Source organism: Mercenaria mercenaria, chromosome 3 (genome assembly GCF_021730395.1).
Source record: "Mercenaria mercenaria strain notata chromosome 3, MADL_Memer_1, whole genome shotgun sequence".
Taxonomy (NCBI): Eukaryota; Metazoa; Mollusca; class Bivalvia; order Venerida; family Veneridae; genus Mercenaria; species Mercenaria mercenaria.
In genome coordinates, this window is record NC_069363.1 from 101,247,635 (window position 1) to 101,360,420 (window position 112,786).

General features: G+C 35.8%; 4 protein-coding genes across 8 annotated transcripts; 3 read left to right on the top strand and 1 right to left on the bottom strand.

Moving 5' to 3' along the window:
• The first annotated feature begins 1,659 nt into the window (after positions 1–1,659).
• On the top strand, positions 1,660–47,281 carry LOC128555825 (adrenodoxin-like protein 1, mitochondrial). Its single transcript, XM_053539506.1, has 6 exons — positions 1,660–1,800; positions 6,928–6,982; positions 39,848–39,954; positions 41,251–41,338; positions 41,880–41,932; positions 42,351–47,281. Exons 1-6 carry the CDS (start codon positions 1,677–1,679, stop codon positions 42,452–42,454), a joined length of 531 nt encoding a protein of 176 aa, XP_053395481.1. The 5' UTR covers positions 1,660–1,676; the 3' UTR covers positions 42,455–47,281.
• Positions 47,282–49,913: 2,632 nt separating this feature from the next.
• On the bottom strand, positions 49,914–70,598 carry LOC123523820 (DNA ligase 4-like). The gene is made up of 20 exons (XM_053539507.1): positions 70,289–70,598; positions 67,621–67,698; positions 67,252–67,353; positions 66,412–66,627; positions 65,650–65,742; positions 65,168–65,272; positions 62,319–62,425; positions 61,484–61,629; positions 60,781–60,982; positions 59,903–60,039; positions 59,194–59,339; positions 58,490–58,657; positions 57,206–57,343; positions 55,188–55,334; positions 54,805–54,922; positions 53,639–53,771; positions 52,905–53,040; positions 51,993–52,087; positions 51,377–51,529; positions 49,914–50,731 (listed from the first exon to the last, which is right to left on the bottom strand). The coding sequence occupies exons 1-20, from the start codon at positions 70,475–70,477 to the stop codon at positions 50,584–50,586; spliced, it is 2,757 nt and encodes a 918-aa protein (XP_053395482.1). The 5' UTR covers positions 70,478–70,598; the 3' UTR covers positions 49,914–50,583.
• A 255-nt stretch (positions 70,599–70,853) lies between these two features.
• LOC123523827 (UDP-glucose 4-epimerase-like) lies at positions 70,854–87,970 on the top strand. 5 transcript variants are annotated; one of them, XM_053539509.1, is made up of 11 exons: positions 70,864–71,034; positions 72,542–72,677; positions 72,996–73,093; positions 73,562–73,611; positions 73,884–73,947; positions 78,886–79,062; positions 82,017–82,197; positions 82,854–82,939; positions 83,580–83,657; positions 84,131–84,245; positions 86,030–87,970. In XM_053539509.1, exons 2-11 carry the CDS (start codon positions 72,557–72,559, stop codon positions 86,176–86,178), a joined length of 1,119 nt encoding a protein of 372 aa, XP_053395484.1. In that variant the 5' UTR covers positions 70,864–71,034; positions 72,542–72,556; the 3' UTR covers positions 86,179–87,970. The 5 variants fall into 5 exon arrangements, with proteins under 5 accessions (XP_045157468.2, XP_053395484.1, XP_053395483.1 ...); XM_053539508.1 differs by lacking the exon at positions 73,884–73,947 and adding an exon at positions 77,273–77,336; XM_053539510.1 differs by lacking the exon at positions 73,884–73,947 and adding an exon at positions 78,354–78,417.
• Positions 87,971–99,840: 11,870 nt separating this feature from the next.
• Positions 99,841–102,612, top strand: LOC123523823 (uncharacterized). Its single transcript, XM_045301530.2, has one exon. It carries the CDS (start codon positions 100,792–100,794, stop codon positions 102,007–102,009), a length of 1,218 nt encoding a protein of 405 aa, XP_045157465.2. The 5' UTR covers positions 99,841–100,791; the 3' UTR covers positions 102,010–102,612.
• The last annotated feature ends 10,174 nt before the right edge of the window (positions 102,613–112,786 follow it).

Consider the following 112,786-nt stretch of genomic DNA (forward strand, 5'->3'; position numbering starts at 1 on the left):
TCATGGTAGCATGCGTTGAAGTCGGACAGCTTATCATATTGGTAAACTATATCGTTTATTTTAATAAATGTTCAAGATAGAAACATCGCGTAAAAGAACGAAAAGGGCGAAGATTAACGAGTGCCAGGTTTATACTTACGGACAATACAATGGATCGTTCATAAGAAATTTTATTTTATCAAATGTCGTCCTGAAAATTATTTATTGCGCAAGCACGGCAGCAGGTCCGGTAGAATTATGGGAGAACAACAACAACAAAACCGGTGAAGGTATAGAACATATTCCCAAGTTGAACGGTATATAGGTTTACTTTGACATATATACACGTACACATTATCTATAGACGGAAAAACCTTCGGTTTTCCCGTATCAATATGAATTTTGAGAAAAGTATAAATTTGCTAAGAGATATTATTTTATCTTTGAAGTCGGGAGATGATTTCAAAAGTTTGCTCTTGTATTTTTTTTGCTGTTTAAAATACATTGTAAGTGACAGGAAACAGAAGTATCAAAAGCAAAATCTCCTATAAGACTCCTTGCTGATGATTGCGTAATTTACAGACCAACTAGCGAAGATCACGCTATAATATTCTACAACAGGATTTTAACACATTAGTAAAATGGAGTAACACCTGGAAAATGAAATTTAATGCTCAGAAATGTGCAATTATTTAAATAACTAATTAAAGAAATAAATCTTTATATCAATACAAGATGAAGGATCAAATACTAGAACTTGTTAAAAATCATCTGTATCTTGGCTGTCCGACTCCGTGCATGTTTGCGTCCGGGCATATGAAAATTGCACTGTCCATCCGTGTGTGCGTCTGGTTATTTCTTGTCCGAGCTGTAACACTTTCGTCCATCAAGGGATTTTGAAATTACTTGGCCTATATGTTCACCATAATGAGACAATGTGTCATGCGCAAGACCCAGACATGTAGCTCCAAGGTCAAGGTCACACTTAGAGGTCAAAGTTTATCATGGTCTGTTTCGTGTCTGGTCCATAACTCTGCCATCAATGAAGGGATATTCAAATAACTTGGCATAAATGTTTACCATAATGAGACAACATGTCGTGCAAAAGATTCAGACCCCTAACTCCAAGGTCAAGGTCACACTTGGAAGTCAAAGGTTAACAGGCTCTGTTTCGTGTCCGGTCCATTACTCTGCCATTCATCAAGTGAACATTTATGCCAAGTGATTTCAAAAATTGATGGATGAAAGACTTACAGCCCGAACAAGAACTAACTGGATGCACGCACGGACGGACAGTGCAATTTTCATATGCTTACCTTCGGGGGCATAACAAATGTTAACCATATTGAGAATGTCTGTCACGCTTATGACCCGGGTCTCTTAGGTCAAGGTCAAGGTCACGAAATGAAGTGTGACTTTTTACGCATACAGCATCATTCTTGGGCTTGCTTCGGGGGCATTTGTCACCGGTAGTGACAGCTCTTGTTTGTAAATATTTTATTATAGTTCTCACTCGGTTTGGAGGCATGTTGAATATGAAATTTCAGTAGCGATTTCCAGTAGTCGTAATTATCTACTCAAGCAGTAAAACAAGTTCACAATTAATGAGCAAAATCCATGTTACAATTACAAAAAAAAACGTTTTAATTCTTCAGTTACAAGAAAAAAAACACTGAATTGAGAAAAAGCTTCTCATTATGGCAAACAAAGTGCTAATTTTGGATTTCTGGGACATTGTTGGAGAAATAATTATTTTCCCGTATGTTGTGGAGATGGACAGAAAGTCTGTGAGTCTAATGGAGGATCGGGGTAACTCGACACGTATGTAATTTCTATTAATGATTTGTCAAATTTGAAATTGTGTTCTTTCTCAGGATTAAATAATTATAAATACTTCTGTTTCCTGTCATTTACAATGTATCGAAAATGATGAAAAAATGAGAGCAAACTTTCGAAATCATCTCCTTTTTCGAAAAATAAATTATAGTCTCCACTCTGTAAATATCAAGTAAACTCAGAGTCTCATATTGTTATTTTATATATGTATATCTCCATTTGACTCTTATTACGGCTGCCTTAGCTTAAAATAGAAAACCCTTCAAACATCTTCTTTCAAAGTGTCACTTGAATTAATGGCTTTTTTTGCAAACTTATTTTGTAGCATCCTTTTAAGGTCTTTTCTCAAGTTTTTTATACGCCCATTTGAAAAACGGGACGTATTATGGGAACACCCCTGGCGGGCGGTTTGGCGGATGGGTGGGTGGGCGGCTTCCACAGACTTTGTCCGGAGCATATCTTCTTCATGCATGGAGGGATTTTGATGAAACTTGGCATAATTGTTCACCATCATGAGACGGAGGTCAAAGGTCAAATTCAAGAATGACTTTGTCCGGAGCATATCTTCTTCATGCATTGAAGGATTTTGATGTAGCTTGGCACAATTTTTCACCATCATGAGACGGAGTGTCGTGCGCAAGAACCAGGTCCCTAGGTCTAAGGTCAAGGTCACAGTTAGAGGTCAAAGGATACAAGAATGAAAAATTCAAGAATGACTTTGGAGCATATCTTCTTTATGAATGAAAGGATTTTGATGTAGCTTGGCACAATTGTTCACCATCATGAGATGGAGTGTCATGCGCAAGAACCAGGTCCCAGGGTCTAAGGTCAAGGTCACACTTAGAGGTCAAATATACAAGAATGAAAACTTTGTCTGATACATATCTTCTTCATGCATGGAGGGATTTTGATGTAGCTTGGCACAATTATTCACCATCATGAGACGGAGTGTCATGCGCAAGAACCAGGTCCCTAGGTCTAAGGTCAAGGTCACACTTGGAGGTCAAAGGATACAAGAATGACAACTTTGTCCGGAGCATTTCTTCTTCATGCATGGAGGGATTTTGATATAACTTGGCACAAATGTTCACCACCATGAGACGGAGTGTCATGCACAAAAACCAGGTCCCTAGGTCTAAGGTCAAGGTCACACTCAGAGGCCAAAGGTCAGATACAAGAATGACTTTGTCTGGAGCATTTCTTCTTCATGCATGGAGGGATTTTGATGTAACTTGGCACAATTGTACACCATCGTGAGATGGAGTGTCATGCACTGGTCCCTTCTTTAGAATTACTTCCCTTTATTGTTACTTTAAATAGCTTATATTGTAACTTTTTCATTACTAGTCGTAGGGAAAAATCGAAACCAGTTTTCTGTAGTACAACATGCATGTAACATCCAATTCTGAGGTGTATTTTGAGCTATCCCTACCTTGTAAGAATTTTTGTATGGACTTGCAATTTTTTTTTTTTCTTTAAAGATTAACTTCCCTTAGTTGTTACTATAAATAACTTACATTGTAACTTTTTTATAATTGACTGTAGGGAAAAACCAAGACCACTTTCCTGTGGTACAACATTGATGTTACTTTCAAATTTTTGGTGTATTTTAAGGTATCTCTACCTGGTAAGGATTTTCTTGTGGACTTAGAAAAATAAAAGAATTACAATAATTTCTAAAAAAAAAAACAACCAAATATTGTAAACAACCACAAAATTAAAATTCCATTTGCAAATACAGGTGCTAGTGTAAAGAAATTTGCTGTGACAGGCGTATATTGTGACATTCTGACACTCTTGTTTTCAAATGGTACAGCTTTACCTAATTCAAGAGCTTTCAAAGGTAAAGTGGAAAATGTAAAAAAAAACTATCTCATTAACTGTTTAATAGACCTTCACCAAACTTGGTCTATAGCTCCCTTGTTAGGTCCTATATCCACTGTGTTCAAACATTTTGGCATGACTTGTTATAGAGACAAGCACAACTTAAAGTAGAAAAAAAACTTTAATTATATGATGGATCTTCAACAAACTTTTCTGTAGCATTTGTAAGAATGATGGATCCTTTTAGGGGCCATCAAAGCTAAAAATAGAAAACATTTCAACAATATCTTTGCATGAACCACTTGACTGATCGTCACAAAACCTTGTCAGTAGGATTCTTGTAATGTCCTCTCTAATGTTTGTTTGAAACTGTGCTTGGCTTCTGCTTAAAGTAGTTCTGCACGTTTGAAAAACTGGAAGTGATGGTGTAACGTTATTTATCCGGAAAACGTAGAATAAAGCCTGGATTCGGCATACAGAAATGAAAATCAGTTTATGAATTAATTGAAACCTGTGAGTAAATTTATTACAATGGCACTGTTGCTATATTTATAAAGTCAAAATATGATATTAAAACATACGGCACGTTAAAAAATCCATAATAATGAATTAAAACTCTTAGGTTTAGGAGTATATCACCAAAACACAGAAATTTTTGATAAACGAACAACATCATAACTAATATTTTACCTGACCATTACATGTAGAGTAATATACACGCTATTATAACAAAAATTACAAAACAAGTGTCAGTATACTGATATAAACATTGAATTCCGGAAAAGTACTGCCTAAAGGGGCCCAACTTCCGGACAGTCAAACGCCTTTAAAAACTCACTTCAAAGAACTGTTACACATGTTTGTTTTGGTGCATTTGCAATAGCGTGCGAGTGTTGAAATTTCACATAACTAGGTGGAAGACAGTTTTCAGTAATTGTTTATTTTTATTTCTTTACAAATGGCATTCATTTTCAAAGGGAGACAACTTTTTCAGAATATTTTAAGTACGGGACAGTTCGGCAGAACATGTAATGGTCAGGTAAAATATTAGTTATGATGTTGTTCGTTTATCAAAAATTTCTGTGTTTTGGTGATATACTCCTAAACCTAAGAGTCAAGCTAATAAAGCTGAGGACAGCGATTTTATATAAATTTAATGTAATACAATTTTGTATAAGAACGTGTAGAAGGAATATATTCTTGCAGTAATTTTTCCTTTGTAATATGATCATGTCCCAAGTTCAACTTGATAAATTCTCTCTGTCAGAAACTATGACGTATATTAAAATTTAGCCGCTGGTACAGATTAATGACCTTTCGCAATAGCAGAAGTAGTAAATTGGTCAGTTGTTTGTTGTTTATATGGTTTATTTTATTTAATAACTCTCATATTACACACTACATGACTGTGTATTATACAGAGATATTTGAATAATAGCCGTAGTACTATTCTCAGTATTGTGGCGTTTGATTATAAATAAATATAATTAAAAAATTATTACCATGAAACACGAAAAATGAATAAGATATCACCCCATATCAAAATCAAAATTATATTAGCTCATAAATTTTTGGCTAATTAACAAATGAAACATTTTTTTTCGGTGTTCAGGAGAAATGAATGAGAGAATAGGATCGGCAAATCCATGAATCATGCTAGCAATTCATGTTTAATTTGATTATCCTATTATGTCGTTTATTTTAAATGAACATCGAAAAAAAAGTTTCATTTCTTATATTAACATTATATTTCCTAAGTTCCATTTGTAAACAAGATTAAATTATAAATTGCACACACTTTGTTGCATTTAACATTAAAATAAGCTTCCTACCATTCTAAAACCAGACGGAACAATTTTGACGTTATCTAATAATAGGAATGTTCTCTCTGACTTTGTGTGGACGTTGCAGTGTTGACATACCAGTAACTTTCGGCCTTTTCTTTTGCTTTTCATACGAAATGAACATCAAAATTTTCAATGGAAGAGAATAGGGTGAATGTAAATATTTCTTTTTTTTATGTTTTGCAACTGTAGTCATGCATGCTTAGTAATAGTTAGCCAATCTGTCAAACATCTCATGTTGTATGGACTAGTGTCTTACTCTCTGATGGTTATTTTACCCATAACCAGTACTCAACAACCAGTGACAGGGTTTGATGGTATAACAAATCCATACAATCAGCCTTGTCAAAAAGTAACTTGTCTGGAATGGAACTGCAATTTATCACTTTGTCTACACCTATTTTGAACAGTTTTCAATGCTCCACAATGCCATATAGAGTGATAGAAAGTTTCAGATCTATCACCTTAGAAATTCTAGTTTGGAATCTTTAGACAGCAGTTACCATAAGTTCTGTTTCGGTTGATTTTTCTTAACTTTTACCCTGCTAAATTTCTATTTTGAAATAAATATTGCTTAAACATAATTTCTGTATTGCCACTTATCCATCTTCAATTTGGACAATACTATTAACTTTTAATAGGGGTGCTTACAAAAAATATTCTGACTGTATGGCGAACAGTGTAGATTATAATCAGACTGCATGGATGTGCAGACTGATCATGATCTATACTGGCTGCAAAGGCAGAATCAGTCTTGTCCAGCTTTATAATGGTTAACTGGATGCAACTTAATCCATTAACAAAAATTATATTTAATATGCAGTAGACTATATACAACTGATAGATCGAAATCAGTTTTTAATATCAAAAGTGTAGGTTAATTTAGCTTAAAATGGGGCTTTCCAGGATGCGACATATAATAAGACACTTTGATAACAAAAACATTTGTCAAATAAACTTTGGATTAAAGAATAATAGTCAATGATGTCAGTGAAATGGTTTAAATGAGCCGTGCCATGGGAAAACCAACATATTGGCTTTGCGACAAGCATGGATCCAGACCAGCCTGCGCATCCACGCAGTCTGGTCAGGATCCATGCTGTTCGCTTTCAAAGCCTATTACAATTATAGAAACCGTTAGCGAACAGCATGGATCCTGACCAGACTGCGCGGATATGCAGGCTGGTCTGGATCCATGCTGGTCGCAAAGCCACTATGTTGGTTTTCTCATGGCGCGGCTCAAATAAGGATAATTAGAGTCCTATTTATTATTTTGATCAAAACTAAAATTTGTTTTTGTTAGACTTTGATTTTATGCTGTTCAGAATTATTGAAGTATTTTCTAAAAAAAATTTCATTATTGGATTCATCAGTTGTCACATATTCAGAATGTCATGTAAAATTATTTATAAACTTCAAGTAAAAACAACATTTTCTATTTCAGATCCTTTATTACATGGAGAGTATGAATACCAGGACCCAAAGTCAGAAGATGAAATGTACGTAGTAATGATATTGAATAATTTATACGTCTAATAACTGATGCACAGTCAGAATTTACAGCATTTATTCTATTCCAATTTTTGTCTTCTATAATCAATGATTGTAATTATGTCTCCTCCAGGAGACATATTGTTTTTGCCCTGTCCGTCCGTCCGTACGTACGTACGTCACACTTCATTTCCGAGCAATAACTGGAGAACCATTTGACCTAGAACCTTCAAACTTTATAGGGTTGTAGGGCTGCTGGAGTAGACGACCCCTATTGTTTTTGGGGTCACTCTGTCAAAGGTCAAGGTCACAAGGGCCTGAACATTGAAAACCATTTCCGATCAATAACTAGAGAACCACTTGACCCAGAATGTCGAAACTTCATAGGATGATTGGTCATGAAGAGTAGATGACCCCTATTGATTTTGGGGTCACTCCGTCAAAGGTCAAGGTCACAGGGGCCTGAACATTGAAAACCATTTCCGATCAATAACTGGAGAACCACTTGACCCAGAATGTTGAAACTTCATAGGATAATTGGTCATGAAGAGTAGATGACCCCTATTGATTTTGGGGTCACTGCGTCAAAGGTCAAGGTCACAGGGGCCTGAACATTGAAAACCATTTCCGATCAATAACTGGAGAACCACTTGACCCAGAATGTTGAAACTTCATAGGATGATTGGTCATGAAGAGTAGATGATCATTATTGATTTTAGGATCACTCCGTCAAAGGTCAAGGTCACAGGGGCCTGAACATTGAAAACCATTTCCGATCAATAACTGGAGAACCACTTGACCCAGAATGTTGAAACTTCATAGGATGATTGGTCATGAAGAGTAGATGACCCCTAATGATTTTGGGGTCACTCCGTCAAAGGTCAAGGTCACAGGGGCCTGAACATTGAAAACCATTTCCGATCAATAACTGGAGAACTACTTGACCCAGAATGTTGAAACTTCATAGGATGACTGATCATGAAGAGTAGATGACCCCTATTGATTTTGGGGTCACTCCATCAAAGGTCAAGGTCACAGGGGCGACATGGAAAACCAGTTCGATCAATAATGGAGAACTACTTGACCAGAATGTTGAAACTTCATAGGATGTTGACATGAAGAGTAGATGACCCTATTGATTTTGGGGTCACTCCATCAAAGGTCAAGGTCACAGGGCCTGAACATGGAAAACCATTTCCGATCAATAATGGAGAACACTTCACCAGAATGTTGAAACTTCATAGGATGATTGTACATGCAAAGTGTGACCCTATCGATTTTGGGGTCACTGCGTCAAAGGTCAGGTCACAGGGGCTGAACATTGAAAACCATTTCGGTCAGTAACTTGAGACCACTTGACCGAATGCGAAACTTCATAGGATGATTGGTCATGCAGAGTAGATGATCCTAACGATTTTGGGTCACTCTATTAAAGTCAAGGCCAGGGCTTGAACATGGAAAACCATTTCCGATCAATAATTTGAGAACCTCTCAACCAGAAGTTGAAACTTCATTGGATGATGTTCATACGAGTAAATGACCCTATTGTTTTGGGGTCACTCCGTTAAAGGTCAAGGTCACAGGGGCTGAACATTGATAACCAGTTCGATCAATAACTTGAGAACCTTGACCCAGAATGTTGAAACTCATAGGATGATTGAACATGCAGAGTAGATGACCCCTATTGATTTGAGTCAGTCAATTAAAGGTCAAGGTCACAGTGGCCTGTTATGTAATCATTTTTTGGAAATAATTGAGAACCACTTGACCTACAATGTTGAAACTTAATAGGATGATTGGTCTGAGAGTAGATGATCATTATTGATTTTAGGATCATCCGTCAAAGGTCAGGCACAGGGGCCTGAACATTGAAAACATTTCCGATCAATAACTGGAGAACACTTGACCCAGAATGTTTAAACTTCATAGGTGATTGGTCATGAAGAGTGATGACCCCTAATGATTTTGGGGTCACTCCGTCAAAGGTCAAGGTCACAGGGGCCTGAACATTGAAAACCATTTCCGATCAATAACTGGAGAACACTTGACCAGAATGTTGAAACTTCATAGGATACTGCATGAAGAGTAGATGACCCCTATTGATTTTGGGGTCACTCCATCAAAGGTCAAGGTCACAGGGGCCTGAACATGGAAAACCATTTCCGATCAATAACTGGAGAACTACTTGACCCAGAATGTTGAAACTTCATAGGATGATTGGTCATGAAGAGTAGATGACCCCTATTGATTTTGGGGTCACTCCGTCAAAGGTCAAGGTCACAGGGCCTGAACATTGAAAACCATTTCCGATCAATAACTGGAGAACCACTTGACCCAGAATGTTGAAACTTCATAGGATGATTGGTCATGAAGAGTAGATGACCCCTATTGATTTTGGGGTCACTCCGTCAAAGGTCAAGGTCACAGGGGCCTGAACATTGAAAACCATTTCCGTCAATAACTGGAGAACCACTTGACCCAGAATGTTGAAACTTCATAGGATGATTGGTCATGAAGAGTAGATGACCCCTATTGATTTTGGGGTCACTCCGTCAAAGGTCAAGGTCACAGGGGCCTGAACATTGAAAACCATTTCCGATCAATAACTGGAGAACCACTTGACCCAGAATGTTGAAACTTCATAGGATGATTGTCATGAAGAGTAGATGACCCTATGATTTTGGGGTCACTCCGTCAAAGGTCAAGGTCACAGGGCCTGAACATTGAAAACCATTTCCGATCAATAACTGGAGAACCACTTGACCCAGAATGTTGAAACTTCATAGGATGATTGTCATGAAGAGTAGATGACCCCTAATGATTTTGGGGTCACTCCGTCAAAGGTCAAGGTCACAGGGGCCTGAACATGGAAAACCATTTCCGATCAATAACTGGAGAACTACTTGACCCAGAATGTTGAAACTTCATAGGATGATGATCATGAAGAGTAGATGACCCCTATTGATTTTGGGGTCACTCCATCAAAGGTCAAGGTCACAGGGGCCTGAACATGGAAAACCATTTCCGATCAATAACTGGAGAACACTTACCCAGAATGTTGAAACTTCATAGGATGATTGACATGAAGAGTAGATGACCCCTATTGATTTTGGGGTCACTCCGTCAAAGGTCAAGGTCACAGGGGCCTGAACATGAAAACCATTTCCGATCATAACTTGAGAACCACTTGACCCAGAATGTTGAAACTTCATAGGATGATTGTCATGCAGAGTAGATGACCCCTATCGATTTTGGGTCACTCATTAAAGGTCAAGGTCACAGGGCCTGAACATGTGAAAACCATTTCCGGTCAATAACTTGAGAACCACTTGACCCAGAATGTTGAAACTTCATAGGATGATTGTCATGCAGAGTAGATGATCCCTATTTTTTTGGGGTCACTCCGTTAAAGGTCAAGGTCACAGGGGCTGAACATTGAAACCATTTCCGATCAATAACTTGAGAACCACTTGACCCAGAATGTTGAAACTTCATAGGATGATTGTACATGCAGAGTAATGACCCCTATTGATTTTGGGGTCACTCCGTTAAAGGTCAAGGTCACAGGGCCTGTATCATTGAAACCATTTCCGATCAATAACTTGAGAACCACTTGACCCAAATGTTGAAACTTCAAAAGGATGATTGATCATGAGAGTAGATGACCCCTATTGATTTTAGGAGTCACTCCATCAAAGGTCAAGGTCACAGGGGCCTGAACATGTAAACCATTTTCGACAATAACTGAGAACCACTTGACCCAGAATGTTGAAACTTCATAGGATGATTGGTCATGAAGAGTAGATGACCCCTATTTATTTTGGGATCACTCCGTCAAAGGTCAAGGTCACAGGGGCCTGAACATTGAAAACCATTTCCGATCAATAACTGGAGAACCACTTGACCCAGAATGTTGAAACTTCATAGGATGATTGTACATGCAAAGTAGATGACCCCTATCGATTTTGGGGTCACTGCGTCAAAGGTCAAGGTCACAGGGGCCTGAACATTGAAAACCATTTCCGGTCAGTAACTTGAGAACCACTTGACCCAGAATGCTGAAACTTCATAGGATGATTGGTCATGCAGAGTAGATGATCCCTAACGATTTTGGGGTCACTCTATTAAAGGTCAAGGCCACAGGGGCTTGAACATGGAAAACCATTTCCGATCAATAATTTGAGAACCTCTCAACCCAGAATGTTGAAACTTCATTAGGATGATTGTTCATACAGAGTAAATGACCCCTATTGTTTTTGGGGTCACTCCGTTAAAGGTCAAGGTCACAGGGGCCTGAACATTGATAACCAGTTCCGATCAATAACTTGAGAACCACTTGACCCAGAATGTTGAAACTTCATAGGATGATTGAACATGCAGAGTAGATGACCCCTATTGATTTTAGAGTCAGTCAATTAAAGGTCAAGGTCACAGTGGCCTGTTCATGTAAATCATTTTTTGGAAATAACTTGAGAACCACTTGACCTACAATGTTGAAACTTAATAGGATGATTGGTCATGAAGAGTAGATGATCATTATTGATTTTAGGATCACTCCGTCAAAGGTCAAGGTCACAGGGGCCTGAACATTGAAAACCATTTCCGATCAATAACTGGAGAACCACTTGACCCAGAATGTTGAAACTTCATAGGATGATTGGTCATGAAGAGTAGATGACCCCTAATGATTTTGGGGTCACTCCGTCAAAGGTCAAGGTCACAGGGGCCTGAACATTGAAAACCATTTCCGATCAGTAACTGGAGAACTACTTGACCCAGAATGTTGAAACTTCATAGGATGACTGATCATGAAGAGTAGATGACCCCTATTGATTTTGGGGTCACTCCATCAAAGGTCAAGGTCACAGGGGCCTGAACATGGAAAACCAGTTCCGATCAATAACTGGAGAACTACTTGACCCAGAATGTTGAAACTTCATAGGATGATTGATCATGAAGAGTAGATGACCCCTATTGATTTTGGGGTCACTCCATCAAAGGTCAAGGTCACAGGGGCCTGAACATGGAAAACCATTTCCGATCAATAACTGGAGAACCACTTCACCCAGAATGTTGAAACTTCATAGGATGATTGTACATGCAAAGTAGATGACCCCTATCGATTTTGGGGTCACTGCGTCAAAGGTCAAGGTCACAGGGGCCTGAACATTGAAAACCATTTCCGGTCAGTAACTTGAGAACCACTTGACCCAGAATGCTGAAACTTCATAGGATGATTGGTCATGCAGAGTAGATGATCCCTAACGATTTTGGGGTCACTCTATTAAAGGTCAAGGCCACAGGGGCCTGAACATGGAAAACCATTTCCGATCAATAATTTGAGAACCTCTCAACCCAGAATGTTGAAACTTCATTAGGATGATTGTTCATACAGAGTAAATGACCCCTATTGTTTTTGGGGTCACTCCGTTAAAGGTCAAGGTCACAGGGGCCTGAACATTGATAACCAGTTCCGATCAATAACTTGAGAACCACTTGACCCAGAATGTTGAAACTTCATAGGATGATTGAACATGCAGAGTAGATGACCCCTATTGATTTTAGAGTCAGTCAATTAAAGGTCAAGGTCACAGTGGCCTGTTCATGTAAATCATTTTTTGGAAATAACTTGAGAACCACTTGACCTACAATGTTGAAACTTAATAGGATGATTGGACATGCAGAGTAGATGACCCCTATTTATTTTGAGGTCACTTGATCAAAGGTCAAGGTCACAGGAGCCTGAACAGTGACTTGAGAACCACTAGGCCCAGAGTGTTGAAATTTAGCGGGATGACTGGACATGCCAAGTAGATGATCCCTATTGCAGCCAACCATCAGTGTCTCTTTGACTTTCGCTCCTGACCCCTATTGACTTCTTGCCTATAGGACTTTGCATTTGGGGAGACATGCGCTTTTTTACAAAAGCATTTTCTAGTTTGCATGGTGTTTGATTGTATAATATATTTCCAAATTAACCTTTACCCTGCTAAATGTTTAAATTGGACTGGTCTATCATTCAGTTTGGACAGTGCCAAAATTATGTTATTCATAGGGGTGTTCATAAAAATTTACTGGCTGGATAGTAAACAGTGCAGACCATGACCAGCTTGCACGTATGTGCAGTTTGATCTTGTTCTGCAATGATCGCAAAGGCTTAATCACTTGCCACTAGCAGGGAAAAGGTTAAACTTCGTAGTAAGTTGGGTTACTATAAGATTACTCAAGTTTTACTTTGAGATGAGAATTGCAGTGTTGATCTAGTGATAAGAGCACCCACCTCAACTATATAGGTGTACAGATTCAATCACTGGTCATGTCATACCAAATACTTGGTAAAAATGGTAATACATGTAGCACTGGAAGCTTCCTGCCTTGGAATTGTTGGTCAGTGTAAAGAGGATTGTTCTAAGACAATATTGAGCACTGTATGATACTTGTAGACACTACAGTCGAACTTCGATGGCTCGAACTCGAGGGTCTCGTGGAAATTAGTTCGAGTTTTCCGTTGTTCGAGCCATCCAAATGGCAGCCATTTTGAATCTGGGAATTCAAGGGCATTTAAGCGTAACTCTCTTTGATCGACCTGACTTTTCTTATCCAGCCAGAGAGCGTGTTTTTTTGAACATCAAACATTTTAGCTATTTCAGTTTTTGATTTTAGACCCTTTTCACATTCGATGATGGCGTTATATTTTGTTTCTATAGTTTTTGGATGTAATTTTCGTTTTGTTCCTTGCTTTCCAGTAGCCGACTTAGCTATTCTTCCTTTTCTGGGTCCTTTACTAAGTTGTTCAGCCATGCTAAAGCAGTATAAAAGTTGACATCGGACCTCCCGTTTTTATGCAGAAAAAATAAAGACAAACATTGCTCAATTATTTTAAATAAATTTATTCGTAATATTCAAACCGATTAAAGCATTGCAGTGAACGAAAGACACTTTGTTTTATTTGTTTGTCATATACTGACGCTAATTACACAAGCGTGTTAAAATTACGCAAGCGCCGGTTAAAGGGGATGCTTGGAAAATGTCAGACAGAAGTGTGAAAAACTTGGTAAACACAAGTCATTCCGGCGACAAATTGTCTGTTCAACTGAATAGGTATAATTATCACTCTAACTGAGCCGAGGGGACCGCCAAATGAGTTCGAGAGTTCGAATTTTCGAAGTTCGAGCGATCCGAGGTAGAACTATATAGAAAGAAGAAGGAATAAATTCGGGACCAGGCGAAGAGTTCGAGCGATCCTGGGTGTTCGAGCCATTGAAGTTCAACTGTATCTTCATATGACTGAAACACTAAACCTGAACACAAATACCTCGCGAGTCTAGGATATAAGAGGAAAAGAGGATCTAGAAAATACTCATTAGCAGATACATTGTATTTAGGGAAATTAACAGTTATTACAGTATATACACATATTTTCTCAAGGCGGGTTCGCAAAAACCTGGGTTTTTAGCATATTGCTCAGCCCAGTGGGTAATACTGAGAAAACCCAGGTTCTACTGGGCAATACTGGGCAATAAAATATTACAGTTCAAACTTCAATACTTATTTCAACACTTCAGCTGACGAACAACCCGTACAGTGATAGCAGTTACCCCTGCATGCCTAGTGCTATAATGTCTATAAAATCTGTTGAAGAGACGTTATTATGATCATGATTGAGCAATTAATGAGAAAGATTATGGGATTAAAGTTAGAAGTGTGATCTGTGAACAACTTTAAAATCTGATCATTTTACTCATGAAAATCTGTTTAGATCACATTGTCATTTCTTACCAAAGGACATTTTGTGGAATTGTTTTAATGTTACTGTTGATGAAAAAGATTGCAGAATGTAGACTGGCAGTGGCACTAGGGTTAGTGTCAAAATTGAGAGTCTGAAAGTCTGAAATGTTACACTGTTTTAGTCAATTGAAAGGGTACTTTCAAATTTTGGTATTACTGGGCAATTAATGAGCAAGATTATGAGATTAAGTTAGAATTGTGAACAATTTAAATCTGGTCATTTTACTCTTGAAAATCAGTTCAGATCACATTGTCATTTCTATCATAATTGAGCCGTGCCATGAGAAAACCAGCATAGTGGGTTTGCGACCAGCATGGATCCATGCTGTTCGCTAACAGTTTCTCTAATTGTAATAGGCTTTGAAAGCAAACAGCATGGATCCTGACCAGACTGCACGGATGCGCAGGCTGGTCTGGATCCATGCTGGTCGCAAACCCACTATGTTGGTTTTCTCATGGCATGGCTCATATAATCATAAAACCAAAGGACCCTGTGTAGAATTGTTTTAATGTTACAGGTACTGTGGATGATTAAAAAAAAGATTGCTAATGTAAAGACTTGTGGCACTGGGGTTAGTGCAAAAATTGAGTCTAAAAGGTGATAGACTGAAATGTTACATTGTGTTAGTCAATTGAAAGGGTATAATTCAAATTTTGGTATAACTCAAACAAAACTCAGAAACAGACTTGGGATAAAAAAAACAACTGCAAAACTTGTGTTCAGTTACAGAATGCTTCATGATAAAGAAGAACTAGACTAGCAGACTATCATATGTTAAGCAAAATCTAGTTGTGACCTAGCAAGATCTAACTATAAATGTTGAAAGTTGTTTACTTTCACATAAAAAATATTTTGTTTGTAAATAAACCATAATTTTGTTAATGAAACTGTTCTGGTCAGCTATCTATCACTTCAAAGTTTCGAAGTAAGTAAAACTTAATTAGCTTACATTTTATAACATAGAAACTCAGTTGTTTTGGTAAAAAAACAAACAAAGAAAAACTTGTTGCCTAGTATTGCCCACTTCATTCAATTTTAGGAGTATTGCCCAACTTAGGAAACCCGGGTTTTCACATGCCTTTCACCTGCCCCGGGCCAGTAGTCACCAAACCTGTCTCAGGGTCAAATTTTTGCAAATTATTTTCTATGAAATTTATGTACATTATAAATTCAACTTCCAATCAATGATTATTATCAGTCATTACTTTGCCACTGTTCTGGTATTCACCTGTGACATAGATTTATAATTTTAGCTCACCTGAGAACAAAGTGCTCATATTAAGGTATTGTGATCATGCTGTGTACAGCGTTCGTCGTGTGTCCGTCCTTCAGTCCAACAACTGTGTTTAAAGACATCTTCTCCATAACCACTGAATGGATTTTGATGAAACTTGGCATTGATATTCCTTGGATGGTTCTTTATTAAAGTTGTTCAAACAGTTCCACTTGGCAGAGCTAAAAATTGAAAAACTTCAAATGACATCTCCTTCTAAACCAAAGGTCCGATTTTGAAATAATTTCATACAAATGGTCCTTATGTCACCCTCTACCAAGATTGTTCAGAGTATACCGATTCATTAAAAAACATGGGCGCTGAAGGGCATGGTCAATTTCGGTATATGTATATAGTGGAAACTTCAAAAATCTTCTTGTGTGAAACTGCTTGCCCGATTTTAGAATAATTTGTCCTTGTGTGACCCTCTGCCAAGATTGTTCAAATTATTTTGATTCTTCAAAAAAAATGGCCGCCAGAGGGCGTGGTCACTCTTCCCTATATGTATATAGTGGAAACTTTAAAAATCCTCTAGTGTGAAACTGCTGACAGGATTCTAAAAATAATTTTACACAAATGGTCCTTGTGTGACCCTCTATCAAGATTGTTCAAATTATTTTGATTTGTCTGAAAGCATTGCTGCCAAAGGGCTTGGTCTCTTTTCTTTATATGTATATAGTGGAAACTTTAAAAATCTCCTTGTTTGAAACTGCTAGCCCAATTTTAAGGTCATTTTAAACAAATGGCTCTAGAGTGACCCTCTACCAGGATTATTCAAATTATTCCAATTCATCAAAATACATGGCTGCCAGGGGCCTGGTCACTTTTCCCTTTATGTATACCATACTAGTCTTGTCCAAATTATTGCCCTATTGAAAGGTAAAAAAATGGCCACAACCCTGTGTCTTACATGTACTCACTACAGGCTTTTATATTAGAAACTTCGAAAATCTTCTTCTCTGAATCAATAATAGCTAGAGCTTTGATATTTCACATGTGATATTAGATAAAAAAAATTGTTTTCTTGTTTGAAACTGCTAGCCCGATTTTAAAATAATTTGACACAAATGGTCCTTGTGTGACCCTTTACCAAGATTGCTCAAATTATTCCGATTTGTCAAAAACATGGCTGCCTGAGTAGATGAGGTAACTTTTCTTCTCTGAATCAATATTAGCTAGAGCCTTGATATTTGCGTGTGATATCAGATTTGTATTGTGTACACTGTAATTGTTCAAATCATTGCCTTTGGTTCAAACGTGTGTGTGACATGTATACATGTATAATATAGACTAACATAGAAGATACCTAACTCTGTACAAACATGCTTGAAGCCTTGTACACAGGTGAGCGCTTTAGGGTCAATGACCCTCTTGTTTGTTTTACTAGTCAGAGAATAAATTTTGTACTTGCAATTGTCATTATTGTTGTCTTCAAGGTTGCTTGTAATTATGGCAATCTTTTCAATTTCACATTTTAGCTTGACTTTTCGAAGAAAATGTAGAGCTATTGCACTTTCCACAGCTATGCCCCTTTTTGACATAGAATTTTTGGTAAAATTTTTGATTAAGTCAAATGTCTTTGTTGCTATCAAACCTATTGACTTGAAACTTAAAATAGTTATTTATTATCAAAGTCTACTCAAGGAGATACAATCCTCATAACTCTGTCTGATTTGAATTTTGGTAGGGTTATGCCACTTTTAAACTTAGATTTTTAGGTCTGCAGCGTCTGCATCCCGATTCGGTTAAGTTTTTGTTTGTTAGCTTTTATCTCAGTAACCACTTGTTAGAATGGATTGAAACTTCACACACTTATTCACTGTGATAACCTGACTTACATTGCACAGGTTCCATAACTCTGTTTTGCTTTTAGCTTGACTGTTTAAAGAATATGCAAATATGCCCCTTTTTCGACTTTGAAATTTTTGGTTAAGGTTTTGTATGTAAGCTGGTATCTCAGTATCCACTAATGGGAATTGATTGAAATTTCACACATTTGTTCACTGTCATCATCTGACATGCACTAAGCAGGTCCCATAACTCTACTTTGCATTTTTCAAAATTATGTCCCTTTTTTCAATTAGACATTTTTGGTTTAGTTTTTATATGTAATATCATTTCTCAGTATCCACTAATGAGAATCATGATTGAAACTTCACACACTTGTTCACTGTCATGAGCATAACTCTGCTTTGCTTTTTTTTCTTCAAAATTTTGCCCCTTTTTCAACGTAGCAGTTTTTGGTTAAGTTTTTTATTATGCCCCCCTTCGAAGAAGGAGGGGTATATTGTTTTGCAGATGTTGGTCGGTCTGTCGGTAGGTCGGTCGGTCGGTCGGTCGGAATGTAGACCAATCTGATTCCAGATGATAACTCAAGAATGCTTGGGCCTAGGATCATGAAAGTTGATAGGGAGGTTGGTCATCACCAGCAGATGACCCCTATTGATTTTGAGGTCTGTATGTCAAAGGTCAAGGTCACCGTGACCCTGAATAGTAAAATGGTTTCCGGATGATAACTCAAGAACACTTTGGCCTAGGATCATGAAAGTTGATAGGGAGGTTGGTCATTACCAGCAGATGACCCCTATTGATTTTGAGGTCAGTATGTTAAAGGTCAAGGTCACAGTGACCCTGAACAGTTAAACGGTTTCCGGATGATAACTCAAGAACGCTTAGGCCTAGGGTCACAAAAGTTGATAGGGAGGATGATCATGACCAGCAGATGACCCCTATTGATTTTGAGGTCAGTATGTCAAAGGTCAAGGTCACAGTGACCAGGAACAGTAAAATGGTTTCCGGGCAATAACTCGGGAACGCTTGGGCCTTGTGTCAGGAAAATTGATAGTTAGGTTGGTCATGACCAGCAGATGACCCCTATTGATTTTGAGGTCATTAGGTCAAAGGTCAAGGTCATATTGGCCAGGAACAGTTAAAACGGTTTCTGATCTTCTTATCTAAAACCACAGAGTCTAGGGCTTTGATATTTAGTATGAAGCATCATCTAGTGGTCCTCTACCAAGATGATTCAAATTGTTGCTCTGTGGTCTAATATTGCCCCGCCCCGGGGTCACATTGGTTTATATAGACTTATATAGGGAAAAACATTGAAAAACCTCTAGTCCAAAACCACAGGGCCTAGGGCTTTGATATTTTGTATGTGACATCATCTAGTGGGCTTCCACTAAGATAGTTCAAATTATCCCCCTAGGGTCATATATGGCCCCGCCCCGGGGGGTCACATTGTTTACATAGACTTACACAGGGAAAAACTTTGAAAATCCTCTTGTTCAAACCACAAAGACTAGGGCTTTGATATTTGTAATGTAGCATCATCTAGTGATTCTCTACCAAGTTTCTTCAAATTATCCCCCTAGGGTCAAATATGACCCCGCCCTGGGGGTCACATGGTTCATATAGACTTATATAGGGAAAAGCTTTTAAAATATTCTTGTCAATAACCTACAACATTTAAATTTTGATCACATGTATGGTTTTGAGTGGCAAGATGAACCTTGACATGAGTTGACCTTGACCTTGACCTAGTGACCTACTTTCACATTTCTGTAGCTACAGCCTTCAAATTTGGGCCACATGCATAGTTTTGTGCAACGAAAAAAATTTTGACATTGACCTAGTGACCTACTTTCACATTTTTGAAGGTACAGGCTTCAAATTTGGACCACATGCATAGTTTTGTGTACCGAAATGAACTTTGATCTTGAGATTGACCTAGTGACCTACTTTCACATTTCTGATTGTACAGACTTCAGATTTGGACCGCATGCATATTTTTGTGTTCTGAATTGAAATTTGACATTGATTTTTACCTTTTACCTACTTTCACAGCCTCCAAATTTGAAGCACGTGCATATTTCTGTCTACCAAATTGAACTTTGACCTTGATATTGATCTACTACTAGTGACCTACTTTCACATTTCTCAAGCCACAGCTTTCAAATTTGGACCACATTATTTTGTACCGAAATGAAATTTGACCTTAATCTTGACATCAAGCTACTCTTGAAATTTGGAACATTCAAAAATGGCTCAGTGGATGGCACCAAGATCACTTTTTAATCTCTTGTTAAGTTAAAGGTCAAGGTCAAATTGAACCAGAATGGTAGATTACAGGCCTCCTAGTGAAACCTATAAAACCTTTAAAAACCTTTAATTTCAGAGCAAACCTTTAAAACCTTTAAATCTTCTGAAAAAAACTTTAAAACGGACAAATAGCCTGTAATTTTCACTCAAAACCTATATTTTTGTTCAGACTGCTTGCTGTGCCAGTTTAAAGCAAGTAATGGTTATACTACTGTATTTCTTCCCCCCTTTTAAGTGTTGTTATTAGGATACTGCTTTTGTATCTGTCATCTTGAGTTTTTCAGAATGCTGTTGTGTTCACCAGACCACATACATGTAGTAAATACCTATATATATTATGTGTTTTCAATGAGAATTCCGACAAAAATAGCCTTTATTTACTCTTTATTTTTTAAATATTTTACACTAAAAGGCCTTTATTTCCATAGATTGGAGCCTTTATAAAAACCTTTATTTTTGTTCAGGCCTGCTAGGAGGCCTGTAGAACTTTTGTTTACAGTGAGCATATAATTTCTGTTCCTTGTGCAATTACTAAATGCATCAAGGGGAGCATTTCGTGTTCGACGAGCTCTTGTTGTTTTCTGAATTGTAATTTGACTTCGATTTTGACCTAGTGACCTCCTTTCACATTTCTTAACCTACAATCTCCATATTTGAAGCACATGCATAGTTCTGTCTACCGAAATGAACTTTGGTCTTGAAATTGATCCAGTGACCTACTTTCACATTTCTCAAGCCACCGCTTTCAAATTTGGACCACATACACATTGTTTTATACCAAAATGAAATTTGACCTTGAGCTAGTCTTGAAATTTGGAACATTCAAAAATGGCTCAGTGGATGGTGCCAAGATCACTCTGTAATCTCTTGTTAGGTTCTGTTCCTTGTGCAATTACTGAATGCATCAAGGGGGGAGGGGTGGCATTTCGTGTTCGACGAGCTCTTGTGTAAGCTGGTATCTCAGTATCCACCAATGGGAATGGATTGAAACTGCACACACTTGTCCACTGTCATGAGCTGATATAAAAACACTATGCAGGTTCCATAACCCGGTTTCTTATTTGTACAAAGTTATGCCCCTTGTTCGAATTTGTATTCATTCGATTGACTAGGCTGTTGAATAGTCAAGCATTGCTGTCCTCCAACAGCTCTTGTTTGGTTAAAGTTTTATAATGTTTTTACTGGCAAAGCTCTAATTAAGAGTCCAGCGCTGAGAAAAGGCATTAGCACGCTGTCTTATGGACAGCTCTTGTTATCTTCTTGACTACTGGACCTATTATCATTAAACCTTACAATGTCTTAAAGATTAGCCTTGGTATGAGACAGGTAAAGATGAAGTATACAGGTTATACTGTTGTATCTGATACCTTACTTTGTGTAAATATATTTTGAAACATACATTTTTACCTGTTTGGTGCTTTATGACATGAGTTTCATAAATCTCTGGTATCAGGTACATGCCATAGTAATCAATTTGTAAGGACCTCCATGTTGTTTAAATGACTTCACTTGACTGTTCTTAGCTGCTGCCAAAATAGCAAAATCTTAAAACAACTCCTCAAGATACATTTGATTGATCTTCACCAGACTTGGTCTGAAGTATTTTTGGAATGGCTCTTCTCGCTTACATGTATGATCAAATGACCTACTTTACTCCAATGAAAGGTTTATAAAACTGAAATTTCATATTCAAAAATATGAGCAATCACTAAAGTTTATGTAAAACGGCATAACAGTTCTATACATTAGGTTAAAATTAGTATTGGTACATCGAAAAAAAAAGTTCATTTGTTTTTGTTATGTTTAACATCACACCGACACATTTATAGGTCATATGGCTATTTTTAACCAGGTTTTCAACGAAAACCTGAGTTATTAGATTGGGGTATGTCGTTGGTCGGGCGGATGGGCGGCGGCGTCAAACTGGTGTTTCCGGTCAATAACTTTTGTTTCGGTAAAGATATTTGAATAAAACCTGGTATGTATGTAGCTTATATCAAGACAAAGGCTGGGATTGATTTTGGGGTTTCTGGGGTCAAGGTCAAGGTCACTGTTACTTAAAATAGAAAAAGGGTTTCCGGTCAATAACTTAACTTAGGAATGAGCTATCATGATGAAACTTGGTGTATAGAAAACTTATATAAAGTTGTAGCTTGGGATTGATTTTGGGGTTTCTGGGATCAAGGTCAAGGTCATTGTTACTAAAAATAGGGTTAGGTTAGGGTTAGGGTTAGCATATCTTCTACATGCATGGAGGGATTTTGATGAAAGTTGGCACAATTGTTCACCATCATGAGACGGAGTGTCATGCGCAAGAACCAGGTCCCTAGGTCTAATGTCAAGGTCACACAGAGGTCAAAGGATACAAGAATGAAAACTTTGTCCGGAGCATATCTTCTTCATGCATAGAGGGATTTTGATGTAACTTGGCACAATTATACACCATCATGAGACGAAGTGTTTTGGGCAGTTCCCTTCTTTAGAATTACTTCCCTTTGTTGTTACTATAAATAGCTTATATTGTAATTTTTTCATTACTAGACGTAGGGAAAAATCGAGACCACTTTTCTGTAGTACAACATGCATGTTACATCCAATTTTGAGGTATATTTTGACCAATCTCTACCTGGTAAGGATTTCTGTGTGGACTTACAATTTTTTTTTTTTGTATTTTTATGCCCCCGAAAGGAGGCATATAGTTTTTGAACCGTCTGTCCGTCTGTCGGTCTGTCCGCAATTTTCGTGTCCGGTCCATATCTTTGTCATCGATGGATGGATTTTCAAATAACTTGGCATGAATGTGTACCACAGTAAGACGACGTGTCGCGCGCAAGACCCAGGTCTGTAGCTCAAAGGTCAAGGTCACACTTAGACGATAAATGTCATTTTTCATGATGTGCATTCGTGTCCGGTCCATATCTTTGTCATCCATGGATGGATTTTCAAATAACTTGGCATGAATGTGTACCACAGTAAGACGACGTGTCGCATGCAAGACCCAGGTCCGTAGCTCAAAGGTCAAGGTCACACTTAGACGTTAAAGGTCATTTTTCATGATAGTGCATTCATGTCCGGTCCATATCTTTGTCATCCATGGATGGATTTTTAAATAACCTGGCATGAATGTGTACCACAGTAAGACGACGTGTCGCACACAAGACCCAGGTCCGTAGCTCAAAGGTCAAGGTCACACTTAGACGTTAAAGGTCATATTTCATGGTAGTGCATTGATGGGCGTGTCCGGTCCATATCTTTGTCATTCATGCATGGATTTTAAAATTATTGGGCATGAATGTGTACCACAGTAAGACGACGTGTTGCGCGCAAGACCCAGGTCCGTAGGTCAAAGGTCCTAAACTCAAACATCGGCCATAACTATTCATTCAAAGTGCCATCGGGGGCATGTGTCATCCTATGGAGGCAGCTCTTGTTTTTTTTTTGTTTTTTTTTAAAGATTAACTTCCCTTAGTTGTTACTATAAATAACTTATATTGTAACTTTTTTATAATTGACCGTATGGAAAAACCAAGACCACTTGTCTGTGGTACAACATAGTTGTTACTTTCTAATTTTAGGTGTATTTTAAGGTATCTCTACCTGGTAAGGAGTTTTTTTGTGGACTTAGAAAAACAAAAGAATTACAATGATTACTAAACAACCACAAAATTAAAATTACATCTGCAAATACAGGTGCTAGAGTAAAGAAATTTGCTGTGACGGGCGTATATTGTGACATTCTGGCACTCTTCTTTATTCTTATGAAAAGTGTTGAAAACCTGGTTTCGTGGCATTGCCGCGTTTCTTGTCCAGCTTTGACGGTGGAAGAAGACCCAAGGTGCCCCACCACGCATCAGTTCATCATGAGCGGACACCTGGGTAGACCCACCAACCTTCTGTAAGCCAGCTTGATGGCTTCTTCACATGAAGAATTCAATGCCCCAAATGAGACTCGAACACACATCAATGAGGGTCAAGTGGTTTGAAGTAAGCGACATTAACCACTCAGCCATGGAGGCCCTTGAAAAAAGTACACTCTAATATAAAGTTAAAGTATAACTTCCTTACATAGACCTTTCTTAGTTTTTTTTTTCTGCACGGATGTGCACACTGATCTTGGTCTGCACTTCTGGTAAGGGCAACATCACTTGCCGTCGCTAGATTAAAGGTTATTTGCCATATTTGATAAAAGTCTACAGATATGAAACTTGGCAGCATTGTTTCTCTTCCTTAGATTTAGGGATATTAAATAACATTGTAAAGCATCTCTAGTTTGGTCCTCTTGTTCAAAACACTGTCCCATTAGATTCAAAGCTGTTTCTTTGTGTCCAAGGTTTGGTTCCTGATAAATGGTACTGGCAAGGTTGGAAAGAGCTCTTTGCTTTTCTTCTTGTCTCCCAATATTACTGTATGTCTTGCATTGTAGGAAGTAGAGGTACGGGAGAGGATCGATCACAGCACAGTCCATCCACTCATCATCCCTACCTCTGAAAGCCAGGTCCTCTTCTGTAGATCTAAACATTTCATATCTTAGTTCGTGTGGAACACAGTTAATTTCCCATGGCAGAAATTTGACACAGAATGCTGTAGTGTACTGTACAGCTTCTTCATCATGATTGGCAGATATTTCATTGAATCCTCTTTTTCGAGCTTCATGGATGAAATGAAAACAACGACAAAAAGACTCAACAATGTTTAGATCATAATTTGCTTCAATATCTCTGAGAACAGTTTCTGTTCTTTGAGTATCCCCTATACAGTATAACATGGATGCTAGCTTCAGTTTACTAGATGCAACATCTGAGTTCAGACCCAGTGAGATCCAGGTGAGAGCTTCTGCTGATATAGCATGGTACTGTTGAATGGTGAGAGATGCCAGGATAGATCCCAGGGTGGTACAGAACGGTGGTACAAGAAGGCTACAAGCTATTTTTCCACTCCTTGGCATTGATAAGAAATACAGGCTATTTTGAACATGTGTGTCAGGAAGTTTTGTATGGCTTCTTCATAACTACTGTTTCTTAGTGACTGTGAAAGCATACATTTAGGCCAGAGTTTTTTTATCTTTCGTTTTACGGGAGATTTTTGAAAAATGAGCAGGGGGAGGAGGGAATAAAAATAAAAATAAAAAGCTTGAAAGTGAGCATCTCGGAAAAAAATAAAAATAAAATAGAATTTTTTAAGATTTTTTTTATTTTGATGAACTTTCGTTTCAAGTTTTGTTTACTTGCGTTTGTGTCCAATATTTAATATTGTGATGTATTGTTATGTTTTAAGACTATAAAAGCCATTTATACAGGATGAACATTGAATAAAATTTTCATGCATGCTTGTGAATAAACTGCTTCAGGCACTGTAACTCACACTGGCAAGTCTTTAAAATTCAGAAAGCTTGTTTTACTTAATTTAAGTGGAAGACAAAAATTATTTTATCTGTTACAACAGCCACAGTAAATTTCAGTGACAGCAAGTAGGAACTAAACACGTCTGGTATAAAGTGGCTTAATTAGTAGTGTAGTAGTTTTGGTGGTTTGGTTTGCTTGCATCTACTGCTGTGTAACCTCTGCTTTTTATACTTAATATTTACTTATTGTATCTTTCACCAATATCATCTTTAATGAGCTAACTTTACAGTTTATGCCAGCTCATAATATACTGGATTTTATCAGCAAAATAAAGTATTTAATAACTTTGAATAACAGTCACAGTGCAGAGGGCAAGATTTTTTTTCAGTGATGAAAAACGAAAGATAATCTAGCAAAAAGTAATCTGAAAATTTACCTCATTTAACTCTGTGATTTGCACCTTTTTATAATACACTTAGTGCAAGTACTGAAGTTGCATCTGTAATTTGCACCTTTTTATACTACACTAAGTTCAAGTACTGAAGTTGCATCACTTTTTGTCAAAATATTGTCTCCAATAAAAAGTATTCTTAATTATTCTTTATACACCTATGAATTCTATCAAGTTACAAAAGAAATGGACCATCTGTCTGAGATTTTGCCAACACTACCAGCTGCTTTATGCCAGACAGTCCCAAGCCTGTGTAAAGTGTGAGGGGTCACCATTGAAATAAAAATGTAAAAACAATCTGCTGTTACAAACATTTATTTGTTCTGCAAACAACTAATGTTTTGTATAAAATTTAATGTCAAAGCACCTTTGATATTGTATTACCTTTCTATGGCAAACTTGCAAGTTGAATCTATTGAAAACAAAATGTGAGTAAGACAATCTTTAGACAATTTAATACTTTTAATACTGTCACTTTTATGAAAGGAGTATTATGTACAATAGTATTATTTCCCGAAAAATATATATTTTGAAAAGTGTCTAAAAAAATTTGGACACAATCATCGTCCGTCCACCCGTGTAGAAAGAGAGAAAAAAAAACGTTAAAGATTATCGGTAATTATTCAGTGATAAACTAAGTAATGTTGACCTTGTTTTCATGATCAATTTACACCCCCTCTAAGAGCTAAAAGAAGTGTGTCAGTATCTTGACATCTGAAGCGAGATCAAAGCGGTATTTTTGCTCGAGATTGTCATGGCATTACGTCATGTTTTCGCGCCATGTGACACATCACTGTCTGATCGTACCGCATCGGTTCTTAAAATTGCTGAGAAATAGAAATCAATAAAAATTTCTTCTTTAATTTGTTATCAAAAGCGAATGTGCTATATCCCGTATAAAAGGTAAATGTCTCAAACGATAGTTACTATAGTGGATATCCTACCTCTGTGACCTATTTGCCCTCAAGGAATTTACATTACTGTTTGACAAGAAAAACTTTTAAATTGTTGGTCAAAAAATACATGTACAAAGATTCATTTAAAACTTATTAAAAACCGCAGTGACATCACATTGCTTTATTTTAAAATCGCATTTCTACTTACGTTCACGAGGTCACGTAATCTATTCTGCCGCACTAACAGAAATCTGTTTGCCAAAAATCGTCTTACTCCATGTATTGTAATCGCAGCCGCTTTTTCATTATTTAAGATTTTTTTATTCTGTTTTTTGTACTTTCTGGTCAAAAGTCTGAATTTTAAGCCCATAGTATTCATCATTTATTTACTTTTAGAAAGAAATAAGTAACTAAGATCGCGCTGTTTGAATTTTTTACAATGATTATATGAAAATTCGACCGTTTTTATAAAATTTTGCCTACATTTCTGTCGATATCTTATTAAAATCATTATAGAATTCAAAAAGTATTATTCTCGAGGGGTGTTGAAAACTTGAAGCGAAATATTAAAAAATGAATGCACTACGCACGGTTTTTGTGTACGTGTCGATGTAAATTTAGATGTTACGATAGGTCACACGTGCTTGTGGAATGGAAAATTACCGGCATGACGTTTTGGTATCTTTATTTGTTTCCAGTCAATCCAGGTAGCGACTGAACCATCTCAAAGTTTGTTGACGTTTTGTAGATGTAATTTCTGAATTTTGGTAAAGTAAGGACGTAATAAAAACCACTCGCCCGATCGGTCGAGTACACAGCGAGGTCCACTCGTCCTACTCAGACTTAACTCGCCAATGCGAGCAGGCGAGTAGAATTTTACACCCTGTTAATGCCGATAAATGTACGGCAAAACACGATATTTTGCACACGTTAAACTCCCTTCCTGTGAAATTACGTCCAGGTGAAAATAGACTAATTTTATTTTTTTGGGGGCTGAAAACAACCGACCGGCGGAAAAAATAAAATAAAACTCGGGAAAATGAATTTTAATTTTATTCCACTTTTGCAATATTTAGGACCGGCGCTCCCGTAAAACGAAAAATAAAAAAACTCTGGCCTTAATTTGCTCAAAAATGTAGCTTGAAGTCATATATAATAATTGTCCTGAAATTATGTTACTTGTTTTGACTGAGAGCAAATTACTCAACTTCAGCAGAATCCTTGCACCAAGATTATCACATTCAATCTCCAGTAATGCTCTCCCTTCATTGTTTATAATATACCCCAGTATTTCAAGAATGTAAGGTTTAGATTCATGAGAAATATGTCCTCTCATCAAGTTGTTTCCAGGTATGATAAAATGAGGACAATTTTCATTCAGAATACAGTTGCACAGGACAAATATACACAATGATAGACAAACAAGTAAGTTATTTTCTCTCCAGATGTTAGAATGTGTGTTTGCAATACAGTGGAACAGTACTGTTTTACACATGAAACTGGAAATAGTGTCTCCAAAGTGTGGCTTGATGAAGATTTTTAATATCATCTTCATCAACACATAACATCGGATCTGTGTAATATTGAGATTAAACATTAAACACCTTTCAACTAGTGATGTTGATATTCTCCATTCAAGCTCTTCATTTACACTGCCCTTGCTACCAACAGCAACAACAAAACATCCAGTACTGCTACAATATCTCTTCATATGATCTGAAGGCCACTGACCTACACCTTGCTTGTCTAACCATTGTCTAGCTTGTAGAGGCCATGATTTACAGGTGTAGGCAAAAACAAGGTCAGAATCTATAATCCCAGGCTGTCCTTCTTCTGCATATGCTGGACCATGTCTTACTCCACCCCCTAAAGTTTCAGCTACTGTTAAAAAAATTGCAGGTATATATGTATTCCTTTGCAGTATTCTTCCTGTTCTGTCTCTGCAGTAATGTTCATTATGTACATCATTGTCTGGAAGAGGAGCATCCTTTTTAAGACATTGTAGCAGACAATAACCAGGTGATACAGTCTCATCCTGGATCATCAAGTAATTTTTCATATCAGGTTCCCAGTCAGCCCAGTCTTGTATCACATTAGAGTAACAAGCAAGATGATCAATGTCTGAGCCTAGTCCCAGTGTGGTAGAGCCCTCAGATTGACTGCCTAAGAAGTAAAATGAACAATGCTCATATAGTTGTGGTGATATTGTAAACATAGTTCCTGCTAGCAGGTATGCTCTTCTTCTCTTAAGAACAATCCTCTCATCCACTCCTATATCAGCAAGAATCTCTGACAGTCTCAGTGACACATTCTCAATATAACCAGGTTGTTGAAACATTCTGAAAAATAGAATCATCCTATTATATAATTATGTAGACTGGCTCTCAACCTATATTTTTATATGCTTGTCTCTGTTAAAACATTCATGCTAGAATGATGTTACGTTAATGTGTGGTGATGTCAAAGATTTTTTTGCGACCAAGAAAAAATGCCTCTATATTTTATCTACTGTTTTAGATTAAGAGCATATTAGAATCAGAATAATTTAAAGCACAAGCGTGTTTAAACACTATTTATACACTTTGGTGATATACTGTGTTCAGAAAATTTCACAAGGGCTGTGCACTCATGAAATTATTACAACCAACGTATAACTACCCATTGAGCATAAATAGTGTTAATTATAAAGCACTCTTTTGCTATATAAATTATTTCTTAAATATAATTATGTAAACTGTGTTGTAGTCCTAATATTCTTAGTCTTTGTTTAAGAAATATTTAAATATATCTCGCATTGAATAAAACCATTGTTTAGAGTTCAGATGGGAAGTAATTATAATCACGTGGGTGCAGCCCTTATATAACCATACACATCTGAACAACAAACACATGATTTTATTCAAAAACAAATCACTAAATGAGAGATATTATTTCAGGATTTTAAAGTACATCCAGTTGACGATATCCATTAAATGTTTGACGTTTTTCTGTTGCATGTTTCTTTTCCAGCATGCTGCTATGCCATTTGACACTATGACGTTATAATTGTGACATCAGAATGTAAGGATAACACATGATTTTTCATGTAATAACATCTGCAGACTCCAGGGATTGGTTGGCGCCCGAGCCTGTAAAGGCGAGCTCGAGGTTACCATTGTATCCCAAGGGATTCTGCAGATTTTATAACAAGAAATGAACATGTGCTAACACTATTCTAGCATAAAATGCGTAAAAACAACTGATAAATGATTAGAATGTCACTCAACGTCATTAAATTTCCAAAAAATGCACGGGAATATCTGAAGAGTTGTTTTTTACATTGACGTCATTTCGTTTTGAATTACCTGTCTGAGAGCTGAATGATGTTTACTCTTTGCCATGGAATGCGCATATATAAAAAGGTAACAGCATGCGAGTGCAAGACTCTTACTGTTAACACATGTTTTCTCAACTGTTAAAACAGCCGCGAAAAGTGACAAGAACAGCAGTTTTATTTTAGAACAGTGAATTTTTGTAAAATAATACACAGTTGTTAAATAGAAAAATGGAAGGGATCTTGTTAGAATGAAATGTTATCAGTGGAAGTGACATATTGTCTTGCAGAGTTACAGCTCTTCCATTTTTATCTTCCCTTAGTAACCTTCTGATCTTTGAGAGTATTATAGGATTATGTCAAACATTATATCTATTGCTAAAGGAATAATTATGTGCTATATTTTCAAAATGTCAAATTGTTTTAAAATACATTTACCTTTAAAACTTTTAGGAAATGGAAAAAAGCCTCTTTATTAGACTGGTAGTTTCTCATCACAAGTAAATTTACACTATTTATATTTAACCATAAGGCCTAAAAAAATTCTTTGTTTCCGGTAACATGCTGAAAAAAATAGGGTAGGTAGTTGGGAATTTTTTTTTTATGAAGAGAGACTTTCTGGAAATTATTTTTGTGTCAAAAACTTCAAAACAAATAAGGAGATTTCAGTAAGTTGATTTCTAACATCATTGACCATGTTTAAAGAATAGAATGTGCAGTTTTGCAGTTCTTGTCAAAAAGTTGAAAAAAAAACATCCTCCAAGGCCATAAAAACATTTTAGGGTCAGGCTAAAAATTTAGGGAAGGTCTTTACACTTGTTGATACCGGAAAGAAACAATTTTTTTTTACATCTGATAGAAAATACAGGCATTAACTAGAGCTATCACTAAAGGTGATGAATGTACCCCCCGCATGCACTGACACGGTACATTATGTGGACTGTATGTATATAGACTGTAGATATACAGTATAGTAACAAAAAACAAAGTCCCATAACTATGCAGAATATTTATCCAAAAGAACGTAACATGCACCATGCACAACTAGGGTTGGTACTGATCACTTGTGGGAAGTTTCATTAAATTGTGTACAAGGGTTCGGAAGATTAGGCGTGCACAAGATTGCATGATGCAGACTGTATGAACATAGTATGTTAACAAGAAACAAAGTCCCATAACTCTGCAATTTTTTTTTTAAAAGAACCTAACATGCCCCATGCACAACTACTGTTGGTACTGATCACTTGTGTGAAGTTTCATTAAATTGTGTCAAGGGAATGGGAGAGATGGTGAGCACAATATTGTGTCTATGTTTATAGTGTAGTAACAAAAAACAAAGTCCCATAACTCTGCAAAAAAAATTTCTGAAAGAACCTAATGTGACCCATGCACAACTACTGTTGTTACTGATCACTTGTGTGAAGTTTCATTAAATTGTATCAAGGAGATGAGGAGAGATGGTGCGCATAAGATTGTGTCTACGGACAGATGGACGGACAGACAGACAACCTGAAACCAGTATACTCCCCCCACCCCTTACAACTTTGTTTATTCGTGGGGGGGGGGGGGGGGTGTACAATTACAACTTTGTTGTTCGGTGGGTACAATAATAATTTCCAGTAAAGTGATCTTTATTTGGGGGGTGGTATTTAGCACAGGTTTAACTGTAATCAGAAATCACAAGTATTTCTGGGAGATTTATTTTCCAGTATTTAGTTGTTGCAATGAGTAAAACAAATCCTATTGATTTTACTATTCCTAAATTCATGTCCAAATAAAGCGTAAAAAAAAAAATTTGTTTGTTTCCGGTATCCCGACCTACCCTAAATTTTTGGCCCGACCGTAAATGTTTTTATGGCCTTGGAGAATAATTTTTTCAACTTTTTTTGGACCAAAAAAAGGACAAAAAGTTGCAAAACTGCACTTTTCATGCTTTATTTAATATGGTCAGTGCTGTTAGAAATCAACTTACTGATGCTCTAAAGGCATAACCCCCCTAATTGTATTCATTTTTTGACACAAAAATAATTTCCGAAAAGTCTCCCTTAATAAAAAAAAAAATCCCCCCCAAAAAAAATTTCCGACCTACCTACCCTAATTTTTTTGAGAACGTTACTGGAAACAAAGAATTTTTTTTAGGCCTAAAATGGCCATTTTGGAGTATTCTTTTAATAGAAGAAAAAAAACAACTTTGAAATATGAGAAAGAAAATACCTTTTTTGGTATGAAGTCAGCAAATTGATTATTGTAATAAAATTCTCTGGATTCAAATTCCTCTGAATGTTTAATAAACTCCTTAGCAATGGCGTATATTTATACTTCCTCTTCCTGTTTTTTTAATAGGATAACTCTCGAAATTTAAACAGTGTTAGTCAGTCACTTGTTACTTACCTTCACAACACCAAATGTTACAATGCACAAGATCATTAACTAAGATAACAAGAGATATACATTTCACAATAATGATAATGTGTATTTAAAACAGTATTGAACTACATGTTCCTTGAGCAAAAAAAACCCCTAAACCAAAGAGTGCAACATTTATCACCTTAACTGTACGGGGACACAGGCACGAGTATCGGACCTGGGACAAAATATGACCAGATTGATAAAAATCCTTGTTATCATCCTAAATGTGTTGAAAATTAAAAATATACAGTAAAATACGAGTCCCCTTCAAAAGATACATATCCCTAACCCTAACCCAGTAGACATAATTATGTTATGATCTTTTGAAGGGGGGCTCATATTTTACTGTATATTTTTAATTTTCGACAAATTTAGGATGAAAACAAGGATTTTTATCAATCTGGTCATATTTTTTGTCCCAGGTCCGATACTTGTGCCTGTGTACGGGGATTGAAAATTGGTGTACTACATGATTCTCCCATCATGTTTCATCAGGATCTGACAGGGTTGGAGAGTGCTCTTTGTTTTTTTCTTCCTTGTCTCCCAAGATTTTTGTAATTCTTTTATATTCTCTTCATATTGCTTCAATATCTTAAAGCATGTTTCTGCTATAATTTATAGTTAAAATTGAGCCGCGCCATGAGAAAACCAACATAGTGGGTTTGCGACCAGCATGGATCCAGACCAGCCTGCACATCCGCGCAGTCTGGTCAGGATCCATGCTGTTCGCTAACGGTTTCTCTGATTACAGTAGGTTTTGAAATCGAACAGCATGGATCCAGACCAGACTGCGCAGATGCGCAGGCTGGTCTGGATCCATGCTGGTCGCAAACCCACTATGTTGGTTTTCTCATGGCGTGGCTCATTTCTTCATTCTAATATGAAAAAACATGCAAATTTTCATTGAAATATGGCAATTCTGACATCAAATCATCTTAACATATTATTTAGTGCCACACACATGCAGAGAAAGACTGCTACCACATTTAAAGACATTTCAGAATCAGAATATATCAGAATGGTGTTACACTTAATTCTTATATTCTGAATCAATTATTAGACATATGATATGAAACTCACTCGTAGTCTACACACTAAATTATTTATTAATTAAGTTGAATTACTGATCAGATGTTTATGCACTCCTAAGTTATTCTGTGGGATGTGTAACCATCTGCGTTTTAATACAACAAAAGAACAGTTAAACATTTTCGCCACATTGACCTACTATATTTGACACCACAGTGTGCCATGAAATAGTGCTTGCCTATTCCATCTACGATGTATGAGAATCAAAAATAAAATAAAGTAGGACCATGTTTTAGTATGCCTTTTTAGCTCACCTGAGCACAAAGTGCTCAGGGTGAGGTATTGTGATCGCTCACCGTCCGGCGTCCGTCCGTCCGTCCGTCCGTCCGTCTGTCCGTCCGTCCGTCCGTCCGTCCGTCCGTCCGTCCACACTTTCCTTTAAACAACATCTCCTCCTAAACCAACAGGCCAATTTTGATGAAACTTCATAGGGATGTTCCTTGGATGGCCCCCTTTCAAAATTGTTCAAAGAATTGAATTCCATGCAGAACACTGGTTGCCATGGCAACCGAAAGGAAAAACTTTAAAAATCTTCTTCTCAAAAACCAGAAGCCCTAGAGCTTAGATATTTGGTGTGAAGCATTGCCTAGTGGACCTCTACCAAATTTGTTCAAATCATGACCCTGGGGTCAAAATTGACCCGGCCCCAGGGGTCACTTGATTTTACATAAGAAAATCTTAAAAAATCTTCTTCTCAAAAACCAGAAGCCTTAGAGCTTAGATATTTGACATGTAGCATTGCCTAGTGGACCTCTACTAAAATTGTTCAAATCATGACCCCGGGGTCTAAATTGACCCCGCCCCAGGGGTCACTTGATTTTACATAGGAAAATCTTCAAAAAATTTCTAAAAATAAACCAGAAGGCCTAGAGCTTAGATATTTCACATGTAGCATTGCCTAGTGGACCTTTACAAAATTTGTTCAAATCATGGCCCCCGGGGTCAAAATTGACCCCACCCCAGGGGTCACTTGATTTTACATAGGAAAATATTTAAAAAATCTTCTTCTCAAAAACCAGAAGTCCTAGAGCTTAGATATTTGACATGTAGCATTGCCTAGTGGACCTTTAGTAAAGTTGTTCAAATTATGACCCGGGGGTCAAAATTGACCCCGCCCTAGGGGTCACTTGACTTTACATAGGAAAATCTTCAAAAGTTTTCTAAAAATAAACCAGAAGGCCTAGAGCTTAGATATTTCACATGTAGCATTACCTAGTGGACCTCTACAAAATTTGTTCATATCATGACCCCCTGGGTCAAAATTGACCCCGCCCCAGGGGTCACTTGGTTTTACATAGGAAAATCTTCAAAAATTTTCTAAAAATAAACTAGAAGGCCTAGAGACTAGATATTTGACATGTGGCATTGCCTAGTGGACCTCTACAAAATTTGTTCAAACCTGGTCCCCCGGGGTCAAAATTGACTCCGCCCCAGGGGTCACTTGATTTTACATAGGAAAATCTTTTTAAAAAATTCTAAAAATAAACCAGAATGCCTAGATCTTAGATATTTGACATGTAGCATTGCCTATTAGACTTTTACAAAGTTTATTCAAATCATGACCCCTGGGGTCAAATTGACCCTGCCCCATGGGGTTACTTGATTGTACATAGAAAAATCTTCAAAATTTTCTAAAAATAAACCAGAAGAGCTTAGATATTTGACATGTAGCATTGCCTAGTGGACCTCTACAACAAGTTTTCAAATCTTGTTTTTAAAGTTACTTAAAGAAAATTTCAACTATATTTTCTCATAATTCTTTTGATTGATTTCTATTATGATCTTTTGACCTTGAAGACTTGTCCTTAAGTGCAATGATAACAGGTGAGCGATATAGGGCCATCATGGCCCTCTTGTTTCTCTGAACTGGTTATCTGCTGCAATTTCCTGATGAAGTTATTCTGAGGGTATATAACTTCTTCCTATTGTTTCGATACATTAAAACATGGTCCTATCTACAGTATCATTCCAATAATCAGGCAACATATCATACCCATTGCCAAGAACAAACCCTACAGCCTAGTGGTAGAGTGCCTGCTTCGAGTGCTTTGAATGTCAAATTGGTGAGTTTGCTCTGTTCCCATTCTCACCAAGTTGTAAGTTCAAAGTTTTACTTAGCTGACAAAGGTTTACAGGTCTGCATAAATATTACCAATAACTATATGATATGATTATAAAGCACAAAAGCCCAAGAAATTTCATACTAGGAATGATCTGTACCAATTCAAGCAGTTGCATATATTCTACAGGTAATTTACAGTTGAATAATTTACCGCTGTCAATCATATTTCAGTGAAATGTCTCAGAAGTGATTTGTATTAAATATTGTGGTTATACCATCTAATTATAAGTTTTCAAATCCCTAAGAAATTGGAGGAAATTTCATACAATTGATGACTTCGACATTTGAAATTAATGAATTATTTAATAAAGCAATATTTAAATTTTTGAACTTTTTTAGTTTTAATTGGCAAATTTTGATATTTATCACTTTTTATGTTTGTTTCTTTATCTCAAATCCAGATGAAATAAGGAATGACAGGAAAATTAAGAATAAAGTCTAAAAATTATTATCTTAAAAGAGTTGAAGTGGTACTTTAATCAGGCTTATAATTATCCAAATACTTCAGAAACATATTTTGTCAATAAAACAAAAGCAAAATGATATTGCTATTTACAAGATATTATTCGAATTGTTTATAAGAATGGTAAGAATTCATTTAACTGGAGTTGTAAAGCTTTTTTTCAGTCACATTTTCGATCAAACTTTACATATGCAATATAACACATTTAAATGAAATTGTACAAATATATTTTTGGATATGTCACATGTATATGACTTTGAAGAGGAGGCTGTAAGTAATTCCCTCCAAAACATATTTTGCTTTACATATTAAAAACAGAAGTTTTATGTTATGGATATATGTGAAACATGCAAAAAGTAATAGTGAAAAACACCATTTTTGCACATTCCGTTGAATTTAATTAAATAAAATATTTATTTTTCATGCATTTTTAATTTTGAAAACTGTAGCAGGTACCTTATTTACCTTATCAGTCATTAGTTAAAGTTTAGGGTTTGAAAACAGGTACTTTGATGATAAATATAATCAGCAGGTTTCACTTGGATTTATTATGTCTCCCACCATACAGTGGTGTGGGAGACATATTGATTTACTCCAGTCTGTCTGTCTGTGTGTGTGTCTGTCACAAAGCTTGTCCGCACTCTAAGTCAAACATTTCTCATCCGATTTTCACCAAACTTAAACAAAATGTGTTTGACCATAAGACCTCAGCCAAGTTCGATAACTAGCTAAATTGGCCAAGACACTTCGGAATTATGGCCCTTGACAATAATTTATGAATCACCTAGATGCATAAAAATGCTGAAGTCTTCATTCTCAAACATGCACCAAAAACCATTCATCTTGTCCGCACTCTAAGTCGAATATTTCTCATCTGATCTTCACCAAACTTGAACAAAATGTGTTTGACCATAAAACCTTAGCCAAGTTCGATAACTAGCTAAATCGGCCAAGACACTTCGGAATTATGGCCCTTGACAATAATTTATGAATCACCTAGATGCATAAAAATGCTGAAGTCTTCATTCTCAAACATGCACCAAAAACCATTCATCTTGTCCGCACTCTAAGTCGAATATTTCTCATCCGATCTTCACCAAACTTGAACAAAATGTGTTTGACCATAAGACCTCAGCCAAGTTCGATAACTAGCTAAATCGGCCAAGACACTTCGGAATTATGGCCCTTGACAATAATTTATGAATCACCTAGATGCATAAAAATGCTGAAGTCTTCATTCTCAAACCTGCATCAAAAACCATTCATCTTGTCCGCACTCTAAGTCGAATATTTCTCATCCGATCTTCACCAAACTTGAACAAAATGTGTTTGACCATAAGACCTTAGCCAAGTTCGATAACTAGCTAAATCGGCCAAGACACTTCGGAATTATGGCCCTTGACAATAATTTATGAATCACCTAGATGCATAAAAATGCTGAAGTCTTCATTCTCAAACATGCACCAAAAACCATTCATCTTGTCTGCACTCTAAGTCAAACATTTCGTATCCGATCTTCACCAAACTCGAACAAAATGTGTTTGCAAATAAGACCTTGGCCAAGTTCGATAACTAGCCAGATCGGTTAAGACACTTCCGAATTATGGCCCTTGACAATAACTAATGAATCACTTAGACTCATAAAAAAGTCTTCATTCTCAAACATGCACCAAAAACCATTCATCTTGTCCGCACTCCAAGTCATACATTTTTTATCCGATCTTCACCAAACTTAAACAAAATGTGTATGACCATAATTCCTCTCCCAGATTCGATAACTAGCAAAATTGGCCTAGGCACTTCAGAGATATGGCCCTTGAATTACTGAAAATCAGCCATTTTACTCTTCAAAGGTATATTTGTTGTGACTAAACAGTATAAAAACACTGACTTAGTGTATAGATGATTAGGCAGTTGTGGGAGACATGCGCTTTTCTCAAAAGTAGCTCTAGTTATTGCTGAATTGCGACCCCTTTTCATAGTGTTGTATTTGGAGGCTCGTTCAGGCCATTTCTTCATCATGTTTATTTTTATATTTATTCAACTTATTATGTTGAATTTGAGCACCTGTGTAGACATTCGATATTTTTTTTAGCTCACCAGAACCAAAGTGTTCAAGTTGACTACTTGACTAGTTGCTATTGTGACCAGTCATTGTGCAGAGTGTGGCATCGTCCAGCTTGCGTTGTCCATAATGTCCGTCAACATTTGCCTTGTTAACACTTTAGAGACCACATTTGTAACCCATTCTTTATGAAATTATAACGGTGCTCTACTGTTTTCTTATGTGTTGCTTGTTCGTTTTTCTATGTTATTTAGTTGTTCATAGTTGTGTGTTTATCTTAGGTACATGAGTGTCTGCGCTATTGTGGTTTATGTTGTAGTGCGACTGTTTTTAAAGAACATTGCATTCCCTTGTATATTCGTCCTTGTTTAACTTTCCCCTTCGGATTCCTCCCCCACCCCCGACCCCATTTCGCCCCTTGCTGTTTCCTTCCTCTCCATCAATATTTAGCATAGTTTAATATGTACTTGTTGGATGTTTGAAGCAACCCGTCTGAAATATATTTCCATTACAGCTTCTTTTTGCTGTGGTCCTACTATGTAAATGCGTGGCTCTGGGGCTGTGTTTTTGGTGCTCTGTGCTTCCGAGAAATCTACCCTTACCTATTATCCTTTGGTCAGAATATTTGTCTTGATGATCTGTAGGTCAAATTCAAAACCGGGTCATGTGTGGTCAAAAACTAGGTCATATTGTCAGATCATAGGAAAATCTTGTAAACACTCTAGAGGCCACATTTATGACCCTATCTTCATGAAACTTTGTCAGAATGTACATCTTGATGATCTTTAGGCCAGGTTTTAATGTGGGTCATATGGGTTCAAATATTAGGTCACCTGGTCAGATCAAAGGAAAAGCTTGTTTACACTCTAGAGGCCACATTTTTTATTTAATCTTCATAAAATTTGGTCATAATGTTTTGTATCATGTAGTCTTATATGTTCTTAAATCTGGGTCATGTAGAGTCAAAAACTAGGTCACTTGGAAAAGCTTGTTTACATTCTAGAGGCCACATTTTGCTCCAATTGTCACGGAACTTTGTCAGAATAATTGTTTTCCTAAAATCATGGACAGGTTTTGATCTGGGTCATGTTAGGTCAAAAACTAGGACACTTGGTCAAACAAAAGAAAATGCATCTTTATACTCTGGCCACATTTTTGGTCCAATCTTAATGAAAATTGGTCAGAATATTTGTATCCAAGAAATTTAGGACTGGTTAAAACTGGTTCAGGTTGGGAGAAAGACTAGGTCACTTAGTCCAAGAAAAATCTTGTTTACACTCTGGAGGCAGTTTTGCTCCAATCTTCATAAAACTTGGTCAGAATGTTGACGACATCTACTTGAATACTTGGATGAAGTTGAAACTGGGTCATGTGATGTCAAAAACTGGGTCACTAGGTCAAACATGTTTACACTGTTCTGGGGTGTTACTCTGGTTAGTGGCCTATGGCCATCTTGTTTTGTTAATTTAAAAATAACATTCAGATATTCAAAAATATCTGTAAGTGTCAGAATACACTTGACAAGAAGTATGCTTTATATGATTTCTGCTATATTTTCAGAGTAAATATAACTTATATAGACAGAAATGGAGAAAGAATTGCTGTGAAAGGAAAAGTAGGGGATAATGTTATGTACCTAGCTCACAGATACGGGGTTGAACTAGAAGGTAAATATTTCAAATTTAGTGAATATTTATTGTAAATTTTGTGATTTTAGACTTTCATACATATCCAAAGGTTTTGCTAAAAAAGCTGGAGCAGTTCTTATCTGAAGTGCACCAAACTAGATCAGAATGATTATGAGCATAATTTATCATCTTGGCCATGTTTGATAACCAGCTGGATATACTCGATGGCTCTTGAGTAATGGCCCTTGAATTATTTAGTACTGTGAAAATTGACAGTATACTCTAAATTACTAAAGCATTTTTAGTTCATCTGATTTTTTGAGAAAAAAAAAAGATGAGTTATTGTCATCACTTGATCGGCGTCAAAGTCGGCGTTGCCTGGTTAAGTTTTATGTTTAGGTCAGCTTTTCTCCTAAACTATCAAAGCTATTGCTTTGAAACTTGGAACACTTGTTTACCATCAATAGCTGACCCTGTACAGCAAGAAACATAACTCCATCCTGCTTTTTGCAAGAATTATGGCCCCTTTTGGACTTAGAAAGAAAATATCAGATTTCTTGGTTAAGTTTTATGTTTAGGTCAACTTTTCTCCTAAACTATCAAAGCTATTGCTTTGAAACTTGCAACAGTTGTTCACCATCATAAGCTGACCCTGAACAGTAAGAGTCATAACTCTGTCCTGCTTTTTGCAGGAATTATTGCCCCTTTTGGACTTACAAAATCAGATTTCTTGGTTAAGTTTTATGTTTAGGTCAGCTTTTCTCATAAACTATCAAGCAATAGTATCAAAGCTATTGCTTTAAAACTTGCAACTCTTGTTCACCATCAATAGCTGAGCCTGTACAGCAAGAAACATAACTCTGTCCTGCTTTTTGCAAGAATTATGGCCCCTTTTGGACATAGAAAATATCAGATTTATTGGTTAAGTTTTATGTTAAGGTAAACTTTTCTCCTAAACTATCAAAGCTATTGCTTTGAAACTTGCAACTGTTGTTCACCATCATAAGCTGACTCTGTTCATCAAGAAACATAACTCCATCCTGCTTTTTGCAAGAATTATGGCCCTTTTTGGACTTAGAAAATCATGAGTAGGACAATTTTTCTATTATACAAAAAAATCAGATGAGTGTCAGCACCTGCAAGGCAGTGCTCTTGTTATTGGAACTACACTAAATTTATACAGAATCTGAATATGTATCTCTAGAAAATATAGGTAAAGTTCAATGACAAGCCAGATCAAGATTAATTTCTACATAAGAGTTATGGCCCTTGAATTTATAAGCAGTTCTAGTAGTGTATCTTGACATCATGTTTTTTCACTATTTCTGTTTACAGGGGCGTGTGAAGCATCTTTAGCCTGCTCTACATGTCATGTTTATGTACATGAAGATTACTCCGATAAAATACAAGAACCAAAAGAGGAGTAAGTTGTGTATCATTTTGTACCTTTGCTTCTACAATTTTTCAAAATGGAGTATGTAATGGTGGTCATTTATTAAGTATTTCATGAGTCAATTTCTCAACCATTACTAACTAATACCTACTTGTTATTACAACTTTCCCTCATTAATCAGAGGAAGAGGATGATTATCAGTCACAAAACTTTGCCTAGTCTGGTGGGGGAGAGGGGTCGACCTCTAGACATCTATATCTGTAGCCTCGAGTTGTTCTTACCTTTCTATGTCATATAACTGTCATTGAATATGTTATGGTATATTTTGTTTACACAAAAAAGTGATGTAAAGAGATATTTGTATATAAAACAAAACTGTACTGTCAAAAGTGAAAAGGCAAGTAATATGAAAATAAATTTATATTGTTTAAAAGGTATACTGTACTTCTATGACAGATGTTAAAGGCCAGATACAGCTTTTCACTAAAATCCATTTCTTTGAGATGAATACATTTTTGTTTCCATACATTTTAGGAAAAATGAATACATTTTGTTTTTCCATATATTTTAGGGAAGATGACATGTTGGATATGGCACCTTTCCTGAAAGAAAACTCTAGATTAGGTAAACTTTTACAGAAGTACAAAAATATGTTCACAAACTCTGTGTTTAAACTTTTTTGTACATTATTAGTTTTCATATATATTCCAATTGTGACTAATAAACAAAAAATGACTTGGTGACCAATTATATAAAATATAAAACTAATGATTTACCCAGGTCTCTTGTCTGTGCTTTTGTTAGCCAGTCTGTCCGAATTTATGTTGTGAATAACACAGAGTCATCAAACATCATAGGATTTTTATGCAGCATGTTAGTATGTGCACCAATGGTTTTGTTAAGGATTTCACTTTGCAAGGCCAAATTTATGGCCCTTGACTGTGGTAAAAATATTTGCAAGAAGCAAACAAGTTTGTGTAATTTAGGAAATGTAGTTGAACTTTATGGATATATGTGTTAGAAATTTGCCTATATTTTGCAGGTTGCCAGATTACTTTATCAAAAGAGCTTGACGGAATAGAAGTAAAATTACCAGCTGCGACCCGGAACTTTTATGTGGATGGTCATGTACCTCAACCTCACTGATGTATACAATAAATAATGAAATACAGTATTACCTCTGTAAATGATACTTCTTTAAAGGTCCTCCTTAATACTGAAAATATTTTCCTTCCATTTAGGCAAATGTATTAGTAAATTTACCTTTCCAGAGTACATATTCTTAATGACAACACTAAATAAATACCTCAATTGTTTATTTAATTCATAAATCATAAGCATATAGTTTCTTTCAAATTAGACTGGTTTCTTTGTAAATTAACCTCTGCAGAGCAAAGCCTCTATGAAGGACACCTCTAAAGAGCATTAACCTTACCCTGCTAAAATCTATAATGAACTTGTCCATCTTTCAATTTGGACAGTACCATTAACTGTTAAAAGGGGTGTTTAACTGGATGGATGTGCAGGCTGATCTTGGTCTGCACTGGTCACAAAGTAGAATCATTGCTGCCTGCAGGCTAAGGAATAAAGTTCCTAAAGATCAGATATTTTCATTTGAACTAGACAAATTTATAAGTATTTTAACTTCAGAGCAACAACTTCAGTGTCTAAAACAATGTCATACTTTAAGCCATGTTGTTTACTGAGGTTGTACTGTAATAAATAACCTCCAAGAACAAGTTTCCACTTACATTGTTTTAGTGATGATATTCATAAATTGTAATATTTTGTTGTGCTACTATCAATCCAGTTGTACTGAATATCTCTGTGTTTGATGTATGAAATGATTCAGTTAAGAGCTGAAAAACAACAAAGGAACCAAAAAGCCAGGAACCAGCATAATCAATTTTAGAATAATAATCCATTAACACAGAAGAAAACTAACTTTTTATCGTATATTTTGGAAGTATCTCTCACTGCCTTCCTCAATGAGGGCGTACTAATTTACACCTTTGACAATCCAGAAGAAGAGATCAACATTCATAGTTGCAGCATAATCAAGTTCTTTTTGCTGAATAGCTGACAAAGTCTACAAACATCTAGTGCAATTTGCGAACATTAGTCTTCTGATGGGAACATAGATGTTTATTGAAGAATGGTCGAAACCAAAGAAATTTAGGAGATTTTTGCTACAATTATTTTATTCTTTTGTCATGCAGGGGCCTAACTAAGGAATATAATATATGCCTGTGGTCACAGTCAAAGATCAAAGAATTCAGGCCGTTGTCCTTGTGATATCCAAAATGTTTCCAAAGGTTTAGAAACTTTAAAAGAAGCAGTGAAATATTAATAATTACAAATTTCTCTAGATTGCTTCAGTTAACTGTCCAACCTCAAGCATTCTATAACTTTTGTTTTGAATAATAAGACCTTCGATTTTCTAAAACTTAATCGCATTAGCTATGTAATTGTAACTTATAAAAACTATTTGCTATAGTCTGCAAAAATCATGTGCTTTATTTTAAATGTCAGTGTACATAATTATGAGCTGCGCCATAAAAAAACCAAAGTACATGTAGTTGGGTTTGCGACCAGCATGGATCCAGACCAGCTTGCACATCCATGCAGTCTGGTCAGAATTCATGCTGTTCACTTTCAAAGCCTATGGCAGTTTCAGAAACCATTAGCGAACAGCATGGATCCTGACCAGACTGCACAGATGAGCAGGCTGGTCTTGATCCATGCTGTTCACAAACCCACTATGTTGGTTTTCTCATGGCGCGGCTCATATAACTTCATTGTGGCATTATTGTGAGTGTATTTTTGAGGACGTTTTATTCCTCGAGGTGAAGTGATATTCAAAGATATAGATGGCAGGGATCAGCCTACAAGGCGATTTGAGCGATATCGTCGCTTTAAAGTCGGCCACTTCGCCTAATTATCGCCTCCGGGCGAAATCCAAATCGCCGAGATTTTCAGTGAGTTATTATCTGTTTACTTAAAGTTGCAAAACTTGATGCATATTCTAGATTAAATTATCGATAAATCCATAGTCAACCCCGCCTACTCGCCTGTCGAACTTCAGCCAATCGTAGCATTAATATCTAACAGTAGAGTCAATCAGTAATATTGTAAGCCGCCGCCATTTTGAAAATCTTCAATCTCGGCGTGTAAAAAGCTGATAAACTTAATGAGAGCATGATTTTATGCAACAGTTGTATATTATTCTTTCATTTTATTAAAGATTACTTCAAAAATTATTTCAATTACCATAATTACGGTCAATTTCTGTAAATGAACGGCTCGGGTACTGTGGATAAAAAATGATTTCGCGGACGTCAGAACTGCCGTACAAAATATTGTAAAAAGATCGCCATTAACTACGAGTTTGGTATTATTTTCGAAAAAAATAATAAATAAATAAATTAAATGTATAAATCTGAACAAGTTGGTGCAAAAGTCGGGCATTATTAAAGTACGAGAATCGAAACATTAATGAAAATTTTCACGCCGTTTTGATCGTGCACCTGTTAAATTTACGAATTTCGGACATGTAAATTTCGGATAAAAATTTAAAGGCGACTTTTTCATAGCTAAGTTTATACTTTATTTAGAAATTCATGAAAATGATAATGCAAGAATCAATTTCCTTAAATAATTACTGTTTATAAGTTACAGCTAGACCCACAGAAAGTGGATATATATAGGCAAGAAACTGAATGCTATGCCGATTCTTCTCCTTAAATTTCTCAACTTCTCCCTAAATTCTGTGGAGGGAGAAGTCACTTCTCCCTAAAATTTTGACCTAGGCTGATCCCTGGATGGAGTGAAATGTTATAACTATGGCTCTTTGTTTTATGTCAGAAAATAGTAAAGGTGAATACAAGTATCAAAAACATATAAATTTAAATTCTGATTTTGTGTTTAAAAAATGCATATCAGTGAGGTTTTTTTTTATCAAAAGTTACTTTAACAATTTTTTAACTATTCAGAATAAATCTTTACCGAAATTCAATACATGGGTGACTAAGAAACTATATGTTTTCCATAATTCCTCAGTTAATGACAATGAGGGTGAAAAATAGTGAGTTTAGTACATGTGTCCTCAAGTATTGAATTTGTCGTTTTTTTAAGTTGTATTTAAATTGTATTTCTGTAATGCTCAGTACGATTTAACTTTTTAGCTCACCTGAGCACGAAGTGCTCAAAGGTGAGCTTTAGTGATCACCCTGTGTCCGGCGTCCGTCGTCGTCCGTCGTCCGTCCGTCCGTCCGTCCGTCCGTCGTCAACAATTTGACTGTTAACACTCTAGAGGTCACATTTTTGGCCCAATCTTAATGAAACTTAGTCAGAATGTTACCCTCGATAAAATCTTGGACGAGTTCGATATTGGGTCATCTGGGGTCAAAAACTAGGTCACCAGGTCAAATCAAAGGAAAAGCTTGTTAACACTCTAGAGGTCACATTTTTGACCCAATCTTAATGAAACTTGGTCAGAATGTTACCCTCAATAAAATCTTGGACGAGTTTGATATTGGATCATCTGGGGTCAAAAACTAGGTCATCAGGTCAAATCAAAGGAAAAGCTTGTTAACACTCTAGAGGTCACATTTTTGGCCCAATCTTAATGAAACTTGGTCAGAATGTTACCCTCAATAAAATCTTGGACGAGTTTGATATTGGGTCATCTGGGGTCAAAAACTAGGTCATCAGATCAAATCAAAGGAAAAGCTTGTTAACACTCTAGAGGTCACATTTTTGGCCCAATCTTAATGAAACTTGGTCAGAATGTTACCCTCAATAAAATCTTGGACGAATTCGATATTGGGTCATCTGGGGTCAAAAACTAGGTCACCAGGTCAAATCAAAGGAAAAGCTTGTTAACACTCTAGAGGTCACAATTTAGCTCAATCTTCATGAAACTTGACCAGAATGTTAATCTTGATGATCTTAAGGTCCAGTTTGAATCTGGGTCATGAAGGATCAAAAACTAGGTCACCAGGTCAAATCAAAGGAAAAGCTAGTTTACACTGTAGAGGCCACATTTATGACCATATCATAATGAAACTTGGTCAGAATGTTAATCTTGATGATCTTAAGGTCAAGTGAAAATCTGGGTCAGGTGGGGTCAAAAACTAGGTCACTAGGTCAGATCAAAGGAAAAGCTTGTTAACACTGTAGAGGCCATATTTATGACTGTATCTTCATGAAACTTAGTCAGAATGTTAAACTTGATGATCTTAAGGGCAGGTTTGAATCTGGGTCATGTCGAGTCAAAAACTAGGTCACCGGGTCAAATCAAAGGAAAGCTAGTTAACACTTTAGAGGCCACATTTATGACCGTATCTTAATGAAACTTTGTCAGAATGTTAATCTTGATGATCTTTAGGTCAAGTTTAAATCTGGGTCAGTTGGGGTCAAAAACTAGGTCACTAGGTCATATCAAAGGAAAACCTTGTTAACACTCTAGAGGCCACATTTATGACTGTATATTCATGAAACTTAGTCAGAATGTTAAACTTGATGATCTTTAGGTCAAGTTCGAATCTGGGTCATGTCGGGTCAAAAACTAGGTCACGGGGTCAAATCAAAGGAATGGCTAGTTAACACTTTAGAGGCCACATTTATGACCATATCTTAATGAAACTTGGTCAGAATGTTAATCTTAATGATCTTTAGGTCTGTAGGTCAGGTGAGCGATACAGGGCCTTCATGGCCCTCTTGTTTAACTCTCTACTTTATGTACACGTATTGTTCTTGATTACTTAAACCAATACATATCTCATTTAGAAACATGCTAGCAGATGTAATAGAATTTGGAAGTTGATGAAAATTTTGAAATTATATATGTGAATTAGGTATCTCTACATTGCATGCCAATTTTTTTTGCAAAAAAAAATACCGGTAGAGTGTACAGCGTTTATCACTATGTGATTTAATTGTTATAGGATTTGAATAAATTGTTGAAGAATATATTGCATACTGTTGTTTTTCTTTTTATACACCTGTCTGAAAAACAGGATGTAATATGGATACTCTCCTGGCGGGCGGTCAGGCAGCGTCTACAAACTTTTTACAGAGCATTTCTTCTTCATGCATAGAGGGATTTTGATGTAACCTGGCACAGATACTCCCAATCATGAGATGGAGTGTGATGCGCAAGACCCTGGCCCTTAGGTCTAAGGTCAAGGTCAGACTTTGAGGTCAAAGGTTAAATTCAAGAATGACTTTGTCCAGAGCAAAAACCTGTACAAAAACTTTTCTTCAAACAAGCTCTCGACGGACGTATTTTGTGGCTATGACACCCTTGTTTATGACAATTATATCTAGATTGATATTAATTGAAAAAAAAGGTTATTAACTCCAACACATTATTTGTTTAGTTATTTATTCATTTGGCGATGACAATAGTATTTCTAACCCTCAACTTTCTGTGTCAACAGTAGGAAGATTCAGGGGTTCAGGGTAGTTTTACTGTTGTTTGTCTAAAACAATTGTTACCCTGTCAAAGTCACAGTATTTGTCTATGGATAATTTTTATTAACATTGTAGGTCATTGTAAGTTATAACCTTGTCAAAAGACTGAAAGATTCTAGTTTCTCATACTCTATGTGGTTAACATTTGTGCCAAGTTTCTTTAAAATACTTCAAGCAGCTCAAGAGTTAGAGCAAACACTAAACGTAGTCATGTGACCTTTTATCCCTAAGTGTGATCTAGACCTTGAAACAAGCCATCAAGAACATGCACTCTGCACATTGTCTCAGTGTGGTGAACATTTGTATCAAGTTTTTTTATGCCCCCCAAAGGGAGGCATATTAGTTTTCAAATGTCCGTCCGTTCGTTAGTCACGTTAACTTTTTGCATGAAGGCAATTTACTCGCGAACCACTGCACCCAGGACCTTCAAACTTCACATGCTGATAGTACTTATTGAGTATACCACCCCTACTGACCTTGGGGTCACCAGGTCAAAGGTCAAGGTCACAGGGGCCAACGTTAACTTTTTGCATGAAGCCCTTTTACTTGGAACCACAGCACCCAGGACCTTCAAACTTCACATGCTGATAGTACTTATTGAGTACACCACTCCTACTGACTTTGGGGTCACCAGGTCAAAGGTCAAGGTCACAGGGTCCAAAGTTAACTTTTTGCATGAAGGCACTTTACTTGCGAAATATAGCACCCAGGACTTTCAAACTTCACATGCTGATAGTACTTATTGAGTACACCACTCTTACTGACTTTGGGGTTACCAGGTCAAAGTTCAAGGTCACAGGGGCCAACCTCAACTTTTTGCATGAAGGCACTTCACTCGCGAACCACTTCACCCATGACCTTCAAACTTTACAAGCTGATATTACTTTATGAGTACACCTACCCAACTGACTTTGGGGTCACCAGGTCAAAGGTCATGGTCGCAGGGGCCAATGTTAACTTTTTGCATGAAGGCACTTTACATGCAAACCACTTCACCCAGGACCTTCAAACTTCACATGTTGATAGTACTTATTGAGTACACCACCCCTACTGACCTTGGGGTCACCAAGTCAAAGGTCAAGTTGATGCGGGGGGCATTTGTCACCATTAGTGACAGCTCTTGTTGAAATCCTTTAAGGTGTTTAAGAGTTACAGAGCGGATATGAAATTGCTGACGAACAGACAAACACCAGTGTCATAACATAAAACATCCCTTTGGGCATATAACAATATAGGATTCTTTCACTGGTTGTAGGTGCAGATGGGAATTTCCGGTCTCGAGGATAACTGTTTAGGCGGTTACGAGACTCCAGCCGAGTGACCGCGTTAACAGTTACCCGAGAGCCGGATATTCCTAACTGCACCTACAGCCTGTGATAGAATCTTTTTCTTGCATACCATATTCAACAAAGAAGAGTTTAAATTAAATTTAAACAAATGATTTTTTCTTACAGTAGCGTATTAACAAAGCGCGGGAACTTCACGTCCGTAAACAGGAAGTACGTCATGATGTTACAGAGACGAAAACAACGTAGGAGTTCCGGTTTTGTTTTATCATCTGCAATAAAAAGGTTACGTTATTTCTTTAAAATAACGTTTTCTGAATCGTCAAATATGTTATAAGGAACAAAGAGGAACAATCAAAATATTTAATTTTTTATCCCGTTTACGAAAAACATTATTATTACTACACACATCTTCTGTACATATGTAGTTCGTTATACATCATTTCCAGCACCGGTGAAATCACCAGAAATCCCCATCTGGTATGCAAGAAAGTATTATTCTTAGGTTGTTCTCATCTCTGTAATGACATGACGTACTTCCTGTTTTCTGACGTAGTTCCCGCGTATTGTTAATACGCTACTATAAGAAAAAAGAGCTATAAGAAAATCATTTGTTTGAATTTATTTTTTACTATCACTGGCTGTAGGTGCAGATGGGTATATCCGACTCTCAGGTAACTGTTTACGCGGTCACTCGGCTGGAGCCTCGTAACCGCCTAAACAGTAACCCTCGAGACTGGAAATTCCCATCTGCACCTACAACCAGTGAAAGAATCTTATAGTATTTGATACAGCTACCTAGAGAAACAGACCAGACAGATTCTCATGATAAAGAAAACATAAAAACTTCAGATGATTTATTATGATATAAATAAATAGAATGGCACATGGCATATTAACATATGTGACAAATGATCACAATACAATGTTATGAAACCATGTAGGCATGATTCAGGTGAAACTTGTGTGTTCCTAAACTCTAACATCAATTATAATCCTTGCAAAATTGTTTCTTGCTTGTTTTGACTGCTTGGTAAGGAGTATATTAGGTAACATACTTGTTTTCCAGTGGTCAAAGTCCTTTTGGCTTTAATAACTGCATACTTGAAATTTTTAATGTATCTCTATTTTAAACAAAGAAGAAATTTTTAAAGTAAAACTATTCATGGAATAAGTTATTCCACTACTTGATGTAAAGTTAAACAAATTGATCAAGTAAGACTGAATCGGAGGGAAAGCATTTAAGCTTCCATATAGAAATCTGGTCCCTTAGAAATGAATAATGTGCCTTGAATATAGGCTTTTCATTGCCTTTTTCTTTGATATGGTATAGGTTTTTAGTAAATTTGTAGAAACAACACTAACAGATAACAGTATTAGAGTTATACCGATCGGTAATCAACATGTAACAATAGTTTGTCAATCAACATTTGAAATGTATGTCATCAAATTGCACTACTTCTTCTACAAAATCTGCTTTTGTGTTGTGATAGAGTATCTTCTTCAAGTGTTTCAGGATGGAACAACGGGTTCAAATGCACGTTCATTGATGACTGAGCCTTCTTCCATACACTGTTTGACCCAAGCTGGTGTGACAATGTGGAACTTCTTGTGTCTAGTTCTACGCTCTTTCTTCAACTCTGCCAGCCGACTGAGATCACTGTGTAAATTATCAATAACATTATATCAGTGACTTGAAATATTGTATAATGATATATTACATATTGTCTGTCAAAATATTTTACTAACTTTATATCAATACTGGACCAAGTTTTTGATTTGCTAATTGGACCAAAACCTGCTCTATCTTTCAAATATCAAGAACTTAATTCATTTAGGATCCCCATTGAATGTGTCAGTTAATGACATCAACTCTGTTCAAAAACACAGTGTAATATAATATCTACTGTCTCATTCTGCTTATTTATTTTAGCTCAATTTTGACGAAAGCTTCAAGCTTGTTTGAACTCTTCTTGAATCTGCTTCCTGGTGAAATCAGTACTGGTGTCATATAAGAAGGCATGTTTGTGAACCCTGTGGGTCATGCAGCCACAAACCCAGAATTTAATAGCCGATACCTTAATCACTGGACCATAGATTAATGATGTCTTGACTTTGAAAAAAAAGCTTGAACAAACTTCCATTTACATAATCTGACTTGAAAAATGTTAAGAAATATTAAAACCTTTAAAAAGTTACCTAGACACTTGATGATTAATCTACTCTGAAATTTTGTTGAAATCTATACATCCAAGGCCTAATACTAGTAAATAAAACTGGCCTGGCAATGTTTATCAGTACATACCTTTCATCGACCATGACGTGTGAGATGTCTGATGTGAGTTTATTCGATATCTCTGCTCCAAAGAAACGTAACTCTAGCGCTAATAAATCCAAACTGCTATCTTTGATATGTGTAGACTTATCACCTAGTACTAAATTATTGTCGAGGTAGATTCTGAAGCAGAAACAAATCGATGATCAACTCTACTTCCCCTATTACTACATAAAAGATTTATAAAAAGATACAGAAATTAACTGAAATTACATCATTTTCCCAAATCGAAATTAAGATGGCAATCTGCCGCATTTATTGCTTCATTGCTTTACAATCTGAAGAGAATTCATGAAAGCAATCCAGAGCTCGGTCCGTAAGAGTAAAAGAACACTATTCCTAGACTCTCAGTCCGAGTCCCTGTGAAGTCATTTTTCATTCCCACTGATAAGTCAATTAAACCACAATCATTCTAACACACTGACACTACAGATTTTTGCATTACATGCACTTAGCAGAAAAGAAGAGAAACTGGTGACAGTGAAGTTTTTATGTCAGATTAGATTAGTTTTATACCCACACTGTGTGGATATAAAAAAATAATATGGCAAAAACTTCTCCATATTTTGAAAAGGTTGTAACGTACTTGCAAGTTCTCAAAAGACCATATGGTGATTCATCGGGGAAATATTTATCTTCAAGTTCTGCTATCTCTGTGTTACTGAGCTTATCATCAGGGTCCTGCAGTATAAAATACATCTTGTTATCAACTACATGAAACTTTCACTTCACAGAACATAATTATGAACGTACTATGAACAATAACCTGATCACAAAGCATACACCAGAACATTATACCAGAACATTCCTTGCACTACATATATAAAGACTAGTATATCATACGACATTTGATCACACAATATATAGCAGAACATTTAACTAATCACATAACGAGGGTATTTGATCATAGAATATAACATAAAAGCATAAATTTTCGCTGGATCAAAATTTCGTGATTTTGAAATGTTGAGTATGTTCACGGGGTTTAATATTGGTGAAATTGTAAAAATGGTAACCTTCTAGAATTTGAATTATACTAATGGTGAATATTTACACATGGATTTTTACTTTTACAGTATATCAAGTATCATATGACCACAGGAAATTCATCAGATCGGTCAAAGAATGTGTACACAACATTTGCAAATGGTCGCAAAACAAATACCAGGGCATCTAATCACAGAACATATACATGTATCAGGATGTTTGATCACAGACCAGAGTCACCAGATAAGCATGGAACATATACCAAAACATTTAGAAACAGAACATGTACATAGTCAATTTCATCAAAAACTTGAAAGACATATACCAAGAACATTCTATCAAAGGACATATCTCAAGTACACTGATTAATAGTATTGGCAGTTAAGAAGCACTGTTTACTCAAGCAATTCTTTAGGTCCCTGATAATCTTCTTATATTTTCTATCTGTGGATTAGTCATAGTTTGGGATATCCCAAGCATTTTGTTCGTTCCCCTGCAACAGTAAACTTACATGTTCTACTTTGGCGAGGACTTCAGCTAGTCTATCTGGTGTAGTTTCCTCTATATAACTGTCACCATACTCATCAAAATCTTGCTGAAATAACTTCATGGTTTTCTCAGAAACATTTATCATATCTCCTGGTGACCTGTAAAATACATATATATTAATTTTGTTCAAGCATTCAATTGGTGAAATTTACAAACAATTAGTTGTCTTGTTTGGAGGTAACACAATGGCTAAGGTCATATACATTGATTATTCCACCTTTGATGGCGGATGAAGATAGGGTGATTTCTATGCATAATTATCATCTTTGATAGGCATCTGTGTCGGCATAACAACATTTCAAACTCCAGCTGGATGGATTTCACACATAAAACACTCTCTTCTCTGGTTGAGCTTAACCTGCAAGCTTTTAAGGGCAAGTGTGTAGAAGTCAGAAACCATAACAATTAGGCCATTTTTACAGTGCTTGAGTGTTATCATTTCTAACCGTGTGATCAGTCGAAAAACATATAGGACATGACACTATATTAACTGACTAAGAGGCTAATATGAACTAAATGATTCACAAAGCTCCTACAGAAAAACAGTGGGGCAGTTAAAAACCCTCTGACATAATCTGTTTATTCAATGTACAAATTTTTAAACATGGACGTAGCTGAAGTACAGTGACAAAAGCTCGAAATGGAGCATACTGGTTAGGACTGAATACAGAAAACTGAAACATGATTTATACTCACCAAGGTGTCAATGTTTTGGCATCTAGGCATCTTATTAACCATTCAGCTTTTACAATATCATAATGGTTGGTTTTAATCATGTTGTTTACCCTGAATACAATCTTCTCCACCACTACACAATATGTGTCAATACCTGCACAAAAATATGACAACTGTTCATTCACTACAGAAACATATCAACATCTACAAATGTTTTCAAGCAAATAAGTTGAAATTACCAAATTTGACATATTAATACAAAAGCATATCTCTTTTCATCATTTAATTTGCATATCTCTTTTCATCATTTAATTTTTATCTCAACTATTCCAAAATAAGTTGAACCATTCAACTTTACCATTTAATAGCATCCATGTCCACATTTTGTATGTTTAAGCCAGCTGGTATACCAGAAACCATTGAAACTTACAACAATTGTTCACTGCGAGGGTATGACATGTACTAAACAGGTTCCATAACTCTTACTATGCATGCTTTTTATGCCCCCGAAGGGAGGCATATTAGTTTTCAACTGTCCGTCCATTCGTTAGTTCGTTTGTTCGTCACAACGTTAATTTTTTGCATGAAGGCACTTTACTCGCAAACCACTGCGCCCTGGACCTTCAAACTTCACATGCTGATAGTACTTATTGAGTACACGACCCCTACTGACTTTGGTGTCACCAGGTCAAAGGTCAAGGCACTGCGGGGGCATTTGTCACCATTAGTGACAGCTCTTGTTCACAAAGTTGTGCCAATTTCTTGCGGGGAAATTTCTGTACCCTTACTTATTTAAAACAAATTGTTGTTCCTTTATACCTGTTTATACAATTGTACTTACACATCTAACATTTTTTTCACTATAATAGTGAATAGTGAGCATTACTGTCCTCTGACAGCTATTCTTAATTTATGAGACATCAACACCCTTTTGAAACAGAAGCACTTCAGTCTTACTGAAGAAGGAAGACCCCCATTAGCCTCAACTGGAATCAATTCACTTTGGTAGAATCACTGACTGTCTTCCAATTTCCTACAGAGAACAACTCGGTACTGGCTATCTAAACAAATATTAGGGGCACATAATAAAGAGTTGTGTTAATAACATTCCTGCAGATAGTCCTGTAATTTTGTTTAATTTAAATAATTACCAGTGTTGGATTTTCTAAATATCAAAAGAGGTATACCTGGGTTTTGTACTACAGTTCCACCATGTTCTACAATTTTCTTTTCCAATTCTTGTTTTGAACAAGAGGATGGTCCATTTATTACACATATCTCCCTGCCTTCTAGCAGCTTTGAAACCTGGAAAAAATAAGTGTTCATAATGGAAGGCACACACCATTACCCTCTTGATGGAAAATAAATAGATAATACAGCTTCACCAAGAATTCATATCTAATTCACAATTTTTATCTTTCATCAAAATAAAATACATTTTTGAATATTAGGAATTTCACTTTAACAATTCTGACAAATATTAGAATTATGTTAATAATATAAGTGTTAGAATTGCTAAAAAATGGTTTAGGAGTTCTGAATATCATTTTTGACCAAAAATTCACCTTACCTGTTGTACAGAAGAAGTGTCAGCAGCCCTGAATTGACTACCCAAGGTGGGCCTCACTGCGCGAGATACAATCTTTCTCTTCTTTTTAGCAGGTTCTTGTTCTTCCCCAAGTTCCACATAACCTCCTGTCAACTTTCCTCCTGATTTCTGAAATAGAACAACAACTATGTCATTTAACATTTAAATGTTGCTTGCCACAATGTCAATGAAGGTTGATATTGGGCAGTTAACATAATTCTTTCTATAATACAATAGGTTCAAATGTAATGATCTCATATAGTGTTTATTAGGAATACAATCCTTAAAATAACTGAGCCGTGCCATTAGAAAACCAACATAGTGACTTTGCGACCAGCATGGATCCAGACTAGTCTGTGCATCTGCACAGTCTGGTCAGGATCCATGCTGTCCGCTTTCAAAGTCTATTGCATTTAGAGAAGCTGTTAGAGAATAGCATGGATCCTGACCAGACTGCGCGGATGCACAGACTAGTCTGGATCCATGCTGGTCACAAAGCCACTATGTTGGTTTTCTAATGGCACGGTTCAGATATTTTAAGGATTGTATTCCTGATGTTTTTCTCATGGTGCGGCTCAATTATGTAGGATAAACCAACACATTACAGATGCACTGGTAATGTATTTTGAGCTTTCTAACCTAATTCAATTATTGAGCTATCATTGTTAAGCATGGGTGAATAAACAAATGGCATCTTCTTCTAGTTACACCCAAAATGTACTTTGATGAGACATATTCATAATAAAAGTGTTCTCTTGTAGACAGAACATCTTACATAAACTAGACGCCCACGGGCAACATGTCGAGCCTGCCCGCTGTCAAAAGGACTGGGAGTTGCACATGACACACCCTGTCTCACTGAGGCAAACATTTATGCCAAATAAAAACGAGATTGCAAAAAGTTATAATATAAGTTATTTAAAGTAACAATAAAGGGACGTAAATCTTAAAAAAAAAAAAAAAATCTAAGTCCACACAAAAATCCTCACCAGTAGAGATAGGTCAAAATTCACCTGAAAATTGGATGTAACATGCATGTTGTACTACAGAAAAGTGGTCTTGATTTTTCCCTATGACCAGTAACAAAAAAGTTACGAATATAAGCTATTTATAGTAACAACAAAGGGAAGTAATTCTAGGATCTTGTGCATGACACTCCGTCTCATGATGATGAACAATTGTGCCAAGTTACATCAAAATCCCTCTATGCATCAAAAAGAAATGCTCCAGACAATGTCATTTTTGTATCTAACTTTTGACCTCTGTGACCTTGACCTTAGACCTAGGGACCTGGTTCTTGTGCATGACACTCCGTCTCAAAGTGGTGAACATTTGTGCCAAGCGACATCAAAATCCCTCCATGCATGAAGAAGAAATGCTCTGGACAAAGTTGTCATTCTTGTATCCTTTGACCTCTGTGACCTTGACCTTAGACCTAGGGACCTGGTTCTTGCGCATGACACTCCGTCTCATGATGGTGAAAAATTGTGCCAAGTTAAATCAAAATCCTTCCATGCATGAAGAAGAAATGCTCCTGACAGTCATTTTTGAATGTGACCTTGACCTTTGAGATAGGAACCTGGGGTTAGTGCATGACAATCCGTCTCACTGAGGTTAACATTCATGCCAAATATAAACAAGATTGCTCCATGCATGTCAAAGTTATGGTCTGGACAAACAAATCTGGACGGACGCACAGACGCACGCACACACAACCCTAACCTGCTAGACACTCAAGTACCAATTTGTTAGCCCGCACGGATGGACGCACGCACGGACAGACGGACGCACATACACCGAACAGCCATTTGGACAACTATGTCTTCGCATCCGCAAGCGGGCTCGACAAAAACCTTGTCTTGAAAGTGAAGATATCCTTTAACACCTAGGTACAAATTAGCTACTTAAGCTACTGAACTCCGATTCCAGACTAAAGAGTATTTCTTCTGGTAAAAAAAGCTCTGCATCTATGTAATCTGTAAAACTTGTTAAAGCATTACCTGTTTGAGTTGTTCAACCTCCTCCACAGTCATACAGTCATACCACTCCTTGTCATCTCGGAACTTTTCTACTCTCGGAAATCGTAATGTAAAACCTGTACGGAATCTGTCACTGTCAATAATCTCAGCTGCTTTGATCTGTAACACATTCCTATATTTATATATCATCCACCTAATGTTATAAACTTCCATTAACAAAATCAACAACAAAAAAACAGACTAAATTCCACAACTCTGGACAAAATTTTGATAAAAACCAAAGTATTCATATATTCAAGTATCCTATGTAATTATTAAACAAAATCCTCTAAAAATAAATGGGTTGTTAGACATAGAAATAAAACACTTGATAACAACAATATACTGTGAGAAAATAACAGAATCTTTCACAAGCATGAGTCCAAAATTATAGCTTTTTTTATATTAAGAGAACTTCTCCAAATAGAATCAAATACTACCAACACAGTATAACCTGCCTTAAGTGTTGTTATATTAAAGAAATATTTTATAGCAAAAGAGTGTTTTAACACTATTTATGCACGATAGGCGGTTATACGTTGGGCGTAACAATTGCAAGTGGGCGCAGCCCAAGTGAAATAATTTGTATGACGTAATACCGCCCGAGTGTATAAAGTGTTAATACACTCTTTTGCTATAAAGTATTTCAATTCTAATATGCCCTTAATCTAAAACAGTAGATAAAATATAGCAGGGCTCTTTCTTGGTTGCAACAAAAACTTTCACATCACTGCACGTCAATGTGACGTCATTCTAGCGTGTTTTAATAGAGACAAGCATATTAGAATTTGGCATCATGGGGTACATTCATTTTCATTATAACAGCACTGAATCTATAAATTTACAGATGGAGTGTATGAAAATAGCTGAAATAATATTTGTCCTCTAAAATGCAGCTCAAGTTAGTTTATTTATGGTATACATAAATAAAGGTCAAATGTGAGTTTGAGTCACTTCTGTTATTTTATTTCTGAAAAAGTCACAAAACTGTGACAGAATGACTAAAGGAACTACAGACAAACAGAAAGTTCCAATATAAAACAACTCACTGGTCTTCGACACTGTGGACATAAAAATTCATCCAAAGGTATCCAATTTCAGGTTGGATAAGTGCTTATGTAATGACATATGGACAGATATTGTCAAATTATTATTATTTCACCCATCTCAGCTTCACTGGCAATGGAAATAACACGAGTTTTTAATGTCAATACCTGTCAATCAGAGGACAACTGACAGTTGAGAATAAAGACGATGTGGCATTACCTGTACTATGGCTGACTTGCTAGGTTCTATCCATGCATCTGGTTTCTCTTTGAAGCCAGATGCTAGCTCTATACACTTAGGTGGATTTTTCTTGTCAAATGCTTGCCAATGATCTACCAGCTTAGCATTGAAGTCTTGGAGCTCTTTCTTGGAATAACCTGATCCTATCTGTATTACAAAAACCATGAGCATATTAAAACATGCATTTTCAAACGTACAGCCAAGAAACTTAACTTCGGTTTAAAATACATGTAAAAATGTATGTGTGATTTAAAGCATTAGAAGAGTCATTTTGATGCACAACCTTTAATACAGTCAAACTATGCTGAAGATCATCTGTGAAGTTCACAGAGACCACTTAGCTCTAAAGACTGTACATGTTATTTCAAAATAAACACCTTACTTACCTGGAAAGATACCATCAGTTCTGCTCATTAAGACCATTTTTGATTTTTATAAGCATGGTCTTTTTTTATAAAGGTTTGACGGTACATACATTGATGGTAACAAAAACTTCCTTCATAATATATTTCAGATCATGTACTTACAAAATTTTTAGCTCAAAACATTATATTAGCAATCCTTTGATACAGAGAAATGCAAAAAGTGTGAGTTAAAAAGCATAACCCTGATTTTGGATGAAGCTGAATGAATTGCCATAAAAGTTTTCTCTTTTTTAATGCTGATTACATAACTAAATTTACCTTGCAGAATGAGTAGAATAGTTCCGGTTGATTTCCTTCTTTTGGTGGTACAGCTACAGCACACAGGAAGTGAGACATCATACCTGCTCTGTGTCCTACACCAAAATATCCTCCCACAACCAATACATCTAACTCATCCATTAAACCTAAGAAAAATAACTAAAAGATTATAATACACCCACTTTGAACCATGACATACTTCTGAAAAAAAAAATAATCTCAGAAGATGATAAAGTATCATTATCAAAAAGAATCAAACTTATCATTCCTAATATAATCAAAAATTACTACAGAAACAAGATACTAATCCAGGTTTATAATTTCTAAAACAGTCTGAAATATATCATCTCACTGGTTTAAAAAAACTATATCATAACTTTCAACATTACTATACATCTCACTGGTTTAAAAAAACTATATCATAACTTTCAACATTTACTGCTAAAGGATCCTAGCTAAGAACCCTCATCAGTGTGCAAGTCAGCTACTTCCTACAGTGAAACAGCTCAACAATGATAACATGAATTTACAGCTATATTATAGTAATTTACAAGTCAGAAACACTAAACACTCTGCCACTATGTCACAAGTTTCTGCTACTGGTCTGAATTTTGGTTTGAGATTATCAGTTGTAAAGCAAATATGATCGGTTTTGTTTAGTTGGCAATATTTTTATGAATAACTCTATATGCATGTATGACTGGCATACCTCCAACATACTCCGGTTTAACCTTGAACCATCCCCCTTTCCTGGTATTAGGTCTATATACTGACTCCGGGTTCTTAACCATGATACCTTCCTCTCGACCATCTATAGCTTCATTCAGGGCATCGGCACAGTCCTGGCTGCAAGTATAGTAAAATCAAAAGAAATTATTGAGAAAATAGCACATATTCAGCTTAAGATAATGGACCCATAATGAATATTGGTTATTTCTGTTTGATTGCCAGTTCTCTGAACAGGACTTCAACATTCTCCATCTGGTTGCTTATACTCACTGCATCAGCAGCCGTATAATGCCGAAGTAGTATCGAGTTATTACGTTATGTCATGTAAATCGCCGACTGTCATTACGGGTCAATTACTTTAACATTTAGCCTGCTAGATTTCTAAAATGGACAGGTCTGTCATTCAATTTGGCAATACCATTTATTATTCGAAGGGGTGTTCATTGAAAATTTAATGACTGAATAGCCAACAGTGCAGATCATGATCTGCAAATTGATCTGCAAAGTTCGCAAAAGCAGAATCATTTGCCAACAGCAGGCTAAAGATTTAAAACTACCCTCCTTAATTAAACTTGAATTTGAATACATACATTGGCATGTAAGAGTAACTGAAAAATAAAATTTTCTGTGCAAGAGCAATTTTTCATTCTATGATTGTTTTCAACATTGCAACAGTTAGCAGTCAAAAAATATAGTATGGGTAGCCCAGTCTTACTGAACTTAAGTTTTAGGTTTTTAATATCAACTGATGACAATGCCTGTCTGAGGGGTGAATGTTTTCACTATCTTCCCAAATGAAGGCCATGTCATGTCTTTAATGTTGAATGTTTGCTGTAAAATACAGACAGGAAAACTTACTTGGTTTTAGCTTCCTTGTGTTCACTGATAATAAGTCTGCCCTCCTGAGTGTTGAAGGTTTTCTCGAGGTATTTCACCCTTTCCTTCAGGGGAAGGTTGGTTAAAACTTTATCATTGTGAAACAGAATATCAAACACATGTAGACACGGCTGAAAACCGTCTTTATTGGAGGATTTCACATCTGTGTTCATTGCTTTGGTTGCTGAAGGTAACAAGAATAAATGAGTTTATTTTGTGACTAATTATGTATTGATAAAAATAATACAATACAAATATAGCATAGGCGTATTAAAAATGTCATCTATGACTAATGAAAATACCATTAAGCAAGTTTTCTGGAAGAAATAGAAAAAATAATGTAGCAGATTTTACCAATTCTGTCTATCTAATCCTGATTCTAAGAAATCATGGAATTTTAGAAAAACAGCTTTTTCATTTGGGTATGATTTTGTGAATATCCGAGAGAAAATAAATGATGATTTTGTTTTTTTGGTGTAGTGTTGTGAACTGATACAAGCAATGGATCCATGATAACTGGTTCCTTATAAATGATAAATAATTCACAGCAATGTTAAAATCTTAGGAAAAAGAAATATACATGTTACTAGAGAAAACAACCTAATTAAGTCAGTCACTGAGACTGGTAATCTGTAAACAGGTCATCAGTCTAGATTTTCAGTTCAGCAATAATGAAAAATTCTACCATAGGTTTGTGTCTCTGGATGATACAAGATCATTTCACCATCCAGGATACATGTCTTGATGTCTGGCTTGAAGAGGTCATGTATATACTGTGTCAGGGTGCCATCAAACTGATTAGATCCAAATATACCAGTGTATTCATTGCCACTGTAAACATATAAAGTAAATGGAAATATGATGATGATACTGATGATGATGATGATGATGATGATGATACTATACATACAGGCAATACATGTACATTATACAGAGAGACATGACATCATGAGTTAATGGCTCTCAAAAACTTTGTCCTTAATATCATTAAGTAAAATAGGTCACACAGTATTACAACTAAAAGATAACAACTTTTCCTTAACTTTCAAACAGTATCAAATTCATGATGCCATACTAAGTGAACACAGTGTCAGTGTCTAGCATCCCAGTCCTCAAAACTTATTACCAAACCTCTTCCAGTGTAATAATAAACAGAGACTGTGGAACCTAAATTAAGAAAGAATTATTGAAAAATGAAAGTATACAAATCGGTGCTAATGACCACCTTAAACCATAGACCACATGAGCACAAAGCCCACTATTTTCATATTCAGTTGTCAGTGAACACCCCTTTGAATAATAAATGGTATTACCCAAAACTGTATGATGGACAAGTCCATTCTTTTAAATATAGCAGGCTAAAAGTTAACCTGTAAATACAGGTCACCTGCAAATAATTTTTTCGACTCTCCAAACTGTGGTATTTACACTTGTACAAGTATCACAAGTCCAAAGAATACTCCTGTTATGGTTTTCAAGGAATACTGTCTAATGTTTACTGTACATCAAGAGTTACCTACCTTCTAGAGAAAAACTTGTATTCACAACCATCCTTATGTAACAACATTCTTTCACCATCGTATTTAGTTTCAATATAATAGGGCTTCCCTTCCATTAATTTCTCAACCTGTAAAAAAATACAGATACTGAGGGAGATTCTCTAATACTGAATATCAGAATAATTTCTGTTAACATTCCATTTAAACACAATCCATTACAGAAATTTATACCAAATTTCTGTGGAAGAACAACATTGTCACAGAATACATGGTACCTGTATTTCTAATACTAACAATACTCACCTTGTAGTGCTTTCTAACTGGTGTCATATTGTCAGGAAGACTACAATGGTAATTTAAAAATCAAGTTTAAACCATGCAATGTGATGCATGTTAAAATCTTTGCTTTTCAAATAATAAACTTCTTTCTTACCTAATCTGGTGAAGCTCACTAATCAAGCATTGCTGTAATGGTGCAAACAAAAATATACCAAGCCCATGCTTAACTAGGCCAAGCTCTCTAAACCAAGATGCTTTTGTAGAAAAGCGCATGTCTCCCCCAATGCATAGTCATATAGGCAAGAAGTCATAAGGGGACAGGAGCAAAAATCAAAGAGACAATAATGGTTGGCTGAAATAGGGATCATCTACTTGGCATGTCCAATCATCCAACTAAGTTTCAACATCCTGGGCCTAGTGGTTCTCAAGTTATGAACTGGAAAAGGTTTTCCATGTTCAGGCCCCTGTGACCTTGACCTTTTGATCGAGTGACCCCAAAATCAGTATGGTTCATCTACTCTGCATGTCCAATCATCCTAGTTTCAACATTCTGGCTCAAATGGTTCTCAAGTTATTGACTGGAAAGAACTTTCTATGTTCAGCCCCCTGTGACCTTGACCTTTGATGGAGTGACCCCCAAAAACAATAGGAGTAATCTACTCTGTAAGTCTAATCACCCTATGAACTTTGAAGGTTCTAGGTCAAATGGTTCTCAAGTTATTGCCTGGAAATGGATTTCAATGTTCTGTCCACTGTGACCTTGACCTTTAATAGTGACCCTAAAAACAATAAGGTTATCTAATCTGTAATTCCTATCACCCTATGAAGTTTCAACATCCTGGGTCAAGTGGTTCTCAAGTTACTGACCAGAAATGGATGTCCATTTCTGTTTGCTGTGACCTTTACCTTTAATAGTGGCCCCAAAATCAATAGGGGTCATCTTCTCTGCATGTCCAATCATCCTATGAAGTTTCAACATTCTGTGTCAAGTGGTTCTCCAGTTACTGAACGGAAATGGTTTTCCATGCTCAAGCCCCTGTGACCTTTAACAGAGTGACCCAAAATCAATAGGGGTCATCTACTGTGCATGTCCAATCATCCGTTGCAGTTTCAACATCCTGGGTCAAGTGGTTCTCAAGGTATTGATAGGAAATGGCTTTCAATGTTCAGGCCCCTGTGACCTTGACCTTTAATGGAGTGACCCCAATAACAATAGGGGTTGTCTACTCCATAAGCACTGCCACCCTATGAGGTTAAAATGGTTCTTCATTTACTGATTAGAAATGAAGTGTGACGGACGAACGGACAGATGAACAGGGCAAAAACAATATGTCTCCCCCATGGGGAAGGCATTATAAATATAATCCAGTCATCCTCATCAAGCAGAAAATGGTCTCAGATATACCAGTCTTTTACGTTACCAGAAGAAGTTCTGTACTTGTACCAAACCCAAGATATACCAATCCCTTACCTTGTCAGGTAAAGCTCTCTCACCAAGCATTGTAGTGAAGGGTGAGAACACAGATATACCAATCTCTTACCTTATCAGGTGAAGCTCTCTCACCAAGCATCGGTGTGAAGGGTGAGAACACAGGTATACCAATCCCCTACCTTATCAGGTGAAGCTCTCTCACCAAGCATCGGTGTGAAGGGTGAGAACACAGGTATACCAATCCCCTACCTTATCAGGTGAAGCTCTCTCACCAAGCATCGGTGTGAAGGGTGAGAACACAGATATACCAATCCCCTACCTTATCAGGTGAAGCTCTCTCACCAAGCATCGGTGTGAAGGGTGAGAACACAGATATACCAATCCCCTACCTTATCAGGTGAAGCTCTCTCACCAAGCATCGGTGTGAAGGGTGAGAACACAGATATACCAATCCCCTACCTTATCAGGTGAAGCTCTCTCACCAAGCATCGGTGTGAAGGGTGAGAACACAGATACACCAATCCCCTACCTTATCAGGTGAAGCTCTCTCACCAAGCATCGGTGTGAAGGGTGAGAACACAGATACACCAATCCCCTACCTTATCAGGTGAAGCTCTCTCACCAAGCATCGGTGTGAAGGGCGAGAACACAGATACACCAATCCCCTACCTTATCAGGTGAAGCTCTCTCACCAAGCATCGGTGTGAAGGGCGAGAACACAGATACACCAATCCCCTACCTTATCAGGTGAAGCTCTCTCACCAAGCATCGGTGTGAAGGGCGAGAACACAGATACACCAATCCCCTACCTTATCAGGTGAAGCTCTCTCACCAAGCATCGGTGTGAAGGGCGAGAACACAGATACACCAATCCCCTACCTTATCAGGTGAAGCTCTCTCACCAAGCATCGGTGTGAAGGGCGAGAACACAGATACACCAATCCCCTACCTTATCAGGTGAAGCTCTCTCACCAAGCATCGGTGTGAAGGGCGAGAACACAGATACACCAATCCCCTACCTTATCAGGTGAAGCTCTCTCACCAAGCATCGGTGTGAAGGGCGAGAACACAGATATACCAATCCCCTACCATATCAGGTGAAGCTCTCTCACCAAGCATCGGTGTGAAGGATGAGAACACAGAGATACCAATCCCTTACCTTATCAGGTGAAGCTCTCTCACCAAGCATTGGTGTGAAGGGTGAGAACACGGATATACCAATCTCATGGATTCTCACTGAGGGGTCATGCATCATTCTGCAAACCTGCAATCAGATAATATCTATATATAAAATATTCTCCCTAAAATTATTTAGATTAACAATTTACTGAAAATTCAAGCATGTAACTTCAAAATGTACAAGAAGAAAAACACTTTGAACACAGTTACAATATGTAACAGATAAAAATGACAATTATAAATGTAATGTGTTTTTGTCATTCAAATATTCAAATCTAAACTAAGCCAAATCTGAATCTAAACTAAAAGTTCAAACAACAGTCAAAAAGAAAACTGCAATGTTGGGTTATATTAACATAAGTCATATTTACATAATCTAGACATATGACATTGGTTTGTAGAAAAAAAAAAGTATTGAGAAACACATTTCTCCATACATGTAAGATTGAGATCAAAACTTACCTTTTCCAAATTGTTGTTAACATTGTAGAATTCTTCAGCATCAGGATGGAATACAGACAATACTGATGACTGACTCAGTCCTATCTTCAGCTCCTGGTGTGAAAGGTAAACAGTATCATAGTTTACAATATATGCAAATGGTACAAGATGTTTAAGGGTTGAAATTTTTGTTTTGTACTTGTTGTATGCAAGTATGAATTACATACAATTACATTAAGTATGAATTACATTTTGTGTGAATTACATTACATTAGGTAGCAATTACATTAAGTATGAACTAGATCTATATAACATTAATTATGAATTACATTAAGCATGAATTACATTACATTGGTATGAATAACATTACATTTAGACTAGTAATAATTACATTAAGTATGAATTACATTACATTGAGTATAAAATTACATTTGGTGTGAATTGCATTACATTAGGTACCAATTAAATTAAGTATCAATTACATTAAGTATAAATTACATTAAGTATAAATTGCATTACATTAGTTATGAATTACATTAAGTATGAATTAAATAACATTAAGTATGAATTACATTAAGTATGAATTACATTAAACTGGGTAGAAATTACAATTGGCATCTTGAAATATTGCCATTGTTACACAGTACTTTATACCGAAATATACGTACTTTTCCTACTTCTAATTACAATTTTGTTCTCTCTTTCAATTCAAATGATTTAAATGAGATTAGGTAACTGGTCAAAATATTCACTGGCTGGTTAATTCTTTTGTACAATATGTACCTTGACAATCATTCTAGTGAGCCACTTCAGTTCTAGAGCAGACATGTTTGTAATCAGTTTTACAATGTGTTTCCGTACAGCATCTTTTTTCTTTGCCGCATTGTTTGTTGCTATACCATCAAGACAGTCGTTCACTTCCTGGATAAACAGGGTCCCACGACTTGGACATCGGTTTTGTAACACAAAATAAACAACACTAGCGAAGTCCCCAACATCCTGTTAACATAAAATATGTAAAACTAGCAAAGTCACAAACATCCTGTCAACATAAAATATACAACACTTGCAAAGTTCAAAAATATTCTGTTAACATAAAATAATGTACAATAGCAAAGCCCTAAACATCCCGCTAAGTTTAACCCTTATCATGCTGGTCACGATTGATTCTGTCTTTGCGACCAGTGTAGATCATGATCAGTCTGCACATCCATGCAGTCTGATCAAGATCTGCACTGGTCGCCATTCTGTCAGTATCTTTTTGGTAAGCACCCCTTTTAACAGTTAATGGTACCTGTCCAAACTGAAAGGTGGACAAGTTCATTATAGCAGGGTAAGGGTTAACCATAAGATATTTCTTTATGACCGTGACATCATTTAAGTGATTTGGCACAGCCTGCACTGGAAATTGTTATGGCTGTTCACACACTCAAGGATGTCAAAAAAGGACTCCCATAGCTTTTATATCTTAATTCACAACAGCATATGTCTTTTTACTTTACAGCATAATTTCACAATAAATATCGTGTATGAGAACTTTTATAGCAAAAAAGCCCTCCAAATTGAGTCTATAGTATGCTGTTACCTATCAGAAGATTTTTATAGGAATTTTGGTATTCTTACAGCTTTAGCAGTCCTTGGAGCTTTGTAGTTGAGAAGTCTGTGGGCATCTGGACTGTCTTTTCCCAAACACAACACCTCTATCAACAATTTGGCAAACATATGCTGCAGGTTAAAAAAGTACATGTAATGAACAAATGTTTGAGAGCACATAATTATTGGACATGCCTAGATAAAAGCTACCACTTCAGGTTACTGACATTAAATGACTACAATGAACATTATTCAACACTGGTTGATCTGTAATAAATTATAGTTAACAAAATCTCAGATGAAGACTGTTGACAAAAGTGTGCATGGTGAAATGGCATTGTAAACTGTCATACACTAATCATTATTAACAACATTTTATGCAAATAAGAATCATTTTACCTCTTTGATACCATAGGCAACTCTCTCTTTCTCTAAATGTGGTAACAGCAACCTCATACCAGGATAAAATGAATCTGCCTGATAAAACAAAGTGAAAGAAACATTTTTTATCTCTAACATTTCTTACATTTAAAGTGTGTACATAGTGGTATGAAAATTTGTAAAATTGAAACAGTAGATGTGTTCAGCTACTATGTACTATATTAACCCTTATCATGCTATTATTTTGCCATTTTTCTAGGTGACCAGCTAGCAATAGCAGACAACTCTGTGTTTACATCAACACTGCATGTCTTTTTCTGCCTGAGAAAATTGGGAATTTTTGACTTGTAATATTGTCTAAATTGAGAAAAAAAATATCAACATAATCATTGTTTTGGGAAATATTTTGTGTTCTGATTTTGTTAAAGAAATGTAAATATAATTTTTCTGCTGTATGAACAGTTTCTGACTAAGACTTTGGGTGACTATAGTATAGAATGAGTTCAAGATCGAAGTCAAAGACTCTTAACATTCTTAAACTTCAAGACCGATTCCTACGATTGGCCACTTGACAAACTTTTGGATTCTCCAGTACATGTTTCAGTGTCTAGACAAACAGAGACATTACTGGAATACCGACTTGTTTCACTGGCAGTACATGTATCATTTCCCTAAAGAACATCATGTTTTTGTGTACCCTTGAAATGAATTTTCGCAATTTACATCTATAATAATTCAAGTTGTTATATTTTTGATGTAATGCAGAATTAACGAATGTTCTGAATGAGTGACCAATTAAGCTAAATTCTAGCAACCGCAGTGTTATAAGGTACTTAAATAGTGCTGATTGGTTATTCATGATAATATAATAATAATAACATCTTTATTTATAGAAGGTAGCATTTTGTGGATTAAAGCTCTGGATTGTGAATTTTGTTTGGAATTGGGAAAAAATATCCAAAGTTTGCATTTGGAAAGGGTTCAGTAGCTGGACCCAGTGTATCTAGATTTGATTAAAGGTGCGCCATTTCATGTACCCCAGTATCAAAATACCCTGATGCGGTGTCCCAAGTGGTATCAAGTCAACTCGTCCCCTAGTCAAGTCGTCCCCCAGACAACTCGTCCCCGATTTGGTCATTTCGTCCCCGAAAATTGGTCATTTCGTCCCCCTCATGATAAAATTTGGTCAACTTGTCCCCATTTAGGTCAACTCGACCCCATTTTGGTCAATTCGTCCCCCTTTTGGTAATTTTGTCGCCCTTAATATTTTAGGCATTTTTGCTTTTTTATGATATTTTTTACTTTAAAAACTGGTATTTAAAATCATCGTGAGTTTTTAAGGAGTTATATTGGAAATGGTTAACTTTATTTAAATAATTAGGTTTGATAAAATAAAAAAAGAAATATCCTGAAAATATAAGACAATTATCTGAAATAAAATTTAAAAAAATAAATAAATACAATGCCCTTAGTAATAAAATATAATATAAAAGAAAATCGAATGAACTTTTTAAAAATCATAGTAAGCGTGGTAAGAAAAGAAAAAGCAATAAATCCTTATCCCTGATCATAATAAAAGAAAGTTTTAATTAGAAATACAATAAGAAATAAATAAAAAACTAATATATGTCACATATGTATTACTAAAGATTACCAGCATGCTTTATATTCATTTTTTGTCATTAAAATAAAAAAAAAGAATACTTCAAAAGTAAGGAGACGGGTTTCTATAAAACAAGTAGAATGAGCCTATACCTACATACGAAAGGTGTTAAAGGTAAGAAATCACATAAAAAGGCGTTGATTGGGCTGATTGGAAGGTGTTATTAGTATATAATTGCATGAGAAGTTGTTGACTGATCGAATGAAATGTATCAAAATTTTCTCCTAGTAGAATTAAATTTGTTATTAGTTGATTGGAGTGAGGAAATTATGCTTTTCAATTCACTTCTGTTAAGCAAACCGCCAAATGATAGTTTTTGGCAAGACATGTATATACTGACTTGACTTGTTATAAAAAATTGTTTAATAAAAAGTTTAATCTCATTCAAGAGTTTGAAAGTAAGCAGCATCAAATATGGACATTTAAACAGCAATCATTTTCTCCAACATAGCAGGCTTACAAAAAGAAAGAAAAAAAAGAACAGAAAAAAAAATTAAATTGATCATTTAAAGCAAAAAGTTCTTAAAACAAACAAAAACTTACATATATTTTTAGTATTAAATATACTTATTTGAAAGAAAAAACAACTTAATTTATCATACTTTGATATTTTTTTCAAAAATACGTTTTTAAAAAGGGGTCGAAAAAGGGGGACGAAATGACCATTTTAAAATTGCCAAGGGGGACGAAATGACCAAATCGGGGATGAGTTGACAGGGGGACAAGTTGACTAGGGGACGAGTTGACTGTAAATCACCCACGTAGCTAGTACAAGAAATACACAAGTTTTCATGAATAAATTTCTCATATTTTCTACACAAAACACCAGCACAGGACTCGATTAGTTGTCTGAAATCGATATTTTCAAAATCTTGATTGACTAAACAGTGGTCTTACTACTTTATCCCTTGTGTGCGCAAACACCCATACTGCATGATCATGAATTTTCTGCAAAGTAAGTGAGACACGGCAAAAGCAAAAAACTTGACAGTCATGTGTTAATACTGGAAAGAATTTCCTTACTGTGGTTTTGTCTGATCCATGCAGTACTTGGTGGGATTTTCTCCACTGATCAATGAAATCTTTAAGAATTCTCTTTTTCTTATCATTTCCTTGAGTTTTTGAAATTTTCTCCAGCAATCCACAAAGTTCTGAGAAGTGGACTTTTGATGCAACCGTGACAGCTGGTAAATCTGGCTTGTCATCGTCCATGGTTAAAAATTCAAGGGTCTGCTGAACAGAAATACCAAATACAATGGTTATTTAACTTGTTTTCAACTGAAAAACAAGATTCAGCAATTTTCGCCAGTGTAAACAATGACCTTTTATACCTCCATCTGAAGAGTATTCAAATGTTTGCTTTTTTATGTGTAGTTTCTTTTGTTTAGTGTTCTTAAAATTTAATCGAAATAATTAATAATTTCCATTGATAACATGACTTTTAGCAGTCAAAATGATATCTGTATTTTTAAATGGTGAATTTTGAAGATAATTAAAATAGAAACAGAATAAACAAACGCTCAGCGACAATAATAATTATGATTTGCACATAAACAATCTAATTGGTGTAGAAAAAGTTGATTGTAATCAAGTACATGCAATTTGTTCCTGGTCCCACATCTGTCAAGCTGTCATTTTCTCAATAAAACAGCAAAGTAAGACTGTATTTACATTTCTGACGAACAAGGATCATAACAGGCTTTTCTGCAATACTTCCACCTGACAGAGGGAACAGACTTTCGTTTAAAAACATTGTTTAAGGGACAGTGGTGAGGTTACACCTTGGTGTTTTCTACTCAGACTACTGTACATAACAGTGTAAACTGTAATGGTTCACATGTCACTTGTGTTATTATTTCAGACATGGTCAGTCACACTGACCTTTTTCCATTTTTTCCATTGATTTTTTTCAGCTTATAGTCGGTTCAAAAGCACCTAGAGTGCTTATGTATTGTTGCTTGTGCAACAACTCAAAATAAAATTTATCTTATCCAAAGAAGTATAAAATACACAGAATGGCAACTGGCTGTAATCTCGCGTGATCTCGTGTCAGAGCGTGAATCGGTGTTAACTTAGTAACAACAAACATCGGCGAGCATAGAGTTACAATTTTTACCTTTAAAACTACATTTAAATAAAGCTTAGCTTCTAAAACAACATAAGTTTAATTTGAAATAGTCTTAAGACACAAAGTACACGTTTCTTACCATCAAAAGAAGCGTGGTCATACGGTAATAATTAATTTACCCATGAATAATTGCTTTCGGATACAAAATGACGCGTGGAGAACGCGTCACTTCCGGTAAACGAGATCTCATTCAGTTGTCACGTTTCTTTGGTGAGATTTGCTCCCTATGCCTTTCAAGTTGCCGATCTATTTATTTTTATAGCTCTTTGTCTTATCTTATCAGCTTCCACCAGATTTGTCCAGAATTTTGGGAGCAATGACATTCTATACAGGGTAAATGGCTGGTAAAGATGAAGTAGCCTTACTCATTTGGCTTATCGGGATATGGGTTATTTTATGATCCAATATTTTATAGTTGTCATCCCACAAAAGATGTCTGCACGCTGTCCCAAAACATGCACTTATCTGGACTAGTGAAATCCACTAGTAATGTTATATACCTGTAGGATGATTTTGGGCTCTGTTGTAAGGACTAGGTCCTTTTTAAGCCCCTCTTGGACTTGCAGACTTTATTAATGACCTTACTTACTGCAAGTTCTCAAAACAAATTTGGTAGTTATATTGGTAACAGATGAAGAGTACTTAATTACAAACAGTCGTTCCATGACAACATCTTATGCTGGTCTCAAAACTGATATAGCATATATAGAATTAACTTGTGTTGTATGAAATAGAGACTGTTAAAATTAAGCTGTTGAAAACTAGTACTGTATGTACTGTGAAATCATTAATATTCGTGGGGGGACAATTTTCGTGGTTGAGTCGATCTACGAAATTAATCTAAAGGAACAAGTAAAATTCCCTTTATTTTGTGTTCAAAAGTTGAAATCCACAATTTCATATCCCCACGAAATTGCTGTTTTGACCAAAACCATGAAATTTCATGCCCATGGAAATTAAATTATTTTACAGTATTGAAACTTAGTATAATATTTGAAGAAAAAAATTTAATGTTCTTTATGTTACTTACATGACATTAAGAAAATTGTTATTCCTATTAATATAGAAATTTGTTATCTCAGACACTCTGCAAGCTTTAAATGTATAAGTTAATATTCATATTTTTTATATAAAGTTACTTGTTTCAGGTGAGTGAATTTTAAATGGCGCATCATGTCTTGGTAACTGGTGCAGCGGGATATGTCGGTACACATGTACTTGTGGAACTAATTGAAGCTGGATTCGCTCCTGTTGCCATTGATAACAGGCCTAGTGCATTGACAGGTAAGTCTTAAGTTCCAGTTTGATAGTCAGTACACATGTACAGATGGAACTTCATCAAGAGAGAACATTTTTTTCTTGCTTAAGAATCAATAGGCTTTGAGCACTTTCCAGTAAGTCTAAGTTTAATCATTACCTAAGAAAAGATATAAAGTAAAATCTGTAGTTGTCTCCGTTTTAGTCTTTTGTGCAAATATGCAAATTTCAATAAAAAATGGAATGTGCAGATCCATATTATAATGCTAATAATGTGTTGAACAAAAAGTATCACACTATCTACCAGCATAGATTGGTGTAACTGTAATTTCACCTTGATTTCAGATGCTATACAAAAGATATATCAGATAACAGGGCATATGGTGATCTCATTCAGTGTGGATTTGCTGGACAAATCAAGTATAGCCAAAGTCTTTGATCAGGTATGCTCTTTCACACATTGGTTGTGCACAAAGTTAAGTAGATTCAACCCTGACTTGGTATTTTTGATGAACCTCAAAGTGATTCACATTTCTGTGGTTGTTAAATAACATAACAGTGTTCTTAGAATTCTGGCCACTAATTACTTTCTCTTGCAAGTTATAACTTTCTGTTGTAAAAAAGACTTTGGATAAGAAAACTTATGTTAGCTTTCAATATAGAGCATTTTGTCAAGCTACCAGCCAGAGCAAAGTAGGCCGACCACAAATAGAAACTACAGGCTGATCATGGTCTGCACTGTCCAATGTTCAGTCAGTAAATTTTCAGTGAACACTCCTTTGAATAATCAGCGGTACTGCCCAAATTGAATGTTGGACCTGTCCTTTTTAGAAATTTAGCAGGGTAAAGATTAAGTCAAAGTTTCAGACTAAACGTTGATGGATATGGAGACTGATGTTGCTATATTTCAGGTGCAAGTTGAGCATGTGTTGCATTTAGCTGGTCTAAAAGCTGTAAGAGAGTCTCAGGGAAATCCATTGATCTACTACAATGTAAATGTGATGGGAACCATCAATCTTCTAGAGGTAGGTCTCGGGGAAATCCATTGATCTACTACAATGTAAATGTGATAGGAACCATCAATCTTCTAGAGGTAGGTCTTGGGGAAATCCATTGATCTACTACAATGTAAATGTGATAGGAACCATCAATCTTCTAGAGGTAGGTCTCGGGGAAATCCATTGATCTACTACAATGTAAATTTTATAGGAACCATAAACCTTCTAGAGGTAGGTCTCAGGGAAATCCATTGATCTACTACAATGTAAATGTGATAGGAACCATCAGCCTTCTAGAGGTAGGTCTCGGAGAAATCCATTGATCTACTACAATGTAAATGTGATAGGAACCATCAGCCTTCTAGAGGTCTCGGGGAAATCCATTGAACTACTACAATGTAAATGTGATAGGAATTGTCAGCCTTCTAGAGGTAGGTCTCAGGGAAATCCATTGATCTACTACAATGTAAATGTGATAGGAACCATCAGCATTCTAGAGGTAGGTCTCGGGGAAATCCATTGATCTACTACAATGTAAATGTGATAGAAACCATCAATCTTCTAGAGGTAGGTCTCGGGGAAATCCATTGATCTACTACAATGTAAATGTGATAGGAACCATCAGCCTTCTAGAGGTAGGTCTCGGGGAAATCCATTGATCTACTACAATGTAAATGTGATAGGAACCATCAGCCTTCTAGAGGTAGGTCTCGGGGAAATCCATTGATCTACTACAATGTAAATGTGATAGGAACCATCAGCCTTCTAGAGGTAGGTCTCGGGGAAATCCATTGATCTACTACAGTGTAAATGTGATAGGAACCATCAGCCTTCTAGAGGTAGGTCTCGGGGAAATCCATTGATCAACTACCATGTAAATGTGATAGGAACCATCAGCCTTCTAGAGGTAGGTCTCGGGGAAATCCATTGATCTACTACAATGTAAATGTGATAGCAACCATCAATCTTCTAGAGGTAGGTCTCGGGGAAATCCATTGATCTACTACAATGTAAATGTGATAGCAACCATCAATCTTCTAGAGGTAGGTCTCGGGGAAATCCATTGATCTACTACAATGTAAATGTGATAGCAACCATCACTTCTAGAGGTAGGTCTCGGGAATTCCATTGATCTACTACAATGTAAATGTGATAGGAACCATCAGCCTTCTAGAGGTAGGTCTCGGGAAATCCATTGATCTACTACAATGTAAATGTGATAGGAACATCAGCCTTCTAGAGGTAGGTCTCGGGGAATATCCATTGATCTACTACAATGTAAATGTGATAGGAACCATCAGCCTTCTAGAGGTAGGTCTCGGAGAAATCCATTGATCTACTACAATGTAAATGTGATAGGAACCATCAGCATTCTAGAGGTAGGTCTCGGGGAAATCCATTGATCTACTACAATGTAAATGTGATAGCCACCATCAACCTTCTAGAGGTATGTCTCGGGGAAATCCATTGATCTACTACAATGTAAATGTGATAGCAACCATCAGCCTTCTAGAGGTAGGTCTCAGGGAATTCCATTGATCTACTACAATGTAAATGTGATAGGAATTGTCAGCCTTCTAGAGGTAGGTCTCAGGGAATTCCATTGATCTACTACAATGTAAATGTGATAGGAATTGTCAACCTTTAGAGGTAGGTCTCGGGGAATTCCATTGATCTACTACAATGTAAATGTGATAGGAACCGTCAACCTTCTAGAGGTAGGTCTCGGAGAAATCCATTGATCTACTACAATGTAAATGTGATAGGAACCGTCCACCTTCTAGAGGTAGGTCTCGGGGAAATCCATTGATCTACTACAATGTAAATGTGATAGGAACCGTCCACCTTCTAGAGGTAGGTCTCGGGGAAATCCATTGATCTACTACAATGTAAATGTGATAGGAACCGTCCACCTTCTAGAGGTAGGTCTCGGGGAAATCCATTGATCTACTACAATGTAAATGTGATAGCAACCATCAGCCTTCTAGAGGTAGGTCTCGGGGAAATCCATTGATCTATTACAATGTAAATGTGATAGCAACCATCAGCCTTCTAGAGGTAGGTCTCGGGGAAATCCATTGATCTACTACAATGTAAATGTGATAGGAACCGTCAATCTTCTAGAGGTAGGTCTCGGGGAAATCCATTGATCTACTACAATGTAAATGTGATAGGAACCGTCAACCTTCTGGAGGTAGGTCTCGGGGAAATCCATTGATCTACTACAATGTAAATGTGATAGGAACCGTCCACCTTCTGGAGGTAGGTCTCAGGGAAATCCATTGATCTACTACAATGTAAATGTGATAGGAACCGTCCACCTTCTAGAGGTAGGTCTCGGGGAAATCCATTGATCTACTACAATGTAAATGTGATAGGAACCGTCCACCTTCTAGAGGTAGGTCTCGGGGAAATCCATTGATCTACTACAATGTAAATGTGATAGGAACCGTCAACCTTCTAGAGGTAGGTCTCGGGGAAATCCATTGATCTACTACAATGTAAATGTGATAGGAACCGTCACCTTCTAGAGGTAGGTCTCGGGGAATCCATTGATCTACTACAATGTAAATGTGATAGGAACCGTCCACCTTCTAGAGGTAGGTCTCGGGGAAATCCATTGATCTACTACAATGTAAATGTGATAGGAACCGTCAACCTTCTAGAGGTAGGTCTCAGGGAAATCCATTGATCTACTACAATGTAAATGTGATAGGAACCGTCAACCTTCTAGAGGTAGGTCTCAGGGAAATCCATTGATCTACTACAATGTAAATGTGATAGGAACCGTCAACCTTCTAGAGGTAGGTCTCGGGGAATTCCATTGATCTACTACAATGTAAATGTGATAGGAACCGTCAACCTTCTAGAGGTAGGTCTCGGGGAATTCCATTGATCTACTACAATGTAAATGTGATAGGAACCGTCAACCTTCTAGAGGTAGGTCTCGGGGAATTCCATTGATCTACTACAATGTAAATGTGATAGGAACCGTCAACCTTCTAGAGGTAGGTCTCGGGGAATTCCATTGATCTACTACAATGTAAATGTGATAGGAACCGTCAACCTTCTAGAGGTAGGTCTCGGGGAAATCCATTGATGTACTACAATGTAAATGTGATAGGAATTGTCAACCTTCTAGAGGTAGGTCTCGGGGAAATCCATTGATCTACTACAATGTAAATGTGATAGGAACCATCAATCTTCTAGAGGTAGGTCTCGGGGAAATCCATTGATCTACTACAATGTAAATGTGATAGCAACCATCAGCCTTCTAGAGGTAGGTCTCGGGGAAATCCATTGATCTACTACAATGTAAATGTGATAGGAACCATCAGCCTTCTAGAGGTAGGTCTCGGGGAAATCCATTGATCTACTACAATGTAAATGTGATAGGAACCATCAGCCTTCTGGAGGTAGGTCTCGGGGAAATCCATTGATCTACTACAATGTAAATGTGATAGCAACCATCAATCTTCTGGAGGTAGGTCTCGGGGAAATCCATTGATCTACTACAATGTAAATTTTATAGGAACCATCAATCTTCTGGAGGTAGGTCTCGGGGAAATCCATTGATCTACTACAATGTAAATGTGATAGGAACCTTCCACCTTCTGGAGGTAGGTCTCAGGGAAATCCATTGATCTACTACAATGTAAATGTGATAGGAACCGTCAACCTTCTAGAGGTAGGTCTAAGGGAAATCCATTGATCTACTACAATGTAAATGTGATAGGAACCATCAATCTTCTAGAGGTAGGTCTCACGGAAATCCATTGATCTACTACAATGTAAATGTGATAGGAACCATCAATCTTCTAGAGGTAGGTCTCACGGAAATCCATTGATCTACTACAATGTAAATGTGATAGGAACCATCAATCTTCTAGAGGTAGGTCTCGGGGAAATCCATTGATCTACTACAATGTAAATGTGATAGGAACCATCAATCTTCTAGAGGTAGGTCTCGGGGAAATCCATTGATCTACTACAATGTAAATGTGATAGGAACCATCAATCTTCTAGAGGTAGGTCTCGGGGAAATCCATTGATCTACTACAATTCAAATGTGATAGGAACCGTCAATCTTCTAGAGGTAGGTCTCGGGGAAATCCATTGATCTACTACAATTCAAATGTGATAGGAACCGTCAATCTTCTAGAGGTAGGTCTCGGGGAATTCCATTGATCTACTACAATGTAAATGCGATAGGAACCGTCAACCTTCTAGAGGTAGGTCTCGGGAAATTCCATTGATCTACTACAATGTAAATGTGATAGGAATTGTCAACCTTCTAGAGGTAGGTCTCGGGGAAATCCATTGATCTACTACAATGTAAATGTGATAGGAACTGTCAACCTTCTAGAGGTAAGTCTTAGGGAATTCCATTGATCTACTACAATGTAAATTGTGATAGGAACTTCAACTTTAGAAGTAGGTCTCAGGGGAATCATTGATCTACACAATGTAAATGGATTATAGGACCGTCAACCTCTAGAGTAGGTCTATGGGAAATCCATTGATCTACTACAATGTAATGTTGATAGGGAAACGTCAACCTTCCTAGTGGTAGGTCTCAGGAAATCCATTGATCTACTACATGTAAATGTGATAGGAACCGTCAACTCCTAGAGGTAGGTCACAGGAAATCCATTGATCTACTACAATGTAATTGTGATAGGAACCATCAACCTTCTAGAAGTAGGTCTCAGGGAAATCCATTGATCTACTACAATGTAAATGTGATAGGAACCATCAATCTTCTAGAGGTTTGTATTTTATATGACTGCATCATCCCAGACAGTTCTGCCACAAATGACGCAATGTCTTTGTTGTGAGCTCAGAAGTGTAGCATCAAAGTATAAATATGAGAATTCCTGAGTTCCGTAATCAGGCCAAGTAAAGGTCTCTGTGAGAATTTTATAGACCTCATTTACCATTTATCTTTCACTTTTGATTCATTTTTTTACCTTGTCTGCTGATACTTGCAGAGAACTGTTGTTTATATAAATTATTTATATTGTTGGAAAGAGTGTTTAACTGGTATCCAACTCAATATATAACAGTTTTATCTTGTTACAACTAAAACATCAGATCAGCATGTGACATCTCTTGATTAATAGAAATGCCAGAAATGTTTAGAAGATGAGACAGAAATGCCATAATAATCTTCATCAAAAACAAACTGTGTCTTTTTTGTATTAATGATAACTTTGGTTATTTTTATATAAATCTAGGTGATGGATGAACATGGTGTACACAACATTATATTTTCAAGTTCATCGAAGGTGTATGGTGTACCTCAATATCTTCCTCTAGACGAGAAGCACCCGACAGGGAGTTGTACCAATCCATATGGTAGAACCAAACACATGGTGGAGAATATTCTGCATGATTTAACAATATCAGATGTGGTATGCATGCAGTATCTTCATTACAATTAATAATGCTTAGCAGTGTCTGCTTGAAAATAATGCTTGAAATTCTAGTTAATCTTTTTCTACAAACCTATATTAAGTAGCCAGACAAGAGAGAGTGACAAAATGTGGCTGCTTAAGGTAGATGGCTGCTTAAGAAAAGTTAAAATAAAAACAAAATTTCCATTTGAAAAGTTACGGGATTGCTTATGACAAGTGGCTTCTAAATACAGATGGCTGATAAGGTGAGTTCAACTATAGTTTAAAAGCTTTCCTATCCTCAGACCTTTCGCTGCACATCACTAGCCTGGTAGAGGAAGCATTTTCTTGCATTCCTGAAAGGAGTTTCTGATGTTTGCACAGGTGCTGGAAAACTCCATTTTACAACCGGGAGTGTAAGATGACTAAATATTTAAGGGCGAGCATATAGTTGCCGCTTTATCTGTCTTTCCGTCTGTCTGTCACACTTTTGTCTGGAGTATTCTTGAAAAGTATTAATGGCATTTGATTAAAACATTACATAATCATAGAGGCCATGGAGAAAAAGTGCAGTGTCAAAGAATCATAACTCTGTCTAACCCAGATTTTGAATTATCTCCCTTTATTATACAAAATAAGACTTGTCCGGAGCATTACTTGAAAAAGAATCATAAGTCTACTTTGCCTAGTTTTTGAATTATCTCCCTTTATTATACAAAATAATGCTTCTTCATAGCATAACTTGAAAAGTATTAATGGCATTTCATTGAAACTTCACAAAATGATAGAGGCCATTGAGGGGAAGTGCATTGTCAAAGAACCATAACTCTACTTTACCTAGATTTTGAATTATCTCCCTTTATTATACAAAATAAGGCTAGTCCGGAGCATTACTTGAAAAGTATTAAACTAAATGGCATTTCATTGAAACTTCACAAAATGATAGAGGCCATTTTCCTTTTTGGTTTCTAAAACGTTGTTCCCCATATTGGGACAAGCACTTGTGTCGGGGAGCATCATTCAGTTTTACAGATTCCTTGTTTTATGTAAAACTAGATAAAAATCAACTACTTTATAGTTCTTCTTTGTTCTTTACAGTAAATGTCTTGGTTCAATAGACTTTATTTTACAAAAATTCATCATTTCAAAGCAGATGATAAAACAAAACCAAAACTCTTGCCTTTGTAAGGTTATCATGTACTTTCTGATTAGAGACATAAATTTCCCATTCTTTGTTCAGTTGTGCCACTGTAAGGAAAAAGTGTGATTAGAAAGTCATTTGTTTGATTTTCTTTTTAAAATTATTTGTTGAATATGGCATGCAAGGAAAAGATTCTATCGATGGTCGTAGGTGTAAATTAAAAAGTCTGCCTCTTTGGTAACTGTTTATGTTGTAACTTGGCAGAGCCTCATTACCACATAAACAGTCACCCTCCAACTGGATATTCCCATTTACAGCCAGTGAAAGAAGCTTACAAAATAACCAGTTCAGTAGTGCTAAAGTTGAGCCTTTGTTGGGAATGAACTTCTATGTTGATTTGACCAAAGACACAAGATGCAATTCATACACTTACACTGGATTTATTGGAAAAGTCATTCAGATTGCTGACTTGGAATCACTTGCCTCAAACTTCTGTTGGCACTCACTTTGCTAGGGTTAAAAGCATTCAGCCTATGTGTGTTTCGAAGTTCTACTTGTATGCCTAACTGTTCTTGAACTAATGCTGGGAATTGTTCTTGCAATCTTCAGACAAAAGCTGCCATATAACTATAGTGGATAAACAAACAGAAGCCCTCTCCATTTGTTAATCCCCCGCCGTGGCGGAGGGATTATAGAAATGGTCTGCTTCCGTCCGTCCGTCCTTCCGTCGTAACAAATTCATGTCCGGTCCATATCTCCTAAACCCCTTGAAGGATTTTCATTAAACTTGGGTCAAATGATCACCTCATCAAGACGATGTGCAGAACTCATGAGTCAGCCTTGTCGGTTCAAGGTCAAGGTCACAACTCAAGGTCAAAGGTTTGAGCCTGCCATTTTGTGTCCGCTCTATATCTCCTAAACCCCTTGAAGGAATTTTATAAAACTTGGGTCAAATGATCACCTCATCAAGATGATGTGCAGAACCCATGAGTCAGCCATGCCGGCTCAAGGTCAAGGTCACAACTCAAGGTCAAAGGTTTGAGCCTTCCATTTTGTGTCCGCTCTATATCTCTTAAACCCCTTGAAGGAATTTTATAAAACTTGGGTCAAATGATCACCTCATCAAGACGATGTGCAGAACCTATGAGTCAGTCATGCCAGCTCAAGGTCAAGGTCACAACTAAGGGTCGAAGGTTTGAGCCTTCCATTTGGTGTCCACTCTGTATCTCTTGAACCCCTTGAAGGATTTTCATCAAACTTTTGTCAAATGATCACCTCATCAAGAACTCATGAGTCAGCCATGTCAACTCAAGGTCAAGGTCACAACTGAAGGTCAAAGGTTTCAGCTCTGTATCTCCTAAACCCCTTGAAGGATTTTCATGAAACTTTGGTCAAATGATCACCTCATCAAGACGTGCAGAATTCATGAGTCAGCCGTGTCAGTTCAAGGTCAAGGTCACAGCTAAAATCAAAGGTTTTACCCTTTCACTATCCATAGCAGTGGCGGGTGATTTAGCTGTCTTTCAGACTGCCTTGTTCCAAAGGGTTTTGAATTCTTTACATGTTGACAAGTTTTTAAATCTTTAGTGGGCTGGTGGTCTAGTGGTTAACAGGCTTGACTGTCACTCCAGAGGTCCGGGGTCTGAAATGTAAAAATGATACAAGAAAACTGGTCCTTTATCATGCTAATACACAGTTTTAATGTGGTATTTGGTCAAGATTTAAAGGCATTGCAATGCATTTTACTGTTTCAAAACATAGATTTGTTCTGTACAGAAAGCGACTATAAGATTATACCAAAGGTTTGTTTAACAAAATACAATTATTACAGAGATGGAATGTGACAGTATTACGCTATTTCAATCCTAGTGGTGCTCACAGCTCAGGTATTCTAGGAGAAGACCAATCAGAGAAGCCGAGAAACTTAATGCCATGTATTTGTCATGTTGCTGAGGGCAAGATGAAGAAATTGACCATATTTGGAAAGGACTATGATACACCAGATGGCACAGGTATTCTGAACTGTAGAGGAGGATTCTGTCACTATATTTTTACAAATAATTATTTTGGGGTGCCTCTGTTGCCAGTTGGTTAAGGTTGCTGACTTTGCATATTGTGGGCTTGAGCTTGAAAAGCTTGGAGCTTGGGTATGAATTCTTTTATGTGTGACAGACGTTTTAAATAGCTGTTTTGAAGGCTGATGGGTCTACCAGTGTGCCATTGGGCCTCCGATATTGCACCTCAAATCTTCATCTAAATATGTAACTATACAGAAAGAGTTGTCAAAATGCTACTTTTGAAACAGCAGGATAACATCCACAAACAGTTTCTTCCAGCTGTGTTGAAAAACATGATGGCACCTAATACAGTTTTATCAATTTTCAAGTATATATATACATGTATATGTATATGTACATTTTTTTGGCAGCATACTTTTTAGATAGTATCATTCTTTATGTTGCTATCCAGTATTTACCAGGTTTATGGTTGAATTCATTACATAAACCACTCCTAAAAAAAATATGTAATAAATTTATTTCTTAAACACTTTCTTTGGGTCTTAGAGTTTGTAAAAATCTAATCATTCCTATCCCACTGAATGTATATGTTTCTAGTACACAGACAAATATTTGCAAATATGAAAATGTATTTTTTGTTCTTATTTCAGCCATGAAGGGGTACACGCATGTTGTAGATTTAGCTAAAGGTCATATAGCAGCATTAAAAACTAGTCATCAAAACGGAACTTATAGAGTGAGTTGAATAAGATATGACATTTCAAAAAAAAAAAGACATTGTAGAATTCATTTTTTTGTACATTGATAAAGGAGATATCATATTGTTGTCATGAGATTTAGGGAGATTTCAGTTTGTTTTGATGATGATTTCAGAAGAGTTTTACTTCCTAAATCTTTGGTGTAATCAGTTGTATTGTTGTCATAAGATTTCGAGGCTTCGGCCAAAGCAGTGAAATAAAGCAGGCTTGAACAAAAATGTAATGGGAATTTTATCTGCTGGTTGGAATTAACCCTTATCATGCTGGACACGTCTAATTCTGCCTTTGCGCCCAGTGCAGATCATGATCAGCCTACACATCTGTGCAGTCTGATCATGATCTGCACTGTTCGCTTTTCAGTCAGTATATTTTTAGTATGAACCCCTTTTAATAGTTAATGGTACTGTCCAGATTAAGAGATGGACAAGTTCTTTTAATGTATAGAAATTTAGCAGGGTACGGGTTAATTTCATAGACTGACACAATGACAAGATCTGCAGAGATGAGTAAGCCATGTTTTTTTAAGAAAGAAGGGCAAAAACAAATGCTTTAAACACATGAAATTTATCAATGACATTTATTATTTTGATTCCAGGCATGTTCATTTTCATTTTTCAGGTTTATAATCTGGGTGCAGAAAAAACTTACTCTATTCTTGATATGGTCAAAATGTTTGAACAGATCTCAGGGAAAAAAGTAAAGTATAGACAATTTCACCTTTCTTTGTTTTAAACTAAGATTGAAATATTTTTCATGATTGAACACCATATGCAATATTACTTATAGTGGCATAGCCATGAGTGAAAATGTTAGATATGGTATTCATGAGTGTAAGATATTTTGATCTTACACGTGTTACATGTAAAACAGACAAATTTTATTTAATGTTTATACTAAATTTATCCATTTTATAGTTTCATATATTTAATATTTTACTCTAAATTATATTTAATAATTGATTGAAAAACATGTAATAAACACGGATAACAATTGCCAATAAACCAAAAGCATGAAAGTAACTTTACATTTGTATGTAGTATTTTGTTTACCTTGAAGATCAGTGATTAAGATCTGTAAATGTCAATAATTTAATCAAAGACTGAAGCTTTTTTTAGCAAAAACTATTGAAAATTCTGTTGATACATGCAATACTAGCATATTTTACACAGATTGTGGTAGAATTCTGTGATAGAAAGCCAGGGGAGATAGCGGTATGTTCAGCTGATAGCTCTAAAGCATTTCGGGAACTCAGATGGAAAACTGATAGAACCCTAAAACAAATGTGTAAGTTATTACTTCAAAGTTGTGCACGAAGGCATTTACTTTAAAATAAGAAATTTTAGCAAGGGACTAATTTTTGATATACATATATTCAGAAACTCATCTTCCTGTAAATAAATACTCACAATTTTAGGTTCAACAATTTGGCCATTTATCATGAATATTTGACCACTTGAACCAGTGTTGATAATATGTATAGCGAGGGTGATATGTTCTATAAAATACCCAAGTAGAAACGCATCCCATCCCCCATTTAATGCACTTCCTTATAAATAATTTCTTTTAGTGATGTCATTATGTCTACCACATCACAGTGGTATGGGAGACATTGATTTACTCCTGTCTGTGTGTGTGTCTGTGTGTTTGTGTCTGCCTGTCTGTCACAAATCTTGTCTGCACTCTTTAAGTCAAACATTTCTCATCCAATCTTCACCAAACTTCAACAAAATGTGATTGCCAGTCCTAGGCCAAGTTCGATAATTAGCCGAATCAGCCTAGGCACTTCGGAATTATGGCCCTTGAAACTTGTGTTTGATAATCAAAGCACTGAAAGTCTGATAAAGCAGTTGAGGTCTTGGTGCATGGTTGACTCATATACTACTATTCAGATGATTAGGCAGTTGTGGGAGACATGTGCTTTTCTCAAAAGCAGCTCTTAGACTAGTTTTATTTGATATATCGTTTTTTTTTTTCAAATAGCAAAACGGTAGAACTAAAGTCAAATAATAGCAGACTCGGTTTGATTGAGCCTTGATAAAATGATAGATATTAAGAAATGTGTAAAACCATTACTTATCAGCATTAGTTGCCAACTTCTATATCCCCTTTCATTGTTGTTTGGTTATTCATTCATTTCCAGTATGCAGATATATGTGCACCTCCTGTTTCTAGGATATATTCGAGGAGCATACATCAGTTTACTGTTATCTCTTGTAGAAATTACTGGTTGTCAAGATAAAAATAGCCAAACATTCCAGGTACCATTTTACAAAAAAATCTTAAGATTTTACTTATCCTAAGATTTTCTGTAAAACGGTCTCCTGATACTTACAAAATAAAGTTTCAAGACCATTTCTAGAAATCAGCTAGTCCCAGGTTAATTTCAAGAATGTTTAAGATTTTTAGATGGTCTGTATAAGATCTTTAGATTGGTTCTATTTGATTCTACACTTTGAGGTTTTAGACTGGTCTATGAGATTATAGACTGGTCTCTATGAGATTATAGACTTTGAGGTTTTTTACTGAACGCTGAGATTATAGACTGGTCTCTATGAGATTATAGACTGGTTCTATGAGATTATAGACTGAGGTTTTAGACTAGTCTCTATGAGATTATGGACTAGTCTCTAGAATTATAAACTGGTCTCTTTGAGATTATAGACTGGTCTCTGAGATTGTAGACTGGTCTCTATGAGATTATAGACTGGTTCTATGAGATTATAAACTTTAAGGTTTTAGACTGGTCTGTGAGATTATAGACTGATCTCTATGAGATAATAGACTGGTTCTAAGAGATTATAGACTGGTTCTATGAGATTATAGACATTGAAGTTTAAAAGATTATAGACTGGTTCTATGAGATTATAGACTTTGAGGTTTTAGACTGGACTGTGAGGTTATAGACTGGTCTCTATGAGATTATAGACTTTGAGGTTTTAGACGGGTCTCTGTGAGGTTTTAGACTTGTCTGTATGAAATTTTAGACTTTGGGCTTTTGGACTGGTCTCTCTGAGATTTAAGACTGGTCTCTTAACTGAATAACTTTTGACTCTTGTTTACATTTACAGGCGAGGATATGTGGCATTGGATGACAACAGAAAAACCAGAACAGGTTACAAATGGGCATGTAAACAATACAGATATATCTGCTACACCAACACACATTACAAATGGACATGTAAATAATACAGATATATCTGCAACAGATATCATATGATTCATGCAGGGCTTTTTTAATAGTCTGTTATATATATTTTTTTAATCTTTTTCTTTATTTAAACCCCAAAACAGATGTAAATTTTATTATATCTGGCTGCCCCATCAGGGTATGAGGCACTTTTTAGCTCAACTATTCATAGAATAGTTGAGCTATTGGACTCGCCCGTGCGTCCATGTCGGCGTTGGCATCCAGATTTGGTTAAGGTTTGGTATGTAAGCTAATATCTCAGTAACCACTTGTGGAAATGGATTGAAACTTCACACACTTATTCACTGTGATAAACTGACTTACGTTGCACAGGTTCCATCACTCTAGTTTGCTTTTTTACAAAATTATGCCCTTTTTTTCGACTTAGAAATTTTTGGTTAAGGTTTTGTATGTAAGCTGGTATCTCAGTATCCACTAATTGGAATGGATTGAAACTTCACACACTTGTTCACTGTCATGATCTAACATGCACTGTGATGGTCCCATAACACTACTTTGCATTTTTACAAAATTATGCCCCTTGTTTGACTTAGCAGTTTTTGGTTAAGTTTTTGTATGTAAGCTGATATCTCAGTATCCAGTAATTGGAAAGGATTGAAACTTCACTCTCTTGTTCATTGTCATGATATGACATGCAGTGCAAAGGTTCAGTAACTCTACTTAGCATTTTTCAAAATTATGCCCCTTTTACGACTTAGCAGTTTTTGGTTAAATTCTTATATGTAAGCTGGTATCTCAGTACCCACTAATGGGAATGGGTTGAAACTTCACACACCTGTCCACTGCGGAGAAGCTGTGTGTGCAGGTTCCATAACCCTGTTTTGCATTTTTACAAAATTATGCCCTTTTTGTCTTGTATTCATTTAATTGACAAGGCTTGTTGAATGGTCGAGCGTTGCTGTCCTCTGACAGCTCTTGTTGAATTTTGCAGTTAGATTAATTGTTTTAATTTTTATATTCTGGCATATGAAACTTATTAAATATTTCTTACTTAGAATTCAAAATGGTGTAACATGAGCATAAAACTTACTTTCATTAACTAAAATTCATGGGACTCTAGATGTTACTGAAGCAAACTTGCAAATTTTGAAAAAAAAAAAGTTTTAAAAATGGTTGAAATTTACAGTTGAAAATAGTCAAGCACTATTCAATAGATTTTTTCCTGATAACTTTTAAGACATTTAATATATTTTTGAATAATTAAGAATTTTCTATTTCCATTTAAATTTGAGGTCTTTAGAAGATATTACTATCTTAATTGAATAATTGAAAAGAAATTAATGGAAAATCTTATTACAAAATAAGTGAATCATCAATTAAATGTGATATATATATTTTTCTTTGGGGTTTTAAGTTGTTACAATTTATCTACTGGCTGTTTAAGAATGACTGCATTTCCTTAAATAGAAGATTGGTTTCAAAGCTCTAGGGGTTTAAAGAAATATATAAACAAATTTATTATTGGGGATTGCATTATGGGAAAAATAACTTGTAGTCATTGACTGATTATTTATTTAGAATGTAGGACGTTTTGGCCAGCGGACGTTTTGGCCCGGACGTTTCGGCCTAGGATCTTTCGGCCTAGGATGTTTTGGCCAGGCATTTTTTGGGGGTAGGACGTTTTGGCCAAAAAAAAATTGTGGTTCCATATTGTGCAAAATATGGTCTGGAGATTATTCTAAAGAATGTTATAGTATAAGTGAACAAATTAAACTGATAATAAAACATACTCATGTTATTTTATTTTTATTTTTTATAATCTTTTTATATGTATACATATAAACATATGCACATTGTATATGTTAATAATTGCTGAATATTTTCCCCATACACAAACACATACAATATGTATTTTGAAAATATTTGCCATTTTACAACAAACCAAAAGAGTTATGAAAATAAATTTTATTCACAATTATTTTTTTAAAAGAATGATCAATTATACTGTAACATATGATAACATATTAATGTCCAGATCATAATTTGCATATTATGGAAATAATATTTTTTTGGCCAAAACATCCTACCTCAAAAATTTTCTTGGCCAAAACATCCTAGGCTGAAAGATCCTAGGCCGAAACGTCCGGGCCAAAACGTCCGTGGCCAAAACGTCCGTCCTCCATTTATTTTAGTGGTCGTATTAACAGGGGTATGAACGTTTTTATAATGAATATTATTAAGGGTTATATTTTGTAATGTTTGGAGATAAAGGGATGTTTGTTACCGGTAAATATAAAAAAAAATCAAAAACAACATTTTTTAGACTATTTTTATGTCTCCTATTTTTTTAGGTGGACTTGTGCGGGTATTTTATCAACTTGTGTATTTAGGATTTCTTAACTCAAAGCGGCTGCCACATCTTATAGGCAAATTTTGTTGTTGTTGTTGTTGTTTAAATGCTTATCTTGCCACAAGACAAACTTATCTAGCATGTCATGTTGTGTCCTTTCCTTTATCTAAAAATAGTTTTAGAGGTTTAAATTGAACAAGTAGGTAAGTAAAGAGTGAGGTTAGTCTTATTAGTTCAAAATGTAATAGAGAAAGTCATGTTTAAAATGTATTTAGACCTTAATATTACTGAAATCCAGAAGAAGTTATATATCCGAACATCTGAATGATGAACTGTTGTAAAACACAGGAAGACATTGTTTATTCTCTGCTGAGTGTTTTATTTATCAAGTTTAATAGATTCTGTGTGGAAAGACACTCTTGTAATAATCTCTTTATCACATGATTGCTGAAACATAACAATTTGCACTTTTAAGCCTTTTTAGCTCATCTGATTTTTTGAAAAAAAATGATGAGTTATTGTCATCACTTGAGCGGTTGTCGGCGTCGGCGTTGGTGTCGGCGTCTGCGCGGCATGCCTGGTTAAGTTTTACGTTAGGTCGCTTTTCTCCTAACTATCAAAGCTATTGCTTTGAAACTTGGAATCTTGTTCACGCATCATAAGCTGACCCTGTATAGCAAGAAAATAACTCCATCTTGCTTTTGCAAGATTTATGGCCCCTTTTGTACTTAGAAATATCAGATTTTTGGTTAAGTTTTGTTAGGTCAACTTTTCTCCTAAACTATCAAAGCTATGCTTTGAAACTCGGAATACTTGTTCACCATCATAAGCAGACCTGTACATCAAGAAACATAACTCCATCTTGCTTTTTGCAAGTTTATTGCCCCTTTTGGACTTAGAAAATCAGTTTTCTTGGTTAAGTTTTATGTTTAGGTCAGCTTTTATCCTAAACTATCAAAGCTATTGCTTTAAAACTTGCAACACTTGTTCACCATCATAAGTTGACCCTGTACAGCAAGAAACATAACTCCATCCCTGCTTTTTGCAAGATTTATGGCCCTTTTGGACTTAGAAAATATCAGATTTCTTGGTTAAGTTTTATGTTTAGGTCAACTTTTTCTCTTAAACTATCAAAGCTATTGCTTTGAAACTTGCCACACTTGTTGACCATCATAAGCTGACCCTGTACAGCAAGCAACATAACTCCATCCTGCTTTTTGCAATAATTATTGCCCCTTTTGGACTTAGAAAATCATTTTCTTGGTTGAGTATTATGTTTAAGTCAACTTTTCTCATAAACTATCAAAGCTATTGCTTTAAAACTTGCGACAGTTTTTCACCATCATAAATTGACACTGAACATCAAGAAACATAACTCTATCCTGCTTTTTGCAAGAATGATGGCCCTTTTTAGACTTAGAAAATCATGGGTAGGACAATATTTCTATTACACAAAAAAATCAGATGAGTGTCAGCACCTGCAAGGCGGTGCTCTTGTTTAAGAGATTTTGTGACCGTTCGATGTCCGTCGTGTGTCAACAATTTCTAAAGAAATATTCTTTTTCAGGACCACTTGGCAGATTTACACAAAACTTTACAGGAATGATCCTTGGTGGGCCTCTTTCAAAATTGCCCAAAGAAGTGAATTCCACGCAGAACTCTGGTAGCCATGGCAACCGAAAGGAAAAACTTTAAAAATCTTCTTATCCAAAACTGCAAGGCATAGAGCTTCAATATTTGGCACGTGTCATCATCTAATGGTCCTCTATGAAGATTGTTCAAATTATGCCCCTGGGGTGAAAAGAGGCCCCGTCCGTGGGTCCCAAGTTTTACATAGACAAATATAGGAAAAAACGTTAAAAATCTCATTGCCTGAAAGTTCAAGGACTAGGCCTTTGGTATTTGGTATATAACATTGCCTAGTGGTTTTCTAACAAGATTAAATTATGTCCCTGTGGTGAAAAGAGGCCCTGTCGCGGGGGTCACTTGTTATATGAGTTACATAGGAAAAAATACTTAAACAATTATCTGATCATATTTCCTAGACTATTTAAATATAATTACCTGATGACCCCAAGTAATTAGGGGTCACTTGACTTTGACCTTGACCTTCTGACCTACTTTTTTGTTTTTTAAGATACAGCCTTGAAATTTGGATGAAATGTACAGTTTTGCACACCGATCTTAAAACTGACTTTCAGTGGCCATGAATGTGACCTATTGACCTACTTTCTTAATATTTTAGATTAGTTTGACATTTGAAACACGTAGCTCATATTACTCAGGTGAGCTATCCAGGGTCATCATGACCCTCTTGTCTTTACTATTGTAGACCAAGTGAGTTGACCAGTGCCTAATATTCTTAAAACAACATCGACATCAAAGCTTTATTACATTAATACCAAAATTATTTAAGGCTTAATTTCATGTCCGCAAGGTCAAACAAGGATAAATTTAATGTTTGTGACATATTCTCATTCTCAGGATTTGGGAGCTTCTAGTATATTGTGTATAAAATCTTACTGTAATATAATAAACGTATAAATTAGTTTGTTTATGAACCAAAGTATTATTTAATTAACCCTTATCATGCACAATTAAGTATACTTTTGCAACCAGTGTAGGTCATGATCAGCCTGCACATCTATGCAGTCTGATCATGATCTACACTGTTTGCTGTTCAGTCAGTGTCTTTTTGGTAAGCAGTCCTTTTAACAGTTAATGGTACTGTCCAAATTGAAAGATGGACAAGTTCTTTATAGAAATTTAGCAGGCTAAGGGTTAAAATATACAGTATTCAGCTTGATGTATACTTGCCAAAAAGGAAGAAATGTTTATGTAACTAGTAAAATGTTTTACTTCCAATCTATAGTGATGCTTAAAATATATTTTCAAGAAATATATGAACTTGTATTTAATCTAAACTATTAATATCACCTTATTTATGGGGAAATATTTTGATTTAATATGTCTCTCTGTCTGTATGAATGTCCATCTGTCTGTCTGTCCATTAGTCTATAGTTTGACTAGACTCTCGTCTCTTGATACAACATCTTGTATTATCATCATATTGGTGTTTCCTGAACCGTTATCACAATAATCAGTTGGTTTGAATTAGAACTACTGGCATGTGACCATATATGATACGGTACATGCAATATTCAAATCAGAACTGTATATGGTTCACAGTACATAATATTCAAATTAGAAGTGTGTATGACACATTACACATAATATACAAGTGTATATGACACAGTATACATGACATAAAGATTAGAACTGTATATGTAACAATACACATGATATACAACTGTTTATGACACAATACACATAATAGACAACTGTATATGACACAGTACACATAATATTCAAATTAGAAATGTATATGACACAATACACATAATAGACAACTGTATATGACACAATACACATAATAGACAGCTGTTTATGACACAGTACACATAATATTCAAATTAGAAATGTATATGACACAATACACATAATATACAACTGTATATGACACAGTACACATAATAGACAACTGTATATGACACAGTACACATAATATTCAAATTAGAAATGTATATGACACAATACACATAATAGACAACTGTATATGACACAGTACACATAATATTCAAATTAGAAATGTATATGACACAATACACATAATAGACAACTGTATATGACACAGTACACATAATATTCAAATTAGAAATGTATATGACACAATACACATAATAGACAACTGTATATGACACAGTACACATAATATTCAAATTAGAAATGTATATGACACAATACACATAATAGACAACTGTATATGACACAGTACACATAATAGTCAAGTTAGAAATGTATATGACACAATACACATAATATACAACTGTATATGACACAATACACATAATATACAAGTGTATATGACACAATACACATAATATACAACTGTATATGATATTTGAGTTGTAACTTTATATGACACTAATCTAATTAGAGTACTAATGCAAAGTATCCCACAAAGTTCTTACATCAAGTTTATGTTTTATGAGAGATGTTTAAACAGTGTGTACTGAGTATATCTAGAAACACAACACTTGGTCTACAGTCAATATTTTTTTAACCCACGATGCCTTGCATTGGTAAATGCAAATGGTGGTTTTACACGTTATTAACTGTATGCTTGTTCAAACCTGAATTTGGACCCTTGATATAATTCAAATATACATGTACAAGGAAGTTATAAAGGAAAGTATGAAAAAATGGAGGGTAAAAACGTTGTGTATCTAGATGTACTGAGTATATTTACTTGTTCCTGGTGCTTTATATGTGTTATTGTTGTTGCTATGTTTACTTCTGTAAGTTAAAGTGTGTATGTTGTTTAATTTATATTTTGATTTGTTGTTTTAAAGAATTATTAGAGTTCTAATCAAACTGTTTAGAAGTGTTGTAGCGTATGGGCAATGTTCCATTTTTTGTTCTCAGTTCTGTAGTCTGTCTCGTCTTCTGCTCAATTGGGATAAAGCTTTAATTGACAGTGCATTTAATTATGTATGGTAAATAATGTGATAATAAATAATGTTACGTTCAGTTTGATGATAGTTTTCTTTTCTGATTTAATAGTTATGTTCCATTTAGAAAAAGCATTGCTTTAATATAGCTTTGCGCAAGTACAACGGTAGGGATGAAGCAAACAGTTTATGATATCTAAGCCAGTGACTGCAACATATCATGGCATTCAGCTGTCTGGCATTGGATGTGTCGTAAACCCCGGTCTGAGGGTTACATGTTCGACGAGGACCTAAAATGTGGTTGTTGGCAGTGTTCTTATTGCTCAAGTTTTGGGGGTAAATGTTCAGGATGACCGACACCACTGGCTTAATTAATTTAAGGAAAAGCCAGATTCCTTATAAAGCCGCTTTCTGGGCTATTTTAAAGTTAATATAATGCTAAGTGCTGTAATAATAAGTTCAGTTATTATAACACCACTTAGATCATAAATTGGAAAAGTCAACACACTAAGTAGTATTAAATGAAAACACAAGAGTAATTTCAGTTTTACAAATCTATTTTGTCTTTTCTTTTCTATATTTTTTCTTTCTCCAGATATATTTATTTTGTACAAGTTCAAAATCACAAAAGGTAACAGAATTCAGTTTGAATGCAAGTGCACTAGAGTCATAAAAGTTCCACAAGTTTCCCAGTTAAACTTAAAATTAAAGTCTGCAAAAAATTCTACAGTTCTCAAAAATTGCCACCCACTGTTTCTTGGTAATAATAAAAAGCAAAATACAGAATTGCACCCAAAATAATGGCTCCTAAAACTGTCAAATTCAGAAAAAGGTTAAGAATCAGTGCAATAGTTATCAGCCACATTTTTCTATTCACAAATTGATTAATTAATATTTAAATAATTCTAAGTCCAAATTTCTTATTTATATCCACAGAAATAATTTTACCAGTTAAGCTTTCCAAAAAGATGTTGCTGCTTTAAGATCCAAAAGTGTAAAGTTAACTGACCTACATTCTGTTTCCTTATATAGACAGGGAGCCTGACTGCTGCGTTTTGATTGGCTAATAATTTTTAAAGGAATTTCAATATTTTCCCCATCTAATACAAGAATTAGAATAAGTGTCATCAAAAACAAATAACATAAATATAATCTACAGAAAAAACTACATCATAACAATATGTTTTAAATAACAGAAAACTCTGTTGAAATGATAAAATTAAGTGTCAAAGAAATTGCATATTTGTCCCCAAAATCCAATATGGCCACCAAAATTCCACACTCACTTCAAAGGGCCATTTTTAAAGATTACCAGAGAACAAAGCTGATAAAAAATCTATAAAATTTACTACAACTAAAAAACATCATTCTTGACATGGCAGTAAAATTTCCTTCATGAAAAACTTCTTTAAATATTTTTAATAAATATTTCTAATTGGCCAGCTCTAGCCACCTAAGGAATTGACTAGAGAAATTGCAGACAAAAGGGCATTTCCCAAAATTGTTCTAAAACTACAGAATGTCATGTCCCTAAATTTTGCATAGACCTAAAGGCATGTATTTACAACATATATAATGAGAAATGGCACCAGAAAATATAAAATATGACTTTAAGAGCATTTAATGGTTTCTGTTGATAAACTTTCTCGAAGTCGGGAGTTTTTAAGGTATATTTTTGGAAATAGCTCGAACAATATTTGCTTGTTAAGGTCCAAATTTTCAGTAAAGCTCCGTCATAATGTATTCTTTAATGTATGTTAAAAGAACTTGGTAACTAAAACTATTTATGTAAATATTTACAAAAATCAGAATAATTCACGGCCAAAACCGAGGTTTACTACAGATGATTTTACCTGGTTAAGTCAAAAGTGATATTCAAAAAGATATTCAGACTGAAAAAAACAAATTGCAACAGTCATCAAGATTGACGTTTGGTATTCGTTGTGTTCACTGTTTGACCTCTGAAAGATTTTGAGGGCAACTAGAAGTCAACAGTTTCCTTGTTTTAAAAATGATCTCTTCAAGTAATCACAAGGAACTGCTTATCATCAATTCAGCACCTGGGCCCAATCTTCAAATCACCTGCCCCTCACTGATGTGGGTTCAAGCCTCTCTCGAGGCGTAAGGAAGCCATCCAGCTGGCTAACGAAAGGTAGGTGGTTCTACTCAGGTGCTCGCACGTTTAACCTTTGGTCTTCTTCTACCATGAAAATCTGGAAAGTCACCATATGACCTATAATTGTGTCTCTGTGAGTTAAACCTAACAAAAACAACCAATTCAGCACGTTTGGTGGGTAGATGACTTTTTTGTCCTTTTATACCAGCTTTGTAGGGAGATCACTAAAATCCTGATCTAGGTGGGGAAAGTTCAAACATGTTCTTTGGGACTTTTCAGAGGAGGCAGTAAGTTGATTTCTACTGGCCTTAAAATTAATCCAGTGGTTATTATGTAACTGAAATACTGTTCAAGTATCTATGTGTTTTAGCTCACCAGAGCCAAAGGCTCAGGATGAGCTATTAGGATCACTCACCGGCGTCCATAAACTTTTACTTTAAACGACATCTCCTCATAAACTGCTAGGCCAATTTCATCCAAACGTCACAGGAATGTTCCTTGGGTGAAGGTCTACAAAAATTGTTCAAAGAATTGGATTCCATGCAGAACTCTGGTTGCCATGGCAACCGAAAGAAAAAACTTTAAAAATCTTCTTTTTAAAAACCAGAAGCCCTAGAGCTCAGATATTTGGTGTGAAGCATTGCCTAGTGGACCTCTACCAATTTTGTTCAAATCTTGACTCCGGGGTCAATATTGACCCCGCCCCAAGGGTCACTTGATTTTACATAGGAAAATCTTAAAAAATCTTCTCAAAAACCAGAAGCCCTAGAGCTTAGATATTTGACATGTAGCATTGCCTAGTGGACCTCTACTAAAGTTGATCAAATCATGACCCCGGGGTCAAAATTGGCCCCGCCCCAGGGGTCATTTGATTTTGCATAGATTTCTATTGGGAAATCTTCAAAAAAATTTAAAAAATAAACCAGAAAGCCTAGAGCTTAGATATTTGACATGTAGCATTGCCTAGTGGACCTCTACAAAAATTCTTCAAATCGTGACCCCCGGGGTCAAATTGACCCCGCCCCAGGGGTCACTTGATTTTACATAGGAAAATCTTCAAAATTTTTCTAAAAATAAACCAGAAGGCCTAGAGCTTAGATAGTTGACATGTAGCATTGCCTAGTGGACCTCTACAAACAATTTTCAAATCATGACCCCCGGGGTCAAATTGACCCCACCCCATGGGGTCACTTGATTGTACATAGAAAAATCTTCAAAAATTTTCTAAAAATAAACCAGAAGGCCTAGAGCTTAGATATTTGACATGTAGCATTGCCTAGTGGACCTCTACAAAATTTGTTCAAATCATGACCCTCTGGGGTTAAAATTGGCCCCGCCCCAGGGGTCATTTGATTTTACATAGGGAAAACCAGAAGGCCTAGAGCTTAGATATTTGACATGTAGCATTGCCTAGAAGACCTCTACAAAATTTATTCAAATCATGACCCCCTGGGGTCAAATTGACCCCGCCCCATGGGGTTACTTGATTGTACATAGAAAAATCTTCAAAAACTTTCTAGAAATAAACCAGAAGGCCTAGAGCTTAGATATTTGACATGTAGCATTGCCTAGTGGACTTCTTCAAAATTTATTCAAATCATGACCCCCTGGGTCAACTTGACCCCGCCCCAGGGGTCACCTGATTGTACATAGGGAAAACTTCATAAATTTGCTAAAAATAAACCAGAAGGCCTAGATCTTAGATATTTGATATGCAACATTGCCCAGTAGACTTCTACAAACATTGTTCAAATCATGACCCCCGGGGTAAAATTGGCCCCGCCCCAGGGGTTACTTGATTGTACATTGAGAAATCTTCCAAAAAAATTCTAAAAATCATCAGTTTGACATTTGAAACATGTAGCTCATATTTCTCTGGTGAGCGATCCAGGTTCATCATGACCCTCTTGTACATGCTTAGGGGCGCCATCCATATTACAAATCATGGTTCTCATGTCCTCGCAGATGCTTATTTATCAGAGCCAAGTTCCGGTTATATTGCTTGCAGTCGGAGACTGGGCATAGTTTTTGAAAGTTAGTCCAGTGTGAAGCTCTAGACGATTCAGTCAACCTTTATTTTTTTTAGCTTTTTAGGTTTGGCTCAGGGGTACTAGTGCTGTTCCCTGCCACGTTTCTCTAGACACTTTCAGCGAACGTTAGTAGGGTTTTCGAGATGGTGAAATTTGTGAACACTTTGGTTTTCAGTACTTGTCCTGACATATTCCTCATTCCGAAGAAATCCAAATTCTGAGGTGACCGAAATTTTATCTTGCTTCTCTTCTTTAGATTCCTGGGGTCATTTGAGTCTTTTCTCAGAAATGGGTTTGAAATCGACACACACAATAATTTGACGTATTTATTTTTACTGTACCGATATTCTTGCAAAGGATGAGCATAATCTCTATGCTTCGCAAGCTCGCATTTTGAGCTCAAAAGTCAAATATTGATTATATCGTGTCAAGATTTTCAAATTACATGCCACAAATCTTTTCCTTTTTTCGGTTCGATTCCAGGTCAAAATCACTCAGTGAGGTCAAAGGTAATATAGGGAATGTTTAATGTCCGCCAAGTATCTTTTTATCCACCTGAAAGAAAGTTCATCAATTTGTCACAAATGTTAACTATGTTACACAACACGCAGAAAGTAACTTTTGTTCATTTTATTTAAGGCGAAGGTTACATGGTGAAGTCTCAAGTCAAATTGGGATTAGTTGCAGTTTGTATGCATGTTTTTCTCCTGGAAAGATTTTCATACACAACTTGCCACAACTGTTTACCATACTGCGAGGACCTGCAGAGCACAACTTTCGGTCAGAACTGTTGAAGGTCAAGGTTGTATTCTGATAGGGGTTATTTTGCTACCCCTTTTTAGCATTTCACCGCCTAAAATTTTTAATTTTATGTCGAATTTAAATGTATCTACGTTTCCCTGTTTTCACTTATTATGTCAATTCAGCCTTCCATTTAAATGAAGCCTTTTGGAGAGACATAGAGACATGCATTTTTTTAACATATAGACCATTTCACATAATACCGAATCGAAACCAAACCCGAACCGATAACCGATGCTGTTTTTTTTTTTTTTTTTTTTTTTTTTTTTTTTTTTTTTTGTTAGGGCTTTCACATATACGCCGAATTTCGTGAATACCAAACATTAGTTTATGAAAAAATAATTGCATGAGCATACTAGACCGTCGCTTTTTAATGATTTTCTTTTGCAGTCGGCTAATTGTTGAAAACCGTGTTTCAGACATGATTATGTAACCCAGCTAGGATTCAATTCATGTGTGTTTTTATTTTATGTTATTTTTTTTATTTGTTATTTATTTTGCTATTTGGTACTGTAAAACGACCCATTGATCACAATGATAATACATTCTACTTTTTTTGATCTGGTTTACCTTGAACCGTTCCGGTAACAGCTTTAAACATGCACCTTCAAAACAACTTTCCTAAAAAAATATATCCAATGTATTTTTTTTTCATTTGGTCCAAACATTCATGATAAACAGAACTATGAGTTTATCATATTTCAACAATTCAAATAAAAGAGCTATATGATAGAGTTTATTTTCTCTTTCTGCCATTTTTGGAAAAGAGTCATTATATCATAAATCACCATTTAACACGCAAAACATTTTATGACAACTTCAAAAAGCATGGGATAAGATTTTAGTCCTTTTCTAAAGCTTTCAAAACGGATCATTTGATAAATCCCTACAATTATAAACTTTCTTTTGTGTAGGTAAACTTGTTTAGATCAAAATGAACATTATATTCATGATCATGAATATCGAAAGAAATATTATCATAAATACTTTCGCTATCAATAAACTTAAGTTATGATAACATTAATAATCCACCAATATGTTTTGAAAGGAGTTAAATAGAAAAGAAGAAATTTATTTTTTTTATTTGAATTTGGCATTTCTGGAAACTTAAATTAATTTGCTGACAAAAACAACATTTTTTTTAAATATGTCATCAAAAGTGTTAATCCAAAAGAAATACGTGAAGTTAAAATTAAATTCAAGAGTTTAATTCTATCTAATCACTGTCTATACATGGTATGAATAAATTAATCACTGAATTTTAGATTGAAACTTCAAAAAGACCGCAGTTTTGATACACTCGAGGTAGTTAAATGTCATACTAAAGCACCTGGCAGCGTGTTTACTATTCTTGTTTATTACTTACTATAAGTTTAGATCACTTACTACTATTATCAATGGCCTATTGGCACATAATTCATGCTATAAGATAAGAGTATCACAAGAATTTGACACTTGGCACTGAAATAGCCGGTATGAAAGTGTCCAACACAAATATGCAAGCATTAAAGGGGTATGCCTGGAGATTTATGAAGTTTTGTTTTAGTCTTGAATGTACGTTTATTTGTTAATATTTGTAATTTTAAAGTAAGAACATAATGCATTCTGGGTAGTATTTATGTAATATGTAAAACGTACTGAAAAGATACATACTGCGTTAGTAACGTGGTACAAATATATAAAATAGGGGAAAATAAAAGTATCAACTTAAGATACTGATATATATTTTTTCTTACACGTTGCTATCTTGTGAGAAATTTGATATACATGCCCCTTTAAAATAGTGTTTGTTAAACTCTCGAGTATTATTAAAAGATATCATTTTCTTCATTGATATATTTTATTCAATCGGTTGTTTTTCACCATGCTATTGGTTTTTCACAGGTTTAATACCGTAAGGTACATGAGCTAAATTATAGTCTGTAAGTAATTACACGTAGATCGTTTGTGACCATGAAAAGGACTGGGCTAGCATGGTCAATAAGTTAGTTTGAATTGTTCAAATGAACGGAATGATTTATTGAATGTCATTTTCGTGAAATGTGGTTTTGAATGGGCTTTGTTTATCAGTATTTTTCTGAAAGATTTACTACTGCAAATAGAAATGGTGAACACTTATGACATCAGTGGTAATGTTACAATGGAGACAAAGTATCGAGTGAAGGATATTTGGAAAACGTATACGTAACTATATTTAGCTTCTAAGTAATTGTTTAAGTAAGGTTTAACTGTTAAAAAGGAATCTGATTGCGATGTTGCGTTAGACAAAAACACAAAATAAAAAGTTAATCTCAAAAATAAACGTATATCTTCTAGTTCTAAAAATGGTATAAAACACAAATTGAGATCATGTGAAAGATCAGTTAAATAAGATAACTGATTTAGAACATACAAAAATATTTGGAAACAATTACAGAGAAATCTGATAAAAAAAAACTGATGAAAAAAATGTTTTTACTTTGTACAATGACAGTCTAGACTCGAATCGGTTCTTGCCAGATGTAAAATTATTTGTAAAATTCAAAATTGCGGGACGCTTTTGAAAGAGCTAAATAGGAAGTGGATTTCAATAGATCGATCTTATTTTAATCCATTGAAGTTTTGTACCATACGGATTTGTATAAATGCGGATTGGCATTGCTCGCTAGATATCGGTTTCAGAAAGTTCTTCAGCCCGCCTTATATATATGTCTCCACTGGGATGAAGCTAAATATTTGGTATTGTTATTGTCATATTGTATGGCAGGAATTAATGGATTGCCATTCTACTAATACAGCAGGACTGTAAATTAAGATGTCAGCCATCTATTGCTACATTCATGCAATTTTAATGGTTTAATTCATCGCGTGTTACACTCGAGTTGATAAATAAAAATGCAGGGTTTATTGGCACGTCTAAAGACTGTTCGCGACCAGAATTCGGATAGTGATGTACCGCAGAGAGACGGCATTCAGGGAATAAAAAATCACTTTACGCTGAATAAGTTCATAAATCACGCTGAGCCAAATGACGCGGGTAATAAAATCATACCTAATGGGACGAAAATAGATAACATATATGATCTTGAATCGGAACTTGATACAGCGAGAACTGATGACGATGTGGAGATAGAAATTGTGATGGCAATGAATAAAACCACCGGAAGAGTGCGAAATAGAAGTAGCACGTCAAGTCCAAGACAGATTGTGAAAAGTACAAAATCACGTGGCGGATCTAGAGTGTCTCTTAATAGTGTAGCGCTTAGTGAAAAAGATGATTTGGATACACTTAATCTTGATTCAGATGATGAAAGGTTGACGCCACAGAAAAGTGAAAAATATCCTCCGTCCCAGGCATGGGCAGCTTTTGAAAATTGTGTTAAAAATATTGATAACAGTAGTCCTGAATATTTTGTAAAGAAACCGAAACCAAATTTTGTTTCTAGTGGCACGTTTCAAAAAGTTATGGTAGATATGTATGGGAATTGTGAGTATGGAAATACTAAAGGTTATACGCTGTTGAAACAAAAACTGAACAATATGGCAAGATCAACGATGCTGGCATCGAGAATGATGCAAGCAGCTGTTGAAAAGGGACAGGAAGAGAGAGAAAATGAAGAAAACCATGACGGTGAAAGTGTCGAGGAAGCTTTGCAAGAATCGACTGCCGAACCAGAAAGCGTAGCTAAAACGTTCGCAAAAAGAGGTTGGAAAATACTGAAAAGGGAAGTAAATGAGACTGCTATGGAACAAAAAATTCAGTCTACAAAATTGAACTGGACAATGTTGCAACACACATTAAAACAGATGAGCAATGTAGAACGGACTAGACAGGATTTATACGAGCGGTACGGTATTGTACCGACCACTTTGCCAGACGGAACTACTGTGTGTGAAAACCGGATGTTAAGTGAACGCGCACGTGCTCAACTTTATGGTCGTAATAAAGACGGCAATGAATACAAACGACCTTTGAGCTACCAGCCGCCTCCTGTACATTTACGGTCTCGATCACAGGTCGGTTACCAGAAGAAAATAAGAGACGGGGCTAAAAGTGCAAAACTGCCCAGCGTAGGAAGGGGTAGGCAAAGACCTGTGACCGCCAAACCGTAGTTCTCTTATGTGGTCTAGGATACGCTAAAAAAACTTGGATTAAAAACGTCAAATAGCTGACGAGTGTCCCTCAAAGTGACTGCTTATGAAGCTGGTAAAACCAGTATGTATTTATTCGGAAGAAAAGCACGTGCTGTCAGAGTGCTTTTACAACAGCCTATGCATTTAATATATATCTTGCTTATTGCAAAACCTGTGATATTAATAATTATTGCCCCCACTTATTGTTAATGCATTTTTTACCCCGGAATGGAGATAGAATTTCAGTTCATCTGTGTAATAGTTTATGAATAAATAACATTGAGGTAATTTGCTAAACTTATTTTATAAACATTATGTTTTTGTAACGTTATGTATTCATACTAAGGACATTTGTATTTTACCTGTGAGAAACATCAAGTTACAAAATTGATTTGTCACTACATACAATAGTTCAAACGATTTATACAATTGTTAAAATGTTAAATAATGGTTCTTTTATACATGATATATACTGTCTCATATTGAATTATAGAACACTAGAAGTTGGAATATTGTTTTGTGCAATCCTTCATTATTGTACGAACTAACAATCCGTTAGTCAAAATAAATATAAGCTACAAATTATTGTCTTAGTTTACTAAACTTGACCTATATCTATGAATTTCTGTCACCCAAGAAGAGTGATCACTTTGTCTTTGGAACAATATGTCTCTTCAAGACTCATGTGGGATTTCTTTTTTTTCCACACAAAAATGCGTACTTCATATTCGTTTATTATTTCCTCTTTTAAAAGGGAACGTCCTCAGATTTATATAAAAAATACAAATATAGAAATTACATTCAGTTGCTTATAATTGTAATTACAAGGTATAACAAAAATGATTTATTGACTGGGTTCAGGGCAGTGTTTCAGTACGGCTTTACATAAAAAGACAGGTAACCTGTAAAATTTAGTAAAGTTATCTATCGCGTTATTAACACAGTAGATAGCTGATGTAAAACAGTAGGAATTTAGCCGTACTTTACATCATAAGTCTTGTTATATTCAGATAATACGTAATACTATGGCTTAGTCCAAATGAGCCTTGCCATGAGAAAACCAACATAGTGCGTTTGCGACCAGCATGGATCCAGACCAGCCTGCGCATCCGCGCAGTCTGGTCAGGATCCATGCTGTTCGCTAACAGTTTCTCTAATTGCAATAGACTTTGAAAGCGAACAACATGGATCCTGACCAGACTGCGCGGATGCGTAGGCTGGTCTGGATCCATGCTGGTCGCAAACCCACTATGTTGGTTTTCTCATGGCGCGGCTCAAATGATTATTGCAATATTTGTAAGAATGATTAATTAAAGGAGCTTAAAATTTAAAGACACTGATTCTGGTATGCCAGGTATGTGGCCTATGGGAATGATAAGGTCTGCATATTGGTGGTAAGGGCCAATACACAAGACTGGACCATTGATAGACTTGCTTCTGTTTATCATAATAAGCTACTGTATAGCTACTGTGCAGTACATAAATTACAGGTGATATTTCTCACCTACATAGCAAATCAGTTCTCACCTTTATAACGAGTTTAGAAAGCTTGATTGAATTAGGGCTAAATAAACAAAGTGATAAGATACAACAGTGTTTTTTTTCATATTTTCAATAATCAAGTTTTTTTAACAATTAAATTTCATCATTGCATTTTTTTTTGTTTGTTTGTTTTTTAATCAAAAATACAAAAAAAATGCATTCAGGCACATAGCTTTTATAAATTATGTGTATCTTGAACAATGATATCTCTTTATTGCTGGATTTTATTATACATAAAAGAATCGTTATTTAGACAACACAAGGGGAATTATGCATTTTTAATGTATAAAATCCTTCTGTCCATATTTCATTTTATCTATTAAAAATGCAACTGAACGCTTCTTTAATTTCTAATAAAATCCAGCAATTATCATTTCTTTTCCTGGTTTTATTTTGTTACTTTTGATAAAAAGATCATAATCATTGAATAAACAAATTTTTAATTTCTTTTATTAAATTTTAAGTAATTATTTAATTGTTAAGGAGTGAGAAGAATTGCTTCGCTATAAGAGTTATTATTTAATTGGTCGGGACATTACTCAACATCAATTAAAATAATTTTGTGTACATTCTAAAAAAAACAACAACAAAAAAACAGCATTTTAATCAATAAAATGCAAAACACAGGAAATAACCAATTTATCTGTAGGCAATAAAATTTATGATTCTCTGACAATTATTAGGCTACATGTCAAGTCTACAGGGGTTTTATGGACCCTTATCAGACTGGACCAGACAGGATCTTGTATATTGGGGATTAAAAAGTCTGGTATTTGGGAGGGGTCACTTATATAGGAGATTTTCTTTGCCTTTAAAATGAAACAAGACTGGATATTATGACAGCGGGCCATAAACAAGCTATTTACAAACAAAATGTAGAATCTAAGAAAATCGTAGCAGTGTTTTGATATATTGAAAATACTTGATCTTGCTAATCTCCAGTGTTGGACTAAATACGTCTTAATCACCATACTTACGACAATATTTAGATCTCTTATCAATTCTACCATTAATCTATTACATTTTTCAGTATCATTATTATGACGGCACGGTTGACGTGAAGTATTCTTTCTCAACTCAACACTAATGAAGATGTGTACTGATAACGTCATTAAGATTATCTTAAAATCTCCTTATCAAAGAATGGCATATCCATTGCTGCGCATTCAACAATGACTGAATTGTGCAATTATGTATGTGAATGGCCAGTATTCTTGACGGTGGACTTAAGGTGGAATATATTTTATGCACTAATAATATTAAAAGATTTCATTATGATTAGGAAGTGTAAAAATCTACACAGCATAGGGAAGGTCTCTAAAAATTTCGAAACAGATAAAAACAAAACTATCATAGTCCTTATAGAACAGAATAGAATAGAACGGAACGGAACGGAACAGAACAGAACGGAAAGCTACAAAAAATAAAAGATCACTAAAGGGAATAAAATGTTATACCTATTATTAAGATTTGGACAAAGTTAACAATTAAGGGTAACCCCTGTGCCCAAAAGGTTTACTACATTTAATACATTATATGAGTTGTTAAAATTCTTAAATGTTACAGTTTTTGCTACAAAGAAAAATGAGCTTATATACTGTAATTACTGTTGAGGTTTTAGTAACAAAAAATACACCACTGTAATAATGACCCTGATGAGAGACCGTCCAGACGACAAAATATCATCTATCTAAAGTATTTCAAGTTTTCAAGTTTTATATGAAGTGGTATGGATGCATACAATAATAAAATAATAATTGGTCTGCTGTCGTCTTGATAAACTAAAAAATATAACTATCTTCAAGGACGTTTGTAAACTTAATATTACTTCGTGCTTATTCACTCTTAATATGGGTTCTTAAAATACAATATAAGCGGATGTTTCTTCCACATAGTACTTAGTACACGATGCTCGACAAATAAGTAAATTTACCTGTGTAAGTAAGATAGGGGAAAGCAATACATCAGTTACATACATACTGGCACCATCCAATAGTACTGTCCAAGGTCTGTAGGATCGAGGGTCAATAGTTTTGATTATTTCGGCAAGCCATTCAATAGGTATTTTATTAGATGACATCAGAAATCAATTTTCATACTTTTTCAACTTTTTTTTTGACTTATCATCCAAATTGACCGGTGAAACAATAGACACTATGAACCGGCGAATTATTTAAGGAGCCAGTTAACAGTATTGTGTCACGGTCGCTCACGCATAGCCTGAACGTTTAAAGCCAATCTCTGACAACTGCGTCAGGGCTCAGTGGTTAGAGCATTGGACTAGCACCCGAGCGACCCGGGTTGGAATTCCGCAACATGCTGTATTAAATGTTATACTCTTTGATATTTTTTTATGTTTAGCTTACCATCGTAAGCTGAGGGATGTGTGTGTGGAGGGGGCTCGTCCGGGAAACGGACGTCCGAAATTGGCACTTTCTATGCCAAAATGACTTAAACGTCGTCATAAATGATGACTTCTTTGTAGAGGGGAAGTGGTTAGAGTATTGGACTAGCACCCGAGTGACCCGTATTCGAATCACGCCACAGGTAGTTGGGATTTTTAGTCATAAAATGTTATGATCTTTGATTTGTTACGGCTTGAATTTCGTAAGAAGTGTTAAACGTACACAACAAGTTTGAAGATAACCCGTGTGTAAGAAAGTGCACAAAAACACATTTTTTTTTGTAATAAAAAATAGACATTAATACAATAACTCTCATGACAACCTGACACAATATTGTCATTAAATTATGATTTGTTTGTTATAAAGAAGGATACGTGTACATAATAATAAAGTAATTGGTCTGATGTCGCCGCGTGTTGGATATGATATACAATCGACGTCAAGGCCTTTTTTCAAATTTAATTCAATAGCATGCTTAACTTTACAAGTGTTCTTAAAAATAATCCAAACATTTTGAAACATTGTTATAATAGTGTACCTCTTAAACATCAATCATAGAAAGTAGGCCTACGCTACTTTCGTTAATTTAAGATTGACAAGTTTCGAAATCGTTTTATGTCTTTATTATTACCAATGTCATTAAATTCAACCTTTGTCAATTTTCGAGTCCACTTTGCCATATAATGTAAATTGTTCATTTTTGAAATTCAGTAATATAATTCTATTAAATGAAAAAATAGTTGCGCGTGCAAGTGCTTAATATCAGTAACTCGGCCAATAAGCACTAATTTTATGACGTGGCTTTTGCGACATGAAACACACTCGTATCGGTCATTTTAATTTTCACAAATATTTACGAACTGAATAAAGACAGCCAGCAAGCAATGCCACAAATCCAATGCAACTGCATGACCGTCGTTACATAGCCACTCTTTACATTTTCAGTATTTGTAATACATAAGAATCTAAAAAAAAACCAAACAAACAAACAAAAAACATATTGCAGGTTACATTCTATTTTGTAACTTTTAAAAGAAAAACTATGTTTATAAGTTAGTATTTGAGTTAGTTTTTTTGTATTGCATATATTAGCCACTTGCGGGTCTTTTTCATATTTGTGATTTATACAGATATTGAATTGTGAAAGTGATCAATAATATTTTCAGATGTAATTTGAAACTTGAAACAACGCACGCGCTACTACACCCGTACCCGGCGGTGTCTTTTGAAGTACTTGTGAATAAGAAATGACTTGACTATTTTCGCTTTGAACATTAAAAAGACAACATATAATTACAACATTTCAGATCTGTTTACTTTATCATGCTATCAATACTCTTATTATTTGCAATACGTAATTGAATTCGCTCTTTTATATTACTGGGATGCCATCTACATTAAGCTTTTTGAAAAGACAACCCCTCACATTTTTTGGGCCATTTCATTTTAGAAATTATTATATGTTTTCGGGTAAGCATGACCGAGCGTGTTGAGGGAGTCATTAGCGCTTTCATCTGAGTGATACTTAGTGCTATATAGTCCAGACAATCTAAAATTGTTTTTGAATCTGAAAAATGTTCGCTTAATGGCCAAATTTGTTTTTCTATTCAGCTATAATGATGAATCTATCACTAGTGGGCTTGAAACGGAGTTACAAGAAATAGAAAATCTGGAATACTGATATAAATAAATATATTAATTGAAATCCATATACTGAAACTACTTACAGTTACCTATACCGTAACGGGTGTATTTCTTTTCAGATTTGTTATTTCGCACTATAAAATGTAAATAGCAACAAACAGGTGGACAGCGGGGATTAAGAAAACGATATAAATGTTTACTTTAATTTAAATGTATAGGTGTAATATTGAAATAGTTGAATGGTAAGCTATTCATGCAAGTATTCAAATATCAAAAATGGTTTTAGTTTGTTTACAGATTGGTTAATTTTTGTCGGGAATGTCTTGTTTTGACGACTGTATCGGATGTAAAGAGGAAAAGTGAATTAAGTTTAATGCTTTTGACTTGGATGTCACACCCACATAGACAACTTAGGTCAAATAGGGACATTATAACTTCCAACACCGGTTCGTCTAGGCAGTTCTTTCTGACACAGGTAACCACCGAACTGTAGCGTGAATAGTTGGATGGCTTTTTTGACAGGACTAGAACTAACAACAAAGAGGAGCTAGAGATTCAAAACACTTTTGTTCAGATTAGCGATTACATAGATAAGTACTAAAAGTCGGCTTATATTACGCCTTCAATGTACTAGAATGTCATTAGTATAGAAAGAGAAAGTTAATAATCCCTCATTAATGACCTTGATAAGATCAAAGATCAATGCGCTGATTAACTTATAACGCTACTAATTACGATTATTGACAAAATACCTGGCAAGTTAGCATAATCTTTTCTTACCAGACTTGAAAATGGTGAGCCTGGTGCCAGTCTATTTATAGGACAATACAGTCCAAATCATTCACAATTAGGCCTACTTCTTCATTCTGCATTGAGCAACTACCTGCATGTAACTGCATCTACTTCTATTCAGTACATGCTCACAATATCTTAAGTACGATTGTTTTGATAAATATCAAATATGATATAAATCATGCAGTCGTAGGAAAAACAGAGGACAGACCGAACACTAAACAGACGATATAATATCACTCACAGGACAGACCCTCGTTTTACTGAGGTAAAATAATGTAGTTGGTAGGACAGAGCATGGCTCTTTTAATTAAAATTGGAGGACGGGGGATATTATATTACTAGCAGAACAGATATTCTACTTTGACTGACGTCATAAACCAGTTGATATGATAAAAAAAACTTTATCTGCAGTGGAGGACAGGGGATATTATATTACTGACAGGACAGACTCTTCATTGACTGAAGTGGTGTCTTAAAAACGTAGTTTTTAGTACAGAGAGCTGTCTCCACGCTTGAATGTCACACCCACATAGACAATTTAAGTCAAACAGAGACATTATAACTTCAACTGGGTATGTCTTCCTGGTGTCACATGCACATCAAATGATATAATACTACTGATCTGAGAATCTCTTCCTTGACTGAAGTAAAATTGTAGTCGGATGGTCAGATGGTATAACCTTACTGGGACGACATACTTTTTGAAGAACTTCCATAACTGGAATGACAGAGAAAAGGGGACGTATCCTGCATTGGAGAACTCATTATATACTCAAACTTACAAGACATAATCTTTTTTGGACCCGAGAACAGAGCCTTATCGGAAGAGAGGGAGCTAAGTTGACTAATAAGACAAATAAACTGAATATTGGAGTACAGGGGACAATCTCTAAGTTGGAGGACAAACGATACATTCTTACTAGCAGAACGGATTCTTCATTGACTGGGAAGAATCCTAGATTGGAGGTCAAACGCAAAACACCACTTTGAGAACAGGACATTTCCTTAGTTTACAAAATATGTTATTATTTTTGATGAATTTATCATGATTGATTTTTTCATTTCACTTCGTCCGATTCACCTATCTTCACTCATTACCAGCCCTTGTTGCACACAGAATGCAGTTTGTTTCAAAACAAGTTGCATGCAGAACGAGATTATTCGGCATTTTGTCGGCGAGGAGCACATTTTTATTTTAGCCGGACCAGCAATAGAACACAATTTCAAAACGTTCGTGCACGACAGACGTCTGTAGAAAGCATTTGTCCGGTCGAGGGCAAGCCATTCATTATCATACCTAGTAGGACCACTATGCTTGCGATATGGAACTATATCTATTGTTTATTTTTTCTAATTACAGAAATCTAATATTGACATTGAAAACTTAAAACTTGCGGATAAATCCATATCATTCAGAGATCAGCTTCCGGAACTTTATAAATATATTTGTTAAATGTTTACTACCATTTCTCACTTCAAAGCTTTTTAATGGCTTGGCAAATACAATTGATATTTTAGGCGTCATAATTTGTTCAATTATGGCATGATTATGAAGAAGAGGTGATGGTGACATATTGATTTCTTGTCCTGTATACTGACAATTTATTGCTTTTAAATATCCTGGGAGGACGTTTGGATAAAATGAATAATGAAATACCACATCAATAAATGATAAGGCTATTAGGCTTGCATTCAATTTATAACTATTTATGATAGGAACGACATCATGCTACGAATTAGAAGTATGTACATGTAGATACTGCCAAGGTTGATCCGAGTCATTGGTTCGAGGAACGTTGAGGACGAGGATTGCGTTAATCTAATAAACGCTGCAAGTGTGGGAGGTCCGATCGTAAGAAAGAACTTTAACAGCTAAGAAACGTATATTTGTTGTTATCAAAGATACACGCTAAAAATAGCTCCCATACTGAATAAATCATAAACTGCCACAATATTGTCTTTAAATTATGATATGTTTGTTTGAAGTTATTTATAAAGTAAGACACTTGTACATTGTAAAATAGTAATTGGTTCGATGTCGCCGAGTATCAGATAAAATATACAAACCACGCCAAGGCCTTTTTCAAATTTAATTCAATAGCATGCTTAACTTTTCAAGGGTTCTTAAAATATAAATCAAACATTTTGAAACATTGTTATAATATTGTGTTTTAATGAACAAATTTAGAAAGTAGGCCTGCTCCTCATTCCTAGGATTAAATGAAAATAATTTCAGTCCGACAAGTTTTGAAATCTCCTTTGTGTTTTTTTAACCCATTATTTTTCCGTACATGTAGTATGATATTTAAATTCCGTATTAGATTTACACTATACGCGTGTCAGTCCTCAATACAAAAGATTTAACTGAGTTTTTTCGACATAAAAGCACCAAAACATAATGTCAGGTGTTCTATGATGTGTTTTGTTTAAATTTGCACCATGAAACATTCTCATTTTGTCTCCGTTTACCGTTCACAGTTGAAAAGTGAAAGGCGGCAAATCATGCCTTGAATATAAGGCAACTGCATGACCACATTTAAATACGGCGTGAAACCCAGTACAAATGAGTAAACAATTATTCTTTCTATTTCAACTGGTTACTTTACTGCTGTAAATACAAATTTAACAAAATGAGATGGACACAGTTTCCGTTAAAAGCCTAATTCAACAGCAAAACCTACATATGGACACCCCGAGGCGATATCCAAATGAATCTCGGTACATTGGTATAGGGTTATCGGGTGTGACTGGGAGCGAGACAAGAAGGGTCAGAATTATGTGGCCACGGAAAAGTAAAATTTATTTTATATTGAACTAACTATCATCGACCATCATTTTTTATAAATGAGGCAAATTAACGATGTTTCATTGTCGGTTTTCTAAAGGTACGAGACTAAGTGTTTGATGTCTAAGCCGTGTGCTGCCCATTCCCAAAATATAGTGGTGAGGATGGGTGGGGTGCAGCTCCTTCCCCATTAATTCTATTTTCCATGTGAAGGTGGTGGTGTAGGTGGGAGTGGGGAATGGAGGAAAGTGTTTTATATACATTTGTAATACAGAAGAACAGAAGAACATACAAATGCACCTTGCGAGTTATTTTCTTCGGTATTCATTTCCTAGCATCCTATATATTAGCCGCTTGCAGACCTTTTTTTCATTGAGAAAGCGATAAATATGATTTTAGATGCAATTTGAAAAACAAGACAATACGCCGAATTCCATTCATACTCGACGGTGTCCTTTTGAATACTCCTTAAAAGGAATTATTTTCGTTTTCACCATTAAAAACCAAACAAACGCAGCGTTCGTGTATTTTAGAAAATGTTTACTTTGTCATGCAATCATTGCTCTTTTATTTGTAATTTGAATTTAAAATCTTTTTTATGTCGTTTGGAATGGCATCTACATTAAGTTTTTTGAAAAGACGTCCTCCCAGTTTTGGGCCATTTAGTTTCGAAATGACAATTTAATAATATGTTTTAAGGTAAAGCATGACGGAGCTTTTTGAAGAAGTCATTCGCGCTTTCATTTGAGTGACAATTAGCATTTGGTGCAAATTGCTGTTTTGTTCTCACAATCCAAACGAATACGTTTTTTCCTTTTTCTATTCATTCAGTTATGCTAATGCCTTATTCATTGGTTGGCCGAGAACGGAGTTACCAGAAATAGAAAATCTGAAATATTTACAAATGCTTTAACCTACATTTAGTATATCTCAGGCCCGGTTCTAGATTTTTTTTATTGGGTTGGGTTGGGGGAGGGTACAAGTTTACAGCGAAGGCTTAATCGGCGAAGCGCATAGCGCCGAGTGGGGGTAGGTACGTGATGGATATAAAGTTTCTTGTATGAATACCATTAATATAGAGGGACACAGGAAGAGGTCGAGGCATATAACGACCTCATTACAGACAATACTTTGGTAGAGATTCTAATGCTGTTCAACCTCGTGGGTAGGTATGGCTGTGGATATCCCCTCCTGTCTTGAGGTGTCCGCCTAGAAATATTTGATATATAAGTATGAAATGGTGACAATCGTTTGGTGTTTGGATATAAACTTTGGTAAATGTATGTCAGTACTCATCCGACTGTGTATGTTGGGGTGGGGGAGCATCACGGCGTCCCGGTCCCCATTGATCCGAGCCTGTATTTCTTTACAGCTTTATTTGCTCTTTTAAAACCAAACGGCAACAAGCAGGTGGTTAGTGAGGATTAGGAAAACGATATAAATGTTTACTTTAATTTGAATAAGTGTAGTATAGAAATAGCTAAATAGAAAACTATTCATTTCAAAAATGATTTCAGTTTGTTTATATGCTGTTATTTTTCGTCGGGAATGTCTTGATTTGGCGACTATGTCGGAAGTGATATAT

What these genes read in the sequence shown, in the direction of transcription:
- LOC123523827 (XM_045301533.2), top strand. Translation starts at nt 72,557, where the DNA reads ATGGCGCATCATGTCTTGGTAACTGGTGCAGCGGGATATGTCGGTACA. An exon ending in TAGCCAAAGTCTTTGATCAG is followed by an intron (nt 73,094 to 73,561) that starts GTATGCTCTTTC and finishes GCTATATTTCAG; the next exon opens with GTGCAAGTTGAGCATGTGTT. An exon ending in GAACCATCAATCTTCTAGAG is followed by an intron (nt 73,676 to 78,885) that starts GTAGGTCTCGGG and finishes ATATAAATCTAG; the next exon opens with GTGATGGATGAACATGGTGT.
- LOC123523823 (XM_045301530.2), top strand. Translation starts at nt 100,792, where the DNA reads ATGCAGGGTTTATTGGCACGTCTAAAGACTGTTCGCGACCAGAATTCG.
- LOC128555825 (XM_053539506.1), top strand. Translation starts at nt 1,677, where the DNA reads ATGGCAAACAAAGTGCTAATTTTGGATTTCTGGGACATTGTTGGAGAA. An exon ending in ATACGGGGTTGAACTAGAAG is followed by an intron (nt 39,955 to 41,250) that starts GTAAATATTTCA and finishes TTCTGTTTACAG; the next exon opens with GGGCGTGTGAAGCATCTTTA. An exon ending in ATACAAGAACCAAAAGAGGA is followed by an intron (nt 41,339 to 41,879) that starts GTAAGTTGTGTA and finishes CATATATTTTAG; the next exon opens with GGAAGATGACATGTTGGATA.
- LOC123523820 (XM_053539507.1), bottom strand. Translation starts at nt 70,477, where the DNA reads ATGGACGATGACAAGCCAGATTTACCAGCTGTCACGGTTGCATCAAAA. An exon ending in ATGGATCAGACAAAACCACA is followed by an intron (nt 67,699 to 70,288) that starts GTAAGGAAATTC and finishes TTGTTTTATCAG; the next exon opens with GCAGATTCATTTTATCCTGG. An exon ending in CACGTCATGGTCGATGAAAG is followed by an intron (nt 50,732 to 51,376) that starts GTATGTACTGAT and finishes TAATTTACACAG; the next exon opens with TGATCTCAGTCGGCTGGCAG.